General features: G+C 41.1%; 4 protein-coding genes across 6 annotated transcripts in view; 2 read left to right on the forward strand and 2 right to left on the reverse strand.

The window, feature by feature from the left end:
- The window catches only part of LOC120555911 (neural-cadherin-like), a 90,399-nt gene extending 68,111 nt beyond the window's left edge, over positions 1–22,288 (forward strand). Inside the window, exons 9-10 of the mRNA XM_039795101.1 lie at positions 16,584–16,738; positions 19,780–22,288. Coding sequence (XP_039651035.1) covers positions 16,584–16,738; positions 19,780–20,397 — 773 coding nt within the window. The 3' untranslated portion in view covers positions 20,398–22,288. The remainder of the gene's footprint in view (positions 1–16,583; positions 16,739–19,779) is intronic.
- An 11,169-nt stretch (positions 22,289–33,457) lies between these two features.
- On the reverse strand, positions 33,458–101,734 carry dpy19l3 (dpy-19 like C-mannosyltransferase 3). 3 transcript variants are annotated; one of them, XM_039794110.1, is made up of 19 exons: positions 101,540–101,734; positions 100,551–100,677; positions 98,840–98,967; positions 86,959–87,049; positions 80,599–80,720; positions 79,861–80,006; positions 75,447–75,570; positions 75,012–75,146; positions 74,244–74,375; positions 72,326–72,427; positions 71,538–71,611; positions 66,006–66,164; positions 62,114–62,245; positions 54,547–54,658; positions 52,065–52,121; positions 51,608–51,690; positions 45,432–45,564; positions 36,153–36,311; positions 33,459–35,162 (listed from the first exon to the last, which is right to left on the reverse strand). In XM_039794110.1, exons 2-19 carry the CDS (start codon positions 100,666–100,668, stop codon positions 34,983–34,985), a joined length of 2,187 nt encoding a protein of 728 aa, XP_039650044.1. In that variant the 5' UTR covers positions 100,669–100,677; positions 101,540–101,734; the 3' UTR covers positions 33,459–34,982. The 3 variants fall into 3 exon arrangements, with proteins under 3 accessions (XP_039650043.1, XP_039650041.1, XP_039650044.1); XM_039794109.1 differs by lacking the exons at positions 98,840–98,967; positions 100,551–100,677; positions 101,540–101,734 and adding an exon at positions 90,825–91,868 and having other exon boundaries at positions 33,458–35,162; positions 75,012–75,143; XM_039794107.1 differs by lacking the exons at positions 98,840–98,967; positions 100,551–100,677; positions 101,540–101,734 and adding an exon at positions 90,825–91,867 and having other exon boundaries at positions 33,458–35,162.
- On the forward strand, positions 101,279–109,502 carry LOC120555425 (serine/threonine-protein kinase pim-2-like). The gene is made up of 10 exons (XM_039794111.1): positions 101,279–101,370; positions 101,444–101,560; positions 102,702–102,744; positions 102,887–103,316; positions 104,398–104,492; positions 104,597–104,644; positions 104,760–104,981; positions 106,671–106,851; positions 106,951–107,124; positions 108,138–109,502. The coding sequence occupies exons 4-10, from the start codon at positions 103,202–103,204 to the stop codon at positions 108,227–108,229; spliced, it is 927 nt and encodes a 308-aa protein (XP_039650045.1). The 5' UTR covers positions 101,279–101,370; positions 101,444–101,560; positions 102,702–102,744; positions 102,887–103,201; the 3' UTR covers positions 108,230–109,502.
- Positions 109,503–119,711: 10,209 nt separating this feature from the next.
- On the reverse strand, positions 119,712–143,512 carry znf507 (zinc finger protein 507). The gene is given in 7 exon segments (XM_039794106.1): positions 119,712–120,646; positions 124,183–124,317; positions 126,744–126,848; positions 138,186–138,294; positions 138,443–138,560; positions 141,166–143,446; positions 143,448–143,512. Coding segments are annotated over 7 exon segments (3,288 nt in total). The 3' UTR covers positions 119,712–120,171.
- Positions 143,513–144,179: the final 667 nt, after the last annotated feature.

Genomic DNA, 144,179 nt, shown 5'->3' on the forward strand with positions numbered 1-144,179 from the left:
TTTGGCTAAGTCCTGGATCTTCACAATCCTACCTACAGCACCTTTAAAGTCTGGTACAGCAAACTCTGTAATTTATTTCTCAACACAATTTACATGTTAAAAAATACTTAAAAACATAAAAAGACGTGTAGTACTGAATTGTGGTGTTAGACTGCAGCTGTTTCAGTCTAATAAGTACATGATAAACAACTCTGTTAAATGCCACAATCTATACAAACACAAATGGTACAGCGGATAAGCTCTCATAATATAACAATTGTGCATTTTAGGAGAGAAGCATGACATTTCTAACACAGTTAGTGCATACCATAAAGGACCATTAGACGTCCAATCCAAGATGGCTGCCACTATATCTTTTTTCGACATTTATTCTATGACTTTTTATGAACGAAAGATTCAAGATGGAAAAGTAACAGCTAAATGTATCATTGTTGAATTATTATGAACCATCTGGACCACAGAAAATTAACCATCATCTGTAATTAAGCTGTAAATGATTACATAAGATAATGCTTTCTTCCCTGTTGTGATGACTTTATGACTTTTTCGACATACTTATATGACTTTTTATGACTTTTTTCAAATACTATTCTTACTTTTTTCAACATACTACACTTTTTTTGACGTACTATACTATGACTTTTTTATGACTTTTTTCGACATACTATGACTTTTTATGACTTTTTCGACATACTATACTAGGACTTTTTTTTAAACATTCTATACTGCCAGCTCTCTGCAAATGATAGACACTGTCTATCAAGGAGCACTAAGATTTATTACCATCATTGCACTCTGTGCTCTCCGCTCAATTGGTCATTATCCATACGTAGACTTTTGCACTGGTATAACTTCACCTACAAATCCATACTTGAATTGCGGCCAACATATTTATCCATTTACATGTCACGCAAGCCTGCAATCCCAGCCTACGCTCCCAATCCTTCATTACCTTCAACGCCCCATCGGTTCGTACAGAGCTCGGCAAAAAGGCTTTCTCTTTTTCTGCTCCCTCAACCTGGAAATCACTGCAGCAGGATCTAAAGCTGTCCAACTTGATCCCGCTAGGGGATTTTAAACTCATTTTAAGGGCACTGGAAAAATCATGTTTAGAATCTTGTTATTGTTTTTAGTACTTTAGTGTTTTAGGTCTACTTAGCACTTTTGTTTAAATATTGTATACATTTGGTAAATCTTGTAAATGCTATTGTAATCTGTTTTTCTGTCTGTAACTGATGTCTCTTGAGAATGAGATCCTGTGTCTCAATGACATTAAATAAAAATATTCTATGACTTTTTCATGGCATACTAAACAATCCCTTTTGTATAGTATGGATATGTATTATAGACTGTTAATGTGAATTCTTTTTTTATTTTGTTCTTTTTACTATACTGCTTTACTTTCTAAACTTTATTTAAATGTAAAGGACGTAATTTTTGGAAGAAAAGTTGAAGTCTGTTTTATTTGATGATTTAACAGAATGTCGAACTCATGGACACTTTTTTGGACATACTATATTATGACTTTTTATCTCTATTTTCGACATTCTATACTATTACTTTTTAATGACTTTTTTGACATACTATACTATGACTTTTTATCTCTATTTTTCGACATTCTATACTATTACTTTTTAATGACTTTTTTGACATACTATACTATGACTTTTTATCTCTATTTTCGACATTCTATACTATTACTTTTTAATGACTTTTTTGACATACTATACTATGACTTGTTTTGACATACTTTACTATGAGTTTTTGCCATGCTATACTATCAGAACAGACGTTTAGATAGGCTGATGTGGTTCAGAAAGCAACTTCAGAAAACACATGCAAATAGACAAAACACAAGCAAATTAAGAAAACATCTTCATTAATTTGACAATACATGTGCCTCATTCAGCAAACACGTTGCAAATACACACAACACAACCAAATACATAAAAGCACTGCAAATACACACAACACAACCAAATACACAAACGCGACGCAAATACACACAACACAACCAAATACACAAACGTGCTGCGAATGAAAAAACGATGCAAAAAGAAAAGCACACAAACCCCAAAAACAAATGCAACAAAAAAATGCTGCATACAGATTACACAACGGAAGTTCTCCAGGCCTCTAGAGGGAGCAGCTACGTGGAACAGCTGGATTTTTGACCCCACGGGGAGGGGGAGAGAGAGAGAGAGAGAGAGAGAGAGCGAGAGAGAGACGTTCAATCTCAGAACGGTGTGCAACGGTGAGATCCTAGACTGTAAATATTAAGTCTTTATTTGAGATGTTTTCTCTCGTTTGGTGGGTGTGTCTCGGCTCAGGTCACAGGTGGTACTCAGTCAGCAGAGACGTGTCTGTAAACTCGTGGTAGTAAAACATTTAAAACTGCATCAGTGTTTAACGTTGACGTTTGTTTAAGCCATATTACATGAGAGGGTTTAATTTCCAGGTCCGAAGGCGCATCACTGAAGTGTAGGCCTCCTCAAGTGTAATATTGTGATTATACAACAAAATAAGTGACCAATCTGTATTTATATTGTGGAGCTAGTTGCTCTTGAAATACAAAAAAACCCGACAGGATTTATAATCCTTCCCTGTTTAGTAAACCAGCCAATTTACCATGGGATTTATCAAACTGAATAAATCCCGCCTGCACATAAACACAAAACTGCTTTGCTTGCTCCATCGTGTTGTAATAGTTATTGTATTCATCAGCATGATTGCCGTACTGTTTAGTTCAAAAACATCCAAAACACCAAAGGAAGAAGAGCAGACCAGACGAAAGCTTTTATTTTGAAAAGTCGAAGCTCGGGCATGGCACCAGCCGGGAGAGCATGAGACGGGAGCGTAGACTGTATATTACTAATATGTTAATAATAATAATAATAATAATAATATGAATTTAATATACAGTCTATGGACGGGAGGGCATGAGAGGGAGCCATACCCGACTCTAATAAAAAGGCAGAGTGCTCTCTCCCCGTGGGGTCAAAAATGACACACACTGCAAATTAAATGTTTTCTTAATTTGCTTGTGTTATGTCTATTTGCGTGTGTTTTCTGAAGTTGCAGGGCGTTTGCCCCTGTCAGCCACCGTAGTTGACAGTTCAATCCCCATCTCCTCCTGTCTACCTGATAAAGTCTCCTTCAGCAAGACACGCAACACCTCTGAAAACTGTTAAAGCACCAATTATAAACATGTATTTCCCATTTTTTGTCATACTATGGCTTTTATATGCCTTTTTGGACATACTACATTATATGTAATGAATTCATACATTTTTCGACATACTATACAATGACTTTTTTCGACCTACTACGGTATATATGACTTTTTAATGACTTTTTTTGACAAATTATACCAGGACTTTTTTCGACATACTATACTATGACTTTTTAATGACTTTTTTCAACATACTATGCCTTTTTCAACAAATTATGCCATGACTTTTTTCGACATACTATGCTCGGCTTTTTTCGACATACTATACTGTGACCTTTTTCAACACACAATACTATGCCTATTTTATATATGTATGTAGTACAGTGGTTAAGTATTGGGCTCTTGTGGCTCAGGAAGCAGGGCATGTTTTCCTTTAACCACAAGGTTGACAGTTCAATCCCCACCTCCTCCTGTCTGCATGATTAACATACCTTACTATGGCTTATTTTTAACTTTTATCAACTATTACTATGACTTTCTTCGACATACTATACTATGACTTTTTTCGACATACTATACTATGGCTTTTTCATGGCTTTTTCAACAAATTATGCCATGACTTTTTTTTGACATACTATACTATTTTTAATGACTTTTTTTGACATACTATACCATGACTTTTTTCGACATACTATACTATGACTTTTTCATGACTTTTTCAACAAATTACGCCGTGACTTTTTTCAACATACTATACTATTACTTTTTCATGACTTTTTTTAACATACTATACTATGACTTTTTTCAACACACAATACTATAGCTTTTTTATATATGTACGTAGTACAGTGGTTAAGTATTGGACTCTTGTGTCTTAGAAAACAGAGCATGTTTTCCTTTAACCACAAGGTTGGTTAAAGGTTGACAGTTCAATCCCCACCTTCTCCTGTCTACATGATTAACATAACTTACTATGGCTTTTTTCTAACTTTTATCAACTATTACTATGACTTTTTAATGACTTTTTTCGACATACTATACTATGACTTTTTCGACATACTATACTATGACTTTTTCATGACTTTTTCAACAAATTATACCATGACTTTTTTTCGACATACTATACTATGACTTTTTAATGACTTTTCGACATACTATACTATGACTTTTTAATGACTTTTCGACATACTTTTCGACATACTATACTATGACTTTTTAATGACTTTTCGACATACTATACTACGACTTTTTTCGACATACTATACTACGACTTTTTTCGACATACTATACTATGACTTTTTAATGACTTTTTTTGACATACTATACTATTACTTTTTTCGACATACTATACTATGACTTTTTAATGACTTTTCGACATACTATACTATGACTTTTTTCGACATACTATTCTACGACTTTTTTCGACATACTATACTATGACCTTTTTTCGACATACTATACTATGACTTTTTTGACTTTTTTCGACATACTATACTATGACTTTTTAATGACTTTTCGACATACTATACTATGACTTTTTTGACTTTTTTCGACATACTATACTATGACTTTTTTGACTTTCGACATACTATACTATGACTTTTTTGACTTTTTTCGACATACTATACTATGACTTTTTAATGACTTTTCGACATACTATACTATGACTTTTTTCGACATACTATACTACGACTTTTTAATGACTTTTTTCGACATACTATACTATTACTTTTTTCGACATACTATACTATGACTTTTTAATGACTTTTTTAGACATACTATACTATGACTTTTTCATGACTTTTTCAACAAATTATACCATGACTTTTTTCGACATACTATACTATGACTTTTTAATGACTTTTCGACATACTATACTATGACTTTTTAATGACTTTTTCGACATACTATACTATTACTTTTTTTGACATACTATACTATTACTTTTTTCGACATACTATACTATGACTTTTTTCGATATACTATACTACGACTAATTTCGACATACTATCCTATGACCTTTTTTCGACATACTATACTATGACTTTTTAATGACTTTTTTCGACATACTATACTATTACTTTTTTCGACATACTATACTATGACTTTTTAATGACTTTTCGACATACTATACTACGACTTTTTTCGACATACTATACTATGACCTTTTTTCGACATACTATACTATGACTTTTTAATGACTTTTTTTGACATACTATACTATTACTTTTTTCGACATACTATACTATGACTTTTTTCGACATACTATACTACGACTTTTTTCGACATACTATACTATGACCTTTTTTCGACATACTATACTATGACTTTTTAATGACTTTTTTCGACATACTATACTATGACTTTTTAATGACTTTTTTCGACATACTATACTATGACCTTTTTTCGACATACTATACTATGACTTTTTTATGACTTTTTTCGACATACTATACTACGACTTTTATTGACATACTATACTATGACTTTTTAATGACTTTTCGACATACTATACTACGACTTTTTTCGACATACTATACTATGACCTTTTTTCAACATACTATACTATGACTTTTAATGACTTTTCGACATACTATACTATGACTTTTTAATGACTTTTTTCGACATACTATACTATTACTTTTTTCGACATACTACTACTATGACTTTTTAATGACTTTTCGACATACTATACTGCGCTTTTTCGACATACTATACTATGACCTTTTTTCGACTACTATACTATGACTTTTTAATGACTTTTTTTGACATACTATACTATTACTTTTTTCGACATACTATACTATGACTTTTTTCGACATACTATACTACGACTTTTTTCGACATACTATACTATGACCTTTTTTCGACCTACTACTGTATATATGACTTTTTAATGACTTTTTTTGACAAATTATACCATGACTTTTGTCGACATACTATACTATGACTTTTTAATGACTTTTTTCAACATACTACACTATGACCTTTTTTCTACATACTATACTATGACTTTTTTAAGACTTTTTTCTAACATACAACTATTTACGACTTTTATCGACATACTATACTATGACTTTTTAATGACTTTTCGACATACTATACTACGACTTTTTTCGACATACTATACTATGACCTTTTTTCAACATACTATACTACGACTTTTTTTGACATACTATACTATTACTTTTTTCGACACACAATACTATAGCTTTTTTATATATGTACGTAGTACAGTGGTTAAGTATTGGACTCTTGTGTCTTAGAAAACAGAGCATGTTTTCCTTTAACCACAAGGTTGGTTAAAGGTTGACAGTTCAATCCCCACCTTCTCCTGTCTACATGATTAACATAACTTACTATGGCTTTTTTCTAACTTTTATCAACTATTACTATGACTTTTTAATGACTTTTTTCGACATACTATACTATGACTTTTTTCGACATACTATACTATGACTTTTTCTGACTTTTTCAACAAATTATACCATGACTTTTTTTCGACATACTATACTATGACTTTTTAATGACTTTTCGACATACTTTTCGACATACTATACTATGACTTTTTAATGACTTTTCGACATACTATACTATGACTTTTTTCGACATACTATACTATGACTTTTTAATGACTTTTCGACATACTATACTATGACTTTTTTCGACATACTATACTACGACTTTTTCCGACATACTATACTATGACCTTTTTTCGACATACTATACTATGACCTTTTTTCGACATACTATACTATGACTTTTTAATGACTTTTTCGACAATACTATACTAAGACCTTTTTTCGACATACTATACTATGACTTTTTCATGACTTTTTTCGACATACTATACTTTGACTTTTTCATGACTTTTTCAACAAATTATACCATGACTTTTTTCGGCATACTATGACTTTTTTCGACATACTATACTATGACTTTTTAATGACTTTTTTCGACATACTATACTATGACTTTTTAATGACTTTTTTCGACATACTATACTATGACTTTTTTTGACATACTATACGATGACTTTTTCAACAAATTACATCGTGACTTTTTTCGACAAATTATACTATTACTTTGTAATAACTTTTTTCAACATTCTATACTATGACTTTTTTCAACACACAATATGATGACTTTCTTTTTTTATATGTAGGTGCATAGTACAGTGGTTAAGTATTGGGTTCATGTGTCTCAGAAAGGAGCCATGGTTTCCTTTAACCACAAGGTTGACAGTTCAATCCCTTCCTCCTGTCTGCATGATTAACATACCTTACTATGGCTTTTTCGACATACTATACTATGACTTTTTAATGACTTTTCGACATACTATACTATGACTTTTTTCGACATACTATACTATGACCTTTTTTCAACATACTATACTATGACTTTTTAATGACTTTTTTTGACATACTATACTATTACTTTTTTCAACATACTATACTATGACTTTTTAATGACTTTTCGACATACTATACTATGACTTTTTTCGACATACTATACTACGACTTTTTTCAACATACTATACTATGACCTTTTTTCGACCTACTACTGTATATATGACTTTTTAATTACTTTTTTTGACAAATTATACCATGACTTTTGTCGACATACTATACTATGACTTTTTAATGACTTTTTTCAACATACTATACTATGACCTTTTTTCGACATACTATGACTTTTTTATGACTTTTTTCGACATACTATACTACGACTTTTATCGACATACTATACTATGACTTTTTAATGACTTTTCGACATACTATACTACGACTTTTTTCGACATACTATACTATGACCTTTTTTCAACATACTATACTATGACTTTTTAATGACTTTTTTTGACATACTATACTATGACTTTTTTCGACATACTATACTACGACTTTTTTCGACATACTATACTATGACCTTTTTTCAACATACTATACTATGACTTTTTAATGACTTTTTTTGACATACTATACTATTACTTTTTTCGACACACAATACTATAGCTTTTTTATATATGTACGTAGTACAGTGGTTAAGTATTGGACTCTTGTGTCTTAGAAAACAGAGCATGTTTTCCTTTAACCACAAGGTTGGTTAAAGGTTGACAGTTCAATCCCCACCTTCTCCTGTCTACATGATTACCATAACTTACTATGGCTTTTTTAACTTTTTTATCAACTATTACGACTTTTTAATGACTTTTTCGACATACTATACTATGACTTTTTTCGACATACTATACTATGACTTTTTCATGACTTTTTCAACAAATTATACCATGACTTTTTTCGACATACTATACATGACTTTTTATATGACTTTTTAATGACTTTCGACATCACCGACGCTATACTATGCTCTTTTAATGACTTTTTGACATACTATACTATAACTTTTTTCGACATACTATACTATGACTTTTTAATGACTTTTCGACATACTATACTATGACTTTTTTCGACATACTATACTACGACTTTTTCCGACATACTATACTATGACCTTTTTGCATCACTATACTATGACCTACTTTTCGACATACTATACTAATGACTTTTTAATGACTTTTTTCGACAATACTATACTAAGACCTTTTTTCGACATACTATACTATGACTTTTTCATGACTTTTTTCGACATACTATACTTTGACTTTTTCATGACTTTTTCAACAAATTATACCATGACTTTTTTCGGCATACTATGACTTTTTTCGACATACTATACTATGACTTTTTAATGACTTTTTTCGACATACTATACTATGACTTTTTAATGACTTTTTTCGACATACTATACTATGACTTTTTTTGACATACTATACGATGACTTTTTCAACAAATTACATCGTGACTTTTTTCGACAAATTATACTATTACTTTGTAATAACTTTTTTCAACATACTATACTATGACTTTTTTCAACACACAATATGATGACTTTCTTTTTTTATATATAGGTGCATAGTACAGTGGTTAAGTATTGGGTTCATGTGTCTCAGAAAGGAGCCATGGTTTCCTTTAACCACAAGGTTGACAGTTCAATCCCCACCTCCTCCTGTCTGCATGATTAACATACCTTACTATGGCTTTTTCGACATACTATACTATGACTTTTTAATGACTTTTCGACATACTATACTATGACTTTTTTCGACATACTATACTATGACCTTTTTTCAACATACTATACTATGACTTTTTAATGACTTTTTTTGACATACTATACTATTACTTTTTTCAACATACTATACTATGACTTTTTAATGACTTTTCGACATACTATACTATGACTTTTTTCAACATACTATACTACGACTTTTTTCAACATACTATACTATGACCTTTTTTCGACCTACTACTGTATATATGACTTTTTAATTACTTTTTTTGACAAATTATACTATGACCTTTTTTCGACATACTATGACTTTTTTATGACTTTTTTCGACATACTATACTACGACTTTTATCGACATACTATACTATGACTTTTTAATGACTTTTCGACATACTATACTACGCTTTTTTCGACATACTATACTATGACCTTTTTTTCAACATACTATACTATGACTTTTTTAATGACTTTTTTTGACATACTATACTATGACGTTTTTTCGACATACTATACTGACTTTTTACTTTTTCGACATACTATACTATGACCTTTTCTTACGTTATACTATACCGTTTTTAATGACTTTTTTCGACATACTATACTATGACTTTTTAATGAATTTTTTCGACAATACTATACTAAGACCTTTTTTCGACATACTATACTATGACTTTTTCATGACTTTTTTCGACATACTATACTTTGACTTTTTCATGACTTTTTCAACAAATTATACCATGACTTTTTTCGGCATACTATGACTTTTTTCGACATACTATACTATGACTTTTTAATGACTTTTTTCGACATACTATACTATGACTTTTTTCGACATACTATACTATGACTTTTTAATGACTTTTTTCGACATACTATACTATGACTTTTTAATGACTTTTTTCGACATACTATACTATGACTTTTTTTGACATACTATACGATGACTTTTTCAACAAATTACATCGTGAACTTTTTTTCCAATAAATTATACTATTACTTTGTAATAACTTTTTTCAACATACTATACTATGACTTTTTTTCAACACACAATATGATGACTTTCTTTTTTATATATATGTGCATAGTACATAGTTAAGTATTGGTTCATGTGGCTCAGAAGAAGGCCATGGTTTCCTTTAACCACAAGGTTGACAGTTCAATCCCCACCTCCTCCTGTCTGCATGATTAACATACCTTACTATGGCTTTTTCGACATACTATACTATGACTTTTTAATGACTTTTCGACATACTATACTATGACTTTTTAATGACTTTTCGACATACTATACTATGACTTTTTAATGACTTTTTTCGACATACTATACTATGACTTTTTTTGACATACTATACGATGACTTTTTCAACAAATTACATCGTGACTTTTTTCGACAAATTATACTATTACTTTGTAATAACTTTTTTCAACATACTATACTATGACTTTTTTCAACACACAATATGATGACTTTCTTTTTTTATATATATGTGCATAGTACATAGTTAAGTATTGGGTTCATGTGGCTCAGAAAGGAGCCATGGTTTCCTTTAACCACAAGGTTGACAGTTCAATCCCCACCTCCTCCTGTCTGCATGATTAACATACCTTACTATGGCTTTTTCGACATACTATACTATGACTTTTTAATGACTTTTCGACATACTATACTATGACTTTTTAATGACTTTTCGACATACTATACTATGACTTTTTTCGACATACTATACTATGACTTTTATCGCATACTATACTATGACTTTTTCATGATTTTTTCGACATACTATACTATGACCTTTTTTCGACATACTATACTATGACTTTTTAATGACTTTTTTTGACATACTATACTATTACTTTTTTCAACATACTATACTATGACTTTTTACGACATACTATACTATGACTTTTTAATGACTTTTCGACATACTATACTATGACTTTTTAATGACTTTTTTCGACATACTATACAATTACTTTTTTCGACAGACTATACTATGACTTTTTAATGACTTTTCGACATACTATACTACGACTTTTTAATGACTTTTTTTGACATACTATACTATGACCTTTTTTCGACATACTATACTATGACTTTTTAATGACTTTTTTTGACATACTATACTATGACTTTTTTCGACATACTATACTATGACTTTTTTCGACATACTATACTACGACTTTTTTCGACATACTATACTATGACCTTTTTTCGACATACTATACTATGACTTTTTAATGACTTTTTTCGACATACTATACTACGACTTTTATCGACATACTATACTATGACTTTTTCATGACTTTTTCGACATACTATACTATGATTTTTTTCGATATACTATACTATGACTTTTTCATGATTTTTTTCGACATACTATACTATGATTTTTTTCGACATACTATACTATGACTTTTTAATGACTTTTTTCGACATACTATACTTTTACTTTTTTTGACATACTATACGATGACTTTTTCATGACTTTTTCAACAAATTACATCGTGACTTTTTTCGACAAACTATACTATTACTTTGTAATGACTTTTTTCAACATACTATACTATGACTTTTTTCAACATACAATACGATGACTTTCTTTTTTTATGTATGTGTGCATAGTACAGTGGTTAAGTATTGGGCTCATGTGGCTCAGAAAGGAGCCATGGTTTCCTTTAACCACAAGGTTGACAGTTCAATCCCCACCTCCTCCTGTCTGCATGATTAACATACCTTACTATGGCTTTTTCGACATACTATACTATGACTTTTTAATTACTTTTTCGACTTACTATACTTTGACATTTTTCCACGCAAAATACTATGACGTTTTATATATATGAATGTATATATTGTGTTATTAGTACTTTGGTTAAGCTTTGTGCTGAAGCATAGCGTGTTTTTCTTTCACCACAAGGTTGACAGTTCAATCCCCACCTCCTCCTGTCTACCTGATAAAGTCTCCTTCAGCAAGACACTCACCACCTCTGACTTAAAGCACCATATAAACATGTATTTCCCATTTTTTTGTCATACTATGGCTTTTATATGCCTTTTTGGACATACTATACTATATGTAATGAATTTATATATTTTTCGACATACTACACAATGACTGTTTCAACATTCTATACTATGACTTTTTAATGACTTCTTTCGACATACTGTACTATGACTTTTTTTTCGACATACTATATATGACTTTTTCAACAAATTATACCCTGACTTTTTTTTCAACATACCATACTAGACTTTTTAATGACTTTTTTTGACATACTATACTATGAATTTTTTCAAAACACAATACTATGATGGTTTTTTTTATACATTTACCTAGTACAGTGGTTAAACACTGTGCTCATGTTGCTAAGTTTTCCTTTAACCAAGGTTGACAGTCAATCCCCGCCTCTTCCTGTCTACATTATCAACATACTATACTATGACTTTTTCATGACTTTTTTCGACATACTATACTATGACTTTTTCGATGCTAAATACTAAGACTTTATATATATATACATTTACATGTTATGTTATTAGTACAGTGGTTAAGCAGGAAGCACATGAGCCCAATGCTGTACTATGACTTTTTTCTAACTTTTTTCCACATACCATACTATGACTTTATAAGCCTTTTTGGACAGACTATACTACAACTTTTCTTCGACTTTTTAATAGCATATATGGCTTAATTAATTAATTAATTAATTAACATTAATTAAATATGTCTGCATGACATATGAATTAATGTATTTAACTCAGTAAAGAGAAACTGAATCCTTGCCTTAATGCTACCTCATAAATTGGAAGTGTGCTACAAAAGTGAGTTCATAACTCGGTGTACATTGGCGTAAGACTTCACACACACAAAATTCATGTAATCAGGTTCTTTATTAATGAAGAATTTATTAACCTATAGAATACACACTAGTAAATCATAATAATAAGAAATTAATCAGTGAATTCAGTATGTAAATAAACACAGATATGGAAACAAACACAGAATGAACACATTCATGGCAGACAATGAATGAAGCAAACTTATTATGCAGAATCAGACAAAATTGACAGCAAAAGTCTAAGTGAGATTAACATCAAGAAAGCCCTAATCACCCTATCTTCCCTACACAACCCAGAGCATCAACCCAGCGTACTGGATTGATGACTAGATGGATAGATGAAAACTGGATGAAGACACACGGCCAATATGGAGTTGACGATGGAATGTTGCAGCAGGGGTGCTGCTGGGCTGGAGAAGCTTGGTCTCTGGGTCGTTCTGGTCTCCTTCTGCAGCCGCAGGCGTAACTTGTATGATCCCCTGACCGCTTGTGTTTCTAGAGCTGGGACTTTCCTCCAGTGATTAACTTTTTGCTGTTTATAGGAGGATGAAAGTGAAAAGTCAGATTTATATCTACATTTTTCAATGAATTTTTGTATCTCTTTCGTATTTAATGTGAGCAAGCCTTAAAGCCTCATATCATAGTATGTTGAAAAAAGTAAAAAAAGTCATAATATAGGATGTTGAAAAATGTCATAATATAGTATGTTGAAAAAAGTCATAATATAGTATGTTGAAAAAAGTTTAAAAAACGTCATAGTATAGTGTGTTGAAAAAAAGGCATATGCTGGACCAGCTGCTTCTCTACACAGTTTTTGTGTCTTTGGGAAGCTCGGGGCAGCCCACAGCAAATAAGGACCATCGCGGTCGAGGCAGGGGACTGAACCTGTGAGCTTGTATTCGCCAATTCACTGCCTCTCTAACATCACAGACACTCTCCGCGGCAGTCAGCCACGCGTGTCTCCCGCCAGAACAAAAGCTGGTAGAGCGGCCGCCCATATATAGAGGTTTACTCCTCGACGCAGCGGGCTCGGGTTCAATTCTGACCTGCAGCCCTTTGCTGCATGTCATTCCCCCCTCTCTCTCTCTTCCCCTATCATGTCTTCAGCTGTCCTGTCAAATAAATGCCTATACATGCCAAAAAAATTATCTTAAAAAAACTTCTTCTTCCAGTTTCTTGATCATTTTCCCCCTTCTTGTTCACTGCCAATTAAAAGCCAGTGTGCCACTCTAAAAAAATTAAAGAATGACTCTCTTGAAACAATTTCATCTCATAAAATCTGCCAGACACTGGAGATGTGGCGAGGGGGACAAGTTGACAGTAAACGATTATTGATTTTTTCCTCCCTTACTGTGCAGCTGGTTTCTGGCTGAGTGAATTCACTCTTAGAGTGTTGTCAGAGGGTGGGCGGTTTAATGGGGTGTTATCAATTCACAGGGAGGTTGAGTGCCGTCTGTTGCTGTGCTTACATGATTGATTGCTGGGTTTGGTGACGTCGGAGAAAGAGGCGTGGATCTGAACCAAAAAAAGCAGAGGTTGATGGAGAAGTATGGACAGCAGCAGCAGCAAGTGTTTAAAATATGTTTGAATTGTTTAAGATTACAGATTTTTTTAATACGTAGAAGTCTTACCATATATCAAGAGCTTTTGAACAGCCTGGCTGTTTATAGTGCTGCGGCATTCTAATGCTGCTGTTCTCAAACGTGATTAAGAGCAGCTGTACAGCCTTTGCAAAACTATATTTGAAAATAGGTAGGACTTATTACTGTTTTTTTCCAATTGCTAAAACACAATTTTGCAAACTAGGCTGGTTTTATCAAAATACTTAACACAGTTCACAAAACCACACACCCAAATTGCAAAATACCTCATACTGTATATCCTGAAAAATGCAACCAAAACTACATATAGCATTATCAAAATTAAACTTTTGCACCAAATGGCACACACTTCATTCATGTTACCAGATTTTTGTCTAACCACCTACACACTGTCGGCATAATGAAAAGCACTCTCATCTTTAGTATAGTATAGTATGTTGAAAAACGCACAGCAGATATATTAACATTGGACTGAACAAAAATATGCTCACAAAAAACAATAAACTGAAAAAGAGAATTGCAGAAAAAGTGTGCAGAAAAAAAAAAAATATATATATATATATAATAAAGGTGCTCACCTGTGGTCTTTTCATAGTGCTTACTTCTTGATTGAAGTGGTAACAATGAACCATTGAGTTGTTTGGCCAATTAGCTCATTTTGAATGCCAGAGTTTTGAAATGGCAAACCTGTGACTTTATGTCAGATTGTTGTGTCTCATGCAGAGAACCGTGTTCAGTGCATTTAAAAAGTGCCATTTTGAATTGCAAAATGTGTGTAAAGCAGAACATGTGTTTAGACTTTTGTAGACTTGAGAAGAAGTTTTGCTCTCTGTGTGTCAATTAATTATGTGTGGTTGTAAATCTCTTCTACAAGTTTCTCCTTTTGTAGTTCTGTGGGCGGGGGGGGGTGTTTGAATCAAAAGGCAGAGTGAAAAAAAACAACAATGGCAGAGCGAAACAGTGCGAATCAGCGTGGGTGTGAAGCAGGTTAATATTGCGGAAGGGCAAGTGAGTTGTGAAGTGTTAACTAAGGCAGGAGGTGATAGGGATCAGACAAGGCTCCGGGATTTGTTAAGACATCTGAAAAGTTCACAGCAGCGCTAGAGTGGGAAACACATGTAGATTGGTGTGTGTGCGTGTGTGTGTGTGTGTGTGTGTGTGTGTGTGTGTGTGTGTGTGTGTGTGTGCGTGTGTGTGTGAGTGAGTGGAGAGAGAGAGAGACATACAGAGAGAGGGCTTATTCGACGTGCAACCCCGTTCTTCTTTTCCCAATCCCAACCGGTTCTTTTCCTAAATCCAACGCCATTGCTCTTTTCCTTTTTACAATTCAAATATCATTATTTGTTATAATCTATATATCTTTATTTAATATATATCATATTATAAAGGTTGCATTGACGTTTGATAAATGTGCTGCCTGAGCTCAGCCACCAGATGGCGCGCCGGCGGTGTCAAACGTTTAGCTCCGCCCACATTTAGCCCAACCCCGATCTGTGTACTGCAGTCAGGTGCAATTGCAGATCTCTGCAGGGTAAATCCAGACAGCTAGCTAGACTGTCTGTCCAATCTGAGTTTTATGTTGCTCGACTAAAACAACCTTTGAACGTACACACGTTTTACCAAAACAAGTTCCTTCCCGAGGCTGTTTTGCAGAGGCACCGTCGCTCCGTCCGGCGCTTAGCGCCACCCAAGACGATTGTGATTGGTTTAAAAAAAAAAAGCCAATAAAAAGGAGCATGTTTTTCTCCCGTCCCGCTGCACTGCGGAGGAAGGTCTGGCAATGCGAGACCATTGACAGTTGTAATCCTAATGCGTTCCACAACTGTCTGTCTCAACTGCAGTGCTGCTGCTGGGCATTTTCCTCTACACTCGCTGGAGGAGCTACAAAGGGCTGAAAGAAGGCGTTTACCACGTCTCCGCCCACCACGACGGCTGGGAGGACATCCGAGAGAACGTCCTCAACTATGACGAGGAGGGGGGCGGGGAGGAGGACCAGGTACAGTATGTCCCTCAGAGACACACCCACGCACAAAGTTACGAGGAAGTCATGGGAATACACTCACACTCACACTTTAATACAGAAACACATTGCAAGCAAGTATACACTGTTCTACGTGATACACTATTAAACTGTTGTACTGTGCTCTATGTGCTGCAAGGTGAAATGCTTTCAACAGCATTATTTTTAAGATCCCTTTTGTTTGGAAGTATTTGGCCGTGAATGCAAGGTAGCAGTTGTAGGGCTGAAACTAACAATTATTTTCAATGTCAGTAACCTGCTGATTGTCTTCTCAATTAATAGACCGTTTGGTCTATAAAATGTCAGAAAATGGTGAAAAATGTTCAATCAGTGTTTCCAAAAGAGCCCGAGATGACGTCCTCAAATGTCTTGTTTTGTCCACAACTCAAAGAGATTGAGTTCACTGAAACAGAAGAGAGAAGAAACTAGAACAATATTCACATTTAACGAGCTGGAATTGGAGAATTTTAACCTTTCTTTCTTAAAAGTAGTGATTCATTTAATAGTTGACAACTAAGGGACCGTTCGGTATTTATGGAATGGACCACCGAAGGAAAATAGGCGAGGGTCATATTTTTTTATTCTTTGTTGACGGGAGGGTCATCCAAAAAAAGTTAGTCCGGGGTTACCCAACTTTTGTGTTCATAGAAACAGCAAAATTTCAAAGTGGCTTGTTTGGTGCATATTTATCCATGTAGCTCTCAGTCTCGGCCCCCGCTATCAGATGGGTCTGACCCATGAGTTGTGGGGCAGGGCAGCACCCCAGTGGCTGAAACGGGTAATTGCATTGTTTAAAAAATGAGTGGAATAATTACGCCTGGCATGACCAGATATTTTATAAATATCTTAAATAACACAAAACAACTAAATGGTGGTAGGTAATACATCTGATTTCATATACTGCTTTAGTAAAAAAATATTTCTGGCTGACGATGGGAGCAGCAGGGGGCAAAAAACGAAAATGACTGTTGCTAGTCTGGACATCTTACCGTGCTAAGGTTGCAATAAAGGTTTCCTAAATGCCAGATTTGCGGGTTTTGTGTAGATTTGGAATTACGTTTATTCCACTTTGTTTAAACGGCGAAGTGGAGGAAGCCTAGTGATGAGTCCATAGCAACCAGTTTGTGTGTTCAATGTTACCCAGGGTGCCTTGCTGAATGGTCTTTATGTTTTTTTGTTTTATTTCATGTGAAAACTAGAGGAGTAACTGGGATGCGTCAGATGAGAATGCAGAGGTTCAGGCACGTATGTCATGGCTGTAAAAAAACAATGGGAATCTGTATATATCTGCCAAGCGCAAACCAGTACAGAAGGCATCGATAAGTTGTTGGGGGAGGGTCATACCTTTTTTCCAAATCGCTTTGGGGGGTCATAGAAATATTATTACTGGTGAGAGGAGGGTCATATCTGTTTTGACTGAAGGTCCCAAAACTCCTCCGGTGGCCCCTGAAATAAATAATGAAAAGTCCCTAATCGTTTAATTGATTAATTTTTGCAGCGCTAAAGGATCCAGTCAATTCAATTTGGATGAGAATGTGTGTGTGTGTGTGTGTGTGTGTGTTTGTGTGTGTGTGCGCTAGCATTTTAATTAGGCCCACGCAAAATCCTTATCTCCTCTCTCCAACAGCCACTATAACCCACAAGCACTCAACAGTACTTAAGAGCTTGCATAATATCACGGCTTTAATCTAACCAAACACATGTGGTTGCACACACACACAAGTCTGTTTCACTATTTTTGTGGGGACCCTTCATTGACATAATGCATTCCCTAGCCCCTTACCCTAACCTTAACCATCACAACTAAATGCCTAACCTTAACCCTCACCCTAAACATAACCTAATTCTATCCCTAATCCTAAAACCAAGTCTTAACCGTCAAACAACCCTTTAAACTTGTGGGGACCAACATTTTGGTCCCCACAAGGCTGTGCAGACCCCACAAGTATACTGGACTCTCTGGTTTTTGGACCCCACGAATATAGTTAAACAGGTACACATACACACACACACACACATAAACACAGAAAAATGACTTGCATAAACATATTGTCACACCTCGTCAGTACCCAAAAATCCTCAAGCTCTTGTCCTGTACTGTAAATCATCTGCAGACAACACACACACACACACACACACACACACACACACACACACACACACACAGAGTCCTGATCGCCTATAGCAGAGCAGATGCTGCAGTCAATTCTCGAGAGTCTTGTTCCAAAGCTCTCTGGAGGAATAAAATCAGCACTCTCCACTCATCACATAATCAGTTTTACAAAGCGACCCACACCTCCTCCGTGTGTACCATTTCTTCCTCCTCCTCCTCCTCCTACATCCCTCAGCTTTGTATTCATCTCTGCTGCTGTGCTTACTGTTTTGGTGGAATCACATTAGCACTGAAGTGATTGGCTGTTACAGTAATATATGAAAGTAACGGCAGCTCCTAAAGCCCGATGCATTGGTGCATAGAAGAGATGGATAGAAAGAGAGACGCCCTTCCTTCGTCTCCTCTCTGAATCCCCTTCACTCATATTTTTATCTTCTCGGTCTCACACACACACACACACACACACACACACACACACACACACACACACACACACACACACACACACACACACACACATATATACAGATACTGAAAATGACGACGACTCGATTCTGAGACAGTAAATGGAGATAGATTGGAAACTTAAAAAGGTGGAACATTCACAGTAAACGTAATGGGGAGAGCTGATTGTTTTTTCTTCTCTCTTTTCATTTTTCTGCTCTCTCTCCGTCACAATTCATTTCGTTTCTGGCCCATCTCTCTCCCCAAAACATTCTGTCTTTCACTCTGGCTCGTTCTTCTGTTCTGTTCCCTCATTTCTCATTCTGTGCACTTTCTGCATTAACTGGACTTTTCCTCTGCTTTTGCATGTGTGTGTGTGTGTGTGTGTGTGTGTGTGTGTGTGTGTGTGTGTGTGTGTGTGTGTGTGTGTGTGTGTGTGTGTGTGTGTGTGTGTGTCCAGAATGCCTACGACATGGCGGAGCTGCAGAAGTCCCTCCAGCCGAGCCCGGCCCAGTCGGTCCAGTACTGCCGCTCCAGGGCCCTGCACCACCACCCCCCTCCTCCCCCCCTCCACCACCACCACCACCTCCTCCACCAGGCGCCCCCGGCCCCGCCCTCTGCCCAGCAGCTGGACCCCCTCAGCCGGACAGCCAGCTCCAGCACCCTGCCCCCGTCGGCAGCTTCCACCTCCTCCACGGCCACCACCACCGCCAGCCTCCGCCGGGACGTCCCCCCCACCAGGCTGCCGGCCCAGGGCCAGGCCCGCCCCTCCCAGCTGGCGCGCCGCTCCCTGTCCTTCTCCAGCCAGGACCTGGCCCGCTACCTGTGCGAGATCATCCGCGACGCCGACCAGCACCCGGACACGGGGCCCTTCGACTCGCTGCAGGTCTTCTCCACCGAGGGAGGGGGCTCGCCCGCCGGCTCCCTCAGCTCCTTCAGCTCGGCGGGGCTGGACGCGGGGAACGGCGGGGACGGGGGAGGAGGGGAGGGCAGGAGGGAGGAGACGCTCGGGGAGTGGGGCCCCCGCTTTGAGAAGCTGCGGGCGCTGTACGAGCAAGCCGAGGCCAGCGACCTCTGAGCTCGGAGCGCAAACTGACAGGACAGGACAGGACCCCGATAACGGGCCGTCCCAAACACAATCAATTAGCAGACGCTTAGCGACGGCTGAGGTGGGGGTGGGGGGGGAACCTGCGAGAGACTGACTGACAGAGAGATCGCTCCACACCCCCCACTCGCCGACAACTGTCGTGGGAGTCGTAGGCCCGTGTGTTGTATTTACTGGATGATGAGCCGCCCCCCGCCCCCCCCCCGCCCCCCCCGTCAGTCACCGTGGCGGCCTCACAGACAGATGAAAGTGTCCCCGTGAAAAGAGCCCGTCACTCTGCGCCCCCGCTACCTTGGAGGAAAATGTATTTTCGCGGGAGCAGACATTATCAGACGTGCCAGTCAGGTTCTGTAGCCGGGCTACTCATCATGATGGAGCTTAAGCTTCACTGTCAGGAAGATCTGTTCCAGTCGCAGCCACTAAACCCACCCCCCCACCCCACAACACACACACACACACACACACAATTTCCTCTATTTTATAACACTCATTGCGAGCTGCTATGGATGAGTGTCAGCTGAAGGCCTCAAATATGAAATGGAAATGTTTTGGCCGGGTTCTTTCTTTTTTTTCCATACCCGAGCAGAGCGTTGCCACGTTAAATGTATTTTAGCACCTTGCCGCTGAATGAAATCTTCGTGAATGAACAAAGGACTCTTACACATACTGTGCTCTGCGCCGTTTTACGGGGATGCGACGGTGAAGATGAATGGGATCATACTGAGTAGCCCATTCAATACGCAGTTTGGATTTTGACTCTAAAGTGGACACGTTGTGTTCTCGCTGCCTGGCTGTACACAGCTTCTATCAATGTTTGTAAAGGAGAAAGAAAAAAAAATACTAAGTGCTTGGACCAGCACTGGGTTGCAGGGTGAGATTCTAATTCTTTTCTTCTGGTAATGTGTCCTTCACTGGGTTGAGTAATTACGTATTGGTTGGGTGTTTTCAAGTTTCAGTGCTCCGTGGGTTGTAAGACGTCGAGCTTTCTAGTTCCTGCTGTGCCCTCATCTTCACGCGATTTTTCCTATTCTCATTTGCGCTCCTCCGCCGCCGCGCGTCTCTCCTCCTCACCCGAGGGACGGCGCGCAGAAATCCAAACAGCTTTGTTGCAAAGAAGTGGGAGCGGACGTGCGAACTGCGGGAGGGGGGAAATGCTTGCTCTGTTGCTCTGTTCCGCGTAACGCTGTTCCTCAGGCATACCAAATGTGGCGGGCTGCAGGAGACTATTTTAACTGACGATTGCACGGTAGAATACAAACAGCTTTCCAAGGTGACCGCTCAATAAATACAACTGGAAAGAGGAAAAGGAGGACATTCACACTGATAATTCATGTATATATAATTATTCGGAGCTGTTATAGGTATACGCAATTCTCACACAGATAACTATTGTCCCTCGCTAAATTACCACATACTGTTGATTGTAGGAAAGTGGACTCAGTCTGCAGGGAAATAATAAGTCTGCAGTCATTTTCCCAGCTGTGAATTGTCAGCACAGTGGCAAGTGTTCCTCTTGTTTGGCTTCCTTTTCACATCAGGTTGATGGATCTTTTCAACTTGACACAAAAAAACAGACTTCCTGCTGTTGTGGAACGGGCGAGAACAATTTGTGGTAACAGAAAAATAAAAAATAAAAAACGAAGGCAAGGAAAAGGCCAATATAAAACAGTGAAAAGTGGAGAGGAGCGCCGAGTCTGAAAAGGAACCTTCGATAAGAGAGATGATCACAGGGTAGAGGGCTGAATCAGAGAGCAAATGAGCAAGGGAGGCAGAGAGGAACCATCTTCAGATGCCTGGCTGAGGAGTGTGGTGAAATGTGCCAGCAGTGCACCATGGGGCCGCTGTAGAGGGGGACTATGTGGAATTTGCCTTGGTGACACAAACAAAGATATTAAACATGAATAAGAACTAAACAATAAATACAGAAACAAATATATACAAAATAGCTGGATAGCATAAGAAAAAGATGGCTGAATTGGCTGAGTGCACGATGCATAAATATATATAGTATGTGCAATGGGCTGATGTATTGTCCTGGGGTCTCATTCATAAAACTGTGCGTAGGATCCTTACTATAAGTGTACGTGCGCCCAAAAGCCAAAAATGGCGTACGACAAAACAAATTCTGATTTATAAAAGCATGCGGACGTTACATCTGTAAGCAATGTTCCCTTTATAAATCACAGATTAGCGTGTGTACGTGGATCAGCCTCTTATCCCGCCCTGTACACGCCCATTTTTAACCACAAAAAGTCAACGCAAAAGCGCCTCGTGAATGCTGATCAGTATGTTAATGACCCTGGCAGTTCTTTCGTTACGCCGAATCATGACGACTGGCGGAGAAAAAGCAAAAAACTTCTCAGATGTTCAGGAATTGCTGCAAATTGAATTATAATTTCGGCCTGTTCTCGCATAGTGGAGAGAAACCTGATCTATAGACTACATATATTAATAATACCGTCCAAAACGGCAGCCATTACTGCACTCGGGGACAGCTTCGATATACCAGACCTATATGATAAGATTTAACAGAACCATATATTATATCCAAACAAGCCTTAGTGATGAAGTTGAAGATTATATATAATATTTATTTAAAAAACACTTAGCTGTCTGACATTTCCCTCTGGAAACAGCCGGTTGCCCCCAGAGTGGCGAGGACCTGTATTTGGACCGGGATGGCACGGTTCCGGCGCTTTGCCCTCTCTACTGGACCCAATTCAGTAAATAGATCCAAGAGCGAAGCTATATTACTATTACAGCTATATTAGGGAATTTAAATCGGCATATTAGCAGTCATGGTCATGGTCCCTGAAGTCTCTTTTTCTCCTGATTCTTCCATCGGTGTAGTCCTCCTGCAGGGCCAGCAGTGCCATCATGCAGCATTACGCACGGGTTCACCGCAGTATTTATATGTTTACAACAATTTGTGATTGTTAACACCTTGCTAAAATCACAGCATCAACTAGTTATACCCGAGATACAATCTGAAGACGAAAGAAAGTCTAATAGGCAAACACACTTTTCTTCATGCAGGTTTTGTTATAAACAGTATTAAAGTTCGGACTGATAACGAGGACATAGAGCGTAACGATTGCGCGAGAGCTTAACGGCTGTATTTCCAGACTTTGACATTTGATGACATATGCACAGTTTTAAAGACAGATATTTAGTTATTTACACTGTGTTCTGCCGTTATCTAATGCTAGGGTATTTGAACCTATCCTGTATTCCATGCAGTCGGGCCATCTCCTCCTGCGCTCCATAGCGGACAATGTGACGGCGAGACAGCGCCGATTAAAAATTAAGAACTAATTGTTATTTAAGATTTGAGTTGGAGGTGTTTATGGAACAATTATCACTCAGTACAAGCGCAAATAACACTGCTGGATTTCATCTCCATGGTAACGTGGATGATATGGAGTGAAAGAATGTGCGTGAGGCATCAGTATTTGAAAATATTACAAGTAATCGTTTTTCCCACATGTACTTTCTGCAGTCTGACTCCAGTTGACCACCTCACCATCTGCGTCTCCAATTCCTATTTTGTCTCCAAAATGTGCGTACGCATGGGTCAGCGTTTGCGTGGAGGACCGCACATTCTCCCGTCAAGTTAGTTTTTCTATGAATCACAACCTTTGCGTGGGAAATGGCGTACGCACGTTGTCAGCCCCGTTTTGTGCGTACGCCCCGTTTATAAACGAGACCCCAGGATGAAGGTCTGCGCAAAGTGTAGTGACTAGGGATGGGGCGGGCGTTAAGAGTCAAACGGTGTGTAACGGAAACAGTTTGTCGCGCAGCAAACGGCGTAAATATAAAAGCCACGCGTCCTAACCTCATCCCACCGCCGGTATTCTGCTGGAAGTGGCAGCGGCGCTCTCATCGTGCTCTTTTCATTCTCCTCCACGCCGGCAGAGCCGAGCCTGTCACCAGAGAGCAGTTAAAGGGCAGGGGTGTGTGAAAACATGTCAGGGCCACTAATCCTGATAGGAGCTGATGGCTCGCTGTCATGCTGGAAAAAAAGAAGGAAAAAAAAAATAACCAAAAGGATTGCGGGTACTTTAAAAAAAAAAAAAAAAGTCGACCGAGGAGTCGATTCCCAGATTGCCCCTTTTCCAGGAACATGCTATTTTCTTAAAAGCTGAGGCAACGATGCAGCTTTTAAAAATACGAGACTTGGCGGTCAGGCGAGGGTGCAGCACGCTGTGGGATGACGCCTGAAAGTGAGAGCTTTTTTTTTTTTTTTTTTTTTAAAGACAGTGGGGATTTCCTGGAGGGGGGGGCTTGCTTTTTTTGTATTCCTCTGTAGAATGGGGCCGAGCCTGAGCCACGCAGAGTGGTGGAGCTACACTAAATTTTTTTTTTTTTTTTTTTTTTTTTCTCTCTCCCCGCGGGGAGGAAAAAAAAAAAAAACTTTTTAACCAAAAACAAAAAAATTAAAATGTTTTTTTTTTTGTGAAGACATGTTGTAAATAAAAATAATATTTTAAATTTTTTAAAAAAAAAAAAAAAAAATAAAAAAAAAAATTTCTTTTCGGTCGACAAAAGCACCACATAGATTTAAAATGTATGAAAAAAAAAAAAAAAAAATTTTTTGTCGCTACAGAGAAAAAAAAATAATTTAAAACCTTTTTTTGTTATAATCATTGATTTCTTTTTCTCTCAATAAATTCATTTGTTTGCACCAGTGACCAGCTGACTGTGACTGCATCTGGAAAAAAAAGGAAACGGTCTAATTAAAAAGGCCTTTACATAACGACGAACAAGAAATCCCAATTGTTGGAAAAAACATAAAAAAAAACCTAACTCACGTAGAGGACATATCCCTTCCTTCCACCAATAACGTGCTTGGCATGAGAACATGTTTAACTGCAGAGTACACTCTTATTAGGCAGACGTAATGAAATCACTTTGCTCTCAAATAAAGCAATCGCACATCTTCTAAATTAAACATCCAATATGAAGGCGGGAGGGGGTGGGGCAATTGGTGCTGTGCCACACTGATCCAATTGGTATGCATTGCGATGAGGCCGCACGGTTAACAAACATGTTTTCAAAAGCCCAACAATAACCGTGTGCAGGAGTGCTCATGCATCTGCAAGTGTGTGGATTATCAAAGACGGAGGTCCTTATTAACAAGTGAACAAATATAGGCAGAATGAGATGTGGGAGGGAGGGATAAGTGCACACCCGTCGCTATGGGCGGGCCATAGGGGGCCGGGCCCGCCCCCAAAAATGCTTGTGCCCCTCCACTTGAGGCACAGACCTCTTAAAAAAAATACTTATCATATCATAGTTATCATAGTTGCTAATTTTGTGTTGCATTAATGTTGCATTCTTTATCATTAAAACATTAAAAATATAAATTAACAATGGTGTGATTTTTGTTTGATTGATGGGAATCTACACTGCAACAGCCTATCACGGCCTTACTAAAAGAAAGTTAGCTACGACGCTAGCCTACCTACGTCAGTGCAGCCGCTCAACAGTTACCGCCATTTTTGAAAGCTGGATGAGTTTTCGCCGGTTTACTCGCTTCAGTTCGTCATGGATATCCGTAAGTGGTTGAAAAGCCCACCAACATTCTCCTCTGCCAAATTGATACTCACACCAACGCCTCCTGATGTTGTCGTTGGAGAAGGAGCCCCTGGACGACAGTCTGAGCCTGATGCTAGTAGCTCCGTGGAGCCCGACCCTGGGCCTTGGCAGGACCTGCAGGCTGGCGCAACTCGCGACTGGGGCAGCATTTGGGCCACAACTAACTGTTGAATCAGGGGTGACGGACAAACCCAAACAGGTTGTGTTGAGGAAATATCCAGTCAAAATGTTTGGTTAAAAAAAACCGATAATTTTCCTCTAGCTGGTATTTGAACAGGGACTGGCTTGCATAGGCTACTGGGAAAAGGACTCCGTATTTTGTTAGGCCTGCAGGAAATTCACATCTGTATCATCGGACGGACCTTATTCAGTAAGGGGTTTAAGATTTACAGACAAGGGCTTAAATAAGCATGCAGCTCTCACAAGACAGGAGGGGACTGAAGAGGACATACGCTGCCTCCACTAAAGTGCAACCGTAGGTTCAAAGTCTGTGTGTGTGTGTGTGTGTGTGTGTGTGTGTGTGTGTGTGTGTGTGTGTGTGTGTTGTGCGTGTGCGTGCGTACGCGTGGCGTTCTCATGGCACATGCATAGCAATGCATATCCTTCTGTTGACTGCTTTAAAATGCAATGTTTGAGAGATGCTTCTGGTGTTACATCTAATATATTGTATAGTCAAGTGTTTTATGGATATTCATAACATTGCTTCTATGTAATGTGTTGTAGGCTATATAGGCTACCTGGTCATTATTGTTGTTGGTTATGTTTAACGTGGATGATTATGTGCGAATAGTATAACAAGAGTATATGATTATTATAAATATACGTACTGTACGCTAATAATAATTGTGCCCTCCCATGTATTTCATATGCCCCCCTTAAGACTGAGGTCTGGCGACGGGTCTGGATAAGTGTGTGTGTGTGTGTGTGGCCTTTGGAATTAAAATAGCCCCACATCATCACATACCCTTCACCATACCTAGAGATTGGCATGGTTTTATGTCGGTTAGCCTAATAGCTGTTTTGATTTGCATTGAGAGATGATCTTATGGAAAGTACCCCATGCCAATCTGTAGGTATGGTGAAGGGTATGTGATGATGTGTGGTGGTATTTTAATTCCAAAGGCCAAGGGATCTTTATCAGGATGCATAGTATCCTGGATCCATGAAATAACTGGCCTTTTAAAAAAAAACCATCCGCCTGTCCTCATGGGAATTCTTAACATAGGGTTACTCACTTTAGTTGCCAGGGGTTTAGGACATTAATGGTCTGTGTGTTGAGTTATTTTGAGGAGACAGCACATTTACACTGTTATACAAGCTGTACACTTAATACTTTTACATTGTAGCAAAGTGTAATTTCTTCAGTGTGGTCCCATTAAAAAGATATAATGAAATACTGGTGTGCTAAAATGTGAGGGGTGTACTCACCTTGTGAGATCGCATATATATATATATATATAATATATATTGTATATATATATATATATATATACATATATATATATATATACATACATTAATATATTATCATACATATACATACACACACATCCCACATACATACACACATATTAGCCACACATACATACACATATAGCCACATATACATATAACATTACATAGCATACACATATATATATACACATATACATACATACATATACATACACATATACACACATTACATGTTATATATACAACACATATACATAACCACACTACATATACAAAGGGGAAGAAAGAAAAAAAAAAGAAAGAAAGAAATATGAAAGAGCAACAACAAAAAATACAAAATTATTATTATATATATACATGAAAGATATATATGAGTATATATACATATATATATATATATACATATATATATATATATATATAAAATATTAGTATATGAAAGAGCATATTACACACACACATACACATATACACACACACACACACACACAACACATATACATACAACACACCCCTACACACATACATACACACACAGCATATATATACATATATACATACAGCAGCACACACACCACAGGCAGACACACACAGAGAGAGAGAGGAGAGGCAGAGAGAGAGACACACAGCTAGGAGAGGAGGAGCAGAGAGAGAGAGAGAGAGACTGAGAGAGAGAGGAGGAGGAGAGAGAGAGACAGAGACATGACAGGAAGGCGGGATTACAGACGCAGCAAGAAACAAGATGGAAAAAAAAAACAACTTTTATTGACCGTGATGCCATTGAACATTGATGTGGCTAATAGCTAACGCTTTTGGTATTGGAGAAGATTTCGAACCAACTATGTAGAGACATAACAATAACGCTTGGATGAGAAATGTTAACTGAGAGAAACAACTAGTTTGTAAGGATTTTGATAAGGAAAATGTCTGACATGAACACAGTGGCACATAATGGAGAAGAGAAATGGAGAGAGATGGCAATGGCACAAAGAGACACATGGAACATAAAAATCTTCAAATAAACGATGGTTTGCACTATTGACAGATTCCCTTGTAGGTCAAATGAAACTGTACACGTAACGGCTGAAGATAATGTCGTTCAGGGTCACGAGCTGCTCTTCAGCATTTCTGCAGCCTTTAAGGTGCATCGGTTCTGTGCGTTTATCTCAGTGTGTACTTGAGCACGTGGCGTACATGCCTGACAATCAAAATGTACCAGGAACCTCCTCTATGGAAAGAGCCTGATAATCCCCCAGTACCAACGTGAAGTACCAATGTGTGTACGCTATATAGTGTCCCCTCATCACACGTGTTATTTAGACCCTTTTACTCCATGTAGAAATGGCACATTCATAAATACGTTCAATTTATTTACATGGCACTGGCTCAGCAGGGATGCGTCTGTTTAGATGCTTCCAGAGAATGTCAGATGGTTTTGGCACAGGAGACAAGGACAGCACACACATGACACACAACAGTTGACATCCCTAACACCACAACACACAAACACGGTAGACAGCACCACAGACAACACAGGAGACAATCACGGACACAACCAAACACATGGACGGAGATAATACACAGACACACACACATGCTAAACACACATACAGGACTGTGTACATGGCACAGAACACATGGTGTGGGCCTGCACAGCGTTTCCGGCTCCCCACCTCCCCATTCAACTCTTGTGGGATGAATTTGAATGGCGTCTGCGAGCCAGGCCTCATCACCTAACATCAGTGTCCGACCTTACTAACGCTCCTTTGGCTGATGGGGACACACACACACAGGACTGACGCGATGGAATGGACCAACAGGTGGACCCATCCAACCCACATGGAGAGTGCTGCACCTGATTGTAAGCTCTGATTGATAGAGTACTGGCACTTGGCTGCCTGTTCTGCCAGCGCCTCAGCCCCGGCAACACAGTGGACAGACATCCCACACTGGAGGACCCAAGTTGATACAGGCAAGGTGCAGACAGCCACAGGACGCCCTCTTTTAAGTGGCAGATTGAGCCAATAGTCTATTGTCAGAGATTTCTGTAGGACATTGAATGGATAGCAGTACAGGTGGTCTGACCACACAGTTGTTGTGGTAAATGAAATCTCTCTCTTTGTTCAAACGATTCACTTCCAATAGCAAAAATATGAATTCGGGTGGCCGCATTTGTTTCAGTAACACCGACAAGTTCTTTAAAAACGGTGCCTGCTGAGCTGACGACAGACGCAATGACAGCATGGAAAGCTCTCCCCCTTTTCTAAACACAGTTGGACAGTGCGCCCAGAATGAGCCAAGACGCCCAGAGGTAGAGAATGAAGAATGGAATAAAGGGGCAATACACACCAAGCACTGTGGAATATGCCACAAGGTGGGACACGGAATGAAGCACATCTGGACAGGGAGGTGAAACAGATGGAGGGAATATGGGTGAGGACAAGATGGAGGGCATAAAAGGAGTGGGAGAAGTGTGTGTGTGCCACACTCCACAGCATCATTACAATATCAAATCCAATAACATGTGTGTGTGTGTGTGTGTGTGTGTGTGTGTGTGTGTGTGTGTGTGTGTGTGTGTGTGTGTGTACACATAAAATATCTATTAAGCCACTGTGGCCACACCAGAAACAGGAATGGACACAGCAACATCACCTGTCTCTCTCTCTTCTGCTTTCCCCCCTTTGCAGACACGCTCTCCTCTGCTTTCTCTTATTTTGCACCGTAAAGAAGGGAAAAGAAAAAGGGAAGAAGGGGTTCAGATATGGTGAACTGTGTTGATAATCATCTTTTCTTGTAAGAGCATGAGCCTTTCCCCCTTTTTTTTCCATTTTTTTTTTTTTCAACCACAAAGCTTTAGTTTGATATGTAAGCAGTTTTGTTTCTTTTATTAAATTATTTTGATAGTGGTGGGAATTAGCGTTGTTGTCGGCTTTCTGGCCCTTTGACACACACTTCTCCCCACTTTCTTTTCCAACCACAAAGCCTCAGTTTGATATGTAAGTAGTTATTCCGTTTTTTTTTTTTTTATCAAACTATTTTGATAGTGTTGGGGTTTTAGCGTTTTTTTTGGTTTGTTGCAATTTCCTCGCCACTTACATTATTCATGTGTTATTCATGTGTGTGGGTGAAGGAGTTAGTGGAGGAAGTGAAAAGGTGAGGCGTGGCTGCAGAGGAGAGTGGAAGATGGAGGATAGCAAACACAACACAACACCACAACATCTCACACAACCTTTTTTTGTCACCTCTTTCTCCTTGCTTTACAGCGAAACATTTAAGCACCCCGTGGGATGTTTGCCAACCCGGGTGGGAATCAACACTAACAATGTTATTTCTGGTTTCTGGTTCAGGGATAATTGATAACATCTATCAATGCGATGAAAAATGTGCCAAGCCGCAAAGTGCAGGCTGAGACAAGCTTATGGTCAACAGATACCACAGCTGAGTGACTGTCTTCATAAACTCCAGTAGCTGAAAATATACCTTCAAGGACCCACAGGGCATTAGCACTAGGGTTGGGTACCGTTTGGATTTTTACGATTCCGATTCCTAAACCGATTCGTGAAAAACTGAAAAATGTCCGGTTAATATGCTTTTATGTCCGTTTCGGTGAGCCCAGAGGGGAAATATGGCATTTTAAAAGTAGCCTACATTTACGGTAGCAGGATATTTCTACGTCCGTTTCGGAGCGTGTACAAAAAGCCGTCTATCAGCTGTAATTGTAGAGTGCATGTCGCAGAATAGCGTGGACACGGGCTAACACCGCGAGCAGGCACGTGCGCCACTCGGCAGAAAAAGGGAGAAGGAAAAAAAAAATGAGTCTGCCGCTGGAAAAATATTTCAGTCGGAACCGAAATGAGGAACCGAAATTTGCGTTCTAATCCAGTACGAATACTACCGTTTGCGTATGAACCGATTCCATAGTGGTTTTAGTCACACAATGTCCTTTTAAAAAAAACAAAAATAGTAGTATGGTATAAGCATTACTAAAAATATGCTCACTTGTGACCATACAAACAGTTGTTAAACAACACAATTCCAACTCAAGTTCCACCATTTGTTATTTCTGGAGCTTTCAACCATAACACACAGACTTCACCTGTGGATAGAGTTTGCTCATTCAGAACATCTTTAGAAGACTGAGGTGAATTCACTAAAGGGTTACGCGGCTTCTGCAGTCGCTAAACCTGCACAAATAAGACCCAGAGAAACCGTGTAATTGTCAAAGCACCTGCAAAGGGTGAAATACACCCCTAACTGCGCTGCCAAGCAAATAGCATCTCGGTGCTCCTCTGCTGTTTGCACATATTTAAATGAGGTGCAAACACATCTGGTGCAAAATTCGCCCCTTTCTATGCAAATGAGCCTCATTGCAAAAACAGTCCAATTGACAAAGATCAGCGCTAATAGCCACACACAATTACAGAGGAATTATTAGCGTCTCCAGAGAGCCGATGTTAACGGAAGTGCGTTTATAAAGGGTGTACTATGCTTCAAATTAATCAATCAATTCAATTCCTTGACTGCAGTTTTGAGGAATGCCTCTGCACCTCATTGGTCAGGACCTGTAGCTCGCGGTCCAGATTTTCAATTTTTCTTTTTCTCTCTGCCATTGTTCTGCAGACTGCGTTCTTGGACCTCGTGACGAGGCAGATAGCAGTTGCGAGTGATGCATAGTTCACGGTGCTGTCACTACTCGATGTGAGTCGAGTGCAGATGTGAGTTGCGCATGCTCGGATTTAAACGGTTTACGGCATAACGCCAAGGGATCCGGATCCGGCAAACGTTTTAGCTACCTATGATTGTTTGATTGCCAACGTTTGCTCAAAACGCCATTCGAGTGACCGCCTTTGTTGTGTTTGATCGCTAACTCGTAGCCAGCAGTGAACCAACTTCGTTATGTAGGTTGATTTTTATTGTATTGACATTACAGAAGTCTCTCGTAAGCAGGTTCTTGTCGGCTACTTCAGCCTTTAACCCAGGACTGACATCAGGGATCATGCCGTGACAATGTGATGCCTTACGCTAAATAATAAATGACTGCTTTGTAAAGTACCTATCTCATTATTCTGTTGCTATCAGCAAAACAGATCTGCGTGAAGTCGCAAAGTGACGCGTGCGCAACTCACATCTGCACTCAACTCCCATCGGGAAGTGACAGTGCTATCAGCGGCCGCAATCCATTCTTTGTTCATTTGCCCCTGTGTGTTATGGTTAAAAGCTCTGCATGAAGCTAATAAGTGGACTATGAGTTGGGATCACAACTATTTCCAAGGTCAAGAGTGAAAATCCAAATGAAGCGTTGTGAAGAATTTTTATTTTCTGAGCCCGGTAGATGGCGCTCTCTGTTCAACAAAGGGTTGAAAGCACGCTGAAGTGCCATTCCTTGAGCCTTTCTCCTTAGACCAACAGCACCATCTAGTTGGGTCAACAAATACAACTAATGGTTCATGGAGCTGCATTTGGACATATCTAACATCCACTGATGCAGTTGAAAGCTACAGTCAAATCTAGTTAACTGCACCTTGAGTTAAAACTGTTTTGTCAAAGTAATAAAACGTTATGCCCATTCAGAATTATCAAGATATAGATCAATTAGATCTTGATCTTAATTTTCAATTAGATCTACATCATAAAAAAAAAGCCAGAACATTTCTTAATTCACTAAAATTCTTACTTTGGTTATTTATGACTTGTGTTACTTAAAGGCAGAGTTGGTAACTATTTCCAATATATACTTTTTTATATATTGTTTAAATAGTTGGTAACACTTTACTTGAAGGTATCTACATAAGAGTGACATGACACTGTCAAGACACAGTCATGACACATGAACCCTAACCCTAAAGCTTGTTTTATGGTTCTGAGGAGGCTCCACGCAGAGCTCTCACCGTAGCCTACATAAGTGGCCTGAAGTTCATACTTGTGCGCTGGTGTGTGCGTCGAGCCGGCATGTGTGTGTGTGTGTGTGTGTGTGTGTGTGCGTGTGTGTGTGTGTGTGTGTGTGTGTGTGTGTGTGTGTGTGTGTGTGTGTGTGCGTGGGGAGTGGGTGATAGAGCGAGGGAGAAGTGAGAGAGTGATGGCGATTATCTTCGGAGTGAGTACTGACTCTAGAGTCCTAGTGAGAGAAACAAAGTGTCTCCCCTGTTCTTTCTGACCATGGTGGGAAATCTGGAGCAGGAGAAGTTAACCCTCTCCTTGATTTCATGTTGTTTAGGGAGCAGGGGAACCCGGAAATGATTAGGGGGAAATTTGACGCTACCAAGCCACGGCCAAGCGGTGCGTAATTACATTTTTCGAGAGGTGCACGTCGGCGTAGACGCGGAGGGGTCTGCGGGGTACGCCGTCGATTCGACGCGGAAGCATAAAACAACCCTCTAACCCTAACTTTTCATGACAAAAACCGAATTACACTTAATGACAGACGTCAGAGTCATAAACGTTTATGACTTGTTTATAATGTTTATGACAAGTTCATGACAGTGTCATGTCACTCTTATGTAGATACCTTCAAGTAAAGTGTAACCAAATTGTCTGTACACCCCGACAGCAATAAATAACTTAAGGGCTCTGAAAAAGGAGCGAAAAAGAGCCGTCATCTGTAGCTGCCGTAATCCTGTGAAAACGCCCACCAATCACTGCCTCGCGGTCCGCTTGGAAACAACCAATGAAATGCCTCCTTGCCCCGCTGCGCGTACTCTACCCCTCCCGTGTAGTTAACAGTAGTCATGTTTGTTTGAAACAGTAGCTATGATTAAAATTAGGTGTTGGCTTACCGGTGAATGAGACCGGAAGTAAAACGGCGGTCCTTTGTCCGCTCTGCTCTGAAGCAGCGAGGCAGCTGTGCTCGACGCTTGTGCACGTCTGTGCGTGGGTCAGAGCCCCGAGGGCAGGGGGAGGGGTTAGACCGAGCCCCAAGGATACTTTACATACATTACCAGCCCTGCCTTTAAATGTGCAAAATAATAGATACGATAAAGGATGTTTGAAGGGTTCTGATTTGATGTTGGAACTAGATGTAATAAATGCGACTGAAGACCAAGTCTACCCTGCATGAGAGAAAACAATGATTCTGAAAAAGCTTTTATAAGTAGCAATGAATAGTATTTTGTTCATTTCACGATGCTGTGCAGAAATGACACAGACTTCGTAAAATGAAACCAAATAATTAGTAGTTGCCCGTTGTGTTCCAGACCCTGCTTACAGGCCTAATAGTTTTATTCTGTGTCTGTTCATCTGCACCAGTGAGAGCTGGGAGGGGGGAGGGAGGTGGACGGGACTCCTGTAGGTGCTTTCACCCTCCACTGACTGAAACAACGCAGCCCCCCCCACCCCCCCCTCGAGCTTGAACCGGCACACTGCTCTAACAGCACAGTTCAAAGAGCCACGTGTTCAAAAAATAATGGGCATGATCACAGCTGGGCACAGTGCAAGAAGGAGACAGAGAAACAGCGAGGATTCAGTGCATTCATCTCTTCTTCTCCTCCGTCTGGGGGCGGGAGGGGCTTCTACTGAGTCGCGCTTTTCTTGCGTTTCTTCTTGACCCGGTACACATGGAAGGTTTTGTTCTGGAATGTTCTGGTGAACAGAGCGCTGTACGCCGCCGTGTCCGTCTTGACGGCCTCGCAAAAGCGAGGGTGCGAGGCAGGGACGAGGTCTGGGTCATTCTCTCCCGGGCCGTCCATGATCTGGCGGTACACAGAACGAGCATGTCATCATCAACAGCAACGAGAATAACAAAGGTTAACACTACTGTACATTCTTAAAGGTCCCGCTCTTTGGATGCTTTTATATAGACCTTAGTGGTCTCCTAATACTGTATCTGAAGTCTCTTTTATATAGACCTTAGTGGTCCCCTAATACTGTATCTGAAGTCTCTTTTATATAGACCTTAGTGGTCCCCTAATACTGTATCTGAAGACATTCTTTTATTGAACACATTGCTCAATGAATTGAATATTAAAGGCACCACTAAAATAAAGAATGACAGTTACATTTCTACTGATAAAAATCTCAGGGTGTCCCTGAATACTTCACAGATACATGGTCCTAATATTGATTTGTTATTATTGAATCTTTTTAAACTTGCTATTCTCTACATTAATAAGATATAATTCGTAGTTTGTTAATAATAAATGGTCAATACTGTAGGTCTCTGAATGAAGGGCATAGAAAGAAAGAAAAAACACAAAAAGAAGGGAAATGAAGTGACCATGAAAAAAATAAAAGTAAGAAAACAAAGGAAGGTAAGAGAGAGAGAGAGAGAGAGAGAGAGAGAGGACAGAAAGATGGAAACCCATCAGCCCTTCAATAAAGCTGCCTGGATGTCAGATGTTGTGAGTGCTGTGTGACATTTACGCGTCACAAACACACCGGCTCTGTGTTACGTGTGTCTTACACCACACTGAGCCAGACAGCCAGACGGAAGCTCGTCTTGCCTCTGGTAATCCAAATAGCCAGCGCACCGCATCTGACATCAAAATAAGACGAGCCGGAGGGGGGGATGGGGAGGGGTTAAGGGGAATGAAAGAGAGAGCGACAGCACACAGATGCGAAGTGAGACTATTGATCTTTGTGGAGGCTGAGTGCTTTCACCCAGTTAAACCTCAGCTTGGCAGTGGGGATGCACACGCGCGCACACACACACTAGCTAGTCACGTTGAACAAATGCCACCCACATGTCCGTTGGCCAGGTCGAGCAGGTCCCGCAGTCTGCAGCCTCGCCTGTGCCTCCGCTCGTAACAGATGCTGTTTTCCAGCACCACGTAGTCGGCCCCCACGGCCCTCAGGATGTCATAGACTTCCTCTGGGGACTGGCGAGCATACACCTGATACACCTGCGCACACACACACACACACACACACACACACACACACACACACACACACACACACACACACACACACACACACACACAGTGTGTTTAGGTGTGTGTGGATTTTTGATTGCTTAATGTCCCTAAAGATCATCTGGCATTATAATTTAACACCAACATTGGAAAGAAAAAACGTCTCTCATGGAAATCTATTATCAGACACATTTAATTTTTTCCCGGATTACAGTTTTGATGAAAGTTGGTTTGGATTCAGTTATAACCTGTTTACTAAAAAAAAAAATTAAACAGAATCGTAAAACAAAGGTGTTAAAGTGTAACAGATGTCCGCTTTCTGCAATCTGTCATTGTTCATCTTTTCAACAGCAGATTTAAATAGACGACCTGCAAGTGCTGTAAGAACTGAATTGTTTATCAGGAACAAATCTCAGCCCGGGAGTAGTGTTTGAATGAGGGCTGGAACATTGAAGTGACAAACCCAACTTGCAAGTTTCCACACTGAATGAAGACCATGGCTGTGACTGAAATCGCTCCCTGTGTCCTATTTAGAGCACTATTTTCACCCTTGCCATGTCCGGATGTGACCGTCCGACGGATTACTGTTCAGATGTGAAAGACCCAAACAAACAACACAATTGATCAAGTTTTGTGTGTGTGTACCAAAGCCTGATATCATCTTCTTCCTTACTGTCATAGTGCACCAGTGTTGTCTTAAAAACTATTAAAAATGCATCAATAAAAAGGTACATCGTTGCACTGGGTGACCTGTTCCTTTATTACCATAAACACACACACACACACACACACACACACACACACACACACACACACACACACACACACACACACACACACACACACACACACACACACACACACACACACACACACACACACACACACACACACAGTGTTTCCTCTATGTAGATAGCATAGTGGCGGTGCGCCACGGTAAAATTTCCAGTGCCTATGTAGCTTTATGGAGGAAGGGTGTATTTGTGCTACAATTTACACACTCTAAAAATAAACCTTTTCAACAGTTGCTTCCCAATTTAGAATACATGCCTGCTGGCTAAGTGAATTAATTCAAGAAGGAGACTTCTTTTTTTTTTTGTGACACACAATTTAAGGGTAGAAAAGAACTGGAAACATGTTCTCCTCAATAACAATCACACGCACAACACACACACACACAGCCCATGTTGTGAATCATTAATGAGCTCCACACTAAGCCCTGGCCTGTCCAGCGCCTCAGCTCGGCGGCTGACTTTCCGCTGGGAGGCAAAACATAAGCTCAGCTACCCAGGACATGACCCCCACATAACTTCCTGCTCATTGGGAAGAATACACACACACACACACACACACACACACACACACAACACACAGAATGCAGGAGCAGAAAACAGACGAATAATGGTAAAGCTAATTTTCTACAGTAGTCGTATGTCGTTGCTTACGAATAATTTTGTAGTGGCACACATATTAAGCCCTGAAATGAACTGGAAATATTCCCAGCACGTTTCCAGCATGTTGTAGCCTGGGTCAGGGTTTTGTGATCAGTGTTTGGGTTATGTATTTCAAAATTCCTATAGTCCGTTCTATAGCAGAGTAACACACAGCTATTTAAGTCCATTGGCTTGACATGTAATAGTAATAACAACAGGCATATTAAGGTAAAGGGAAGAAAAATCAAATAAAGGCACGGTGCAAATCTAATTAAAAAAAATAAAATAAAAAATACAAAACCATTTATCTTTTAATTGAATTATTTTTATGCCAATTAACAACTTATTTAATTTGGCAAATAAACAGAATAAAATTGAATCATTTGATTTACTCAGTAATGAAAGCCCTTTGCATCCACATTAACAGAAAACAATGCTCTTGTACAGCATTTCTCACATACATTACTATGATGCACTCAAGTGCGAGCGCCACCACTCATCTCAGCTTTACTGGAGCGCAGCATTTTCTCCATTTTCCCCTACGTTACGACTCAGTCCCACCTAATGGATGCACACTGTACGCGGTGCATCTTCTGATCCAAGTATTCATTCACACCATCACCGCAGGTCACTGGCCCCCATCTACGGACAAGTCCCTTGTCCCTCACGCAAGACACTAACACGGAGCTGAGTGAGATGGATGAGTGAGGCAAAGTGCCGTCTGCTGCAGTCGCACAATACAGATTTCTCTGTGTAGGAAAGAGGCAGCCATTAGAGCAACAGCAAGTTCTGGGAAAAAGGTAGACAATTCAGACTTTGATTCCAGTACCAAAATAACATATAACAGTTGCATATTACTACAATAAAATGGGGCTTTAATTTGGTCTTCTTATATGTGGAACTAGTCAGGTCGTGATTTAACACAGTGGCTCCCAAAGTTGGGTCCGGGGACCCCCAGGGGTCCTTGAGGTGGTTCCAGGGGTCCCCAGCAAAAATGGGGAATAATTTATTTTCACTATAATTCCACGCATAAGTAACACAATGACCGAAAGTATGAATATTTTGGTTATGGGTTGCATACACTTTCTGTAAGGTTCAAGGTTCAAGGTATCTGTATTATCCCCGAAGGGCAATTTGGTTTACAGCCAGCAGTAGGCTACATAGACAGCAAGCACACCAAAAAACACAACACAAGTTGTTGTCCGTAATATTTGTTTTAGCGGCAGCTTTGGCAGTAAGATGTAATCGCGGGCAGGTGTCCACTGTATGTTGTCGGTAGATTGGCGGCTCTAACAGGTAGTGATGTGACAACCGGCTCTTTTACGCGAGTCGGTTCAACCGGACGGTTGTTGATTGGCGAACCGAGTCTATAAATTCGGTCAACGGTTCACGTGCCTGCGGCTGCGGCATCCGGCTACTCCCGGTCTCGGCAGTAGCCGGGTGCCCGCCCGGTCTGCTCGTGACAGCCTGTAACATTCACTTCTCTAACATTCAACTTAACATAACTAAGATAACGTGAATTTGTATGTGATGCACTTCCCAATCAATAATGTGTGAATTTCCGAACACAATCACCTAAGATGCATCAGAAACAAGGCTTGGTTAATAACTCAAACTTGCCGAGAACCGTTAGACAAACCGTTTGCTTATATACTCGAGCGGTTGTTAACGGTTACATTCGGTCTCGACTCTCGGCAGTGCAGACTCTCGGCAGTAGCCGGGTGCACGGTCTCTACTCTCTTAACAACTCTTTCGGTCCAATGAATCGTGCTGCTCGAGGTAGCCCATTTCCTGATTGATTCTACCACCACTCCAGTGGAGGCGCTAATGAGGTAAAAAACAGGAGTGAGTCGGTTCATTGACGTATGGCACTCGATTCTCCCGGCTCAGTGAAACGAATCGGGTTAATAACCGGCTGTTCGGTCAGTTCATCATCACTACTAACAGGAGCAGGAGTGCGGTTGTAAAGTTTAATGATGGTAGTCCCCAGAGAAAGAGAAGAAGCTGGTCATTTCCTGGCACTGATTAGAACCCAAATTGAAACGTAAGTAACTAAAATGTCTGAATTTCAGAACATGGTGTGAAATTGGTCGTTATTACTGTGACTTATAGTAAGTTGACTTACATAAGTGTCAGGTTTAGTTCCATCATAGTGTTAATAGTGTCAAAAAACATTTGCTGACGTTGATGTTCAGTAGCTAGCTCAAAGATTATCGGCTAATAAAATTACTGATTTAGCAGGGGGGGAGACTGTGTCCGTGTCACATTCGCATTAAGGGCCGAGCACCCCTAAAGGTCTGATCCTAGAATTGCCACTGGTTAAGCCTAAGATGAGCTAATACATCCATGAAGATACGGACCGTGTGGGGACACGCGCAGCCGTGGAGATGATAGAGCAGAGGCAGCTAATGCGGCTAACCGTGCTAACACGGTCAACAGTGCTAACGCAGCTAGTGGTAATTACTTACCGAGGCTATCCGGGAGGTGCGATGTTTCTCACAGTGAAGTCCTCTTGTATGCATTATTACTGTTGCCCATATTAGCACGATTAGCCACATAGCTATATAGCCTTCAATCTCAGCAATGTGACACAAACACCCTAGTAGCCGCTGAGGCAGAATGTGATATAAACCTTAGCTGGTGAAGTGGAGGCTGAGGAAGAGCGGCCAGCCCTACTTTCCCCTTATTCACCTTACCTGGGGAAGAAAGGGCTAAACGGCCCCTACGACCCGAGTGCGGTGCCTCACTGCTAACAGTATTAGCGGACACAACATGTCTAACAGTGCTAACATCTGAACCAACCTGACCATCAGAATGTGCAGGGAAGAAAAACTCTTGAGGCCATACAACATGTACGCCCTTTATTGATTAAATAAGGGGGTTGTTGGTGGTGCTGGTGCTGCCTTCTCCAGAAGGTACTGTCGTGTTGGGTTCTTAAAATAAGGAAATAAAGAAGTAGCAGCTTAGATTCACACGGCCTACTTTATTGTTCTCTCTTCAACTCTCCTGCTATATCCCCTGTGATAGCCTATACTGCCCCCTAGTGCCCTGGCAGTCTAACAATATTATAAATCACACCACATCTCCCTTTCTGAAAAGCAATAAACTGTGACCTACATATTTATCACCAGGTTGCATCTAAACTCGTAATCTCACTTTTGCATGTGAAACATTTGGTCTACTATAACATTTCTTTACAGTGCTTATTTAACACTACTTTCCTGTGAACTCTATTGAGACCAGATTACACTAACAAATGTGAACTCTTTGAGGCCCTTTAAGCTACGAATGAACACACAGTAGTCACCCTAGACCTTTAACACAAAACAGGATTCAACCTCCTATTAAACTCTTATAATTCTTACATTACTAACCCTCCCTGTTCTGCCCTCAATACATTTAGCATCTTTTCTTCATCATTCCTTTTTTTTTTTTTTTTTGATGAGATCTCACAGATTTAGTCTATCGGGCTTTGAGATAGACCTGCCAGATCTGGTTCTCACTGTTTGGGGAGAGTGCTGAGGCCCCTCCGGAGACACCTGTCCAGTGTCCGTCGAAGTGTCCTGCAGATCAACCCCTGCAGCATGCCCTTGTGCGTTACTGCTGTCGTCTGCTGACATGGGCACAAGGTGGCGGCGATTCCTCCTTAAAGTGCCTTGTGGTCCATTGACCAGGTAAGATCTAGGTGTTTCATGTGCGGATGTCACAGTACCTGTAGATCTTGTGTTTGTGATCCACACTTGATCTCCTGGTGACAGGTCTGAGAGATTTCTCACTCTGTGTCTGTGGTCGTAGTTGCTTGCGTCCATCCATCTCTTCTCCCTTTCTTTGCGCTGCACCGACCGAAGGTCTGGGATGGCTGGCTCCAACACCGCCGGGAAAGCTGGCACTGTTGTGCGCAGGCGGCGCCCCATAAGCAGCTGGGCCGGACTGAAGCCATTGCTCAAAGGAGTGCTCCTGTAAGCCAGCAGCGCACGATAGGGGTCAGATGCTTTCTTCAGTAGGTTTTTGATGGTTTGGACAGCGCGCTCGGCCTCGCCGTTGCTTTGAGGGTATCTGGGGCTGCTCGTGGCATGCTCGAACTCATACTCTGTGGCGAAAGCTGTCATGTGAGCCCCCGCGAACTGAGGCCCGTTGTCTGTGACTAGAATCTCTGGTATGCCGTGCCTGACGAACATTGACTTGAGGTGTTTTACCACATCCACACATCTTGTCGGGCTCAGCTGGGCCACCTCCACGTACCTGGAAAAGTATTTCCAACAAAGGCAAGAACAAGGTTTTTATTTTTTTTTTTCAAAACAACACCCCCGGCCGCCCGTGGTGGGTGGGGTGGTTGGGGGTGCTGGGGGGGGTGGGGGGGCCGGGTGGGTTGGGTGGGCGCGGCGAGGCATATCACCACCCCCCCCTTGGTTGCTGGGTGGGGCGGGGGGGCGCCAGGGATGGTTTGGGGGGTGTGGGTGTGGTGTTTGTGTGTGGTTTTTTTTTTGGTTTTTTTGCGGGGGGGGGGGGGGGGAGGAAAGGTGGGTGGGTGTGGGTTGTTTTTTTTTTTTTTTTTTTGTTTTGTGGGTTTTTTTTTTTTTTTTTTTTGTTTTTTTTTTTTTTTTTGGGGGGGCCTGGCCTCCACTGTTTTTTTGTTATGCGTGAGTGGTTTCCTCTCAGATCCGTTTGTTGCCGTTTAATGTCCTCTGCTTGTCTGACCATATTAATGGCTTTTGTCAGATCCAGCCTGCTTTCCATCTGCATCTTCTGCGAAAGCACATTGTCTCGGATGCCTACTACGATCCTGTCTCTCAACAGCTTGTCGCGCAGTGCCCCGTACTCACAATCTTCAGCCCGTGCATATAAAGCCGTTATGAACGAGTCTGCAGATTCGGACGGCCCCTGAGCTCGCTGGTTAAATTTAGCTCGTTGGTAAATCACATTTTCCTTCGGCACGAAAAAGTTTGTGAAGCCGTCTCTGACGGAGCTGTACACCAGTTTCTGTTCAGCGGTTAAAGTCATCCCTTTTAACACGTCATCTGCCTCGTCTCCCATGCAATATATTAGCGTGTTCACCTGGTTAGCATCAGATGACTTATCCAGGTCGCTAGCCACTCTGAAACGCTCGAACCGTCTTATCCATTTTTCCCAGTCTTGTGGCTTTGAAAAGTCGAAGGATTCCGGCGGGTCTATTGAGAACGTTGCACATGTTTTAGCAGGAGGCTGTGGAGGGTCGTCCTGTTCACGCCCGGCAGCTTGCTGTCCTCGTTGCGAGTGTGACATGCTCGCTAACTGCTTAGCTTTAGCCTCTCCACTTCGGTGTTTTTTTTTTCGTTTGTTGTGTCCTCCCTCTTCTCATATACTGCCCGCTATCCTTCCACTCACTTCTGACACCATGTCGTGTTGGGTTCTTAAAATAAGGAAATAAAGACGTAGCAGCTTAGATTCACACGGCCTACTTTATTGTTCTCTCTTCAACTCTCCTGCTATATCCCCTGTGATAGCCTATACTGCCCCCTAGTGCCCTGGCAGTCTAACAATATTATAGATCACACCACAGGTACGGCACGGGCTGGCCCAAAGCCCGGGGTAGGGAGTGAGCAGGTCCGAGATGGCAAGTGGCGGTCCTATCCCCGAAGCTCTCTGTGGGCTTTCCTCATCGGAAGTGTACGATTTCCGAGTACAATGGAACGCAGCATTAACCGCATTGCCAAGCTCGGGGGGAGAGACCAACCGCTGCTGAATTTGAATTTAGGGCGGAAAAGTCGCCACAGACGCTTTCTCAGACTGTATTACTTGAAAAAGCAGCAAATACAAGCATTCATCAGTGGGTCATATGCTCAATCACCATTGTTTTAACTCACTTTTGATAGATAGGAACTTTCTAGACAATTAACTAGATGAAAATCTTACAGACAATAACTTTAAGGACCTGTCCTGATACAGGTCATGCAGGTTGTTAATAATAATAAAACATCTAGAAGCAAATTACTATCAGTTGGGGATCATGGGACAACATTTTATTAAATGGGTGCCGTGGTCTAATTTGTGTCAGTTTAGGGCTCCTTCACGTAAAAAAGTTTGGGGCCCACTGAATTAACATACAGTAAGTCAGACTTTTCGGTTTTCAGTTTCACTGTTCCTTTTTTTGTGTGTTTTTGTTTGGACAAGACTTTGTTGCAAAATGTGAATTATATATGCTCAGATGAATGAATAAATTAGCTTGTTTTCCTAAACTGAAGAATTTAAATGTTCTTGTGAATATAGAGAACAGATGTTGGATGAATCTCTTAAGACCTAAGCTGGGCTCAAACCACAACTTAAAAAAAAAAGAAGAAAAAGAAAGTGGCGAGTGCTGCTGTTCAATTGCATTTTGCAGAACAAAGTGATATTCAGACGCAGCATATTTGCAACAAAGTCAATAGAAATACAAGAACGGAGTCAAACAATAATATTCGCTCTGGGCATCTAACATTTAGGTGGAGACAGAGGAGTACAACTGCTGGAGCTGAAAATGTTTCAACTTGAGTGCAAATGTGTGGTTCTTCTGAGTTCCACTGCGGCCATGAATATAGAGACCGGAGAAACTTTGGCAGTCAGAGCTGTCACACATCAGTCGCCAGTTAGGAGACTTGTCCATTGGATTGCAGGCAAGAGATAGAAACACCTTACTCACTTACAACACAGGGTGGCCATTTAACAAATATTATGGCGGAGAGGTGAACCTTCACCCTCCCAAAATGTATGTGTACTAATTGACAGACTCCTTCAGTTAGACTCTTCGTAGTCTATACACACAACGTTCCACTTCCGGGATTGTTCAGGTGGCGCCGGAAATTCCGCCAGATGTCCCTCTTTTCGGTCGATGTACGTCACCTTCTGCTTTCTTTGTGTTGCGTTCTAAACTGCTCCTCAGATCTCTGCAGGGTAAACCAGACAGCTAGCTAGACTATCTGTCCAATCTGAGTTTTCTGTTGCACAACTAAAACAACTTTTGAACGTACACACGCTCCACCAAAACAAGTTCCTTCCCGAGGCTATTTTGCAGAGGCACCGTGGCTCTGTCCGGTGCTTAGCGCCGCCCAAGACGATTGTGATTGGTTTAAAGAAATTCCAATAAACCAGAGCACGTTTTTTCTCCCATCCCGGGAATGCTGTGTGGACTTGCCAGACCATCCTCCGCAGTGCTGTGGAGGAAGGTCTGGCAATGCGAGACTAGACTCTAAGCTACACAACTCCGGCATCGCATATTAACACGTACCAACAACAATGCACACTCTACAACCATAAACACAAACCACACCCCAACCCTCCCCACGCACACACAACATATTGAAGTTATGACTATTAACTCTCTCAAAGCTAATACATTCACAAACAAGCATTTAAATCAGCATGACTCACTTGTATGACTGACACTGTAATTACGATAAGTTAAGCCTTCATTGTCTCCTATTGGAGAAATTCGTCTCTGGCAGTCAAGAGAACAAAAAATGGCAACACATTGCACGTCAATACAATAAACATACAACAAACATACATTGTCTCATCCAAATGCGTTCAATAAACAACCAATTCCCAACTATTTACTTTAAAGTTGACATTTTTCCATGTATTGTGTTGTGCTATCTTGCAGCCCCTCGGGCAGCTTCCACAGCCGTGTGTATGTTTGACAGTATAGAGCAGCCTACAGTACCTGTTTGGTCCTCTCCCGCAGGTCTTTATCTTCATAATGGGGGTGGTTGGTGAGAACTCTGCCTGTGCACAGCTTGATGCCAGCCAGCAGCTGCATGCTGCCTGCAAACACAGCCCGCTTAGGGGTCTTTGTGCTGTGGGCAAACAAAGAGAGAAGGGAGAGCGAAGGACACGTCAGTCACCGCTTAGAAATATTTGGATTGGGGCGACCTCTAGCTCACCCAGTAAGAGCGTGCGCCCCATGTAGGCTGAGTCCTTTGCAGCGGCCTGGGTTTGAGTCTGACCCGCGGCCCTTTGCTGCGTGTCGTCTCCCATCTCTTTCCCACCTTTCCTGTCTATCCACTGTCACTATCGAATAAAGGGAAAATCCCCCAAAAATAGTCTTTAGAACAAACAAACATTTGGATTACACATACATTACAAATCTTCTGACGAACCAGTAGGTTTTAGAGCTTTGTTAGTGAGGTTAAAACAAGTCGCAGAGGAAAATATATCTTTGCCGAAAGATATTTCTGTGGTTTGAAGGAGATGAAAAAGGGTATTCAAAGGTGCATTCAGTCATCCAAAAATTTTGATTGAATTTTTTGATTTGCTTTGTTATTAAGTCCAAATTCTTTTTTCCCACACTTTTTTTCTGCATTTGCAGCAATAATTGGGTCGTATTGACGGAATTTAAAAGGTTCTTTCACAGATGTTGCTTCAAGGACAGCGGCTATCTACATCAGGACCGCACAACATTATTATTTGTGTTAAATTACCAACAGATGACAAAAGCTGTGCAGCTACTGTGGCACAGAACTGACTGAAGGCACAAGGACCAACCATGTGAGGGGTTGGCGTGTTAAGAAGTTGCCTGACATCGTGGCGTGCAGGTTAATCGGTGTGTGTTAACCAAACTTGACCTTTACTGGCCTCTATTATGACAACACAGACACAGACAAACACACAAAAACATGTTGTAGTAAAACATATTCACAGACACAGACACACACACACAGGATAGTGCTAGGATTGAATTAGGATGAGAATACTGCACACTTTGATGCTCAGGTGTAACTATTATGTTACAGGATGACTGGCAGACCATTTCTGTTTATCCAACAGCTGATTGGAGAAATGAGTGGGAAAAAATATCGATAAGGCAATACTGTATATCGTTGTCCTTCTTCGTGTGATACGAGAATGAATACACTGGCGCCAAATACGGATTCTTTTTTGAGGCATTTTAGGCCTTTATTTGATAGGACAGCTTAGACAGGGAAGGGAAGAGAGGGGTGGACATGCAGCAAAGATTGGTAGACCTACAACCAATCAAAGCCACGAAACGACAAAGCTCTGAGCAACATATGCAAGTTGGGTGCTTGGTCCATTTTTTAAGCAAGAAAAAGTTCCAGTTCCGACTTGATTGTGTCTGTCTGTGGATTCAGAACCCCAAACTGTAAGTATACCGCTAAAACATTTTGTCTTCTTCTTTGTGGCTTATGAGCATCCGCCTACACATCAGCTACTGCATCTGCAGAGATGATGCTTGCTAACACTAACTCGTGAGTTTGTGCAGTGTTTACAAGCTTTTTCAAATGTGTATCAGCTTTTATGAGCTTCTGTCAGTCTTTTCACAGTATAAAAGGCCAGCCTCCCCCTTTTCTTCCTCTCACCGCCAGCAGCAGTCCCAGCTGCTCCTTTCGCCCGCAGCTCCTTTAGCACGTAGAGTACCGTTCGCTCTGATCCAGGATTCTCATTGTCATTCAACGGTACAGTGTGTGAACCGTTTGTGTGTTAATCCAGGCTCAGTGGCAAGGCCTCTTCTCTAGCACCGTTTTCAGTGATGTGGAGAAGCTGAGCCATCACCACAGTAGTAAAACATGTAGTAAAATATATTCACAGGTAACCGGAATATCCGAGTCCAAATGATTTACACCTTTAGTAGTGGTCTGATACATGGTGTTTGGTAACCCCACAATCATTCCCAGCACAGCTTTACCCAACTTGAACCATTCTAACTATTAATGATAACTGAAACCCCCTGTGTGTGTCAGTGATGTGACATGTCTGAGTAGCTTTTCTGATTATTATTTTAGTCACTCCCACCTTCAAAGAGCACTCCAACCGCACACGCACACACACACACACACACAGTTACATGGTACTGGGAGGAACTGGTGATGACGACTAATAGTGAGATTGAGAAAGTGATTGGGAGAGGTCTTCTAAATGAGCCAAGCCATGGAGTCTCGCTACTGATTGAGAGGTGTGTAGTTCGACCAAGGACATCTCACTCTCCGTCTGGCTGGCTCTCTGAACTGCCTTGGAGTTAGAATTTCATGGAAGACACACGCACAGACACACACACACACATGCACACACACACACACACACCACAGAGCTGCACTTTCACCGTTTACGGATGAGGCCAAATGCTGCTAATTTAGACAACTTAAAACACGACAAGGAGCAGGATGACAGGAAGACATTTAAGGGAGCAAGAGAGAGTGAGTCAAAGAGCGAGACAAAGCGAGAGCAGAGGATGCAAAAAATGGTGAGGATAGAGTTTCACAGAGGGAGCCGAAAAATGGATTCTTACAGAAGGATGGATATACAAATGAATGGTGGCACATATTTCCCAAGAATGGATACATTCATTTGTTTTAATTAGACAGACAAATGTATACAATGAGACAAATCTACTAAACAAGTCGGAGTGGGGTGGGAGGTGGGGGGGGGAGTGATGAGCACCATTTGCTGGGTGTTCAGTGTGTTCAGCTGCCAGTGTTTTTAGTAAAAGGTGCAGTAGGTAAGACTTATCAAACTAACTTTCTGTCATATTTGCTGAAACTGACCCTATGTCAGTTTCAGTAGAACTACAGTCCAGTAGAACTACACGAAGCAGGCTCCTCTGGCACCACCTACAGCCTGTAGTGCGATGTGCAAAAATCCACCACTCCCTGTTCAGATGCACCAATTAGGGCCGGGGGGGGGTGTCTAACTGCGTGACAATCACTGCTCATGCACACACATTCATTCTCCCTTGTGGGGGACCGTTTTGGGCTTTAGCAGAAAGGGGACAAGGGACTGAGAAGTTGTCCATGTTCAAATTTTTTGGCAAAGTCCTGGATCTTCACAATCCTACCCACAGCACCTTTAAGCTAGCTAGCTAGCTACACAGTTGTCGCACACACTCACACACTTTTGAAAGATGAATAGAAGAGATTATTTTATCCCTTGATGGGTGGTAAAAGAAATGTACAGTATATTTCTGTCAAATCGCAATTTTAATTGTTTAACTTACTACGTTTGTTGTGAATGTTGGGAGTCCATTACTATCCAAAAATGTATGCCAAGTCAGTTTTTGGAACAGTCATATTGCTCTTTTAGAAGGCACCGACTCGTGTTTAAGAGTGAGAACTTAAAAAAAGTCAGCGATAAACAAAGTCAGTGTTTTGACTAAAATATGCAGACTTTTTCATTTGAGCCCGTTTCTTCTCTGAATGGGTCTCCATGGTGAGTAGCTCGCCACTGAGCCTCCTGAATTTGCAGCAAAACTGCTGTCAAAGCTCTCATTAATAATTTCCACTGCAGCCTTCATAATTCTCGACCACAGGCTGTATATCTCCAGCCAGAGGAGGAAAGGGGCGGTCCTTGACTACTGAGATTACAGATTCACACAGACTGGTATTGTCGGATGACCTGTGTATTTGGTGAAATCTGTATGACGAGTGCTAGTTTAGTGGGAGAAACCAAGAGACGAAAGCGAGGGAGAAATTGATTGACTGCTATATTTCTGGCTCTTTAACGTGCCAATGAATGCCAAACAAATATTACAAATAGGCTCCAATTTTTACTTCCCAACTGTAATATTCAAAGTGCAATAAAACCCACTCCTGACTCTTATCTGTACTGTGAAATGTGACACGTGAGCTTTGTTCCCTATTCCAGCCACAGCCTGCAGTGCTCCGTAGTGTGCCGTGAAATGACAGCGCTGGGTTTGGACTGTGGTTTATCTGTGAGCCATGATAGTCTGAGAAGCAGCTGTTTGTATTACACAGGCGCCTGAGATGAAGCCGGGCTCCTCTCTATGCTGCACATGTAACACTTGCACTGCCTTGAACTCCTCACAGCCCGGCAACGAGTTCAGATGTCAGAGAGCGGAGTGGTGAAGCTGCTGCTAATCAGTGCTCCTTTTCATTTTATAAGCCTTCCTTGATTGACATCGCAAAACAACACAAAGTCTGGATAAAAAAAAAAGTGAAGATATAGAATGGGGTATGGGTAGAGAGGCAGAGCACATGGCTCAGACAGAAGCAATATTGGTGACTTTAAAAAACTGCACACTCACAACTATAACTCAGAGTTGGAGGCAGTGGAAGGACCAGGCATTGCTATGGATTTATCGACTGTCCATTTAGAAAAGGAGTATCAGCCTACAGCTGAACTGTGGAGCCACTGCTGTTATCAACAGGGGCAACTTGTGAATTATGGTGGCGCAAAGCACAGATGGACCATTATCAAGTTAACCTACGACCTTAGTTCTTCAAACCGGGGAAGTCCAGGGTCATGACTCATGAGCGATTCCCCTGGGCGTTAGGATAATCTCCTCATCAACCTGTCTAACAAACATATTTATATACTCATGAGGGCCGAAGACACGTATCATTAGCTATTGTGAAAGCCTTCTTACCTCTAATCTAATCCTAATCTCATCTCTAAATCCATTTTTTAAACTAATGTCTTTATCCCTTCCTAAACCTAATCTTGATCCTGTTTTCAGATACTCTTTGTGGAAATAAGAATTGGGAAAATTAGAGGGATTTTTCTGAACTTTGTATTCTTGTAAAGGACATGTATACACAGCAAAACAGATAAAGATCCCTCTGCATCAGTATTTCTCTTCTGGTTTCAACAACAGGCCACATTAAATCGTTTTCGGCAACCTTTATTTGTCGTACATGATTCATACATGCAGCACATCCCCTGCAGCTAGAATTACCAAAAATAAGTCCCTGACAGCTTTACATAAATACACTAGCTGGCCCAGAAATATACTCTCTTCTATATGCATGTACGGCCCCTCATTATGCCACAGTTTGAGAATCTCCCATGATATGTCCATGTAAAAACGAAATAGCCTTCGGCCTCAGTCCGCTGGAGAATACAGCCTAACACGAGGCCCCTTCTCCATCTTAATACTTACATCTGGAATGTAATTAGCGCAGCAGCAAGAAGATTAGCGCTCCGCCCTGCTCTCATCCCCAACCAAGGTATCACCAGGCAGCCCCTAATCCTTAGAACCTAATGGGATTAGCTCCGGAGGGAAAGGGAACCCATGTCACACACACAAATACATTCAAAATCCCAACGTCTCCTCCTCTGTTAAACTATCCATCTCTCTCTCTCTCTCTCTCTCTGTCATCCCACTATCTGTCTAATAGGATTAGACTCAAATTGGCCATTAAAAAAAAATGTCATCTGGTCCACTCAGTGTCATCCCAATCCAATCACAGCATCAACCAATTCAAGTTTAACACACTTCACTGTGCTGGTCTGAATAGAGTATACGTAAAGTGACAAGAAGAAACTGTGTGTGATGTGTCCTTGGCCAGACATTATGTTTGCGTAGTTACATGGTGCTAAACCCCACGCCCCACATCCAGACACACACACACACACACACACACACACACACACACACACACACACACACACACACACACACACACACACACACACACACACACACACACACACACACACACAGTACAGTACAGTACAGTACAGAGCCATTCCAAATCACAGCTCCATCTCTGATCCCATCATGGGGACGCTCTTGATCGAAATCCCGGCCTCGGAGAGCCCGAGGTGGGTGCAGCTCTGACAACAGCTGGGTCCTTTCCAGCACCCCCCAAGTCTTATTCATGAGACCCATCGGCTCTCGTCACTCATCGACCAGACTCCCCCCGCAAACAAGTGCTGATGCACATGCTCACACACACACACACACACACACACACACACACACACACACACACACACACACACACACACACACACACACACACACACACACATCAAGGACATCAGGCAAAGTGAAGCTGGATCTGCGGAAACAAGCTAATCAGATTTGCTTCAATTTAATGTGTGCTCTAGATTTGCGTGTGTGTGTGTGTGTGTTTATGTGTGTACCTAATCCAGGTCATGAGCTCCACAGTGTCTGGATCGTAAAACTCCCTCAGTTCTGATAGCTCCTCCATCAGTTTAGGCCAGAACTAGAGGGAAACAGACAGAGACAAGTGATGGAAAACCCTGTTAGCTTTTATTAAGACCGTAAAGCAAAGTATGAAACCTAGTGATATATTTCAAATAACATCTCATTACTGCACTGAATATAACCGTGTGTATGCGACAGCCATTTAGACTCCTCCAACTGCTAAATAAATAATAGGGAAGCAATCATTTTTGGTGTCCTGTTATGATCCAATTGCCGTTATCATTTTTTTCCGCAACTTCCATTTTCAGGTATTCTCCTTTTCTCATATCGCTGCGCGCAGTTGTATTTTTTATTTTTTTTTATTTTACAAACAGTCACGTATTGAGACCAACAACACAGTGATGAACATAAACCAGTGAGAAAATGGCATACCTTATAATACAGGCAACCGATCATCAACAGTGGGACTGCATGTCTGACAAGCCTTAACTGCAAAACGAGAGAAAGAAACAGCTATAATGAACTGAAATGAAAGAATATAACCGAGAAAGTGAGAGTCAGACAGAGATACATCTCAAAATGAAGACAAGCGCAGAATGAGATAACCGACAAGTATCACTTCACTATCTGATCCAATGCTGTTGTCATGTTATGACCACACTGACACCTAGTGGCCTCACTGGCAATGTTATCACCAGGCCAGAGTGCAGGCTGGGGACTCAAATGTAACTGGTCATTAGGCAGCAAAATGGTTCACATTCACGTCCAACCAGCAAATCATAGAAAAGGGGGACATAATACATCTTTCGATAGTGTCTCACAACGGTGTTGTAAAAGTTAGAGATCAATGTCTATGGAGACTGGTGAAGGACATCATGTTGGTTGTCACTAGACCTGGGTATCAAACCTCAATGCTTTCTGCGCACGGACCAAAATGTCAGTATTGACTATAAAAAGGTGTCCGGTATCAGAAGTTGGCATTTAATGCATGCTCCGATTCTAACTTATTCTTTGATCAGATATTTCCTGATCTGAACAATCACTTGTTTCAGACTGCATTTTATTTAGGCAAAGTTCATATAAGACTGCTTCTGTTAACACACGGATACTCTAAAAGGTTCTATAGGAATAACACTTACTTACTTACTTCTTAACTCTAAGGTGTTTTGGTGTATTTTGTTAAATAAAAGCAGGGTTTTATAGCTAAAGGTGTATTCCTGAAACTAAGCTACTGTAAAAATTATTGACACTAAAACACAGACGTCGTGTTTGTAATGAAATAAATGATACCCAGCCCCAGTTATTATTTGATCATTTTCAATAGGGAATGCTTCCACTGGATCAGGGAAAGTGAAAACATAGTTGGCCAAGCTATACACTTGACATGATTTAGGTGCTTAAAGAGACAGGCGCTAGTTTCAAGTGCAGTTTCAGACAGTTGTAACAATGTACTAGCCTGATGTCGTCATACTCGGATTCTAGTCAGAATAGGAGTCCGATACTGTTCCACTGGGGCGTGTTTCAACTGAACCAGGAAAGAAAATGCCTCTGCACTCAACTGGATAGACCTACAACCAATCAGAGCAATAGAGTTGTAAACAAATTCAACCCAAGCGCTCTTTGGTGACGTGGTTGATTCCGTTACGGTTGATCATCTGTCCATCATCGTATAAAGCCCGCCCTGACAATTTGATTGGTCTGAACAGCTCTGGTTCGAGCATAGTTGCCCCACAACGGATCAAGCCCAGACCGAACTTCCCGACCTTAAATGTTGTGGGCAGGGCTAAGTTCGGCTGGCACCCAGGCTAACAATATACAGGTACGTTACCGGTCAAAAGTTTGGGGTCACTTAGAAATTTCCATTCCACTCCATTTTGGACAGAACACCAGCTGAGATCAGTTCGTTGTTTTTTTAATCAGGGCAGCAGTTTTCATATTACATTATGTGCTTACAGAATTGCAAAAGGGTTCTCGACTGTAGTAGAAAGAAGTGGCTGATCTCTAATGAAATATCTATTGCCCATTATCAGCAACCATTCATCCACTGTTCCAAAGGTACATTCTGTTTACTAATCTGATATCATTTTAAAAGGCTAACTGAGAAAACATTGGAGAACCCTTTTGCAATTAATGTAATATGAAAACTGCTACCCTGGTTAAAAAAAAACAACGCAACTGATCTCAGCTGGTATTCTGTCCATAATGGAGTGGAATGGAAATTTCTAAGTGACCCCAAACTTTTGACCGGTAGAGTATATTCCGACAGACAGTATGAAAAAAAGTGTTTTTGAACAGCAACGCCAGAAATACACCGCACACTGAAGCGCCGTGAAGGTTTAAACAGGTTTATGTGTGATTTTGACTGTCTTGACATCTCAGCTGTGTCTACAGTGACACGGGATTAGGCACACGGGGAGAGACCGTCAGACGGACAGAGTGACACACACACTTGGAGAGAGAGAGAGACAGAAAGAGAGGGAGAGAGCTGTGTGGAGAGGAGAAGGATCGCTTTGTGACCGTCGCGGAGAACTGCGTGTCTGGTATGAACAGCCAGGCGCACGATCAGGCACGAATCTAGGTTTTAACGGCTATTCGCGGCGCTTCAGTGTGCGGTGTGTTCCTGGCGCAAGACACAAATTAGCATATGTCCCCTTTAAAGCTGCGATAACCAGGCAGCCAGTTGATGTTCTACACGATCAGCAAGAGCTTCCCCATTACACACAACCATTTCATCCATTGATAATACAAAAAATATTGATTAGTGCAGCTTTAAAATGTGTGTAATAAAACAACTAACATCCTGTATAGTGAACATAGTTTTAAAAGTCAACTATCACTCATTTTATATCAAAGAAAAAGAGAACAGTGTAAACAGATGTTGAGAGCTGGAAGGGCAGTTGTTGGTAGCTCGTACCAGAACTTTACTACTGCAGCTGAGAGTGTTGAGAAGCATAGTCCACAACTCCTTCCCACACACACCGTAGGCCGCGACTGCACACATATGGCCGGTCCATATATACTTCATCCTGGGTAGAGAGAGGGAGACAGGGGCAAGATCAAGCAGTCTTGGTTAAATCTTCACATAATATACATTTTCTGTGTTGGTAAAGTTGCAAATTAATGTTATGCTGGTGTGTGTGTGTGTGTGTGTGTGTGTGTGTGCAAGGACAGACAGATTATACAGTAAGTAGAAATGCTGCTCTTATTTTGATGCTTGTACCTGAGGATGTTCCCTCAAGCCAGTAAAGAACATTAAATTCAAACAAGACAGCCCTATTGTCTTTAGTTTAGTGGACGACTTGTGCCTCACATTTCTGCTGCACGGTTCGCCTCAAATCACTTTTTGGTACCAGGTGTTTTTCTCAATTCCTTTTCACACTGCGGATAGCACCCGCTCAGTGTAGGTGGGATTCTGCTGATCGGATGCTGATCGATTATCTTCAACGCGACACTCACCGGATCAATTCACGCAATGATGTCTACACTTCATCGATTGCACAGTTTGCGGACTAGTCTTGCTGGCTGCCATATTTTTTAAATCTGGGGCAAGTGAATGCAAAGTTTGCGGAGGCTATTGGTGGCAGCATGGCTATTTAAAAATGGCAGGTTTGTGCAGGATGTTTCAGGACGATTCCCTCTGGCCAATCACTGGCCTGCAGTGTTTAACTCCACCTTCTAGTAACGGCTCACCACGCTGGAAACCTCGACCCAGGTGGTACCCAAAAAAGTATCCACAACTTTTACTAATCAAAAACCAAAAAAGAGCGGGTCGAGTTGAGTGGAGCCTTACCATGCTGGGGAAAATTGTGGTTAAACTTTATTTAGTGTCTAAAAGACGGCAGTATTATTTAAGTTCTGATTCAAAGCAAATTAATTACAGTTCTGAACAAATGAGAAAAACAGAGAGGAGTGAACAGCAGAGAGAAGATTGATAGAATGAAATGAGCTGAAAAATTGTTGACAGGCACAGAGATGGAGTCAAGAGGGAAAGAGAGAGAGTTGAGGCATAAAGAAGTACAGCCTCACAGAAATAAATCTCAGTAGTTTTTTAATGCAAAGGGATGTCTGACAGAAGCGAAAGGCTCTCTGCATATCTGGCCTTTCGCTCTTCGTCAGCATTTTAGAGGAAGTGCTGAAATCAAATGTGTCCGTTTCTGCACTACCTGGCTGCTGCTGTATAAAAAGCTTTCAGGTTGTTCCTTTTGTGTGAATTCAAATCAGAACATTAACCCTCGACTGTAACAGGAATGCATTGCATAAACTATTTATATGAAAATGTGCAGTACATCACACGCCACTGCAAATCCTGCCAACCACATACACTCAGAGTATCACAAGAACGCAATGTGCAACATTTACATGCCCAGAGTCACCCAGCCAGTGGCTACACTCAAAATTGAATTCAAATCAAGCTGCATCTCCATGTTGCTATGAATAAACCGGATACGAGAATATTTCCCTTTTCTTTTGGACTGAGTAATTGCAGGTTTCTTTTAATACGGGGAAAAGAAATGATGATTCCAATTGTAATCTCTGTGATTTTCTTGACAGTCCTTCCAAAGAGCCTAAAGTTAAAGGCAATTGCACTTTCACAATAATGAATGGTGGATGTCGCGGATGGCAGCCTATATTTGCAGCTTGAAATGCGCCTCAACCCACGAAATGTACCGACGATGCGAACTACGAGTACCACTTGACAATCACACATTAAAGTTGGCCTTCAGATCTGGGAGGGCTGTTGTTAAGATTATAGATGTGAAATGGGAAGAAAAAAAGCTGTATGCCAGAAGGCATATTGTGTGACACTAGAGAGCTAATAATAAGGCAATGTGTAAATGCAACACTGTACCACTTCAGACGGCTTTTCTTTTGCTACTGTTCTGAGCCAATTGTTAGCAGTGAGGTAATATGTATTACATGTTGTTAACATACGTATATCCAAAAGTCTAATACGTGTGAGGCTTGTATTCATCCTGTTACTTTCCACAATTAACCACAGCTTTGCTGAAATACAAATGTATCCAATATCCATGACAGTAACAGGCTACATCTTTTGGTAATCGGCTGATTTTGATTGACTGATTGAGCAACATCATCCCCAGAAATTCTGGCGAGGCCCCTGAACCATACATGACCAATGAGATTCCCATTGGGACTACGGATATTAATCAGTTCCCACATTTTAGGGGTAACTTTACACTAGGTTGAAAGGCAGTGTTTTGCTGCCCTCTCTGGTGGAAAGCTCCTATTTTCCACCGGGCGCGATCCTTTTCATCAGGACAACGCCAGAAAAGAGAAGGCATGGAGTTCAATTACAGGAGTGCTTGGAATATAATAGAATGCCTTTTATTGTCACTATACACATGTGCAATGAGCAACTCCTTTTCCATTGCCAACATATACATAAAATAAATCTAACAAGGATAAAATAGTGTGCAAAAAAAGGGGTAAGGTGCACAGTTCTGAGACGCTATATACATATAATAATAATAAATATATATATTTAATATATATAAAAAAAAAATATATATATATATATATATATATATATATATATACACACACACACACATACACACATTTTATATTTTATATAGAGTGAGATATGCAGTGTGGGTTATTGCACATTATTTGAATATTGCCCAATAGTGGTGATCATATTCAATGAGTAATAGATATTGGACAGTGAGAGTAATGATATTGCACTGTATACAGACATTGCACAGTAATGGAATTGCACAGTATTATCAATAGTATTAAATATTAGTGGAGGAGAGTTGGGGGCCGAGTCTCTCCATCTGGGGACCGGTTGGAAGGTACTAGGTTAATAAACACGGGATTGTTCTTTCAAGTACTTGTAGAGACAATAAAATCTGCGAGTTGGGCAGGCAAGACGCCACGCTTCTGAGACGGCACGCTTCGACGCGACCAGTAGCTACAAGACTGCAGCTGTCACGGAACGTTATCTCCGAGACTGTCTCCACCGCATCGAAAAAGTTTAGTTGCGAGGTTGTCAGCTGTGTGTCAGCCTGGCATACTCTGTGTGTAGGACGGTCGATTAGCCAGCCAGTGATCATCGATATAGCGGCATGTGCCACATAGCTGGCTGTTATGGGCGCCGTTCAGCAGCCAGTGAGCTTACAAGTTAGCGCTAGCAAGTTAACTAGCAGTTAAGAAATAGATTGTATTTATTGATTTTTTTTTTTTCCTTTTTAATTGCTTTGTTTTGTTTTTAAATGTAATGAAAAATGTAACTGTTAAACTGATACTGATTGTTCAAAAGTCAAATTGTAGGTTAACATCTAAACCTTACGAAACACGTGAGAAAATAGCTTCGCAGGAGATAATAGAGAACACAGTGCAGTCTCTGTGGAAAATTGAGGCTGCTGTTGCAGAAGTTCAGAGGCCAGTCAGACAATATTGTTTGGTTGTCATAGTTCTGGTGTGACCAATAAGAGCAAATTTGTCAAGAGCCAGCATGTCACAGCAGCTCAGAGAGCTGAACCATTCTGGGAATTAAAAAGAAGTGGCTGGATATAAAATTCGGCCGCAAGAACGATGTTTTCTGTTCAACAGTAAAGCCCAGGTGCCAGCGTTGGTGTCAGGGCTCTGGCCCCACAGCCAGAGTCTGGCATCTGTAACTGGAGCCTCAGCGGTGGTTGTTGTTCCACAGAGGGGAACCTGCCAATGGATGATGCAGTTAGGTGAGCCAGAGAAATAGCCCATAGTGTTGTGTGGCCCCCCCCCCGAGAGATAGTAAAGAGATAATGAGATAGAGAGGAGAGAGAAAAAAAAAAAAAAAAAAAAAAAAAAATGTATTTCAGAGAGGGGGAGAGAGATCCGTGCACTACAACACAGGAACTATGCTTTTTCTTTATTTCCATGTATTCTACTGGTGAGGATTAGAGTGCGGATCGGGACGCATTGTTCTGTCCGAGCCCGGCCCACGTCCAATAGAGCAGTAACCGAACCTGGCCCGAGCCCGACAGGCTTTAAGATATTTCTGTCCGAGCGCGACCCGAGCCAGACCCAGTTCAAATCTCGTTTTTTTCTCATACGAATGACACATACGTTTGTGTGGAAAGCCCGCTTTTATCAAGCAGCTGTAGGAAGGCATTCGGAAATGTCAACAGATGAGCGCATCAGCGCACACGGGGCAACTAGCGCACGTTAACACAGGCATGCACCTACATAATAAGCTTTTTAAAATTTTAAATGTTCAATGCCTTATCGCGCTGATGTGACTGAGCATGACCCAAACCCGAACATCATTTCTAAATATCTGTCCAAACCAGGCCCGGCCCGTCGGGTGCCAACGAGCTTGGTTCAGGTATCGATCCTCTAGTGAGGATGCTGACTTTTTGTCTGGGAAGCTAGGTTTTAGCCTCAGTCTTTTAGCATGGTAATGTAGCCATTACGTGCATATTTAAAGGTCCCATGACATGGTGCACTTTGGATGCTTTTATATAGACCTTAGTGGTCCCCTAATATTGTATCTGAAGTCTCTTTTATATAGACCTTAGTGGTCCCCTAATACTGTATCTGAAGTCTCTTTTATATAGGCCTTAGTGGTCCCCTAATACTGTATCTGAAGTCTCTTTTATATAGACCTTAGTGGTCCCCTAATACTGTATCTTAAGTCTCTTTTATATAGACTTTAGTGGTCCCCTAATACTGTATCTGAAGTCTCTTTTATATAGACCTTAGTGGTCCCCTAATACTGTATCTGAAGTCTCTTTAATATAGACTTTAGTGGTCCCCTAATACTGTATCTGAAGTCTCTTTTATATAGACCTTAGTGGTCCCCTAATACTGTATCTTAAGTCTCTTTTATATAGACTTTAGTGGTCCCCTAATAGTCTATTTCCAGAAATTCAGCCTTGGTGCAGAATTACAGCCACTAGAGCCAGTCCCACAATGAGCTTTCCTTAGGATGTGCCATTTCTGTGTGTGTAGCTATTGAGGAGGAGAGGGGGGTGGGGGGGGGAGGTGGAGGGTGGGGGTGAGGCCTTGACCAACTGCCACTTTGCTCGTTTGAAAGCCATGATGTCTCTCTCTCATGGGCGGGCCATATTCTCTGGGCGGGCAAAGCAAATTTTATTTTAACCATTATTGATTAATGATTATAACCATTTGCTTAAAGATTGTTTTAAACCTCCACAAAAATGCTGTTCCTTCCTCTTAGACTCTTAAAGGCCAGAGAGGGACAGCAGCAGCCATGAACTCTTAGCCTAGTGGGTTTTGTTTAAGAAACTCTAGCTTCTCATTTTGTTTAACTTTTTAGCAGACAAAGTTGAGAAGGCCACAAACCATGTCTCCTACTGCCTCCTGAGATAAACTATTGTTTAGGCTAATGTTGGGAACAGAGAGCAGGGAGGAAGGTGAGGATGGTTTGACTTTTGGTGATGTCCTCTTTTCAACTATGGCCAGGCTAAAAGATAAATTTAGAGGGGTGGCTTGAGAGAGGTTTTGACTATATGATGATGTGATGTTTAGATTTTAGTTTAGTAATGCTCATTCAGTTGTACTGCATGTACCTTTGAATCTGTATTCTCATATTTTGCAAAATATAATAAATGCTCAAAGACCAGACTTTGGTTTAAAATCTCAAACAGTCTTTATTCGTTTTCATTTTTATCATTGATATTTGTTTACTCTGCTGCTTCATAGAAAACTTCCACCACAAGGTAACCTTGCTCCTTATGACCTCATAAGGAGAAGATTCCAGATCGGCCCATCTGAGCTTTCATTTTCTCAAAGGCAGAGCAGGATACCCAGGGCTCGGTTTACACCTATCACCATTTCTAGCCACTGGGGGACCATAGGCAGGCTGGGGGAACGCATATTAATGTTAAAAAACTCATAAAGTGAAATGTTCATGCCATGGGACCTTTAAGACCACTTTCCCAAGATCGTCATTTTAAAGAGAGTCACACGTTTTTTTCCCCAACAGATTAAGGGAGCTTAACAGCTGATAAAACCTGCTATTGGCAATCAACGGCCCCTTTGCAAAAATTAGATGCCATCTTATTTTACCCCGGCCTGGAATCAAGAAACCATTCTTTCAAAAGTCACTACGACTTTTAATCGGAAATCTGCCACCGTTATTGTGACCCGCATATGTGCAATCTTGACAGGTGTAGCAACAGTAACGAAGAAGGGGGACGAGGCTTAGCAAGCAGTCAATGGTGTTCTTGTGTTGTTAACTACGAGCACGGAACCCACGGGGTTTGACGGTTGTCCGACTGCGTTTCGTTCTTCCTGTCCCTGCTGTGTGAGCGGTGTGACTGTCTGCCACTGTGGGACGGTGCGTGGTGTGGGGGCCTGATCAAGGCTGAAGTGGACCACTCAGACACTTGGCGAAAAGCATTTGAGAGGCACTTTACCAGGCTTCCATCTGCTCACGAGCATGCACAATCAAGAATCAAGCCGAGGAAAAGGACATTTGCGGAGCCCCTACCTGGGAACTAAACCAATGGGACTACTTTGGGAATGTGTGTGAGTCAAGATATCGGAGAGTACATGATCAATGATACAATTGCATGTGCATTAGGGGTGTAGCGATACATTGATTCACTGATCCCCGATCCAATATTATCAATGCTAAGTGAAAATATCAATACATATCATCTGTAAGATGCCCCTTTATTTTAAGATATTGTTTTGTGCGGAATTTTTAGGCCTTTATTTTCACAGGACAGATGAAGATATGAAAGAGGAGACAGAGGGGGAATGACACGCAGCAAAGGGCCGCAGGTCGTAGTCGAACCCGCGGCCGCTGCGTCGAGGAGTTAACCTCTATATATGTGCGCTTGCTCTACCAACTGACATACCCTCCCACTTTATATTAATTCTTTTTATTGTATATATATATATATTGTATTTTTTTCTTTTTCTTTTTTTAAATGCCTGGAAGAGCTCAGTAATAAAATCGTCCAATCATATTTTGGTTGCTTTTTTGAGTTGATAAAAATGTAACTGTGTTAAACAGGCATATGAAAGTGTCTCATATAGGCATGGGCAGGTTACCGGTTTCAAGGTATACCACCGTTTGAAAAAGTCACTTACAAAACCACTAACATTTACTGCCATACCGTTCCTAAGGTATGAGCTGTTTTTCATGAGTGGTCAAGGGCAGAAAGTGCAGTTCAGAAATCCCTCTCTCTGCCGGTGTGCAGTGTGTTTAAAAAATAAAATGTTTGTGTTCAATGGAAAAAAAGTAGTTTTAAAAAAATTGATACATTTATAGCTGTCATTGCAATACTGTGAAACCGTGATATTTTTGCTAAAGGTTATCATACCGTCAGAATCTCATACCGGCCCATGCCTAGTCTTATATTGATCGCAGGATCCTGAATTGAATCGAAATCGAATCGTGACAGACTTTAAAATAGCGGCAAATACCCATAACGTTGTCCAAAGAATCAATATAATATCGTTATCAAACTTGCGATTTACACCACTGATGGGCATGAGCTCACCTCATGGTGCTGAAAGCCAGGAGGCCGTAGAACAGTGTATGCAACAGATTGTAGGCCACATCTGGACGAAGAGCCACCACTCGCCCGTCTGCGGCTCCTTTCCTCTCCTCGGCCGATCCTCCTTTAGGTCGACTGAGAAACAACAAAAAAGGCAGCAGGAAAAATGACAACACTGATACATAAAACATTCCAGCCAGACGCTCGATGAAGAGAGACAGAAGGGTAGGTGGGTGGAATGGATATTATTCAGATTTCAGATTTCATTAGCTGTTTTGCGCACAGGCGGACACGCAGTGATGCAGAGCCACAAGCGTTTGTGTCTGCAGGAGCCAGTACGCAGACAAACAGAGACAGGCCCGAGGGCAATGATGTCACTCCCCCGGTTTGGCCTCCCGCACAGAATCAGACGGACACTGGCTCCCATTTGAATACAAATCCAGTCTGGCTCTCCCTTCTGCATACGTGAGGTGGGGTAAACTGGATTAAATTAATTCCTGAATTGGCAAATAGCCCTTTGTTCTGTGAGGTTAGTATTCCAGCCGTCCAACAGCAGTGGGCGAGTTGATATGCTAATGTGATTAGTTCAATGCGGCCCCTCACCTCGCACCACAGGCAAAAGAAGCTTTGAGAGGCGGCTGGTAGAATATTCTGTTTTCCCCGAGCATGAAGCAATAATGGCATTACTAAACCTGCAGTGATGTGCAGTGACTACCACTGGGTCCACTTCTAAACCGAAACTCTTTTTATTTTCTGCAAGGGCTGAGACTCTCCGTTCATTTACATTTCACTATCTCCTTTGACCAACTTGCCCAAATAAGGAAGCCCACAAACTTGTAAATCCAGCGCCAAGTTTGAGGATTAAAGTGCTCATATTTTGCTTTTTGGCTTTTCCCCTTACCTTTATTGTGTTATATATCTTTTTGTGCACGTTATAGGTTTACAAATTGAAAAAGTACAAAGTCCCCCCCAAAGGGACTTACCATCTCCAACAGAAAACACTGTTCACAAAATGCTCCAAACAGCTCTATTGTAGTCCAGCCTTTACTTCTGTGATGAACGTGCGTCACTTTGTAACACATGTTATAATGCTCACCTAGCTGCTAGCATGGCACGCCCTCATACTCTGCTTCTGACTGGCTAGTAGTCCTTACCTTTTTGAAAAGTGTAGCTACCCGCGGCACAAACCACCCAAAAGAGAAAAAAGAAACAAAGGGCCCCCCTCTCTCTGCCAAAAAAAAAAGCCCCATACCCCGGGGGAAAAGAGGAGCTGCAGCAATGTGCAGTACAACAAAAATATGGTGTTTTTTGAAAATTAAACCACGTAAATCTATTCTGATATAACCTCTAAATACAATTATGAACCTGAAATGAGCATAATATGAGCACTTTAAACTAAAACTAAATAGTGGCTGACGCAAGGTGCTAACCTGAGCTATCACTTTGTTGTGCAATCAAGAGTCATTTCTGAGCTTGAAACTGTTAGAAATACAGTTTGTTTCAGTTACAGTTTCTTGATATTTATCAAGAAAATGATTTTTAATTGAGTTAAGCAACCTTTTCATTTCTTGTGCTTCCTTCTACACTGCTGCTAATGCATACTGTGTGGGAACTAACAGAATGGTTAAGTAAGTATTAACATAATTATTTTAACCGTAGAACATGTCAACCTACTGTGAACACAACGTTGACTTATTACCACCGTTTAAGTTGGTATGAGGAACGTGTTAGCAAACAGTTGCTTATTTACACATCCAGTAGACATGGAGCAACATCAGCATTCATTTGGAGTTGTATTGTGTCCACCTGATGAATTCTGTTCACTCTCCTTTTAACTCGGTTTAGCTTCACCAGCTCCTGAGGGAAATCTCTGTCTCTTTAGCTGCTAAATGCTCCACTGTGTTCGCCAGCTAGTCTCTAACTGTGTCTGGATCTGCTGTTTGGTGCTGGGCAGGCAGTGAACGTGTGTTGAATTTCACTAAATACTAGGGATGCACCGAATCCAGATTTTTGGGGTTTGGCTGAATACCGAATCCACTGGTTAAGATTCTGCCGAATCCGAAACCGAATAACGAATCCTACTCCCATCCTCGGTCCATTAACACAGTAAACACATTAATGAAATAACGTCCACAGCCTCTAAAATAGTTAAATGTAACAACTGTTGAATTCACATGCTCTTTTCACATCGTAGGAAAGCACATCGATATCGCCATATGAGTGACAATTTTGCTTGGCAAATTTTCGCTAACCAGTGTATGATGAAGGCATGTTGGGTGGGTGAAATTAGAAAGCTAATGTTAACGAGCAGCAGCCGGCTGTTCGGTCGCTCCGCTCCCACTGTAAGGAGACGCTGAGAGAACGGCTGACAGCCCGGGAGAGGCGCTGTCTGGTTAACACCAGTTTTTAGCTTTTCCTTCCTTTGCCGTATCTGAAGTTGCTGCATTTTGGCTGCTGTCTGTAGATTCCTTCATGCACAACTCAATGTTTCATACCAAATGTTGTTATGGCGGCCATGTTGTGTATTGTTTACGGTCCTTGCCACCACGAGACAAATCAGCATTGCAAATTGAACATGTAGCTGGACTTGAATGGCCTTCTTTTGACTGAAAGTACCGCCAAACAACAACTTTTTCTGCTCACAAGTTCCATTTCCACTTTCTCACAGCCTACTGCATTGAACAGTCCACCTATGTAAACACCTTCCCGTAATCAACGGCGCCGTCATCACGTCGACTAGCGTAGCGCGCGTAGTGCAAGCGTAGGGTTCGGTAGAAAAAAATTGAAAGGCTCGGCAGAAACCGAACCCCGTCAAAAAGCCCAATATTCTGCCGATTCCGAAGCCGAATCCTGGATTTGGTGCATCCCTACTAAATACTGGACACATGACAGATCACCTATATCAGATAGTCAAGGGTCATAAGACAGTTACACACCAACCAGACGACCAACCATCGGCATGAAAAGCCAGTCGGACTGATCAGTTTCCCCGAGTTGGATCAAAAAGTGCCTCGGAACACACCGAAGAGACGAGACGTAATACGTGTCCATAACAGCAGGCGGCGCTAATCTGAATTGTTGCCCAAAAAATTAAAACCGGAAGCTGATTGGACGAACGCGTCATATGGGTTTGTTTTCTCAAAATTCAAAGCCAGACTGTCATGGCGGCTCGTTCAGAACACAATCTCATATTGTACTAAAATAGTTCACTGAAACATGATTCTGAAAACATTTTAAGCGAGAAATAGGCCGTGCAGTTGCTGAATCTGTCTTCATTTCAGATCAACAAAGGTCAGTTTAGAAGATTTTCGTCCGATTTTGAGATACTGTAGTCACGCTCATTCCACTCGTCATTTCCGGGTGAGTCCTGACTGCCCTGTCTCCGACTGAACATGTCAGGTCGACCAAAATGAAGACCGACGGCCCCTCAGACGGACGACGGCACGGAACACACGGAACAGACTCGAGTCACCGACCTCGCCAGACTGTCCAACGACCGATTATCGGGTTAGTGTGTCAGCGCCTATAGGGTCACCAAACAGTTCAATAGATTTCTTTCTGTTGGGAGTGCCAATGCGCACACCCACAAACTTCAGACTAAACTGGTCATTAGCTTTCAGTTTATGCCGTTCACAGAGAAACAGAAGGACAGATTGAGGAGATCACACTACTGCCACTTGATAATTAACATCAACAGAGTGGAAGGAAGAGGGAGACAAAACGTGGAAATTGTATTTTCACCTGTGTTGATTTAAACATTACAGGCATATCACCACGTACCTCCTGCAACACAGAGCTGCCAAACACCATTTTCATGTGACAGCAGGGAGTTTCAAAACGACTCCTTCTCCCCCTTCCCCACCTCCCATGCCCCCCCCCCCCAGCCATCACCTACCTCAGGTTGTGCAGTGCAGCCAGTGCAAACACGCCGCTGAGCAGCAGCAGTGTGAGGATGTAGGGGTACAGCAGCAGGGTCCCAGCCAGGCGCTCCAGGGTGTCCAGGGGCAGCAGACCAAAGGCCTCCTCACACAGATACAGATTGGCATCGAAATCTCTAAAAGGAGGGGAGGAGAAATAAATGAAGAGAGAGAGGGGGGGTGGGGGGGAGGTGATGAAAGGGAGGAAGAGAGCAAGAGAAAGGGAAAGATGGACACAGAAGAAATGGAGATGACACAGGGAGGAGAGAGCTAACTTAATTGTTAATTAAAACTATCAATGTAATATGTTTTTTTTGTTTAGTCTCTCAGTCTTTGGGCCCTATTTTAACGATCTGAAACGCAAGTATGAAATGCCAAACGCAAGTAGCTTTGTGGGCGGATCTCGGGCGCTGTTGCTATGATACCGGCGGGATAAATGACTCTTGCGCCCGACGCAAATCTTAAATGGGTTGGTCTGAAGTAGCTAGGTGTGGTTTGGGCGTAACGTGAAAATAACCAATCAGAGCGTCATCTAACATTCCCTTTAAGAGCAGGCGCTTGTTTCCTGTGCGGACTGCTATTATGGCGCGGGATTTGCCTGGCGCGCCCCGCCGGAGCTGTCCGGGATGCGACAAGTAATAGCCCGTCTTGACCGGTTGGCGATGTTGCTGCGGCCTCTCGGGCGCATCTCCTCAAGTCTGGAGAGGATTGCTGCAGCCATGGAGCGTGGGCCTCCAAACGCACCACCTGCACCTGTTGTGCCCCTTCCTCCTCCCCCCCACTCCATCTCCGTCCACCCGCTCCACCAGGAGCGCATCGCGCATTACTCCAGATTCACCAGATTCCGCCGGAGTGTCCAATCCCACCGTAGTTCAACATCACGTCTCTAATATTTCCTCATTTATGTCATCAAGTCCTCTAATATTTCCTCATTTATGTCATCAACACATCCATGATTCATGGAAATGTTGTGTAAACCACAACAAGCCACAAAGAATGCTGGGACTTTTTGAGGATTGTACTGTAAAATGCCTCCTGACCTATCCAAACACCTGAAGTGCATTTTCAGTAATATTTTTCTTTGTAATTATGTATGGTTTTCAAAAATGTGAACTGCTGTAGATGAGAGAAGTGTATGCGCGTTCTGCACACGCTACATTATGGCCAAGCATGCGCCCCTAAAATAGCATCTGAATAAGGCGCTACTGACTTTAGACTAGCGCCACTGACTTTAGACCAGGTTTTTCCTGGTCAGTGGCGGAATTGTTTTCTGAAACTGCAAAATAGCACCACGTAGCGTTGGTGCCGGAACACGCCTCCTCTTTTCGCTGAACCGCCCCCGGGGAGCGCAAATACATTCCCTAATTTACCGACGTGCGTCTGTGGAGGGAAAAGTCGCTGTGATGTTGGGTGCAAAATAGGAATGATACATGCGTCGGTGTACAAAGGCAATTGTGCTGAGTGCAAGATAGGGCCCTTTGGTCGTTAACGTTCATTGCTGAGGTGATCACTTGTCTATCAATCAGTATATTCTGCTGATGAAGCTTATGTTTCTGAAAGTTGTACTCATGCTAACTACCCAGGATGTTGTTCTCTAAATGTGGCCTAACTAGGGACTACGATCCCTGGCCATTGCACATATTATATAAACTGTGAACTGACGCTGATCTATGTTTTAACCCAATCTGCACAAACCGTACAGCCTTCTTTTCCTTTCTAAAACAGCTATGCTGCACATATTTGTTATAGTGTCTTTTTACATCATTTTTATTGTAATATATATCTACTCCGTATGGATGTTTTGACTGTAGCAGTACTTTGCTCTATTATTAATCCTCTTTTTAATGTGTATTGTTTAAATAATTGTTTATTGACATTTTTTAGGCTAAAGTGATCATTTTAAAAGGTCCTATGACATGCTTCTTTTTGGATGTGTGTATATAGGCCTCAGTGGTCCCCTAATACTGTATCTGAAGTCTCTTTTATATAGACCTTAGTGGTCCCCTAATACTGTATCTGAAGTCTCTTTTATAGGCCTTAGTGGTCGCCTAATACTGTATCTGAAGTCTCTTTTATATAGGTCTTAGTGGTCCCCTAATACTGTATCTGAAGTCTCTTTTATATAGGTCTTAGTGGTCCCCTAATACTATATCTGAAGCATCTTTTATATAGGCCTTAGTGGTCGCCTAATACTGTATCTGAAGTCTCTTTTATATAGGTCTTAGTGGTCCCCTAATACTGTATCTGAAGTCTCTTTTATATAGGCCTTAGTGGTCCCCTAATACTGTATCTGAAGTCTCTTTTATATAGGTCTTAGTGGTCCCCTAATACTGTATCTGAAGTCTCTTTATATAGGTCTTAGTGGTCCCCTAATACTGTATCTGAAGTCTCTTTTATATAGACCTTAGTGGTCCCCTAATACTGTATCTGAAGTATCTTTTATATAGGCCTTAGCGGTCCCCTAATACTGTATCTGAAGTATCTTTTATATAGGCCTTAGTGGTCCCCTAATACTGTATCTGAAGTATCTTTTATATAGGCCTTAGTGGTCCCCTAATACTGTATCTGAAGTATCTTTTATATAGGCCTTAGTGGTCCCCTAATACTGTATCTGAAGTATCTTTTATATAGGCCTTAGTGGTCCCCTAATACTGTATCTGAAGTATCTTTTATATAGGCCTTAGTGGTCCCCTAATACTGTATCTGAAGTATCTTTTATAAGGCCTTAGTGGTCCCCTAACACTGTATCTGAAGTCTCTTTTTATAGACCTTAGTGGTCCTCTAATACTGTATCTGAAGTCTCTTTTATATAGACCTTAGTGGTCCCCTAATACTGTATCTGAAGTCTCTTTTATATAGACCTTAGTGGTCCTCTAATACTGTATCTGAAGTCTCTTTTATATAGACCTTAGTGGTCCCCTAATACTGTATCTGAAGTCTCTTTTATATAGACCTTAGTGGTCCCCTAATACTGTATCTGAAGTATCTTTTATATAGGCCTTAGTGGTCCTGTAATACTGTATCTGAAGTCTCTTTTATATAGGTCTTAGTGGTCCCCTAATACTGTATTTGAAGTCTCTTTTATATAGGCCTTATTGGTCCCCTAATACTGTATCTTAAGTCTCTTTTATATAGACCTTAGTGGTCCCCTAATACTGTATCTGAGGTCTCTTTTATATAGAGCCTTAGTGGTCCCCTAATACTTGTATCTGAAGTCTCTTTTATATAGACCTTAGTGGTCCCCTAATACTGTATCTGGAGTCTCTTTTATATAGACCTTAGTGGTCCCCTAATACTGTATCTGAAGTCTCTTTTATATAGACCTTAGTGGTCCCCTAATACTGTATCTGAAGTCTCTTTTATATAGACCTTAGTGGTCCCCTAATACTGTATCTGAAGTCTCTTTTATATAGACCTTAGTGGTCCCCTAATACTGTATCTGAAGTCTCTTTTATATAGACCTTAGTGGTCCCCTAATACTGTATCTGAGGTCTCTTTTATATAGACCTTAGTGGTCCCCTAATATTGTATCTGAGGTCTCTTTTATATAGACCTTAGTGGTCCCCTAATACTGTATCTGATGTCTCTTTTATATAGACCTTAGTGGTCCCCTAATACTGTATCTGAGGTCTCTTTTATATAGACCTTAGTGGTCCCCTAATACTGTATCTGAGGTCTCTTTTATATAGACCTTAGTGGTCCCCTAATACTGTATCTGAAGTCTCTTTTATATAGACCTTAGTGGTCCCCTAATACTGTATCTGAGGTCTCTTTTATATAGACCTTAGTGGTCCCCTAATATTGTATCTGAAGTCTCCTTTATATAGACCTTAGTGGTCCCCTAATACTGTATCTGAAGTCCCTTTCCCGAAATTCAGCCTTGGTGAAGAATTACAGCCACTAGAGCCAGTCCCGCAATGAGCTTTCCTTAGTATGTGCCATTTCTGTGTCTTTAGCTTTAAATGCTATTGAGGAGGAGAGAGGGGGGGCAAGGTGGAGGGTGGGGGTGTGGCCTTGACCAACTGCCGTGCTTCACATGTTTGAAAGCCATGATGTCTCTCTCTTTCTCATGGGTGGGCCAAATTCTCTGGGCGGGCAAATCAGAGAAAGGGCAGGTAACCTTGCTCCTTATGACCTCATAAGGAGAAGATTCCTGATTGGTCCATCTGAGCTTTCATTTTCTCAAAGGCAGAGCAGGATACCCAGGGCTCGGTTTACACCTATCACCATTTCTAGCCACTGGGGGGGCCATAGGCAGGCTGGGGGAACGCATATTAATGTTAAAAAACCTCATAAAGTGAAATTTTCATGCCATGGGACCTTTAATAATGCAACTAATTTGGTTCTATGAACACAGTGCACTTTCATTTTGAAATAAAGGCAACATGAGCAGAGAGTCAGAACCAAGATAAGCACTGATATGTTGTGCAATATGGCACTTGCACTTATATGAAGTAGGTATTTAGGAAAGGCTCTCAACATGCACCAGATATAGTAACTTACTACAGTGTGTGCAGGGACCTCAAAATTGTACTTAAGTTAAGTACTTGAGTAAATGCACTGAATTACTTTTGACTACTGGTTCATATATGAGGTTACCCTAAAAGGTCTTGGTCAGGATCCAGCTAACTGCAGGTTTGGCCTGAGGATCTGTTGCTCAACTTCAGATCATTTCTAGGCCAGCTTTGACGTGCTGAAAAATCCAAGCTTTGTGCAATTGTTGAAACATTAAATCAAGATACAATAGGGGCTGGTTCTTCCAACTACTACATTAAAACAGCAATTAAAAACCTCCAAGAGCTAAAGAGAGAGCTGCAAAAATGGACATTATACGTGTATATTACATGTTTCTATCACTAATTACAAAACGTCTCCTTACGTAAAGGTCTTTTTTATAAACTTGTGTTGTTGTTTTTTTACAGCGTGCAGTACATTTTCCGCATTACATTGGCAATACTGCTTCTGGTAAAGTAACTGAACTGAGAATTGAGATATCACAAAAAGTCGAGGCATAAAAAAAAGAAACGGTTAAAAAAAAGAAATCTCAGCCATTGATAGAAACAAGAACAGATGGAGAGGAAGATAGAGTGGAGCGTAAGCAATGTGTTTGCCAGCCTCATGAATAATCGAAGGGCCAGTTGTGTGGCGTTGGGTTGCGAGCTGTGTTATCTGCCAACCTGGAGCAGCTATCTTACACACACACACACACACACACACACACACACACACACACACACACACACACACACACACACACACACACACACACACACAGTATCTGATCGATGGGAGGCCTGATGGCGTTACCCCGACATCTATTATTCACACACACTGCACGTGTGTGTGCGTACACCCCAGGTGCTAAAATACTGGTGCTCAGTGGATAATACAGTCTGTGAGCATGTACCTGTGGCAAAATGTGGATTTATGAGAGAAAAGTGTGACGCGCGTGAATCTATGCTTGTGTGTGTGTGTTCTGTGTGTACGCTGCCACGAGTGTGTGTCCATACCTTGTCGGGCCCAAGGCAAACTTTGACTTGATGAATTTAAAGATGTGTTCGTCTGATCTGAGCTGTAGTGCTTTCTGCAAACACACACACACACACACACACACACACACACACACACACACACACACACACACACACACACACACACACACACACACACACACACAGAGAGAGATAAGGTCATCTTGTCAAGGCTTAGATCAGCATGCCAAGATGTATAAATATGTAAATAAACCACAGTGAGATCATACGGTGAGCTCACATCATACCTCCAGTATGGGTTTTAGACACATGCGGAGTAGAGTAGGGTAGTAGTAGAGAAAGGTCAGAGTGTAACAGGGGGGGAACATGTCTCCTGTCCTCGGATTTCTGAGCTTGGGAACTTGGACAACCATTGAGTACCCCGAGCTAAAAATCCGACATGGCTGCCCCGTGCATCAACAGCAGTGAAAGATGTAGTAATATACAATTATAAGCACTTCTGTCTTACTTTTGTCTCACTAAACCAGTCATACACCAATCTGTGGGCATGTTGTTATGCTGTTTGTATGCACCAAAAAAACATGCGTAATGCATTGTTATAAACTGATATCGCTAACAACGGCAAGCCTGGCTAGAGCTAATGAAAACCATGAACATCCGACTTGTAAATGGAATGCATTCAACTCGGGTGTGACGTCATTCCCAGCTCTGGCTCCCGAGTTCCGAGGTAAAGGAAAGGGAGGAGCGGAGGAAGGACAGGAGGGGAGGGAGGGAGAGATGAGAGAAGAAAAAAAGAGGAGGAGCACCTTGGCCAGGTAGTTGATGGTGACGGTGAGAAGGAGAACCAGGGCGCTGTGGAGAAGCAGTTTGCCCAGACGAACCAGCAGGCTTCCTGTCTTCAGACCAGACTGCATCAGCAGGCAGCAACACCAGATTAGTCAATACATATTTTATATCCTCAATGCAGTTTTACATTTAGACATATACACACACATATATATATGCATCTTCCTATTACCTATTACCTTGTATTAGATAAATGCAGAGATGCTCACAATTCTCTGAGCTAGAGTCCAAGTCAAGTCTCAAGTCGAGTCCAACTCCTAAACTTGCTTGACTTTTGAGTCATTACGCACTTTTCACAAAATTTTATTTAACAGCAAAATGATCAGGTACCTTGATATGTTATTTTAGTGAATATGGTTGGGCTTTGATATCATTCTATCAAATCTGAATCTAATTTTCAATTGATTATTGAATCCATATGTTCAGCTTTCAGTAACATAAATTTCAAATTAATAAACTCAATGCTTTTAATTAGGTCCGTACTTTTAGTACTTTTGTTGTAGGGTCCAGATTCATAATTATTGAGTTGATAATATGAATGGGCTTGAGTTTGCCATTTTTGAGCAGACAGTACCTTTGAGGTTATTTGGGAGAATATTCTAAACAGAATTTGTCATTGTTTTGGATTGTTGCAATAATAATACACATTTGCATAAAGCAAGCATATTTCTCCGCTCCCATGTTAATAAGAAAAAATATCCCTTTTAAAGTACATTTAGAACTGATTAAAAATATTAAATTGCGATTAATGGCGAGTTAACTAAATACAATAATTGATTGCATTCTTACATGGGCTTCTGTTTTTGCATCTGGAAAGCACTTTGTGTCTAAGCCGGAAAAGTACTATATAAATCAAATTATTATTGTTGCTATTAATATTATTGTTGGTCTTGTTGAACTACAAAAACAACACTGTCCACTGTCATGTGACAGAGGGATGCCACAGTTATCGGACAAATGATGTTTGGCCGAGTCCAAACGCCAGCTTGCACATCAAACTGACAGCAGCCAGCAACTTTCATTTTGGACATTAATGTTAATTAGCAACAGCTGATAGAATTTGCTGTCAAAGGAATTTTTAATGTAAAGCAGTGAGAGATAATTTCTTTTTTTTTTTATTCAATCTGTTGTCTGGAATAGAAGCGTCGATACGCTGCATTCTTACGTACATACATTTCAATGTATGGCCTTGGCAGGACGTCAAGTCATTCCAAGTCAAGTGTTAAAGTCCGAGGGGAAGTCCCGAGTTGCTTGTGTCCAAGTGGAGTTGCGTGTCGAGTTTAAAGTCATCAGATTCATAATTCGAGACTAGCTGGAATCCAAGTCAATCACCTCTGGTCCGCACCTCTAATTCATATAAGAATGGGTCAAACATTGCTGCGTAATGAAACATTTCACAATGAGAGCATGTGTTACTGTATACAAATATTTAAAGCCAGATGTGAAATCTTTCTCTCCCATTTGTGATTCTCAACCTTCCTCCATCTGACTCTCCATTCCACGTCAAATGTTTCTTTAATTGTTACTGTGATAGGATCTGATTTAACCAAATTAAATTTAGACCTGACAGGAGAATGTGTCTACAGCATACATATTAGAATTATCTTCGGCAAAAAAAATGTATAATGCAGACTGCAGCACAGGCTTCTTCACACCATGCAGGTTAATCTTCCATCTGTTTTTTATTTTTTTATTTTTATTTTTTTTAAACAAGCTACCACAACTGTCTGGATATTGCTCTGTGAGACTGTGATACACTAACAGTGTTATATTGATTCTCTATGTTCCCAAATCCTGCCTCTTCTGATTTCAAACTCTCAAATGTTTTACTCTGTATCCATCTCCCACACACACACACACACACACACACACACTAACCTGGCAGTGTTTGATGAAGAGTGCGGCTACGATGAAGCTCAGAACCAGCGATCCCAGTATCATGGAGTTACAGAACTGGAGGAGCCACACACTCAGCAGACTGCTCACTTGAACAAGGTACAACGTGGTCACCTAAAGAAACACACACATCGTGCTGTGAAACAATTAGAGCAGGGGTCGGCAACCTTTTTGATATGAAGTGCCCTTTTATATATATATATATATATATATATATATATGACGTTATCTTCTGCTGTCCCTAGAAGTAGTGAATTTACAGCTCAAAGCCACTTAATACAATATATTGTCTGGCCTTTTGTTTGATATCTTGTGACGGTAAAAATGCCTTTTTATTGCGTTTCCTCTTAGCGAAATGCTCGGAGTGAATTTAAGATGGACTTTTAATGCGAAGGGTAGACATGAAAGAGCCACTATTATGGCAGCGTTTTTTTTTTTTTTTTCTTTCTCAAAAAAATAGCCATTATCCAATGCTGTCCAAACTGCTCCAAATCCCAAACATCCAGGTTCATTGGGTACCCAGGAAAACCAAGTGTGAAGTATATTGGATGAATGGTTCAGGAGATGTTTCAAAGACACGCACACGCACACACACACACACACACACACACACACATACATACAGAGATTCCCCGATTTATAGTTAGATTACTTGTTTTGGGTGCCATTTTGGAGTCTTATCCCGTTCTGATAATATACTGTATACGTGGAACTGACCCTTAAAATGTCTGTTCCGTATCGGAGACATACCTGTGTAGTTGTTAAGAAGTCGACACAGTCCAGGGCGTATATGATGAGAGCCTGAACGAGCAGGATGAACTGGTTGAACTGCCACGTCAGACAGAAACACAAAGTCGTCACATACATCAACCACACCATCACCTTCTGAGGATGGAACCACACACACACACACACACACACACACACACACACACACACACACACACACACACACACACACACACACACACACACACACACACACACACACACACAGGTTTTATTAATGGCATATATACCAATTCCTGCTGTGCTACTAGACAGAAGATTATTGAGCAGATAATGTGTCAAAGGCTGTCGAGGCTAATCGATTTGATCAATAGCTGTGATTTAGAGTGCGCGCGCGCGTGCGTGTGTGTGTGTGTGTGTGTGTGTGTGTGTGTGTGTGTGTGTGTGTGTGTGTACCTGCTGTAAGGCGGTGAGCTGAGGCCGGAGGTAACAGGTGACAGCGGTGACCTGCAGCGCTAAGAAGGGCAGAGACCAGTTCTCTCTGAGGGAGATGGTGAACTCCACACGAGTGGTATCCACCCTGGAAGGAGGTAGAGAGGGAGCAAAAGAGGAGTGGAGAGATGGTGGACATCAATAAAAAATAAACGATGTAATATAAAACGTCACAAGTCGCAACTAAGGAGCTTGCTGCGCGGAGGGCCTCGATGGTTTCCATGATTGGTGGGGATCCTCCTGGCTACAGCCAGGAGGTTTTTATTTTTAAGCGGCGTTTTGAGACACAAATGATCTCTTTCCACACAAGCGTTTTAGCTCCGTAGCAGAGCTAGACATCGTCCATATTAACATGTCTGACAACCATTATGTCCTGTTTAAACCTTGAAAAGATTCACTATTTGGTTACTGGCTGCAACAACAAATTCAAAAAAAGAGTCAATTTAGAGAAGCACTCTCCTTCTGTCCCTGTTTTACAATAGTTCGCTGTAACATCATTTTCAGTCACATAATTTAGGCCCAGAGACACTGACCAGACGGCCGACAAAAAAAGGCAGAAAAGGCAGTTGGACTGATAAGTCTAACCGAGTTGGTCAAAAAAGTGCCTCGGAACACACCAAAGAGACGAGACGTAATACGTCTCCATAACAGCAGGCACCGCTAATCTGTATTGTCGGCTCGATGTGTCTCAGGCTTTACTCGTCCGTTTTTGATTTCACTTTGAGATTATTATCAGCTCTTTACTTATTTATGTTTTTACATTGTGTTCTCACATTATTTTAATTCTTGCTATTTAACATGAATTCCAGCACTTATCTCTTTTTAAAACCAGACTCTGTGTGTGTGTGTGTGTGTGTGTGTGTGTGTGTGTGTGTGTGTGTGTGTGTGTGTGTGTGTGTGTGTGTGTGTGTGTGTGTGTGTGTGTGTGTGTGTGCCTGCTATTAGATGAGGTTTGGGGGAGGAATTAGGGAATGGGCTGTATTTTTTTTACAAAATAAAATAATAAAAATATGTGAAGGACAACATGTCTGACAACGCATAACATGACCGCATACACTGGGGTAAACAGGAAGCAGATTGTTTGACGTTTCTCGGCGGTTTAAAATCATGGATGTATCAGCTGTAAAATACCGAAAATAGCAATACAAAAGTTGACTAAAAAGAGGAATAAAAAAATCATCTTTTGGAAATTGATCTTAATGCCTTAATAAAAAAAAATGAAGAAAAATCCGACCTTTAAGGACACCAATTTTCTTTGTGAATGAATAATGTATCATGTATAAATAAATGTTCTTCCTTAAAATACAAGGGGTATAAGGAGAGACACCCCTATGTTAAATTCCCATAGAAGCAGGCAGATTTTTATTTTTAAAGGCCAGTTATTTCATGGATCCAGGATACTATGCATCCTGATAAAGTTCCCTTGGCCTTCGGAATTAAAATAGCCCCCCCACATCATCACATACCCTTCACCATACCTAGAGATTGGCATGGTTTTATTTCAGTTAGCCTAATAGCTGGTTTGATTTGCATTGAGAGATGATTTTATGGAAAGTACCCCATGCACACACTATGCTTGTTATGCACACACTATGCTTGTTACACACACACACACACACACACACACACACACACACAAAGATTACAAATAAAATTATATTATATTATATTATGGTGCAAATCCACCATCATAATAGCAATGCGCCAAGGTCCAAACGCGCCTAGCTTTTAAAGGGAATGGGAGATGACACTCTGCTTGGTTTATTGCATGTTACGCCCAAAACACACCTATGAATTAATGTAGTCACTCAGTACAACCCTTTAGAACCAGGCGCCCAGCGCACAGACCCTTTTTTCCGCCGTCAAACTAGCAAAAGTGGATTTGGACACGCCCTAAACGCACCTGCACCAGGCGCTTCACGCAGTGCTATAAATGTTGCACCCTCAGAATGAACTGCCAGGAACACGTCCATCATCATTTTGCAACGTTTAATTGAAAAGATAGCCACGGTTCAATACAAGCATGGTTCTGTCTTTTTGTAAACCCCATGCTCTTCAGCTTCTCTTAAAGAGAGAGCGCTTCCCTCCTAAAGGGCAAGTACAACATGTTTCCCCCTACACAGTCTGTAGGCATTAAACGATATGTTTTTAACCTTGTCAAAGAGATTATGAATTAACAAAAGTACATAAAGCAACTTATTTTAAAGGCCCAGTGTGTAACGTGTTTAGTTGTTCATTATCAAAATCTGTGTTGCCCGTTCACAAACTTGTCCTTTTTCATGAATATTTACCACCACCATCAACTCCAAGTATTCCTTTTGGCTTGACATTTTACATTTGCATTCGCAAGAACTGGGATAGACGCTCCATATTCATGCTCCCTCTTGAAATACGTTAGCCGGTAAGGGACATATATAGGATATACTGCTCCGCCTTTCGTGTTTTCGCTGTCACATGATAAACTCACAGGTGCTGCTAACGCTGCTAATGGGTATCGTAGCTTCCCGGCCCCAGCAAGTTTGAAGAAGGAAACATGGAGGACCACACGTATTCAAAATCCAAATTTCAGGAACAGGAGTCTACTTTTTCTTCGCCCAGAAAAAGCATATTGAAAAGAGCAAGAGACCGGCTTTTTGAAGCGTGAAGGCTACCGTAGCTGTAATATGTACTTTGAACTGCGTGGTGCGTGAGAGTTGATTGCGACATATGATCTCAACGCCAGATGGGAGAAATTCCCACACACTGGACCTTTAAGTGAGCGATACTGATATGATGAAATTGACTAGAAAAACAATAGTTTCCAGTGCGCTACATAAACATGTTTAATTGGATTTCACATACGGGAATGTTACTGTTATAAAGTTACAAAATAAAGAAACTTGTTGCAGATAGTCTCGTTTCTGTCACTGGCCATCACACTACACGAGTGACACAATGCTACAGACAGGCCACACATTTCACACATGTACAATAGATCAAGTCCTTGGCCTGTTCAAAACAGGCTGAAACATTTACCGCACTCTTACGTCACAAATAAAAGCTTGAATAGGAGTGGTTACAATTTATTTTATTTTCCTCTCAACCATGAACATTCACACCTGGCATAAATTAACTAGGACCTTTAAAAACTCATTCTCATTCGCAACATTTCGCTGCTGAAGTGGATCATTAAACTGAAGATTCTCCTTCACAACTGGTGATTCTACAGTATTTGACCTTAACTGCACTGCTGTCTTAATGAGGGCCATGTGCATGCTTTATGTGACTGCTCTTCCATACATAAACTTGAAAAGTGATATAAAAAGACATCATTGTGTTAAAAGCTTATGACAGTAACTTTAGAACTGCTTAACATTACCAGAGATGTATACCATGGGCAGAAAAAGGAATCCCAGCTTAGTGTGCCGGGAAAAAAGGAGAGCCGTAATCGGACCTTAAAAGTTAGGCAAAGCTGCCTGGAAGACAATATTGGGGGCAAAGATATTCAGCTCTAAACCGGAGATTTTTTTTTTTTTCTCCCAGAATCTGAGACCAAAATATGATTTGGGGACACGTGCATTTCACACGTGCTGCATGCAAAGGGATTACTATGGGTAAGAAATCAAAACAGATTTCCCGATGGAAGTAAATAAGATAATCCAATTAATAATTAAAACATACATGGAAATAAATAATCCACGCATAATATCAAGGGTTGATTACTTTTGATAGACACTCAAGTAGTTATAAAAAAAAAAAAGAGCTTAACACTGAGATTTCAGATAGCGATTGAAAAAACGTACGAAATCTACAGCACAGAGGAAATCCTTCTGAAAGAGATTATGGTTTTCTTTAATCCCACCCACGGCAACGTGATATCAAGATAACGATATTGAGTCGATATATCATGCACCCCTAAAGTGATCCACCGTCGTGATACAGAAAACCCTGGGTTCACCTCGTAGTACAGGCCCCAGGCAGGCTAGCTCCGTTTCTTTTTCAGATCTTACTTATAAACGCAATTTTTCAGAATTGCCTTCCCTTGAACGGTAATTCTTCTGTTTGACTTGTTTTATTGTGTTTTAGTAATTCATACCTCGTTTGTCATTATCACTGTATCTATCTTTTACTCTTAATCTCTTGTTCTCTGTCTCTGTAAAGCACTTTGTAACATTATTTAAGTGCTATATGAATAAAGTTGTTATTATTATTATTATGTTTAACCCTGTTCACATACAACTCCTCAGAGATCGCTACCAATTCATAATGAAGTGATACTGAATCAAATTGAGGCACATACATGTAAAATGTTGGGTTATTTTTGCCATTTTTTTTTATTTGAATGGTAAACCCCCATCTTATGCTGACATGTAAACGTGAACGCACTGCTTTTACCCACCTGTTGAGGATGTACCAGACCGCGGCGAGCGTACCGGCCAACCAGGAACCCGACAGGAGCCACGCTGTGAGGTACAGAGCGATCACATACACCGCTTGGAGCGAGAACACCGTGTAAATGTAGAAATACATTGGCTCCAGATACAACTGGAACACACACACACACACACACACACAGAGAAACCAATAGTTCATTAGGCGCTGTAAATGAACACACTCAGAAAAGTTGACTGCAGTGACAGCGACTGACTCGGGCATTCAGGAACTGTGACTGTGGCATTTTCAAAGTTTGGTCTGATATTTCACTTCCACGCCTTTCTTGTCAAAGTGAGGACTCTGAAGAAGCTAAGCAACTCTTTCTCGGTTAATTGATGTGCCAATACAGAAACCTTTTCCTTCCAGTGTGACAAGTGCAAGTGTGCCAAGCCATGTCTGCTATAAAGACCAAAATCGAAAATGCCACCGCACCTCACATGCCTGACAGTCTGCTAATATGACTATCATTCACAACAGTACCAGGGAGGTGGTTAATAATAATGCCAATGAAAAGAAAACACTGAAGTGTGGTATTCTTTTTTTACATTTTTCACACATCGAGAATGCTTTATTTTCACGGGCCACAAATGACAAGAAAAGTCACAGAGACAGTCGATCATTTTGTAATAGTGGCGGCCATTACTCTAATCTTTTGTGTTTTACAAGCCAATTGTAAATAGCTGACAGCTGAGTGATGTGGTACCTGTATGGGCAGCAATCTGTAGAGAACGCTGAGAAAGACCTCTTGGTAGATATTCATTCGCTGTAGGAGATTAATGGTCCTCTTGGATTCTGTCAAGTTGTCATGGATCAAATCGGAGAGCCCTAGGAACACGCACACACACACACACACACACACACACACACACACACACACACACACACACACACACACACACACACACACACACACACACACACACACACACACACACACACACACACACACACACACACACACACACTTTAAATGCCACCATTTATTCACAGTTAGAGACTTATAAAGCTCGCTTTGCTCATTAACAGAGTATGGTGGTGTTAAAGAACAATAGCAGTGCTTCAACCACTATAATCACAGAGTGTTCTGCCTGAATTTAATTCCGTGATTGCTGAGAGCACAATGGATGTCTGACCCCATTAGTGCATTCAACTTTGGAAGCCCTCAAGCATCACTTCCTTCCTTTGCTCAATTAAAATAACTGAGTACTGTTGTACTGCTTTTTCTCTCAAAAATCTAAATATGTCAGGGTTTCCGGCATTGTTTTAGTGGCATATCTCCAATTGAGCGTGGATATTGTTTAGGCCATCATTTACTAACTAAAATGATCATGGAGAAGATGCTCCAAGATCTGGGTGGCATACTACAACCTCTGCTAAACAATTCCCTGCATGAAATCCTGTATAAGGATGAGGAAGTTCTTCCAAAGAAGCTTTAAAGCCGCTATAGGAAATAGTTTTTACTGTACATTAACAATGGATTGCTACTGACTACTTACATGTGACAGGTGTCGCATATAGTGATCACTCCACTCTGCAGTTCCCCTAAGTTCTATATAGTAATTTAGCATCTTTGATTTAATGGTCTGCAAATTATCTAATCTGCTCCACTCTCACCCACTATCATTTGCATTGTTTTAAGCTGTAGCGGACAGCAAACACTCTAAAAACCCACTGTACACCACCTGCCCAGTACCAGGAGCAGACATACAAAGTTAGTGACTAGGTGGTAATAATAGTGGAAAACCTAGCAGCTAAAGAGACAATATTCCCATCAGGAGTTGGTAGGGAGCACAGCAAAGCTGAAAGGAAACTAACTATTAGACATTCACCAGGTTGCCACAATTGGAATGAATTTCAGTCCATATCTGCTGAATGTGTCAATAAGCAACTAGCTAAGGTACTAACAAGTTGCTGACAAGTTTGCCATATCAACTAAGGCATGGATACCCGACCCGAGGCCGACGGCTCCCGACGGGCCGGGCCAGGTTCGGACAGATATTTAGAAATTATGGTCGGGTCGGGCTCGGTCACATCAGCGCGATAAGGCAACAGCTTATTAACGTGCGCTTGATGCCCCGTGTGCGCTGATGCGCTCATCTGTTGACATTTCCGAATGCCTTCTTACAGTTGCTTAAGAAAAGCGGGCTTTGCACACAAACAAACGTAGCCTACATGTGTCATTAGTATGAGAAAAAAAAAACACAGATTTTAACTGTGTCGGGCTCGGGTCGGGCTCGGACAAAAATGTTGTTAATACCTGTCGGGCTCGGGCCGGGTTCGGTCACGGCTCTGTCGGACGCGGGCCGGCCTCTGACAGAAAAATTCGGCCCGATCCGGACTCTAATATCAACATAGGCGGTGATAATATATCAGTGTTGTGTTCACAGCATGTTTCTGCTGCCCCCAAGTGGCCAAGAAAAGTATGTATTTCAGATGTAAAGGCTAATTCAGATTTATTGCATCTTTTGGTCTTGTTTTTTGTAGTTTTGGACATGATTTCTATCAGTGGTACTGACCAAAGTAACTGCTGGAATCTGGGAAAATGGCAACACTGGTACAACAAAGTCCAACAGAGAAAGCAATATGAGCGGCCAGAAAACAGACATGTACACAATTCAACAAAACTGTGAACATACCTAAAGGGTTGGTTATAATCCATTGCACAGGACAGTCTGTAAACGGTGATGGTTAGAATTTTAGCATTCACCTTTGTTTTCTCTTCCAAACTGGTTAATTTGGGGGGTTTGTTTACAACCTGTCTGATGGCTGATGTTTCTTGCCTTGTCACTGTATTCCCCCATCTCAGCAAGTACTTTGGTGAGTTTTATTGGCAAAAACTACTAAAATAATACCCACGTTGTACAAAACCAGAACTATCCTTCTATTCTTTCTATATTTACAGTGCCTTGTGAAAGTATTCGGCCCCCTTGAACTTTTCGACCTTTTGCCACATTTCAGGCTTCAAACATAAAGATATAAAACTGTAATTGTTTGTGAAGAATCAACAACAAGTGGGACACAATCATGAAGTGGAACGAAATTTATTGGATATTTCAAACCTTTTTAACAAATAAAAAACTGAAAAATTGGGCGTGCAAAATTATTCAGCCCCTTTACTTTCAGTGCAGCAAACTCTCTCCAGAAGTTCAGTGAGGATCTCTGAATGATCCAATGTTGACCTAAATGACTAATGATGATAAATAGAATCCACCTGTGTGTAATCAAGTCTCCGTATAAATGCACCTGCTCTGTGATAGTCTCAGAGGTCCGTTTAAAGCGCAGAGAGCATCATGAAGAACAAGGAACACATCAGGCAGGTCCGAGATACTGTTGTGGAAAAGTTTAAAGCCGGATTTGGATACAAAAAGATTTCCCAAGCTTCTTTCCCAAACATCCCAAGGAGCACTGTGCAAGCGATAATATTGAAATGGAAGGAGTATCAGACCACTGCAAATCTACGAAGACCCGCCGTCCCTCTAAACTTTCAGCTCATACAAGGAGAAGACTGGTCAGAGATGCAGCCAAGAGGCCCATGATCACTCTGGATGAACTGCAGAGATCTACAGCTGAGGTGGGAGACTCTGTCCATAGGACAACAATCAGTCGTATACTGCACAAATCTGGCATTTATGGAAGAGTGGCAAGAAGAAAGCCATTTCTTAAAGATATCCATAAAAAGTGTTGTTTAAAGTTTGCCACAAGCCACCTGGGAGACACACCAAACATGTGGAAGAAGGTGCTCTGGTCAGATGAAACCAAAATCGAACTTTTTGGCAACAATGCAAAACGTTATGTTTGGCGTAAAAGCAACACAGCTCATCACCCTGAACACACCATCCCCACTGTCAAACATTGTGGTGGCAGCATCATGGTTTGGGCCTGCTTTTCTTCAGCAGGGACAGGGAAGATGGTTAAAATTGATGGGAAGATGGATGGAGCCAAATACAGGACCATTCTGGAAGAAAATCTGATGGAGTCTGCAAAAGACCTGAGACTGGGATGGGGATTTGTCTTCCAACAAGACAATGATCCAAAACATAAAGCAAAATCTACAATGGAATGGTTCACAAATAAACATATCCAGGTGTTAGAATGGCCAAGTCAAAGTCCTGAATCCAATCGAGAATCTGTGGAAAGAACTGAAAACTCCCCAAGCGACTTACAGCTGTAATCGCAAAAGGTGGCGTTACAAAGTATTAAGGGGGCTGAATAATTTTGCACGCCCAATTTTTCCGTTTTTTTATTTGTTAAATAAAATATCCAATAAATTTTCGTTCCACTTCATGATTGTGTCCCACTTGTTGTTGATTCTTCACAAAAAATTACAGTTTTATATCTTTATGTTTGAAGCCTGAAATGTGGCAAAAGTTCGAAAGTTCAAGGGGGCCGAATACTTACTAGCAAGGCACTGTATATCTTACGATGTCAATGCAGTGTGGATTTTCTCAGTCGGTAACTAATTTTTCCGATTATTCCCGAAGTGAATTCGGCACAAACGCCCTATTTTGTAATGTGAAATGTAAATTTGTATAGCCGCCCCATGATTCGGATCCACTCCAAAATGTAATGGTTTCTTCCTTGGCTGATGCTACACCCTTCCACCAGGTTCAAAAAGCAAAAAATAAATCGGCCCAGTAGTTTTCCGTAATCCTGCTGACAGACAAACAAACAAACAGACAAACCGAGGCAAAAACACAACCTCCTTGGTGGAAGTAACAATGGCATTTTTTTTATGCCATGCAAAAAGAATGCTACTGACGTTATATGAGTGCACAAACACGCAGGTGTCATTATTCCACATTGGGCACTGGGTGCAGTATCATTACTATGCATTTGGTCTGACTGGAACAAAGCGTGACACCAAACGTGCAGCAGAGAGCCGAGTTCCTGCTGCAGGCTGACTCGTGTCAGCCTGATTACCGCTGTGTTCTCGATCCATGTAAGACCATAAAAACCAGAACTTGTTTTCCATTAACAGAGTACACATTACTACACACACACAACCTACTCTACTTCATTCCTTTTTATCTTTCTCCCAAACTGTCATATTTACTTTATCCCTTTTCTTCCCTTAGTCCTTTCCTCGCTCACTTTGACTCTTCCTATCTATGTTAGCTCTGTTATCCTTCCTTTCTGTCCTTATACCTCGCCTCTCATTCCTGCTTCTGTATCTTTCCTATTCTCTATTCACACCTCCTTCCATCATTTTTCTTCCACCCTTGCTTACTTTCTCCCACCTCACTTGTTTTTCTTTTCTTTTGTTTTCTCATTTCTTCCATTATGCATACCGCTCAAAACCAAGATGAAAAAATTTTGTAATGTTCCCTCAGCATTTGGTTTTGTTGCTAAACTGTATGTAAAATGAGCGGTGACATTAAATCACCAGTTTTACGTAACGTTATTGTTCATATTTTGGCACAATGTTTAGTAATGACAGTAGTAGTGGTCATAGTAAGTGAAAATGTGATCCAAGATTGGAAAATGTGTTATGTATCTGGAATTGTTCATTAGCTATATGTATAATGTATATCTATATAACTTACATTATTATATCTATATCTATAAAGCTGAACAGACTCACAGTAGTAAAACCGATTTTATTCTAACCCAAAGACTCTTTCTGTGAGAGAAAGGACACTATACCTTGGAATGGAATTGTAAGATATATAATGCTTTTTAGAAACAATTGCAAATAATCCCATAATCATGCAGCCCTAACTCTAACTACTGTAGTTTCTGCACATCAAGCCATTCTGCTGACAAGAAATGAGCACAGAGTGAGACAGAAAGCGAGGTCAGTCAGTTCCTCAACTGATTAGCCTACAGCTCAATTATTTGCCTTAGTGGAAAATTAGGCCTGTTTCCAACTAGGAATTTTACACGATAATGGGAACAAATAATTAGACTAATTTCCCTCAGAGCAGACTATGCATCACGAGAAACTGCTGTGAGTTGTTTGGTCTGATTGGTAAATGGAGAGAAACAATTTTATATTTCCTTGTAAGAGTGGGAAAATGTCTGAGGTCTCTATATGTAGAGACATCACATATAAACTTTTTTTAATATTTTATATTATACATTTTTATATATTTTATTTTATTAAAAAACCATGTTGCAATAACTATAGTAATTTCACATCCATGAAATGCTGGGTTATCAGATTTTAACAGCTGTAGCTAGCTACCTAAATGAGCTAATGTTAGCTCCATTAGTTATAAATGTCATGTCTGGCTGACTTTTGAGTGATTCCAGCTGACTCGTTTTAAAACAAGTAAAGTCCTGTGAAATGGTTTTAAATATACGTTTGATAGATAGATAAATGATACCATGCTAAAAGTCATCTTCCTCACCAGTTGATGATCCACGTAGAAGACAAAATAAAGAAATTAAGAAACAGCATTGTCCTTGAGTCACACTGTAGAGCTAGTTAGTCACAGAATTATGTATGATGTATGTATGATGAAGAAAAATGTAAGATCAGACTATTACTTCGATCTAACTTAGCGCTGCTTAGCTTGCACATTGTATTTTAAAACCCTATGTTTTGACTTTTAATGTTAGTAAAGGCTGTTCGGGTGAGAAAGATACAAGTACAGTACATGTATTTGGCAAACCTAACACTTTCTCAGGTTATGCTGACTGGAGCTGCAGGGAAGTAAAGGTCCCCAAATCCAATAATGAGCAGGACAGAGCCGCTAACGTTAGCCTAAACTCTGACAATTTCCACACAGTAAGGACATACTACATAAACAGCGTATGGTTCAGTCATGAAGGGGGCTTTTTTTTTTTTTAAACCTGTAACATGAAAAAATAATGTCGTTTGTTGACGATATGCTTCTTGGACATTGGACATGCTTGGTTATGGTTACCACTGTAGGTAGTAAGCTAGTTAGCCCAAATCGCTAACATTTGCAGCTAATGTTAAATCAGATAAACAAACCTTACACTTTTGCTCTTGTGTTTTTGGTTTTGTAAAAGACACCACCCTTCAATTCAATAAAAGGCCATTATTGATATATATACACACACTGAAAAATGACATCACCGTAAACATAGTGCTTACCTTCCTGTATGGACGGGGCCTGCAACATTTGCTTGTAGTAGGAATAGTACAGTCCACACTCTGTCCGAAAGGAGATCTCCCGCTCCACTTCCTGAAAGCAACAAGGGAATTTTAGTTGTATGAAACCAAAGACTTCTGTTCTCTAAAATATGGAAAACAGATATGCTGGCAAAGCATGACAGAAACATGGAGGATTGACGCAGTCGTAATCCTCAAAAGTAACAATAAGACAGGTAACACAGTGTGTGCCTGTACATGTGTGTGTGTGTGTGTGCGTATGTGTATGTGTATGTGTGTGTGTGTGTGTGTGTGTGTGTGTGTGTGTGTGTGTGTGTGTGTGTGTGTATTTGTGTGCTTAGATGATGTCTTCCCAAGAGATTTCCTGCTTGCCATGAATGATTACCGTTCCACTGTGGGGTGGGAAACAGAGAGCAAACAGTGAACAACCAGCTGCAGAATATTAACTCAATCATCAATCTATCATGTTCAGCTTGTAAATAGTTTTCACAGCTGTGCTCGACTCAAAGCAAATGATTTGATATATTTCATTGACATATCAGCTATCTGAATTCACTGAAAGTATCCAATATCCTGTCCCTGCACAGTTGAATGTGGTCATTCCAAGGGACCAAAGAATTTTTCGGAGTATTATTACAGTACGATTTATGTCATCTTTTCCCAGTAATAACTTATGATTAAAAGCTCATCCCTCATAAAATACCATTAAAAAAACAACTAAGAACTACTTAAGAACAGATTTTCCACTAAATGACTGGGAGGGAACAGCCCTGCTGATTTCCATTTGCATTACAGCTTAAGCTATTATGCTGAAAAAGACACAAATCCACCATGAAGTCACATATAAATTCACTTTGTATACAACATGTTCCATATTCTAACGATTCCCCCTAAAATGTCCATTTGTAGCCTGTAGCCCCACCCTTACAGCTACATCTCATCATATTAAGTTAAGTAGATTGCTATTTGCACCTATTAGAGTGGGATAATGCACGTCTTTAAATTATGTAACCTCAGCAAACTCCCAGCACAGCACCACCTATAATCTAGGGCTGTGCAATTCATCAAAATTGTAATGAGTAATCAAGAGAAACTAATATTTTGCACTTTACGTTGTGCACGTAACTCTTATTTTGTCTAAAAACGGGAAAAGTATTAAGTGACATTTTACAGTTCTAGGTGTTTTCGCTGATGATTTGTTTAACCGTTTCATTTTGTTTTTTAAGCTTAATAATTGCAACACCTTTACAAAAGAAAATAAGCAGCTGTGATTGTAATTGTTAATAATGTAACCATCAGCTAGGGATTGAACCAAGGGGGTAAGCTTCGCTTCAGAACTCGAACCTCCTATGGCGCTAATTTGATGCTACAAAGCGATCACCTCCCGTTAGCATTCCATTGACTCCCGTTCATTATGACGTTACTTTGACAGCGAATAACTTTACATCTGAAGCGTTTAAAGACTCTATTTGTCCATTGCTTATTTCTAAAGAAACACAACAATGTATAAAATGCTCCATTACCTTGTATTTCACGTTATGGCTCCGTAGCAGACGTTTCTGTAAAAATAGGCTAACGATTGTGTCATAACCAAGCCACTTACTGACGTATAGTAGAGGAATTACCGTATAGCACAGGAGAAGCTTGCAGGCAGTTTCGACTTACATGAACTGTTTAGGTTTAATTACTAATGTTAACTAGCATTTTAGTTAGCAATAATTAGCCTGTGCCTATGTTATTTCCTTACATATACCTACGCTCTCCGTCTCTGCAAGATTGGCAATGATTGAGATTTCTCTTGGCAAAGCTACCAGAAGACTTACAAGTTTCGGACAGGTTGCTCACGTCACATTAACGTCGTCTCTCTCAGTTGGAGGCTGCGCAGTAACGCTCAGCGCTCACCGGAAAAGTGCTTCTAATATCCTTCACTGGTCTCCGTCCAGAGCAACGGGATCTGTTGGTCCAGTTTATATACTGTCTATGGATTGAACCACCGACCATGTTGTCCAATCACTGGACAACCCAGATCACAAGGCATTGACAAAAACGGACACGTCAATGATGACACGTGTTGTATGTTAAAAACAGGAACTGCGTATGGACTTTTTTTACACATTGTTAAAATGTAAATCACACAAAAAAATGAGTATATGTGGTCTACGATTCATTCCTGTTTTACAAAAACAGTGAATTTCAGCCTGCGTGCACATGTTTTTCAGCCTAACATTGTTGAAACAGAGCAAGAGCAACAAGTTAGCGGACTGTCGAGTCGTCACTGCACCTTTATCTCTGCATCTCTGGGCTATGTCCAAATACCTTCCCTCAGTGAAACACAGAGATCAAAGTAGAGGAGAGAAAGACAGCAAAACACAGTAAAGACTCTCACACTGAGAAGAAATTAAAACACTGCGCTGCAACACGTGTCTTTCGGTTTATTAAAAAGCATCCATTTTTAAGGACTCTGTTATTCTACAGAACTAAGGGGGGAGAAAAAAAACGCATATCCGAATCCCAAAATTAAAAACCAAATACCAACCCAACAAACGAAGATCCGAGCAGTCGAATATTCGGGTCCAGCCTTGCTGTTAGTGTGGCCGTTGTATCGTGATATAGCCTGACAAGCCAGACCCACATCCAGATGTTGGGTCACCATTGACGGATATAAACGGTTGACGGCGGGATAAACGGTTGTCTTTCAAATTCCCTCTGCACGCAATAGGATAGCGCTACAACCAGGCAGAGCGAGGAAGAAGGTAGCGAAGCAAGTTGATAGATTAAACTTTTGCTGTATCTGGTCGGCAAAACTCCGAATACATCTTACTTTTTAAAAAATTATTTCTGTGCCGTTCTTTATTCTTTCCTCAAAGAAAAGCTTAACTCCAAGTCTTCCAGAAGACCACTGTTCCCAGCAGCAGCAGCCATAAGCCCCACCCACCGACTCTATACACGATGTGTTTGTCGCAAGTCAATGGAGAGTGCCTAGACCCCCCTGGCTGCAAAATAAATTTGCTGCCACTAGGGTGTGTCTAGATTTCTAGGCTAATCGTGATATATTGAGTTACCCTGTAATTCCCTTCTGTAGTACTGTTGTAATAGAATACCTCTTCAGGTCTTTTCAAAACTGCGATACTTTTTCAAAACATAAAAACCAAGGATGCTTTTTTTAGTTGAATTCAGTAAATTCACAATTCATTTTGGATTCCATATGATATTTCATCAATTGAACTGGAAGGAGGAACAGGAATTCATGTAGCATGGCTGCTAACAATAACAAGGAGGACAATAGATAATAGCAGTTGAGAAAAACACATATTTAAAAAATATATTTAAAAGGAATACGCCACCGTTTGTTGAAATAGGGCTTATCACGGTCTCCCCTGGCTGTAGATAGGTGCGCCAACGCATTTTTTGTCTCAGTGCAAGTAATTAGGTTGTTTTGTTGTCTTTTGTTGCCTCGCTTTAAAAAAAAATGCGTTGGCCCACCTAAAAAAAAAAAATTTTTTTTTTTTTTTTTTTTTTTTTTTTTTTTTTTTTTTTTCTTTTTTTTTTTTTTTTTTTTTTTTTTTTTTTTTTTATAAAAATTTTTTAATCTACAGCTAGGGGAGATCGTGATAAGCCCTATTTCAACAAACGGTGGCGTATCCCTTTAAAGAAGAGGAAGAATATAAATATTGTGATCAGACAAACTCCTACTGTGTGCTCAGGGGTGTGACAGTCTTTATTTGCACCATGTTATGTTAAATTAACTCATACCAAGGGCTGTTACTGTAAGCGAGAGCTTGTCTGCGATGTGCGTGGTTCATCCTAATCAAAGCTTCAAACAAACACAGTAGTATCATAACTCCTACCGTTAGCTGAGAGAACCACAGCAGATTCTCATGTATGGAGTTGACGCACCAGGCCTGAGTCAGTGCCAGCAGCCCAGCTATTAACAGCCCGGCTGCCATGGAAACACGCTGTCGCCAAGGCCACCAGGGAAGAATGCCTGAACCGGAACAAGCGCCGGATCCTCTTAGCAGAGAAAGCTCCCCTGTATCCTGATACGTGGCGTTAGACCTTTTGGTGCCCGACATCATGTTACTGCTACATCTCCCTTCAGCCGGTGCATCTGGAGACTGGCCCAGATTGTCTTGCAGCTTGCTCAGCCTAACTCTTTTACGAACCTCCATTGCCTGAGAAGATGCCGATTATCAATAAGTTCTTGGATCCTTTGATGAGCTGAATTTAGGTAGATAAGCAGCATGCTCCCAGGTTGAGCTATAGAACTGATCCAAATCCATTACGGCAATGAATGTTAAAATGCGGTGTGTTTTTCTTTTCCTGAAGTTGGTCCAAATAAATTAGCTTTTTTTAAATCGCTTCAAGTTCCTTGCCAAAGGAAATAGGCAAAAGCCTTCTACGAGGGAATGAGCAGCTAGTTTCCTTTCCAACTCGTCTTTTGAGTTTGCCCGAGGCAAAACAAGCCTTGGCTTTTCCCCAAGACCGCTGATGAGATGGCTAATCCTCAATTTAAATTAAGGTCAAAGAGAATAGGGCCTAGTTAGCAAGTTCACACATTGCTCATTAAAAGCCAGTTCACTTCTTAAGAAGGCACCGATCCTCTCTTCTCCGTTTCTCTCTATTACCATTTCCTCCGTATGGCTCTTTGAATAACTCCCACCGCTCTGATATGGTGCTTGAAGAATTCAAGTGGGGGTCCGTCCAGCGTTGGCCTTGCATTGTATTCCCTCTGCTTTATGTCGTCCGGAGATTAAACAAGGACCGACATCTGCCTCCCTTGGACTCTAAAAGACACTTCTAAACAAAAGCATTTGTTCTACGAAGTACGAAGAGGAAAGAAAAGCATACAGACTGAGCCCCAGTGAGTGTGTGAACAGCAGGCTGGGCTGTAGATAACTGGGGCAGCCAGAGGGAGGGAAAGAAAAGAGAGTCACTGCTGGTGACCTCTTGTCTATAAAAACACACATGCACACAGGAAAAGATTAATATGGGGTGGGGGTGGAGGTGGGGACGAGCGAGGGGAACATGTTGGATGATCATTCGGAAAATGCGGGGAACTTTTGTCAGAGGGTTTCGTGTCTCTGGAACTGACGTCAAGCTTTGAGCACGTGTCTGAAATGAACTGCATTCCACGCTCGGACAGACGCGGCCATGGCATCTCACCTGATGAATCCAAGAGGCCAGATTAAGCCAGCTGTCTCATTTATGTTGTATGATGACTGGCGTTAATGCGCATTGTAAGAGTGTGTGTGAAAGAGACGGAGAGAAAGAGTGTGATGAACTTGATACCAAACCCACCAGAGCCTTTTAACCTGAGGCTAACACTGCTACCGCATTCCCTCTACAACACGATGGATGAGGAAGCCACATGTGAGATTATTAAAACCAGTCTCCTCCTCTGTTCAACAGCTTCTTGACAGACTGCCAACACTCCGATACCATCAGTCATGTAGGGTCAGGTCAAACAGCAACGACCCGGAAAAGTACATACACCAACAGGCAGGACTCCCACACTCCCAAATTACTTTCCAGCGTGTTTCACGGCTCTTTCCATCCTACTTGACCTGGACACACTTAAGACAGCATATGTGTGTGTGTGTGTGTGTGTGTGTGTGTGTGTGTGTGTGTGTGTGTGTGTGTGTGTGTGTGTGTGTGTGTGTGTGTGTGTGTGTGTGTGTGTATGTGTATGGTGTGTGTTTAAGTGGAAGAGTGAAAGTGAGAGCCCAGGAAACAAAATACGTAATCTCAACAAACTGAGGAAGCAAGAGCAAGCAGTTCAAGGTAAGGTCAGCCAGCAGCATTGGCTTGGCAGAGCCACAAGTGTCTGAACACTGTGCTAGCTGTACATTACACCATTCATTTTGGCTTGGAAAAGGACACGTGCTTTTCACCGGGCAATGTAGCATGTGCTGCAGGTGGACTTGTATAATGTCCACACTAACGATTCAAATCATTCCCTATGAGAACAGCGGTATGAGCGAAGTCCGCTGGCAATGGCGAAAGTGCCCGGATGTTCAATCATCGCTCTCCCAAAGTTGACTCCGAGTCAACTTTTACAGAGCAGTAGCCAATGAGAGGGCAGACATGCAAACATGCCTCGAATATATCCTCCAGTGTATACACATACAGTAAAGGCCAAAAGTTTGGACACACCTTCTTATTCAAATGCATTTCCTTTTATTTTCATGACTATTTACATTGTAGATTCTCACTGAAGGCAACAAAACTATGAATGAACACATATGGAATTATGTACTTAACAAAAAAGTGTGAAATAACTGAAAACATGTCTTATATTTTAGATTCCTCAAAGTAGCCACCCTTTGCTTTTTTATTAATAAGGGAAAAAATTCCACTAATTAACCCTGACAAAGCACACATGTGAAGTGAAAACCATTTCAGGTGACTACCTCATGAAGCTCATTGAGAGAACACCAAGGGTTTGCAGAGTTATCAAAAAAAGCAAAGGGTGGCTACTTTGAAGAATCTAAAATATAAGACGTTTTCAGTTATTTCACACTTTTTTGTTAAGTACATAATTCCATATGTGTTCATTCATAGTTTTGATGCCTTCAGTGAGAATCTACAATGTAAATAGTCATGAAAATAAAGAAACACATTGAATGAGAAGGTGTGTCCAAACTTTTGGCCTGTACTGTAAGCTATATTTAAAATTCCATGCAAATAAAAAGATCGATCGTGATTTATCCCATAGCTTACTTTATGATACGTTGAAGGTTGCCCAGGCAGTTGGTACGCCTGGTGACTTTTTATATACATTTGTTTCAGTAGTAGTAGCATTGTTAGTTGAAGTAAACTAAACAACTTTTTAAGCTGCAAAGTGTGTGACTGGAGTAGAAAACGTAACAAATAGTTTGTGATAGGCCAGATAGAAACTAACAGAAACGTACATACCCGCCAACAACAAATTGTCTGCAAAACGTGTACACCGTCGGCATCATGTTGTGGTGACACAATTTCTCTTGGAATCCGCTGCGTGTCACAGATACAGGGGAGTTGCAGTTGAAAAAAGCTGCCCATGGAGACCAAGCGTAAGCCGGTTAAATATGAACATGAATCTTTCTCCTTCTATTTTGGCCCTCGGCCCCGACTGAGCTGGCGGTCTTTGCACCTCAAAGCTGAGCTTTAAAACTATCTCCAGATTAGCGGTGCATGATAAATCGACTCAATATTGTTATCGCGATATCACATTGCGCAATATTATATTGAAAGTGTCGCTATTAAGTATGCAATATTTTGTTTATATTGTGGAGCGCTGCGTCCCGTCCGTTGGCTGTGCGGCTTAGTTGTGTTTGATTCAGAGCTCACTTTAAACGCCGTAATGATCATCATTTCATTGGCTGGTTACCGTGCCACTTGCACATGTTAGTGCACGTCAGCGCACGGGTCCACTACGTGACAAACCCTATGGAAAGTACCACATGTGTGCATATTTAAAGAAACCATACACACACACACACACACACACACACACACACACACACACACACACACACACACACACACACACACACACACACACACACACACACACACACACACACACACACACACACACACACACACACACACACACACACACACACACACACACACATGCGTGCAATGTGTGATGATGTCAGCCAGGAGCCCACTTATTTGGGAACATTTCAGGGAAATGTTCGCCAGGCCTGTGAAGTGCCTTGCATTTATTATGAATGAAAGCATCTGTCTGCGCCTTCCTTTCACACACACAAAAACAGCATAGGACCACAAACTGTGTCTGACTGAGTCCGCTCAATTAATTGGATGCCTCTCTGTGACAGAAACTCACAAATGATCCTGTGCAGATGGCCTTTATGTTGGTCAAGACGCAATGCACATTTGCATGCCAAACAGATGAAGCACCTGGCTGGCACTCCCGAGTTAGTGCCGACAGATGAGATCACTTCGAAGTCCTAGAGCGCAGTCGTTTTGTCTCATTCTCTCTTCCGTCCTACGGTCTATGGACACTAGTTTTGACCCATTCAAACTGTGAAACTCAGTGGACCAGTGCCAGTGCACCAGTGCCACATCTTTAGCCTCTCATTCTCTTTAATATATTACCACGGGTGTTACCTGTGGCTTGTTATTGATGTAGCCCTATCTTCAATTGTATCAGTTTTCTGATAGATGGCAGGTAAACTTCACACCCCTAGCTATGGTTCAGAGCTTCAGAACCATTTGTATACACAAATTCATCCTCACATCATTGTAAACCACACAACATGAGACGAAACCAGGCCACACCAAGTGGCCTGAATTCCTCAACTGACTCATTTAGCTACCAAAACAAATGACTATTTCTGCACCGCTAAATGAGGCAAAAAACAAAAGATGTAAATGTAAATGAACAGTGTTCATTTACATCTTGCCTCAGTTATGACTCTGACAGAGCGATCTGTTCTGCCATGTCAACCAGATCAAAGTCTGCTGTGTATGTCTCAGTCTGAGCCACGGTGTTGGTGAAGCTTTGGAAAAGGGGGATTTGAAAAATGACATCATATCTGGCAGGGCACAATGTTCTGTTGCTGTACAACACTAAACAGGCTCTAAAGAGGTCTGGCTAACCATGAGTCGCTCTGCCGTTTCAGGACTTCATGTGGTTCATTCAACGGGCTTGAAAATCAATCCGCTGCAGCGCATGGAAAAACAATCATCCCATTTCAGGATGAAGTGTTTATGACGCATTTTTAACAGAGAACACAGGTTGAGGGGGATATGCCATATTGACACTAATGTTGAAGCTACATTTCCTCTTGAGATAAGTAAAAACATAAAAATGTCAGCTTTTAAAGCTATAGCGTGTAGTTTCTGTCGCTCCCATGAGGAATTCAAAGTAATGACAACAAAACTGTTGTTGCATCCACATGACCCAAGCCTTCCGTGATTGCGCATGCACCCTCCTCCCTCCTCCACGCAGTTGCCTGTAGCCAAGGAGGACACGGAGGATTAAAAAAACATGATGGACTCTTAAGAAGAGGTCATTATCTTCACTCGAGCTTCACGCGGGAAAGTCACCGGACAACACAATCTTCTGAACTTCTTCTTATGTGGAGCCGATAGTCTTGAATAGCTTTTGTAGCAACTCATTTGGCAATGGCTTGAATCTAACGGATGTTCATTAATATCAAAAAGTTACACACTAAAGCTTTATAGGTTAAAACTGGGAGACATTTACCATCAGTAAATATCCGCATCTGTGAGGTGGTTGATGAATCTTACACATGGATGTAAAATCCTTAGACAACCTCCATATACAAGTGTCAGATACATCAATCATCTGCATCTCGGATGCTTCTTAACAAGTGCCTCATGAAAGACGTAAAAGGCTCCATGTGTTTTCAACATTACCTGATCTTCTTCCTCAGTGGCAATGGTCAGTGAGACATACAGCCAGTCAGTTTACAGTTCTTACTAAACCACTGAGACAACTACGTACATACAGTATGCATTATGGTTAGGGATTAGAGCTTCGAACGGGCCCAATTTAAACCCGACAATTTTTACGTCGGCCGTTATAACTGACATTCTCAACTACAACAAAAGAGCTGTTTGAACTGCAGAAATCTGTTCAGAATTATCTTAATAAATACCGGTAACTCAACAAGGACAAAGCATGTAAACTGCGCTGTTTGTTTATTCAGAATGGAATGGATCGCAAATGGATCCGAATGAAGAAACGTTAAAAAAAAAACTCGACCCTACAGCTCCCTCAGCCGAATAGTGTGGGTAACAGATCAAGGCAGCAACGTAATCAAAGCCCTGGAATCATATAGGAGACTTTCTTGTCTCGATCACCTAAATTAATACTGTCCTTCGCCACGGTCTGCATGCTGACGCGCTGGCCGACAACAGTGCAGCAGAGGGGGGGGAGACACGATTTAGCACAGTTTACCTCACACTCAAGTCAGCGCAGGACCTATACCCAGAGCTACGGGAGAAGCTGGAGAGGCATAGCTTGCTCCCCACCGAATAAGGCTAATAAAGTAATGATTAAAAAAACACAAATGCTTAATCAAGGGCCCGGCCCGGCCCAATCATAGCAGCGTAAAAAAATCGGCCGGCTTGAGCTCGGGCAGAGAATCTAAACTCTATTAGGGATGCTAATTAGGATATTTTTTTCTGACCGATAGCCGACCCTGGTTAACGGACTTTCCGTGTTTAGTGTCTATGAACAACTGCAGACTTGAACCGGCCACGCAGCCTCAACGTTGCGTGCTGTCCTGGACACATATAGCCACTTTCCCAGTCCGTGCAAACGGTACAAGCCCGCAGCTGTTCTGCGGACGCGGAGCGTATATCCGAACCTGTTTAGCAATTAGTTTAGCTGTGAGTTTGTCAGCTGTGTGTCTGCCTGGTATACTCTGTGTGTAGGACGGTCGGTTAACCAGCCAGTGCTCATTGATACAGTGGCACGTTTCACGTAGCTAGTCGTTGTGAGCGCCGTTCAGCAGCCGGTCGGGAGAGACACAAACTTAGCAGGAAAAAATGAGCAACAAGTTAGACTGCTGAGCCATCACTGCAGCGTTATTATGGATCCCACGCAAATTGTAGGAAAGTCCCGCCCTACGAAGCAGCCCGATTGGTTGGGGTTAGGCATTGACCTTGAGTAGTTAAGGTTAGGATAGCCAACTGGTCAGGGGATAGGACCTGAACAAATTGGGTTACGTTACCTTGCGTAAGCATGGATGCCTGGCCAGTAGTAGCGTGTGAATGCTACTGAATGGTGGCGCTTGCCTAGAAGTTGCGTGGGTTCCGTAATAATGCGTCACTGCACCTTTCTCTCAGCTCCACACTGTGTGTGTGTGTGTGTGTGTGTGTGTGTCTGTGTGTGTGTGCATAGTCCTGCCCTCAGTGACACTTGATACCATGTAGCCTATTTTTTTAAGGAAGAATCGTAGAATCGTGACACCCCTTATAATCATTGCATTAGGAAAAAAAAGGCACACATCGTGATAAAACTAAGTCTATTATTTGTGTGATAGCAACCACATGACAGTTCCATTGGCTGACCTCTAATAGCTGACTGCTGCCTGTAGTGCCACTGTTGTTGCTGTAATGGACCTTTTTGACAGCTCACATTTGACTTGTAGTAGGAAGAAGCTCAGATCTTGCTAACAATAACGCTGACAAAAATAGCGTTTTTCCATTTAGCACATCTGGCTGCGCCAAGTCGAGCCATGTCCTGCTGAGAGTTGTGCTCATTTTTAAAAGTCTGTTTTCAGATCTCAGTACCTTTTGTAGCTTCTAACTAGGGCTAACTAACTAACAACTTTATCGAAATCGCAATATGGACTAGTGCAATATCCAAATAGCAGGGGGAGGCGCAATATTTGTTAAATATGTGTCTAACCATTCTTTATGAAGTATTGTGGAGCTGTAGAGACGTCCTGGGCCTACAAATCCTATCCTACAGACTAAAGGAAAACATCTTTGTTTGGTACAGATTCTTGCAAAAGAAATCACACTACATGACTATAGTACATTTTGATTTGTGTTTCAATGAAAATGAGAATGATGATCAAAAAAATTGATCATTCCCTCCAATATCGTGAATCATATCGCAATCGCAACCGCAACATCAGTCAAAATAATCTCAATTCTCAACGTCATCGTTCTCAGCCACTCCCTCTGTTCGCTGATTGGACCGCCAAAAATTTGGCTGGAGAAAACCCGAGAATATACCACAAACCCAGACGGAGTACGGAAGGGAAATGAAAATTTAGCGTAAGTACGTAGGAGGGCGGAGCCAGGCTATGAGTGCACCTCTGAAAGAAAAAATAACTTGAGCAAACGGGTGTTAACAGCGAAGGGCCTTTACCTTTATGTTGGAGAACCACAGGTCGTTCTCGTGTAGAGTGGCCACATAGATACAGCACAGCAGGCCAAGACCAACAGACACAGACCAACCAACTGATGTCCAGATTATTGCCCCCCATGACCAATCACCTGCAGGAACATTAACAAGTCATTAAGTTGTTCCTGTCAAGTGAAATTTTAATAACTTTTGAAAACAGCCGACATGACATGATTTATGTTTTCCATGCAGGGTTTTTACACAGAAGAGTAAAAGCACAGGTGTAAATAATGAAATGAGTGATGTCTCCATTCTATTTAGCTGCTGCAGTTTTAGGGTCTTGGTAAGGGCTGCACAATTAATCGCAATTTTATCAAAATCACAATATGGACGAGTGCAATATTCAAATCGCAAGGGGTGGCCGCAATATTTGTTAAAGGCAAAATATGTATCAAATCATTCTGGATGAAGTATTGTGGAGCTGCAGAGACGTCCCGGCCTACAAGATCCTCGTCAAAATCACACTACAATCATTTACATTTTTTTTATTTAAAATGGTTTCAATTAAAATGACAATAATGGTACGAAATGATCCTTTCCTCCCATATCGGGAATCATAACGCAATCGCAATCAGTTCAAAATAATCCCAATCAGATAATTTACTCATATTGTGCAGCCCTAGACTTGGTATTGCCAGGTTATGCTCCAACTAGTCTGTATCCACGATGTTCCACTTCCGGGATTGCTCCATTGCCGCCGGAAATTCCGCCAGATGACACTCTTTTCGTCCGGATGTCTGTTACCTTCCGCTTTCTTTGTGTTAGCGTTTTAAACTCCGGTGGATTTATTAGTACTATGGTTAACTGCTCCTCAGATCACTGCAGGGTAAATCCAGACAGCTAGCTAGACTGTCTGTCCAATCTGAGTTTTCTGTTGCACGACTAAAACAACTTTTGAACGTACACACGTTCCACCAAAACAAGTTCCCTTCCGACCACAAGCTGCACAGTGGCTCCGTCCGGCACTTAGCGCCGCCCATGGTGATTGGGATTGGTTTAAAGCAATGCCAATAAGCCAGAGCACGTTTTTTTCTCCAATCCAGGAATGCTAGGTTATACCCTCCACCACAGCGCTGGGGAGGACGGACACACACGTTTAAATGTGGGGATAAAGGCACACATTTTCAAACAGTCTTTCCTGGAAGGCATTCATACTGTTGCACTTGTTTGTTTTAAATAAAAAGTGACAGAAAGAGTAAAGTGCACAACGATGGCCGCATTTTGATGAAGTGCTCCACTAAGCCATGCCACTGAGTCAACATGACAACAGCAGGTGTTTTTTTGTTCAGTGGATACTAGAGAAATGCATGTTACTCATACAATATAAGTGGCATTCATTTCAATCTATTTCAATTGAAATCTGTGAAATGCAGAAAAAATTTTCAGTTCAGTATGCCTGATGTCTTCTGAGGATGTAACCCAAGCAAAACGTTGACTGCATATGCATGGGCACAAAAGGTGTAGGAGTGCAGGCTTTATCCAGAAGAGTGAGTAAAAAAGCCAACTGAGAACCATTCTGCACCCACAACTGGTCAGAAGTCAGGGTCAGGAGCTGGACGTGGCTTAAGGTTGCTTCAGCAGGGTGGATGGCTGCCAACAACGCATTATCATATGGTCAAAGGGTGCTTTCTGCTGACACTAGGCCATCAGCTGGGTGTGAGGATGGCTCACTCACCATGCAAGATCTTTTCTGGATGGTGATCAGTGCAACAGTTGGACTGCTGGGACTGAAACTCTGCACCGAGAGGGGGCTCCTTCCCCTTGCTGCCCTTCCTCTGACGCAGGGCTGTCATGTTAAAACACTGCAACCACAACACAGATATGATTAAGGCATGAGCAGATACCAAGTGGAGACCAAACACACACACACACACACACACACACACACACACACACACACACACACACACACACACACACACACACACACACACAGTGCGTTTCACTATCTTTGTGGGGACCCGTCATTGACATAATGCATTCCCTAGCCCCTTACCCTCACCGTAACCATAACCTTATTATATCCCTAATCCTACAACAAAGTCTTAACCCTCAATTTTGGCCCCACAAAGCTGTCCGGACCCCACAAGTATACTGGACTCCCGGTTTTTGGACCCCCGAATATAATTAAACAAGAACACACACACTCTAACAGCGTGTACACTAGTGTAATCTGGGCCAAAGCAAACCACGACCTGCACCACTGTTTGTTTTCCTGGACTGCCTTTCATTCGGTCTGACAGATGGGGTGGACAGGCCTGCTTACAGCGGCATTTCCTGCTCACGTATAGCGGGCTAGAATAACGTGAAACATCAGATCCCACCTATCGACACCGACAGCACCCAGGTCACCGGCAAAACTACATCCTACCGGGGGTAAAGCAGGTGGTAGGCTACGCCAAAACATAACAGCAAATGTACAAGTCCCTAAAAAAAACAACAACAGCTCAGTGGATATTAGCAGTGAGGCACATAATACCATAAAGTACGATAAGGTAGGTTTAACCTCCTATTGTGTAGCATACTTTCTACGGCATTTCTTTTAATGAATGTTCATTTTGCATAAAGGCGCGCGCTCTCGTTATGGACGCCAGCTTTTCTTTCTGCCTTGACAGCAACAAAGACGAACACGATTTGCGTCAACGGTACATTTAGAAACCTCACCCTCCTCTACAGCAGCGGCAGGTAGGAAGGTCCGACAGCTCTCCTATACCTCCCCCTCGTCCTCTCTCTCTCTCTCTCTTCCTATTTCTCTCTATCTCCCTCGCTCTCTAATTTTCCTCTCCTCTTTTTCCCTCTCGTTAAAATTCATCGTTCAGTTTCATACCGCACTGGGTTTGGTTGAAACACGGGACAATACCGGAACACAAAGGAGCCTGCTTTCAAAATAAAAGCACGAGACTTTCACTTATGTAAAAGGCAGAAGCATATCTCTTAATTAACAACTATACAGTCTGGATACCAGCGCTGGAGGATATGGATATAATAATAATTTCTCTGAGTAGACTGTATAGCTAGAAAGTGTTAACGTCTATGGAACAGGAACAGTTCATACAAAATACAGAAACAGTTCTGCTTGTGGCCTATTACATTTACATGATAGACCGAAGGATATTGTGTATTATTATGCCAGAGAAAGAAATAAAGGACACAGACAACTTAAAAATAAAGAATTGTGTGAAACCAATATTTTCATAAATATAAGGTGATAAAGTCACAAGAAGATGGTGCTGTTTTTGGACTTGAGCCTATAAGACTGCTATTCAAGAATTCAGTATCTGTATCCATGATTGAATGCTACATTTGTATTTCATTGAATGTACACGTACAAAAAATAACGACCCCTTTAAATACAATTTAACAAAACATGGTCTCACACCAAAGTTAAAATGATGTGTCAACAAAATCTAAATATTATGAGCTTCATAAAGAGACAGTCATACCTAGTCTATACCTAAAGATTGGGAGGATCGGCAGGTTCATTTAAAAGGCAACCGCGTCTAAATTTTTTGTACAGCCCTATTTATGAAACCGTGGTGGCAGAAATTTTGCCATGGTGGGCCGCCACTACAAAATCAACATAAAGGAAACACTGGTTCTGCATTGTGTGACACTCGGTGGAACACTGGCTCACAACAGCATTCTGTGCCACTGTTGTGATGTCACTTAATGGAACACTGGGTTCCAACATCATTCTGTGACTAACAGCCCACTAGTTCACCTCAGTGAAAGTCAGAGAAGCCCTGAGAAATACATAAGATGCACAAATGTTACTTAGTAATGCATGTTCTGTCATTTGTTCATCATGGCCCATACATCTATGCAGAAGTTTAAGACTCTTCACTCTCCGGCCTCCAGAAAAGATCAAGGTGAGTGTCCTCGGCAAAAAGGTGGGATGGGCACTTGATCTGACTTGAGAGCACCACCAATGTAGTGCCAGTGAGTTTTTAATACAATTATGGATTAAACTCCGCTGAATACTGAAGCAAATAGTTTTCCCTCTAAATGTAGATAATGACTCCAACGCCGGCAAAACCAGCTACGGCACGGTGGAGGATGTCAAAGATTGGAGGAGCAAAAGGAAGGCCAGCACTGATAAGGGGTCTTCCAAGAAAAATCTAAGGGCCGATGGTGTTGCCTACGCCAGTTCCTCTCACAGTGTTATATCAGGGGGCGCCAGTGTGAGGGGGAGCAAGTGGAAAACAGACACTAATGAAGACTGCCCCAAGAAAAAGATAAGGGGTAGCAATGATGCCAACACCAATGAGCCCAGCATTGTGTTTATTAAGGGTAGCCATGTGAGGCAGAGTGAAAGGAAGGCCCACAATGACAAGTTCCTCAAAGATGCAGCGCTCTGACCTCAGCCTGAGCAGCAGCATATGTTCATCCTCAGATGAGGATAATATATATGGCATCCCCTTCTCAGTAAAAACCAGCAGAGGTAAGCCAATAGAGTGAAAGAAAGTTAGCTTATTCGCTTTGTTGCCAAGAGTTAGACCATTGTCATGTGTTTTTCTAGGGCTGCACAATATGAGGAAAATATGCGATAAAGTTGTTGAATATCGCGGTAAAATTATATTACTTGCGCTACATTAACGGATATCAAAGTGAACCCAGATCTGCTGCTTTCAGTGTTCTGCTAAAATATAACAAATTGAATGTTGAATTTAAAACAAATGAAAGGAAATCATTTTCAACATTCTTTTATTGAACAAAACCATTTTGCTCTGTTCAAAAATGCGCCAATTACGAACCAACACATTCTTTGTAACTAGCGACCAAAATACGAACATTTGAATAACTCTACCAGTAAATGCTGTCACTGCAAAACTTCAGATTCTTCTTTGCCATGCCATTCTGAGGCTCTGGACCAAATTTGACCATAAGGGGATACATATATGAATATATGATTAATATCTCATGAAGGGCTCATGCGATTTTTACAAAATTTGGAGGGTACGATCCAGGGCCACTCCTGAGGTCACACCTATAATGTTGTTCTGATTGATCAGAATGGGCATAGTCTATTACACCCCCCAAAAAATGCATTGAAGCTTTAGATTGGATGTATAAAATAAATGTAAATGGGAAATGTGCATATATAATTAACTACTTACCTCGCAGTTCACATGTTGCAATATTTCCTGACATTTGCCTCGCCGCCATCTCGTTTTGGGTTCGACTTTCGCAGTCTCGGCGGGTCATGCGCAGAAGGCTTGGACCCTGTCATAACTGCTTGCAGTTACACCTTGGTTTTTGTATGTGATAATTAGTAAGCTTTAGAGTGATGGTAGGTGGATTTGTTTTAACCTTTGGCCCCCGTTTCCAGTTGTACTAAGTAAAGCTAATGGCTGCTGCCCGTAGCTTCATATTTAGCATACAGGCAAGCGGTATATATCTTCTCACCTTAATCGGAACAAGAAAGAAGATGAGCGCATTTCCAACAATAGGCGTTCCTTAAAATTATAGTAGTACAAAAACACATCTCATACAGTATTTTGTCTCTCTGTGATTATGCGCAGCTGAATTTGAAGCCAACTATATTGAGATTTACAAGATTGCTAAAGGTGGTTTTGGAGCCGTATATGCAGGCTACCGAAAAGAAGACGTTGCATCAGTAAGTCTTACATTTTCTCTCTCTCTCTCTCTCTCACACACCATTCATATTACACTGCATTTTTAGAAACTGCCATGTGAAACACTTGTGTTTCCATCTTTCAGGTTGCTATCAAACATATTCCAAAAGAAAAGGTCGAGTACAGTAAAGTGGTAAGTGAATAAAGCTGGTCTCCTTACACCAACACTGTTGAAATAAACACGGCCATGTCTTCCTCATTTACCGTGGTATATTTTTGTTCTTATGTATTTTCTGTATTTCCTTCAGGTCAAGAATGGAAAGGTGTATAAGGTCATTGATGAAGTCGCCCTTATGGTGAAAGCAGCAGGTGGAGCTGAATCACCTGGGAGATCTGCAGCCATCTCCCTACTTGACTGTTACGATCTGGAGGAGGACCTTCTCCTGATTATGGAAAGGCCAGTCCCCTCCATGGATCTCCACCAGTATCGCAATGCCAAAAGAGGCTTCCTGCTGGAAGACGAGGCTAAGGTAATGAAGCTAGGTGAAGGATGAAGAGTTATGGTGCGTGTCTGCTGTCGAGCGTAATTTCCCCGCTCCCCATCCATTGTCTATGTGAGCAGCCATTCAATGCATTCTGGTAGCTTTGTGGGGACTTTGGAGAAAGGGATCGTCAAGGTGCCTGCTCCTCATTTGTATAAGTTGAATCCAGGCTACTTAATGCAAACGAGGAGCGTCCCGCTCAACTGGCCGGCTCTTCAAAAGCTCACGAAAATCTTTTAAACTGACTGAAACGAAGACAGATTCAGCAACTGCATAGCCTGTTTCTCGCATAAAATAGTTTCAGAAACACATTTCGTTGAACTATTTTCATAAAATAAGTAGTGCTGTCAAACGATTAAAATATATAATCGCGATTAATCGCATTAATGTCATAGTTAACTTGCAATTAATCGCAATTAATCGCACATTTTCATCTATTCTAAATGTCCCATGATTTCCTTTTGTCCCATTATTTTTTCTCATTTTAATGCTCTTATCAACATGGAAAAGTGGATCGGCTTGCTTTGTGCTTTTGTCGCCTGGCTTTGACGAGGGGGGCGGAGAATTCGCATCAGCTGTGTGTTTGGCCATCAGGTGGTATTTCAGACTGGACGTGCTGCAATGATAGCTCAGTTCCCAACGACAAAACACACAGATCACTTTGGTCTTGTCAATAGAACCATTTGGCAACTTTTTAAAAGTAAACTTTCCATTCAGAATCTTATTGGCATCCATTTGGCGTCTCGCGCTCGCCATCCACTCAAAACGTAACGTTAGCCTGCTACTCTTTGGCTGGCTCGCAAGCCCAAACAAGTGTGCGGCGTGCCTGTTGTTGTGTTTCCGGTCTAGCTAGATCCGGTGTGGTGTTGTAGTTTTTCTAACGTTACTAGTTGTTGTAACATCATATCAAAAAAACTAGAAAGTTTGCTAGGCCAAAAAGAACGTTAACCTCGCGATAAAAAAACAGACGCTGTTAAAATGGGTTTGCTTTAACACCGTTAATAACGCGTTTAACTGACAGCACAAAAAATAAGAGAAAGTTTTCCAAACAAGCCGCCATTATGGTCTGTTTTAAAATCCGGGAGCAGACAGCCCCACGTGAAGTGTTTGTCCAATCAGGTGCACCCATCGGTTTCTTTTGCTTGTCAGTGGTCAGTAAAGAGAAACTGATAACTGCTAGTGGCAAGCCCACTAGCAATGCTGGGAAGGTGGGGCTATCCCATCTGTAAAAAAAAAATGCCTATATGGACACGTTTATGGTACACGATGGCTGCACCTGATTGGACGAACATTTCACGTGGGGTTGTCTTATGTTAGCTGGAAATAGGTCTCCAATTAATGTATCATAAACATTGTTTGTTTAGTGCATATAAGAAAAGAGGTGTAAAAAGTAATGGTTTTAAGGGTGGATATGTACAGGACTATTTCTTAGCCGGGTGCAAGCCAAGCTAACTGGCTGTTGGCGGTAGTTTCATATTTAGGATACAGACATGGTGGTAGTATAAATGGTCTCATCTAGTAACAGCAAGAAATATGTCTATGGAGATTCATTTATGCATCCAGGTAATTGTAGTTTCAACAAGCTCAACAAAGCTCTCTGCATATTGTCATCTGACTGAACAAGTCCAACACCACTCACCATTCACTCACCTGTTTCACTCTGTCCCTCTATCACAGACCATCCTAAGGCAGATGGTGGATGCAGCCATCGAGATGCACACAAATGGAGTCTTTCACAGGGACATCAAGTTAGAAAACACCCTCATTGAAACTGGATCACATGTCCAGTTGCGCGCTCGTGTGATTGATTTTGGCTGTGGTAGCCTCGTGATAAAGGGATATTACTATCACTACTCTGGTATGATATCCGTCTCTTCTCTCTACATCTTTCTTGCTCCATTTCTGAATATCTCTGACAGTCTGTCTCCTTCTTTGTGTCCAACGTTGTGTATTTTAGGTACCTTATCAAAAGCCCCTCCAGAATGGTTCATGTTCAAAAGATACAAAGCCAGTCCCACAACAGTGTGGCAGCTGGGAGCACTGTTGTACGACCTGCTGGATCATGAATATTCCTTTAAAACACGTATTTACCTTGAAAGAGGGCTGAAAATCAACTGTAATCTGTCCATAGGTAAGACACTAACTCACACATAGTACAGTTTGAAAAGGTCAATTAATTGAAATGACAAAAGTTGATATTTTATGCTACGATACAATATTTTTGTACTTTTAGTGCTATCCAGCCATGCAGATAGTTTGGTTTCAGCTGTAGAGGTTTCTAATTTAGATGTTTGTGACAAAGATTTCTGTAGCCACCCCCCCAAAAAATGAATCCATATTTTAATTTTAAATAAAGAAAACACTGTCCTGGTCAGGGTTTCCATATTGTGTTCTAGGTCTTGAATAATTTTAAACACGTCTTACTTTTCTTAAGTCCATGCAATGCTACCTCTAATGTGGTTTGTTTTTTGTTCCGTGTTGTTGAAGATCTTTCTTTCGCTAGTCCAAATATAATTCCGCTGTATTACGACTTCAAATGAACATACAACTTATGTTGCAGCCAATCAGCTTTTGTGTTATTGGTGCAAGTCTCTTACATGGATACTATTCTATAGCTATGGGGAAGTGCAAGTTTTGTGATACTTGGCTTGAAAAAAACTGAATTCAGGGCTTAGTTGATGTTGTGTTTCATTCATAATGGGTCTTAAAAAGGTCTTAAATTCGACTTGGTGAAACCTGCAGAAACTCTGCCTAATTCTCATCCAAACTCCTATCTTCTGATTGTCCCACTGTAAACTGCTCTAAGCTAAATCTTTGAATTATGTATTGTACTAGGGACACCGTTTCTGAAAAGAGATATTGATATGTTTTAAATGTCATTTTAAAATGCAATGACCACTGTGAAATTGTTGTTGTTGGAGGCAGAAATCTCACAAAAAAAAGGCAGGACACTTTAATGACTTCAAGTTTGCCAAGTTGGTGTTTAATTGATTTAATTTATTTTGTGTTACTTTTACCGCACATTTCAAAAATAAGTCAACAGTTACAAATCCCTGAAAATGACATTTTTCCAATGGATCACTGAGTTGCCACTTCAACCTCTGATCTCCATCTCTCTCTCTCTCTGTCTCTCTCGCTTTCCAGACTGCCAAGAATTCTTGCACATGTGTCTGGTCAGCAACCCTTACAGGCGTCCCAGCTTAGAGCAGCTACAGCTCCATCCCTGGCTCAGATAGTCCATGCCACACCACCTGCTCATTTTCCAAATGTGTCCTAGGTATTATCCAGGAAGAGGAACTGGAGGGAACTCAAACAAGTCCAAATCAATAAAATGGTTTGATGAATCAATGGCAGTCTACCCATTGATTATGATATCATATTTTAACTTTTACTGTTGTTGTAATTGCCACTGTTCATCATGTCATAACATTATACCCACTGCTTTAAATATTGCGGAATTTCCGGTGGCAACGGAGCAATCCCGGAAGTGGAACATTGTGGATATAGACTAGATATGTCTGTCTCTCTCCCTCCCAACTGGTCGGTCGAGGCAGATGGCCGCCCATTTGGAGCCACGTTCGGTCTAGACATAATCTGTTTGTAAAGTGTCCTGAGATAACTTCTCTTATGATTTGACACTATGAATGAAATTGGATTAAATATGCACAAAGAAGCAGTCGTTGGCAATACAAATCTAAACTCTCAGGCTCCCTTGAGCAATGCTAATACAACTAAATATGTATAAAAATGAAAAAGATCACTCAAGTAAAAACAAAATGAGAATCTTAAGATAAAACAGGCGAACTGGTTTTGTCATAGCGAGTTCCCATGGAAACTGCAGACATTGTGCTTTGTTAATTATGTTGTCAATTTGCCTATTCCCTTTTCACATCCGTATAAACACAACCCTTACCACTACACAAAAAAACAGACAGAAAACAGGTCAAGTGGGAGAATGCTCAGGGCATTCAACTGGAAAAGGCTAACATGAAAGACCTGGAGATTATCAAAGAGATTTAAGAAAATAAATTGGCTCGACTCTCGTCGGAAAGAAGGATTGTTGGAAAAGAAAACAGATTGTTTAATGGCCATACTCTCTGACTCTGACCCCTTTAGTTTGTGGATCATTTCCTTGTGGGAACACTTGCACACAGTCCAAATGTGTCCTTTTATCCTCCCTTCCCCCTTCTTTTCATTTCACTAAGTCTTGTCATCCCAAGCACGGGAGTGAGACTGCAGGAAAATGGCCCATTAAATAGAACCCTCGTCTCTCCCAGTGTGCCCAATCGGCCTCTCTTTAACCAGCATGGGATCAAAAATCCTCTTCCTTTTTCACTCACTGTAACACAAAACAAGGTTCATAGAGCAAGGCAATCTTGGAATTAACCATTAAACAAGTCAAAAAGCACAACCTTGTCCCTTGAACTGATTCTAGAATATCTCAAGCTACTTACCCTCGGTTCTTTCTTTTTCGCCTTGATCGTCACTTTCATGCTGGTCCCTTAAATGGTTTAGGTAGAAAACTTGATCCTATAAAGAAATGAATAAAATGGGAGGATTTTTTTTCCTGCAAGTGCAGTCAGGCTTTCGTGTAAAAGCCAAAGGGATTACAGAAACAGACATTTTTTTCTTCCAAAATGAGAGAATGTGTACGTGGGTGTGTGTGTTTGTGCATGTGTATGACTAATTGGAGGTACTAGTCTACTTGTCACTGCACTGCCGGACCTTCAATTATTGTATTTCATAGTAAATGATACAAAACTGCATGAATATAAAGATTTGTCTTTGAATACAGTCAGGGTTGTATACCTCAATTGATTTCTAACTAGTTATCAAGAGGCTTATTATTAAGCTATAGGCTGATATTCCTTGCCTGGGTTTACTTCATATTATTTTCTTTTTTGTGTTTTTTCTTATTAAGTTCTGTTGTGCCCTTTCTGGTCAGCTTCTGCTTGATCTTATGTTATACTACATACCACATTGGGGCCAACAGACTGGACTCAATAGCAAGATTTAAAACACAGACAGATGGAATAGAAAGCTTTTATCTGTAAACAGGCTTTGGTACCCAAGACTCCAGTCCAAAACAGGCAAAGGTAACCAAAAACTCTAGGTAAAAGGTAAGAACACAACTTGATGGGATGAGTTGTTGCCGCTGTTTTCTTGGACTTGCGTAATGATACAGTGAATTATGATTTCCTTATCTCCAAGTTTTCTTATTTAAAGGTCCCATGACATGGTGCTCTTTGGATGCTTTTATATAGGCCTTAGTGGTCCCCTAATACTGTATCTGAAGTCTCTTTAATATAGACCTTAGTGGTCCCCTAATACTGTATCTGAAGTCTCTTTAATATAGACCTTAGTGGTCCCCTAATACTGTATCTGAAGTCTCTTTTATATAGACCTTAGTGGTCCCCTAATACTGTATCTGAAGTCTCTTTTATATAGACCTTAGTGGTCCCCTAATATGTATCTGAAGTCTCTTTCCCGAAATTCAGCCTTGGTGCAGAATCACAGCCACTAGAGCCAGTCCCACAATGAGCTTTCCTTAGGATGTGCCATTTCTGTGTCTGTAGCTATTGAGGAAGAGGGGGGTGGAGGTGGGGGTGTGGCCTTGACCAACTGCCACTTTGTTCGTTTGAAAGCCATGATGTCTCTCGCTCATGGGTGGGCCAAATTCTCTGGGTGGGCAAAGCAGAGAAAGGGGAGGTAACCTTGCTCCTCATGACCTCATAAGTAGAAGATTCCAGATCGGCCCATCTGAGCTTTCATTTTCTCAAAGGCAGAGCAGGATACCCAGGGCTCGGTTTACACCTATCACCATTTCTAGCCACTGGGGGACCATAGGCAGGCTGGGGGAACTCATATTAATGTTAAAAAACCTCATGAAGTGAAATGTTCATGCCATGGGACCTTTACATTTTTCAACACAAACACTAGCATGGCTCTCATAAAAAAAAAATTATTCAGGAGACTGAAATGTAACATAAGAGTGTACTTAGTCCTTTTTGAGCACGGCTACTTACATTTGCGCAGCGCCGTTGCGATTGGCATTTCTTTAAACCAATCACAAGTCTAGCTAGCTGTCTGGATTTACCCTGCAGAGATCTGAGGAGCAGTTAACCATAGTCCTCAGAAATCCACCGGAGGTTAGAACGCCAACACAGAGAAAGAGGAAGGTGACGGACATCCGGCCGAAATGAGTGAAATCCAGCGGAATTTCGGCGGCAACCAAGCAATCCCGGAAGTGGAACGTCGTGGATACAGACTACTATCCTTAGGATACTGTACCCCAACCATGCACATAACAATCTGACTGTCCAGCCCTTGCCGGTTTATGACTACACTGTAAAAAAGTACAGACCCATTTAGTTATGTCCACTTATTTCTTATTTTTAACTGAACACGCTTATACAAGTTTTGGATTTTGAACTCAACTTTATGAGTTTTTGAAAGTTAAACTTGCATTTATTCATTGGGTCCACTATTTAAATTTGTATGTGTTGATTGAACTTGGGTATGTAAGTTATCAGTTGAAAAAAAAAGTGTGTGTGTTGCAACAAAAAATGGTTGCCTTTCGATTTTAAAATAACCTGTCTTCACAGCATAGTTAAAGCATGGACAGAATAAATTGATTATACACCGCAGATAAGTGATGTAGCCTATGCAAATTTCTACTAAAATATAACAAGTGTTGTGGCAAACAACAAAGCACTAGCGGGAGGAGGGAGTACCTGTCAAAGGCTTGTGAATTGTGAATTTGGCATTTCACTCTTCTCATATTGAAATGTACTTGAAAGGACTTTTCAAAAGTCAAACAGCTCCGCCCACATTTAGCCCAACCCCAATCTACATACTGCAGTCAGGTGCAATTGGTTCATTGGCTGGTCAATTCCCATGATGCAAGGTGGTAAATAGAGTTGTGTTAAAATTTGCTGAAAAGTTTGCAATTTGTTCGGAATTGTTTGTTTGAATTCCGTTTATTAAACGTGTGCTTGAATGTAGTGTTTTGTTGCCTGGTAATTGTCATTGTTGTGCTGGTTTACATTTGTAACCATGAGTTAAGTGACTGTTATGTTTGATAAGAAGAGCTGGAGTATTGCAGCATTAGACTTTGAGCAGTAATAGGCTTCCTTCAGCTATTAATCTGTGGGGTGTCACTTCACTAGCCCAAGTGACGCAAGATCAGAGGCTTTAGAGGGACCCTTATTTTGCATGGGGCCCTGGGGCGGCTGCACCCAAGCACCCACACTATCTCCACTATAAATGTGGTTATGTTATTATAACTTTAAACCGTGAGTTGTAATAAAGCAGAAAAGTATGTCTGTTATACTAGGCAAGGAAGGTTTCTTGCATTATTAAAGAAAGTATTTTATTTGTTTTAACTTAAAGTATGAAGTTAAACTAAGTAATTAAAAGTTAAATCAACTAAAATAACAACTTTAACAAAACTAGAACACTGTAGTTACATCACCCTCATTAACTTTAATTTCTAAGTTGAAACAAAAGCAGTCTTCAAGTTGAGTGAACTTCGATTTTCAAGGCTGAAGGTGAACTTTCATTTCCACGTTAAACTACCATGAATTTTATTACAGTGTGTGATATTTTAGTAAAAACATTAGTCTGCTTAAGTTGAAAGTATAAGTTCAATTGCTGCCTTAAAAACATGAGTACACCTAACTTGAAAAGACAATTGGTATGAATACAGTTAGTTGAAATTAAATGTAAAATTGTATGTTTGTTTAACAAAAGGAAGCAAGTTTCCTTGAATATACAATGTAAGATAGATGGTTGTTTTAACTCACAGTATCAAGTTCTAACAATAAATTATTATTAATTAAACATCTTCTCTAACTTACCTTCGTGAGTTGAAATAGCATACAATTGTATTTTTGCTTGACAAGAGGAAGCAAGTTTCCTTGAGTGGACAATGTAGTATTGATAGTTGTTTTAAATCACAGTATCAAGTTCAAACAATAAATGATCATTAATTAAACATATTCTATAATCTAACTTTGTGGGTTGAAACAACACTATTCTTAATGTTGGCTTTACTCACATTTTTAAGGCAGCAATTGAACTTAAATTTTTAAGTAGAACCACCCTGATAATTTTTACAGTGTATACGTCTGTGTTTGCATATTTGATCTGTGTCTCGTCTATGTCTGTATCCTCACGTGTTTTCTGCACTAAGAGAACTGGAGTCAAATTTCTTCCTTTTCTTCCTCGTTTTGTCTTCCCACCAACCATGGAATTACTGTCCTCCTGCTCTCTTTCGCCCGTTTATAAAGCATAAAGTATAAATGATCATCCAGTTTGGTGTTACACTTTCGTAGCCAACTTCATTCCAACTTGTTACCACTAGTTTTACACTTTGTTTTGAAATTCATGGTCAATAAACCTCATTTATATAAAGTATACCTCATTTTTGAATTTAAACACAAATGCAGAGACTATTATTTTTGACTAATAGTTGAGATCATTGGAACGTATGTTGATGGATAATCACAGACTGGACATATATGTCAAAGATTAGTCCGGATACTCTTTTGAAACCATTTAAAAATATGTATCGGCAGTTGACTAAAACACCCAAAATTGGTATTCAAAAAAGTAGCGATTGTTCAATTAACTTGCAAAGAGCGTTGTATGGTACGATCCACATTATTTTTGGGCAATTTGGTTGAAAGAAACTCATATTTCTAATATAGAAACTTTAAATGTGTCAAAATACCAATAATATTTCTGATTTGTATTATAAAGAAGAGTGGGAAATAATGGGTCTGTTGAATTAAATATAAATATATATTACATGGAGATTTTCCTTCAATGTATAGTGAAATATTGTGACTGCAGCTTCTAAACTTTCAGAGGCATCCTATCATCTCACAAACGTGACCAGAGACAAAAAGCACTCACTTTATTTCTCAGTCTTTATTACCAAAAATACAATAGCAAAGTAGTGACATAATACTGCCTATGATGTTCTAAAAAATAAATAAACATGAAGCAAGAGTCACACTGCTCTCTCAAACAATTCCACGTTGAACCTTATTACAAAATTGGATATGAGCAAAAGAAATCTGCTGGTCAGGACAGACGTGTTCTATATCTTCTCCAACTCCTTTGGTTTAAATGCGTGCAGCTCGTTTGTGCCGTTTTTAGCTTAAAAACAGACGTTCCCTCAAGTAGACTGGGAGTCAATAAGAAACTGAGCCAAAAGTCAATCTAAAACTTGATTTTTTTTCTCGATATAATTCAAAAATAAATGTTATCTTTTAGAAAAGTCACTTTTAAGGTTCTGCAGTATTCACCTACGACATATACACACTTGCAGTAGGAAAGCGTTTGAGCTAATTACTAGGTCAAATAGCTTGTAATTTCAAAACTGCGTTTCACATGCATGGTTTATTGTCGTTTCTGTGTCCCCAAAACCGCTGAATATAATGAAAATGTGGATTTGCCTTTATGGAAAACATACAGAGGTGTGATAATACCCAGCATTGTCTCAATAGTCAACTTGAATACCACTGGCTGACTATTTTGTGCCCAAATCAAAATATGGATCAATTGCTCGAACATTTTGAACATGTGCGACTGAAGTTTTGGCAGAGAGGTCAACATTCTAGTTTCGACACAAATGATACCTTGAAACAAAAGGCCCGATAAACTAAGACAAAATACAATTCTTCGCTCTCAAACAAGCGTATATGGCACCAAATGATAGTTCTGTAGTTGTGGTGTAAATGAAAAACGACTGAGGGGAAATGTAACTGTAGGGAACGCTCTGAAATTGATAAAAAGCCCTTGCTTTTCATACTCGCAGTGTGTGCTGCCTTGACATTCGTTTGCAATTTGTGACACCAAATGGAAAAATAGCCCTGCATGCAAAATCCCACTTGACCTACATATATGGATGTAGCCAAAAGGGGAATGACCCAAGATGCCAGCTGTTAGCTCAACTTTACATTGATTCCAACACAATTTGATTGAAAGCATTTTCTTTTTCACTAGAAAAAAATATCTGGAATGATTTTTTTTTTCTTCCTTTGAAATATTATCATTAGCTACTTTGTAATCACAACGCAGTATAACAGGCCATGGGCCATGGCTTCTTGTTACATTTGTTGCTACGGATGCCGGTTCTGCAAATTCGATACCAGTTCTTTTTTCAAAACCAATTCCAATAAAATTAAATCCATTTTAACAAGAAGTTACAACATTACGGAACAATGTTTTAGCTCCTTTACACCTACGTATGAGATGCCACTGCAGTCCAGCCTCTCAAAACAAAACACACAAGGCCCGTAACGTGGAGTTTTTCCTGCGTGCCTCTACGACGTGTAACGTTAGACAGCCAATCAGCAGCATGATTAGATCTTGGTAGAAGCATGCTGCATGCTCATTGGCTCACTGACACTGATGAGATTTACTAAGGCATTGAAATTTGGTGTTGAATGACAAGACATTTTTCGAAACTTGACAATAAGGAGCCTGAAAATCAAAGTTGGGTACCAAGCCCTAGCAGTCACTTTGAACAGTTTGTGAACAGTGTTTTCTGTTGGAGATGGTAAGTCCCTTTGGGGTGGACTTTGGGCTTTTTCACTTTGTAAACCTATAACGTGCACAAAAAAGATATATAACACAATAAAGGTAAGGGGGAAAAAGCCAAAAAGCATAATATGAGCACTTTAATTCTCACTGCTCATTTACATGCATGCCAGGTTAATGAGATGGGAGGAGCACTGAAGTCCCACTTTTAGTTTTAATTTAGACATGTCACCATCTTCCTTATTCCTGCCACGTAGAACTGTAAATCAAAAGCCAGACAATAATTACCTGCTATGATAATGAGAATCCCAGGCCACGTAACAGATCATTGAGATAGAGATTTCATTTTATTTTATCTGCTATGCCACACAGATGTGCAGACACAATTTGAAGCGGTTACGTCAGGCTGAGAAGGTGGGCATGAATTGATGGATATTCCATTTGATCTTAATTTCCTCAGCTGCTGTCTATGTAAACGACATACTGATGACCGCATGACGGGACGGCATGATACATTAGATCATTAGAGAGGAGTGTTAAGAATAATACTTATCTTGAATATATTTTCAATGTTTTGATGCCATGTTGATTTTCAGGCCAGATTGTAACAGGAACGTCCTCCTGTCACAGCAATTATGTCCCGACAAGTCTGGCATTGCCAGACCTTCCTCCACGGCGCTGCCGAGGAGGGTCTGGCTAGTCCACACAGCATTCTGGGATGGGAGAACAACGTGCTCTGGTTTATTGGCATTTCTTTAAACCAATCACAATAGTCTTGGGCGGCGCTAACACTGGATGGAGCCACGGTGTCGCTGCAAAACAGCCTCGTCTTAACGGCATAGTTGGACGTGAATCATCATGAAAGTGTGAGACGTATTTCGGTTGTTTCTAACATGCATCTGGGTCACAAGATGGTTAGCCAGTACTCCTTTTCTCTTACATTCAACCAAGTGTTTTCTGAACAGTCTGCATCATTTGAGATACTAAAGGACAAATCCGGCACAAAATCAACCTAGGGGTTAATAACACATGGGTACCGAGTCGACCGTTCTCTGGGAAATGTTTTCATGCTAATCGAATGTGACCAGTTTCAGCGCAAACCGCTAATTAGCTTATAACGCTAGTCATCAGGGCACCGGTAAAGTAAAAAGAAATCGCTATTTCTATACCACTAACAACGCTCAAAACATCACCACACTTCCACGGTAGCATAATGAGGGACCCTGCATGGAAACCGAAGCATTGAGAACTTTGTAAGCGTACAGACAGTTTATTAAAGAGATAGTTTATAAAGACCGTACTGTTCATGTATACAGGCAGGCGCCATCTTGGGAAAACAGTCACGACCAGTTGAACGATGAACGCCGTGCTTGAGCTAGGTTACTTATTACACGGCGTTCGACTGGTCATGACTGTTTTCCCAAGATGGCGCCCGCCTGTATACGTGAACGGTACTGTCTTTCTAAACTATCTTTTTAATAAACTGGTCACATTCCATTAGCATGAAAACATCTCCCAGAGAACGGTCGACTCGGTACACGTGTGTTATTAACCCCTAGGTTTATTTTGCGCCGGATTTGTCCTTTAAAGTTCAAATGTTCAGCCGTTTGCTGCCGTTGGTTCTGTATGAAAAACAACGTCTGCACAGCGAGACAATCCATCACAGCGAACACCAAGCCGCCATTGATCCCAGTTTCCGTTTCATCGTCAGTACTGTACACTGCGCTGAGTCGAGTGTTTCCACATGAGAGCTGCAATCCTTAGGTTACACTCCTGCTTCCAGTCAATCACATGAGAGCACATGGGAGGGCCGCGCCAATAAACTTCAAAAAATAAAATATCGCCTTCCAAACTTTATTTCACATCCACGTCTTCTTATTTCAGGCATGTTTGTAAGCTGGGGCAGCAGTCATTTCAAGGGGCGTTTGACACTAGAAAGTTTGCATTTTAAAAACACTGACAAAAAAAGAGCAACGGTTATTATAAAAATGTTATATTATATACAACAAAAATTTCATGGGCTAAAAAAAACCAAAAAATACCTATACCTTCAGTGACAACGGTTAAAGTGAGCCTAGCACCACAATCACAAGTGAAAACAGGCGGGACTGATACAAAATATCTCCCTACTTTTAAACATCTAGGCACCATTTCATTAAAATAACAGCCCTAGCTATAACTTCCCTTTTGATCATTCCTTTAGTCAAGATAAACCTCCTCCGAAATCCCTCCGTCAACAGATCACCACAGACCCATTTCTACTTCCACTCTTCCTTACATTTCCTTATCCAACGGGTAAAAATTACAGTCATAGAAAAATAAAAAAAATTGAAAATAGTAATTAACATTTGCCTCTTTAAATTGACATAACAGAAACATGCATACAAATAAAACTGATAAATATGAAATCATATTCAAGCTGTGATACATGCACATGTACCTCCTTAACTAGGCTAGAGCCTCCACTGTATCCGATCACATACATTAAATATTACAGTAGCATTAAAAGAGCTGCCTTCTAGTCATATATGAAGTAGACTGGAAAATATGTGAATTTTTTTTCCCATTTCTGGTGAGGGATTGTATGGTTTTGCGAGGTATGAACTTTGTCCCTGTATACTGAAAAACAAACTTGGCTTAGAGCTCGGGCTTGTCCCTTGAAATCAACAGACATTTTTTTGTGTTGCTTTAATGTCAAGATATTTGACACAAACTGCTTATAACATTTTCATTTTTTTTTTTTTTTAACATTCCTTTAAAATAAAAAAACAAAAAGGATATGCCACTCAGAAAATTATTTCATCATATTTCAACACCTGTTCAAGGTGTCTGCGTTGGACAGCACAACCGACCTAACCAGAGGACGTTCCAAGAAATGACAATTAACTACTATAGTACACTATAGAGCTGGGGAATATATTGATATTATATAGATATCGTGATATGAGACTAGATATTGTCTTAGATTTTGGATATCGTAATATGGCATAAGTGTTGTCTTTTCGTGGTTTTAAAGGCTGCATTACAGTAAAGTGATGTCATTTTCTGAACTTACCAGACTGTTGTAGCTGTTCTATTATTTGCCTTTACCCACTTAGTCATTATAGCCACATTACTGATGATTATTTAACAAAAATCTCATTGTATAAATATTTTGTGAAAGCACCAATTGCCAACACTACAATATCGTTGCGGTATCGATAGAGGTATTTGGTCAAAAATATCGTGATATTTAATTTTCTCCATATCACCCAGCCCTAGTACACTAGAATAGGATTGGGCATCGAGAACCGGTTCCAACTTGGAATCCTTTCAAACATTATGATTCCAATGGAATCGTTTCTTTATTGGAATAGTTTGGAAAATTCGGCTTTGAATCTGATCAGCGGTTCCAAGTTTTGGTTTGCGTAGTGGCCAGGGGCTTGTTGCGTTGCAGCCATGGAGCACAGAAAGCGGCGCTCTAAAGTGTGGTCAAACTGTAAATCTAATAAAACTGTGAAAATAAATGTTCCTCTTGTCTGTGAAATTAAGCATGTGACCCATTTCAACTCCACCCCTCTAAGAACTGGAATCGATAAGAACCGGAATCAAAAGGAAGAATCAGAATTGGAATCAGAATCGTAAAAATCAAAAGGATGCCCAACCCTACGCTAGACGTGACAGGTTTTACACCTGGATATCCTGCGCAACCACCATGAGGTATTGAAACATAATGAAATGCTTTTAGGGGCGGCAGACCTTTGTAAGAGTGCAGGGTCAGTGTTGTAAGTCCCTCCCCTTCCGGTGGACCATCAATGGACCTTCATTCGGAAATAAATATGTACAGTAGTGAACGGGGAGAGACTAATTATTCTTTTGATCCTGTTTGAATTGAGCCATGAATTACACTTATGATGTCAGTTTAAAAGATAATTTTCCAAGTCAAGAAAGTTTGGTAACACTTTAAGACGCTTTAAGGACAGTCTGGCGAGGTCGGTGACTCAAGTCTGTTTGGTGTGTTCCGTGCCGTCATCAGTCCGAGGAGCCGTCGGCCTTCATTTGGGCCGATTTGACATGTTGAATCGGAAGGCGGACAGTCGGACTCACCGGCCAATCTGATTGGTGGAGCGCTAACCCGGAAATGACGAGCGGGATGAGCCTGACTAACGCCTCTCAAAATCTGACGAAAATCTTTTAAACTGACCTTTTTTCGATCTGAAATGAAGACAGATTCAGCAACTGCACGGCCCATTTCTCGCTTAGAATGTTTAATATTTTATTTCATTTTGTCTTGTACTCACACGAGCGACAGACTTTGCTTGTTCTTTCGCTTCCCAGCTGATAAAAAGATCGAACGAAAGCCGAGCATCCAGCAAGGAGACGTATTTTGCACGACATGAGATCGGTAGTTTACTACGCAAAACTGAGTGGTACTACGACAAACTGAGACTTTCTTCACTTGCAAAATTATCTTCTATAAGTGTAATCCATGGCTCTATCCAAAACAGGATCAGAAAATAACGAGTCCCTCCACATTCACTACCGTACACGTTTTTTCTGAATTAAGTCCCATGGTGGTCCACAGGAACGGGAGGGACTTTGCCTCTCTATAGAAAGAGAGGGAGGGGGGAGGGGGGTAGGGCAGGTCTCACTCTGCTGTTTGGAGGCCTGGCTGTGCTTCTGCCTGCTGCTCCTTGTTGAGGATGATGCTGATGATGTCTCCCTCATGCTCCTTCATGTGCTCCATTAGCCGCTCTTTACTGGTAGACTCAAAGCCACAGATACAGCAGCAGAACAAGAGCACGCAGTATTCCATTCCAGCGCCCGGGACGGGGGCCTGGCCGCTGCGTGGCTGGCTCTGGGACTGAGGCTGGAGCCGTGCAGGGTTCTTCTCCTGCGGGCTTGCCGATTCCCAAGGCCACTGTGAAGGGTCTGTGGTGGGTGTGTTTAGGCCTGCTGAGCTGTCCATAGCCAGACCAGCTACCGCTGCTGCGGTCGTCGTCATTGATGTGGGTGTTGGCAGTGGATCCACTGGGCCCTTTGCTTTGTCCTTTGAGGGCTGGCCCGCCACAAGGGGGCGCTCCGCCACCGACTCCAGCACCGCCGACAACTTCTGAGGAGCTCTGAGAGGATGGAATCGCCAACAAGAATACAACAGAGGGAGCAAGATTAAACGAAAATCTCACTCTCAGGGCATTGTTGGCCCAGTATTCTAATTGTGTACTATTAGTTATTATTTTTTTTTTTTACATTTGTTGGATGTATAAAGTTACTTGCTGCCCATAGTCTATTATCCCAGTGATGCAGTGTGCATTTGTAAGACAGCTGGCAGGTATTGGTAATTATACCATGGTCTGGGTGAATACTCGATTCTGATTGGCTGCAGGGTGTCCATTAAAAAGTGATGTAGGACACCTACTAAAGGAGTTCGGGGAAACTGACTGTTTACTGTTCTATATGAATGCGCTACATTAAATCAAAAAGGAAATGTGGATTTATTATTTCCAAATCGTCCTCTGAACACCACAGGATGGCACTAAAACACACAGGCTGCAAGAAGTAAGTTCTACCGCCCCTCTGGACTGACTTTGATTCACAGCGAATAACGTTATCTCACATCCCGTTCACTGTTCAGCTCGCTGCTTCAGGCTGCGCCGCTGCAGCCGACAGTAACGTTACACATCGCGGATCAAATTCTTTGTAAAAGTCGTTATATTGTTTTGGGGACAATGACATGGCTGGATAGCTAGCTTGTCTTGTTGTTCAACATACTGTCAAATTAGTTTTACTGATTGCCAACTGTACACAATGTTATTGACTTTGGATCTTGCTAGCATAACGTTAGCTTTCTGGCTCGTAGCTAAACTGAAGGGTTCTATCAGCTGAGCGGACTATATAAATATCTCCAGTTGCTATGGGAGGCATGTCGTATCTAAGGTTCTTCCTAATTCCTGGTGGAGAGAACAACGTTTGCATTGCATAAGAACCTGATGGATGGGAATGATTGTTCCAGGTATTAGTCAAACCGTCAGGCGTAACCAGGGAAACAGAGTTATTGTTTGGATAAACTTTAGATTTCGATTGTAAAACTAATTAAAATATGAACTAATGTTATAAAAATATGTTATTTGGCAAGTGACCATGGTATAAGTGGGTTAATGTCCGACGAGGTGTCCATTGTCAGGTATTAATGGACGACGGCGAGACGTGAACCGTCCAACGCACAGTACAGTGAGGAAGGAACATGTTAATGTTTACAACTTTGTAATTAGCTGAATGGGATATTTTCTTCAGAAACCCACAAACTGGAGTACCATAGCTTTATCATTGGTATCACATTAGCTTAAAAAGGCAGCTGGCAGTTATTGGCAATTGGTAGGGATTCCAAATGAAGCTTTGTCAAGCATATGTTTTAGTTTTCGGAGCCCAAAAGATGGCGCTCTCTGTCCAACAAAGGGTTGAAAGCACACCGACTTGCCATTCCTTGAGCCTTTTTCTTTAAACCAAGAGCGCCATCTAGTTGGGGCAACAAAAACAACTGATGGTTCATGAAGCTGCATTTGGGCACCACTAGTAATTGGAGTACAGTGAGGAATGAACACGTTAAGTTCAACCTTTGTAATTAGCTTAATGCCATATGTTCTTCAGAAAACCACAAACTAGAGTATGACAGCCAGCTTTAGCATCAAATAAGTTTAGGGCCCTATTTTCACGATCTAAGCGCACGGCGTGAAGCGCCTGGCGCAGGTGCGTTTAGGGCGTGTACAAATTCACTTTTGCTAGTTTGACGGCAGGAAAAAGGGTCTGTGCGCCAGTCGCATGGTTCAAAAGGGTTGTACTTAGTGACTACAGACTACTTAGTGTGTTTTGGGCGTAACATGCAATAAACCAATCAGAGATCATCTCCCATTCCTTTTGAAAGCCAGGCGCGTTTGGACCTTGGTGGATTTGCACCGTAATATTTTTATTTGTAATCTTTTGCATGTTTGTGTGCTACGCAGCAGCACACAGTCCCTGTGTGTGTGTAACAAGCATAGTGTGTGCGTGCTGTGCACGAGCCTAGGCGCATTTTACTAATTTGCTGTAATTTACTTTAGACCAGGTTTTTGTTGGTCAATGGCGCAATCACTTTCCGCTGCCTCAAGATAGCAATACGCCAAGATTGCACCTAAACACACCTCCCTGTAAGACCAGCACGCCCATGGGTGCAAAGATGGGTGCAGGTGCGTTTTTTTGCGCTATTTAAACGACGCGGGCGCTAGACAGGACAACTGCGTCAGTCTTAAACTAGCAAAGACACACGACATTTGCAATCTCAATGCATCGAGGTCCTTAGCGCCAGTATCAAAGGAATCCAGTACTTTGCGTTAATTGAAAGGGGACACAGATAAAATGCAATATTTATAGACGTGTACAACTGTACACAATAAGATTGAATATTGCTGCTTTAGCTGTATTCAAGCTCTGATGAAAGAACATATTGTGGAAAGTAGCACCCACAGCTCCTAATCTGGGATAGTGTATCGGGTGCATGGTAGTGGAACCATATGTATAAAGTACTTATTCCAAGGGGTTTTAAAAGGACCTACAGTGTACTGCCAGTGGATATACTGTAGATATTTGCAAATACAGAAATAGTACAAGCATTTTCAGAGAAAAAAAAGGGGTGAATCTAGCACAAATTGCAACAGGAAATCTGACAAATATTTATTACTCATAAACGTCTCCTCTATAACATATAAAAAGTCCTAAGAGTTGTGGAAAGTATTGAAAAAGACTGAAATCAGCGATGCCACCATTTCCCATTGCAGCCTATGTTAAGGAGAGACACTACAGGTGAATAGAGAAAATATTTTAACCAACAGTTATCACCACGAATCTCCCCAAGTTGATGATTTACATTAAGACAATTTTTTTTGTATTACAAGTTTCTGAACAGTTACGTTTTATTATGTCAAATGAGGCATTATCTTATTAAATATGTGCTAATTTGCATACATAATGGTGTTTCAGTATTTTTCCACTTGGAACCTATTTTCCAATGCATTGGTGTTTAGGTAGTCTCACATTGCCAGACCTTCCTCCAACGTGCTCTGGTTTATTGGCATTTCTTTAAACCAATCACAATCGTCTTGGGTGGTGCTAAGTGCCGGACGGAGCATTGGCGCCTCTGCAAAATAGCCTCGGGAAGGAACTTGTTTTGGTGGAACGTGTGTACATTCAAAAGTTGTTTTAGTCGTGCAACAGAAAACTCCGATTGGACAGAGAGTCTAGCTAGCTAGATTGGATCTCTGGATTTACCCTGCAGAGATCTGAGGAGCAGTTAACCACAGTCCTCACAAATCCACCGGAGTTTAGAACGCCGACACAAAGAAAGAGGAAGGTGACGGACATTCGGCCGAAATGAGGGACATCCGGCAGAATTTCCGGCGGCACCGGAGCAATCTCGGAAGTGGAACGTCATGGATATAGACTAGTGTTTAAGTGACAATGTGTGAACAAAATGTGAACGAAAATATTTTGAAATCTGTGGTGGACTAGATTAAATGACAGAGTTTCTGTTGCAATTCGTGTGGGGGTCATGTTGCATAATTCCCGTACTAAAATGAAACCTGAAAGAAACTATAGACACCACTGTACGCGAGGTTGATGGGTTTACCGGCTGCTCTGGGAGATGGCCTCGTTAATGGCTTTGTTAACTTGCTCGTAGTTGTAGTTTTGGTCTCCGGCGTGCTTCCACATGTGGGATTTGAGTGACGGGGGATGACTGCACACATAGCCACACAGAGAGCACCTGAAAGAGAGAAGGGGGGGGGGGGATGGTAAAAATAAAGGGACAAAATGAGAGAAGATGAGCAACAGAGCGAGAGCGGATCAAGTCGAAGTTGATTTAATATGCGCACTGACTTTCGACTAATCCTTCGCTCTACTTTCTATCAAGAGGAATCATCCTGACTCAAGGCTCCACAGGGGATACGGAGCTTGAGAGACGGAGACAAAGCGTGGGGTGAGGAAATGGGATTTACAGTACACTCGCAAAGTCATTTCACAAAATGAAAGGAATTATGGATTGGGTCTTTATGAACTATTCAAAAACGCTTGAAGTTGCAAATATCATTTAGGATAAAGAGCTCAAGCCCACCGACTGAGAAGATTCTGCGGTAACAGATTCATCGTAAAACAACCCATGTTATGAAAAGGTGAAAGAAAAAAATCCAATAAAATGCTTAAAATATTGCGCTAGGCCGGTATGTGACGCTGCTACAGTGTTTTGCAAATGTACAGTTAAGGTCCCAGAAACACTACAGACGCCTGCAAGCTATTTTAGCGCTAACTACCAAAAACAGCAAAAACCCAAACTCAGTTGGAGCACGCAGTTTCCTCACATCCCGTCATTACACTTTTTTTTTTTGCACCCCAATGTTTAACCCAAGTCGGCGTCATGGTAACAACGCTAGGGCTGAAACGATTCCTCGAGTAACTCCAATAATTTGATTACTAAAAAACCTTGATGCAAAATGATTTGCGTCGAAGCTTCGTTTAATCAAAGTTACCAACGTTGTATCACTCACGGTGTTACTGCACGGACGATTATTACTGTCGCACACCGGGCCGACGCTGCTGGCGACACACGCCATGAAGACGGACGGCGCAGATTACAAAATGAAGAAAGAGAGCATAAATAGGGAGGGACTAAGAGAAGAGACAGGCTGGAGAAAATGACAGAAAGTGTCCAAAGTTTGGAATCAGTTAAAACGTAATTAAAACTAAAACTCTGTACAGTATGTCTACTGCAAAATCAAACTAGCTTACCACGATAATAGCACGACGTCAGTACTTTAGCATCTCAACAGAAGTGGCAACAGAAGTAGACATGGAGTCTAACTTAATCATCCATTCCACAAAGCGGACCTGACAAAAATAAATCAGTCGTACAGACGATGAAACTACACCAAATACAACAACTACCAAAAACAAGATAATATGAAGTGGTGACCACGATCTGATCTAAAAAGCTGACGCATTGACTATACCTTCGGAAAAACAGCTGATTGTTGTGCACAATTCTCTCTCTCTCTCTCTCTCTAACAGTAAACAAACCGGGAACTATATTCACAGGCGGAAGAATATAGTACTTGGGCGGAGTGATATGCTCGCAGCAAGCCTGTCTGAGAATATAGTTCCCGGTTTGTTTACAGATAGAAGATGGCTATGTCTCATGTTACGTTGTTATTTGTACATGCTGTGACTCTACAAATCACAACATGTAAATAGGAACATGTTGGCGTTATTTTGTCACTTTTGTCACAATTGGGAGCAGTAGGCTAGTTGGAACCAGTTACCTGCAGGATCTGTGCTGGGCTAAGCTAATGCTGGAGCCGTCAGATAGCGTTACAGCACGCACGGAGATGAGAAGGGTATGTATCGACTTGTCTTACTCTGGGGGTTACGGTGAATAAGCTAAATTCCCAATAAGTTGGCGTGTTCCTTTAACAATGTTCTATGTCCCTCCCCCCTTTCCGCTAAAGCCCAAAACGATCTCCTAAGCCCCTCCCCCCACAAGGGAGAATGAATGCGTGTGCATGAGCAGTGACTGACACGCAGTTAGACACCCCCCCCAGCCATGAGTGCTGCATCTGAACAGGGAGCTGTGGATTTTTGCAAATGGTACTACAGGCTGTAGGTGGTGCCAGAGGAGCCAGATTTATTATATTATTACCTGCTTCATGTAGTTCTACTCTAACATAGGGTCAGTTTCAGCAAATATGACAGAAAGTTAGTTTTATAAGGCTTACCTACTGCACCTTTAATGTCCTTTTTATTTCACATGATCACACAATAAAGTGCAGTTCTACAGACTCTCCAGTCGGTGAGTATCGAGTGACATTCAATTCAGATATCTGGAGGTGACAGAAGGACCCGTTTTAAAATCGCCACGCCACTTTTTCCCTCGCCAAAATGTAGCCTAACTTTGGTGCGACATTTAACCCCCTTCCAGACAAGCCAGCATGACATTGATACCGATGGATTCTTTTTTTTTTTTTATACTGTTTATTGATCCCCAGTGGGGAAATTACAATTCCCCAGGTCTTCTGGTTTCATATGATACAGACATTGGATTAGACTGGATTTTATGAATCGATATTGGATCATTCAAATGAAAATCTATTTAAATCGGATGAATCCGTTTTGTTTTGAAAACCCAGCCATATTTCTCACCTGTACTGCTCCAGTAGCTGCACGGCCTGGTGCTCCTGAGGGTGCCTCCTCATGTGGCTCTTTAAACTATTCATGTTGGTGGTGGCAAAATCACAGCTACAGCACCTGGCAGAAAGGAGAAAGGAGAGATGAGAACATGGAGATAGAGTTTAGTTTACCGCGGCCCTTTGAGGTCATCGTTTTGCTTCTTTACACATTTAGCCTGAAAGGATTTTACAGCAAAAGAGAGATGAAACTGGCACTTTAAATCACAATATTGTCTACTCTGTTGCACTTTGGATGTTGCGGTTGAAAGATTAAACTGGCTTTTTAGCTTAGAGTCCAACACTGTACAAGGTCTGCAGACTCACATGCATTAAAATACAGTCAGCCAAAACAAAGAGTTGCACTTGGATCATGTGAGGATAACTTACAATATTAGAAAGATTTGGATTTGACCAACCAAAGAATTCATGAAAAAAACATCCACACCATGTTTTCAATATAGTGCCACTGTTTAGATTCATTTTCTATAGACCGAATGAGGTAATGCATTGCTTTGCAAATATAAAACAAAAAAAATGTTAAAACGTTTTATTATTATTACCATTATTTTAATATTACCAATTTTATGTTGTGAACTAGCCTGGCTCCACCCTCCTACGTACTTCCACTCAATTTTCATTTCCCTTCAGTACTCCGTCTGGGTTTGTGGTATATTCTTGGGTTTTCTCCGGTCAAATTTTTGGCGGTCCAATCAGCGAACAGAGGGAGTGGCTGAGAACGATGACGTTGAGGACGTACGCTAGTTGGAGTTGTAGTTCCGCAACGGCGGCGGAGAAAGATGCGAGCGAAGCCATGCGGTCCGTTGTGGCAACGCTGCCGAATATCCAGAAGTTAAAGCCCGAGCAAGAACAATCTTTGCTGAGTAGTGTTGGTGGCCATGATGTTGTGGCTCTCCTCCAATAGTTTTAAACTTCAACAGAGTACCCGCCTTCAAGGAAGTTAACACTTGTCAATGGAGAGTGGCCAGACTCTCTGTACTAATGAAATGGACCAGAGTCTGGTAGGACCAGGCTAGTTGTGAACATCTTCCCCTGAATGTTTTGGTTCATGTTACATACAGTGCCCTCCACAATTATTGGCACCCCTGTTTAAGATGGGGTCATGGACTTCTAAAAATTCTCCTTTTTTTTTTAAACAACATAGAACTCAAATGCAAAAAAAGAGAAAAATCCAACCTTTTATTTAAGTACATTACTTTGGTGGTAAAAAAAAAAAAAATCACACATTTAGAAAAAAAAAAACTTGAAATCATGTGTCCCACAATTATTGGCACCCCTGATGTTAATACTTTGTACAACCCCCTTTTGCCAACAAGACAGCACTTAATCTCCTTCTATAACATTTCACAAGATTGGAGAACACAGAGAGAGGGATCTATGACCATTCTTCTTTGCACAATCTTTCTAGATCATCCAGAGTCCTGGGTCCTCTCTCATGCACTCTCCTCTTTAGCTCACCCCACAGGTTTTCGATTGGGTTGAGGTCTGGGGACTGAGATGGCCATGGGAGGACCTTGAGTTTGTGACTGCTGAACCATTTTTGTGTAGATTTTGCCACATGTTTAGGATCATTATCCTGCTGAAAGACCCAGTGACGACCCATCTTCAGCTTTCTGGCAGAGGCCATCAGGTTTTTATTTAAAATGTCTTGGTAGTTCAAAGCATTCATAATGCCATGCACCCTAACAAGGTTCCCAGGGCCTTTGGAAGAGAAACAGCCCCAAAGCATCACAGATCCTCCACCATACTTCACGGTGGTGAAGGTGCTTTTCGGCATACTCATCTTTTGTTTTACGCCAGACCCACTTAGAGTGTTTGTTGCCAAAAAGCTCAATCTTAGTCTCATCTGACCAAAGCACACGATCCCAGTTGAAGTCCCAGTGCCGCTTAGCAAACTCCAGACGTTTACGTTTGTGAGTGTTAGTGAGAAAAGGCTTTTTCCTTGCATGCCTCCCAAACAGCTTGTTGGCATGTAGAGAGCGTCTGATGGTTTTTTTTGAGACTTCGTGACCCCAAGATGCCACTCTTTGATGCAGTTCTGTGACAGTGAGCTTAGGACTTTTTTTTACTTCTCTTACCATCCTCCTCACTGTGCGTTGTGGTAAGATAAACTTGGGACCTCTTCCAGCCTTGTTTGTCACTGTTCCAGTTGTTTTAAACTTCTTAATGATTCCTCTGACTGTAGATACGGGCAAGTTAAGGCGAGTGGCTATTTTCTTGTAGCCATTGCCTGACTTACGAAGGTCGACACACATCTGCCTTACTTGAATTGTGTGTTCTCTTGTCTTTGCCATGTTGACAAATGGGTAAGAGAATTAGGACTCTGTGTCACGTCATATTTATACCCCAGGGAAACAGGAAGTCATGAATTACTATTTAAAAGTTCCTAGATACCCTGACCAACTTTAGCAACTACAGAAAAATATATTTAAAAAAAAATCTATTAAATTTTTCAGCGGAATTGTTAGGGGTGCCAATAATTGTGGGACACATGATTTCAAGTTCTCTTTTTCTAAATGCGGTTTTTTTTTTTTAAACACCAAAGTAATGTACTTAAATAAAAGGTTGGATTTTTCTCTTTTTTTGCATTTGAGTTCTATGTTGTTTATAAAAAAAAGGAGAATTTTTAGAAGTCCATGACCCCATCTTAAACAGGGGTGCCAATAATTGTGGAGGGCACTGTATTCCTGCTTCTATCATAACTTTTACTACAAGAGGTCTTTAATAGGTAGGGTTGGGCCATAGATATAAAACAATTATTATTATTATTATTATTATTATTATTATTATTATTATTATAACAACTATTGTTTATCTATATGTTAGGCATCGTTTTGATTTGAACAATTCTGATTCCAATACCGATCCTTCTTTTCGATTCCGGTTCCTACCGATTCTTGATTCCAATTCTTTGAGGGTCGGAGTTGAAATGGGCCACAGAGGAACATTTTATTTTGATTCAATTGTGGTTTACAGTTTTACCGAGCTTTTTCAACGTAAAATAAAGCCACATTTTAGAGCGTCGCTTAGTTAGTGTGCTCCGTGGCTGCAACACAACGAGCGCCTGGTATTAAGTTGGTCGCTACGGAAAACAAAACTTGCGCATGTTAAATTTCAGAGACATATTGTACTTTTTACTCCACTATACATTCATCGGACATCTTTAGTTACTAGTTATTTTACAAATTAAGATTTTTGCACACAAAGACATAGATGTAGTTTATAAAACACAATGTTTTCTTATAAATTAAACTAGCCAACAATATAACGGCCTACAAGTCCAGCTGAGATGATTAGAGATGATCAAACACTTAGTTGATTGACAGAACCATAGATCTAAAAACAACAGAACAGTTTGGATCGTCTCCAGTTTCTAAAATGTGAGGATTTTTCTGCATTGAGTATCCTGATGATACTTACATACTTTTACTAAAGTAACATTTTCCATGCAGGACTTTTACTTGTAATATAGTATTTCTATTTTTTGTGGAATTAGTACTTTTACTTAAAGGTCCCATGGAATGAAAAGGTCACTTTATGAGGTTTTTTAACATTAATATGCGTTCCCCCAGCCTGCCTATGGTCCCCCAGCGGCTAGAAATGGCGATAGGTGTAAACTGAGCCCTGGGTATCCTGCTCTGCCTTTGAGAAAATGAAAGCTCAGATGAGCCAATCTGGAATCTTCCCTTTATGACATCATAAGGGGAAAGGTTACCTCCCCTTTCTCGGCTTTACCCGCACAAAGAATTTGGCCCGCCCATGAGAGAGACATATCATGGCTTGCAAACAAGCAAAGAATGACAGTTGGTCAAGGCCACACCCCCACCCTCCACCTTCCCCCCCCCCCCTCTCTCCTCCTCAATAGCATTTAAAGCTACAGACACAGAAATGGCACGTCCTAAGGAAAGCTCATTGTGGGACTGGCTCTAGTGGCTCTAATTCTGCACCGAGGCTGAATTTCAGCAAAGATACTTCAGATACAGTATTAGGGGACCACTAAGGCCTATATAAAAGAGACTCCAGATACAGTATTAGGGGACCACTAAGGTCTATATAAAAGAGACTTCAGATACAGTATTAGGGGACCACTAAGGCCTATATAAAAGAGACTTCAGATACAGTATTAGGGGACCACTAAGACCTATATAAAAGAGACTCCATACAGTATTAGGGGACCACTAAGACCTATATAAAAGCATCCAAAAGGCAGCATGTCATAGGACCTTTAAGTAAAGGATCTGAATACTTTTTCCACCACTGGATGGGATCGTACCTGAAGACACCGTGCATACACCTGAAATGTGAAACATTGCAGCACTTTTTTTTGTGAAAGAGAGGCTGTACATGTGACACAATGTTTTCATTACTTGTAAATACAGTGCAGTCTGAAAGTGACATAGTTTTTGTCGTGTTGGCTCTGTACTGTATCTGAAATAAAAACAATGACTATTGGGGTGAAGGGCTAACGTTCAGCTTTAATTTTAGTTTACATCCACATTGGGCGTAGTAAAACAGTAGCCTGTCATTACCCTACTGCACTGCAATTAAAGCTGAAAGGCTTTGTTTCATTTCAAATACAATACGCTGAGAACAGAGCCAGAACAACAGAAAATGTAGCCTGGTCCTACCAGACTCTCGTACATTTCATTAGTACAGAGAGTCTGGCCACTCTCCATTGACAAGTGTTAACTTCCTTGAAGGCGGGTACTCTGTTGAAGTTTAAAACTATTGGATCTGCCCAGAGCCACTCTGGATCTGCCATAACCAATCGCTAACGTTTTGGTCGGGACGTTGGGCTTAGCATCGCTAGCGTTAGCCTTAGCCAACTCCTTCACCACTAACAGAGCGAGCTGGAAAATCTAACTTTTCCCGAACCCCGTGGAGAGGAGGGCCACAACATCATGGCCACTAACACAACTCAGCAAAGATTGGTCTTGCTCGGGCTTTAACTTCTGGATATTCGGCAGCATTGCTACAACGGACCGAATGGCTTCGCTTGCATCTTTCTCCGCCGCCATTACGGAACTACAACTCAAATTAGCGCACGGCCTCAACGTCATCGTTCTCAGCCACTCCCTCTGTTCGCTGATTGGACCGCCAAATATTTGGCCGGAGAAAACCCCAGAATATACCGCAAACCCAGACGGAGTACTGAAGGGAAATGAAAATTGAGTGGAAGTACGTAGGAGGGCGGTGCCAGGCTACAGAAAATGTGCAGTGGTCCTGACACCTACGTAGCACACCATCTTGAGTGTGAGTCTGATAGATTTGACATCCCATTCACATGTAAATGGTTATTCTAACGTCATTATGTTGTAGGTCTACATTACAGGATTAATAGCCTCCAATGTATAGTTTGATAGAGCCACACACTTCATGTGCAAAGGCAAAAAGAGGATCTTTGCATGTCAGCATTTAATGTATAATATAATCTGTCCTGAAAGCACAAGGACACAACAAGTATGTCGACACAACAGCAACAGAGCTTTCGGCCATGAGACTATTTTTCTTTGTTGTCTAAGTTTGAAGTTGGGCTGGGCAACATATCGATATATCAATATGGTGATATGAGTCGGGATATCCTCTTAGACTTTCCCTGGTCTTAAAAGCTACATTACAGTAACGTGATGACATTTTCTGAACTTACCAGACTGTTCTAGCTCTTCTATCATTTGCCTTTACCTACTTAATCATTATAGCCACATTATTGATGATTAATTATCAAAACACTCATTGTGTAAATATTTTGCGAAAGCTCTAATAGTCAACCCTTTAATCAATCAAACTTTATTTCTATAGCACATTTCATACAAGTCAATGTAACACTATGTGCTTTGTACAAAAGCGACATAAAAGAAAACTTTGTTCAATTAAACTACACAGTAAAATTACACACCCACACCCACTCTACAGCTTAAAGCTACATTGTGTAAGAATTTCTCCCATCTAGCGATGAAATTGTATATGACAACCAACTGAATATTACTTTCTACCCCTTTTCCTACGGTGGCCGAACCCAAAATTAGCGGTCTCCATCGTTTACACGCAGCTGTTCTAGCCACTCCAGTATTTACTTTGGTCTTGTTGCTTTGCCTGTTGCGTTGTCGTTTTAATGAAAGGCGGAGGTATGTCCCTCTTTGGCTAATTATTTTAAAGATGGAGGCGCTACATGGCGGCAGTCATTGGAGCGAGTCGCTCGTATTTTTTCTGAATGATTCCGAATGGCAGATTCTACGCTTATGAGAATACTTTGATTAGTTGGTGGAAGTAATTACATATGAATGAGCACATATCTTTTTTGCTAAGAAAGAAACTCAAAACATTACACAATGTAGGTTTAACATTGAGCAACAGAAAACTAAAAATAAATATTGTGATATTTGAGTTTTACCATATCGGCCAGCCCTAGTTTGAATGCTCTCTTGTTTCCACCAATGTAAGTGTACCTGTCGGAAAATTTATATCTGGATCATCCAATATTTCCCAACTCTACTTTTGCTCTCGTAGCTTTTGTCAACAGAATGGTCGACGATTCTGGTTAGAAACAGCAATTAGATGCCAGCTGACCTTTTTCAGAGCAGAAAGAAATCCTGTGTGTGTGTGTGTGTGTGTGTGTGTGAATTTTTGTATGTACATCTGACCTTAGAGCACAGGTGACAGCACACTGTTAAGAAAGCTGACGCAAACACCCGTAGGCGTCCACACCTCATGGCAGCTTTGTGTTAATATAAAGGCCGAGTGCTAATACAGAGTAAGAGTGGGTAAGAGTGGGGGGAGAAAGTGTGACTGTGCCTACACCCTGAGCTCACTGTGCTGGTCTGAGCATTATCAGGCATGCACTGCCATCTAGTGGCCCTTTCTGAGATGACACGTACAGCTCAGCCACTCGTATGGGAACCAGCACCTAGGAGGCCAGGCTCATTGACTGGCAACTATTTGGTTAGCTCGCTCTGCCTGAAACAGGAAGTGAAATCGGAAAATGCAATATTCACTGAACATTGACATTACTACACACAACATAGAAGAAGCACAGAAGTAGGGCTGGGTGATATTGAGAAAATCAGATATCACGATATTCTTGACCAAATACCGCAATATCGATATTGCGGCGATATTCTAGGGTTGACAATTGGTGCTCTAACAAAATATCTTCACATTTCCATTTTAAATAAATAATCATCAGTAATGTGGACATAATGTCTAAGTGGGGAAAAGGCAAATAATAGAACAGCTAGAACAGTCTGGTGAGTTCAGAAAAGTACATCACTTTACTGTACCACAGCCTTTAAAACCAGGAAAAAACCCTTATGTCATATCACGATATTACAATATCCAAAATCTAAGACAATATCTAGTCTCCTATCACGATATAATATCGATATATTGCCCATCTCTACACAGAAGTTATATTGGAACTGTTGAAATTGTTCTATTCACCTAAAGCTAGTGCCAATGTTTTTGCCACACATTTAAGTTTTACCTCCAATACGTAGGAAAGAAAACGAAGGATAAAAAAATATCTGAAAGTGATGTAAAGCTTACAGTCCAAAGGCAGGATCACGTGTGCAAAATAATTAATCAGTCTCCAAAACTACAGATTAGCATCTACTTCATTAACGCACTGTCGGAATAGCCAACTGTCATACGTCATTTTTGCATCTATCATTAACACGTCAAACAATAAAACGGTAGGAGTGCAAACACATGGTATGATAAGACAATTAACAAAATCCAAAGCTTTTAAAAGTAGGAAGAACAGAACACAAACCATGTCCAGGATAAAGCTAGAATATGTATTGTCCCAGTGATCATAAAAACTGTAAAAACAACAATACTACCCAAAAACCTTTAGTGAAATATACTGTATTATATCAACAGTACATGAAGCCCAAGTTTAGGTATATTGTTAAATAAAAGAACAAGGAATTAATGTGTTCCTGTGACAGTTGGGACTTTGTTAATAATTTTTACTTTGATTACGGTGAGGATCATTTTGATCACTGAAATACATCCTCATGAAAGCACCTGCTCATGTTACATACCTGAAGCGATGACAAAGCAGAAAAAAACAAAAACCTAAAAATTGGTTCTCGAAATCACTGAAACTGAATTCAGGCTTGCTCATCGGTCAAGAGCTGAAACGGCACGTTTGAACACGGGCAGTTTTCACAAGTATTAAACGGACTGCGATTACGAAGCATGTGCACGTGATAAATGATGTATTACGGTCGTGCACTTTTTACATAATAACTCAATAATTTACATGGCTTAATTCTCCTGCACCCAAATTATAAACCGCTGTGAAGGGATGACTCACACATTCTTCATTGCACCGTCTCTCTCTTATTGATTAGTAAAACGGCGATGTGCAAAAACATCCAGGGGGTCATTATCTAGCTGGTAGAATTCAAGAATGTGTATCTTGGTATGTTCTAATTATGTACGCTGTACGGCCATCAACTCTTATTGTGACAAATGTTTCTTTAACTAAATGTTATCTTCTTTATTACCTGGTTCAGACGCAGGGTTTTAACCCCCCTTTGGCCCTGTTGGTCACTGGTGAATACAGGTCCAAATGAACTGCCTTCCATTTGTACTCGGAAGTCGGATTTTTCGAGGTCAAAGTCGGAAACACGCCTCCTGACCTCGGATTTCTGAGCTCGGGAACTCGGACAAACTTCGAGTAGCCCGAGCTCAAAATCCAACATGGATGCCCCATGTGCATCAAAAGTAATGAAAGCTGTAGTAACATAGTTATAAGTAATTCGGTCTAGTTGTGTCTCATGAAATCGGTCGTACACACAGTCCTGTCCAGCTACTATCTGTGGACATGTTGCTATGGTGTATTAATGCTAGTGCTGTCAAACGATTAAAATATTTAATTGCGATTAATTGCATTAATGTCATGTCCCTTGATTTCTTTTTGTCCCATTATTTTTTCTCATTTTAATGCTCTTATCAACATGGAAAAGTGGATCGGCTTGCTTTGTGCTTTTGTCGACTGGCTGTGACGGGGGGGCAGAGAATTTGCATCAGCTGTGTGTTTGGCCATCAGGTGGTATTTCAGACTGGACGTGCTGCAATGATAGCTTAGTTCCCAACGACAAAACACACAGATCACTTTGGTCTTGTCAATGGAACCATTTGGCAACTTTTTAAAAGTAAACTTTCCATTCAGAATTTTATTGGCATCCATTTTGCCATCTGGCGCTCGCCATCGACTCAAAGCTTAACGTTAGCCTGCTACTCTTTGGCCGGCTCGCGAGCCCAAACAAGTGTGTGCGGCGTGCCTGTTTTGTTTCTGGTCTAGCTCGATCCGGTGTGGTGTTGTAGTTTTTCTAACGTTACTAGTTGTTGCAACAGCATGTGAAAACAAAGTTTGCTAGGCCAAAAAGAATGTTAATTTCGCAATAAAAAAAATTACGCTGTTAAAATGGGTTTGCGTTAACGATGTTAATAACACGTTTAACTGACAGCACTAGTTAATGCACACAAAAAAAACAGCATAATGCGTTGTTATAAACTGGCATTGCTAACAATGGCTAACCTGGCTAGAGCTAATGAAAACAATGAACATCCGACTTGTAAATGGAACGCATTCAACTCGGGTGTGACGTCATTCCCACCTCTGGCTTCCGAGTAGCGGGGTAAATGGAACGCACCATTACTAGTGTTGACGGAAGGCGGTCAGTGTTGACAGTGCAGCACTATTACAGGAATAACATGTTGAGGGCTCCTCCCAGTCTGTTATACAGTTTATGGCTCTGAGATTCCTCGGTTACCTTTACACTACCGGTCAAAAGTTTGGCGTCACTTAGAAATGTCCATTCCAGACAGAATTTAATCAGTTAATCAGTTTTCGGATTACATTATGTGCTTACATAATTGCAAAAGGGTTCTCGACTGTTGTAGAAATAAGTGGCTGAAGAAACGCTTGAAATCCATGCTTTTTGGTCTAGACGTCATACCCAAATTAAAAGTGGTACCTCTCCCATATACTTTGACACTCTGGGGTGTGCCTGATATCATTTTTTTTTTTTTTTTTTTTTTTTTTTTTTTTTTTTTTTTTTTTTTTTTTTTTTTTTTTTTTTTTTTTTTTTTTTTTTTTTTTTTTTTTTTTTTTTTTTTTTTTTTTTTTTTTTTTTTTTTTTTTTTTTTTTTTTTTTTTTTTTTTTTTTTTTTTTTTTTTTTTTTTTTTTTTTTTTTTTTTTTTTTTTTTTTTTTTTTTTTTTTTTTTTTTTTTTTTTTTTTTTTTTTTTTTTTTTTTTTTTTTTTTTTTTTTTTTTTTTTTTTTTTTTTTTTTTTTTTTTTTTTTTTTTTTTTTTTTTTTTTTTTTTTTTTTTTTTTTTTTTTTTTTTTTTTTTTTTTTTTTTTTTTTTTTTTTTTTTTTTTTTTTTTTTTTTTTTTTTTTTTTTTTTTTTTTTTTTTTTTTTTTTTTTTTTTTTTTTTTTTTTTTTTTTTTTTTTTTTTTTTTTTTTTTTTTTTTTTTTTTTTTTTTTTTTTTTTTTTTTTTTTTTTTTTTTTTTTTTTTTTTTTTTTTTTTTTTTTTTTTTTTTTTTTTTTTTTTTTTTTTTTTTTTTTTTTTTTTTTTTTTTTTTTTTTTTTTTTTTTTTTTTTTTTTTTTTTTTTTTTTTTTTTTTTTTTTTTTTTTTTTTTTTTTTTTTTTTTTTTTTTTTTTTTTTTTTTTTTTTTTTTTTTTTTTTTTTTTTTTTTTTTTTTTTTTTTTTTTTTTTTTTTTTTTTTTTTTTTTTTTTTTTTTTTTTTTTTTTTTTTTTTTTTTTTTTTTTTTTTTTTTTTTTTTTTTTTTTTTTTTTTTTTTTTTTTTTTTTTTTTTTTTTTTTTTTTTTTTTTTTTTTTTTTTTTTTTTTTTTTTTTTTTTTTTTTTTTTTTTTTTTTTTTTTTTTTTTTTTTTTTTTTTTTTTTTTTTTTTTTTTTTTTTTTTTTTTTTTTTTTTTTTTTGCGCACTCGTCTCGCCTCAGCTCGCTTGGAACCTCGACTGAGGTGGTACTAAAAAAAAGTATCTGTTAGCAGGTACCAGGTACTTTTTTTCGTAATGGAAAACCAAAAAAGGCGAGTAGAGTCGAGGCGAGTCGAGCAGGTACCATGTAATGGAAAAGCGCCACTAGTCTAGGTACCTGGCTCAATTTCCCCTGCAGAGATCTGAGGAGCAGTTAACCATAGTCCTCAGAAATCCACCGGAGTTTAGAACGCCGACACAAAGAAAGCAGAACATAACGGATGTCCCGCCAAAAAGAAGGACATCTGGCAGAATTTCCGGCTGCACCTGAACAATCCCCGAGGTGGAACGTCGTGGCTATAGACTACACTGAATTGGTCTTACGACGGCTTGCATTTATGTGATAGTGGTGCATTTCAAAGTTTTTCTTTAACAACTCACCGATAAGGCTTGTCAGAGTTATGAATCCGACGGTGGTTCCTCACTCCGACATATGTAGAGCTGATGTAGTCGCACACATCGCACTTATACATCTTCTGCATACCGCATTCTGTAATCAAGTAAACAAATGAACAACTTCCTGCAAACACAGACAAAAAGCATGTGGCAATATGTGGCAACAGAAGAACAGTGGCATGGACGAAAGCTCTGATTAAGGAGTATGATGAGTGTTGGCTAGTAAACATAACACGTCTTACCTTCATCGGTTACCCGCTCAGCTTCCTCCACTATGGCCACTGTTTCAGTGACTGGTGTGAGGGCGGCCATGTCCCCACTGAAGCTGCGGTGCTCCCTTTCGTGATTTCTTAACTGACTCTAAGCAAAGAAAACACACACACACACACACACAATAGGATTTCTACACAAAGAAATGACTAAACATGCACGTGACATTCAAAACAGCTTTTCATAAATACTTTCTGCCAACTTAGGATCTGTCAGGAAACAAAAATTCAAACCAAACCAGGTTTGAATTTCCCCCAAAAAATTAATAAATAAAGAGGATTGAGCACTGGTCAGACAATGACATAGACCACATCACACCAATACTTGCTGCACTTCACTGGTTCCCAGTGAGTTTTAGAATTGAGTTTAAGATTTTACTACTTGTTTTTAAAGCCCTGAACGGTCAGGCTCCGGCCTATATCTGTGATTTGCTAACTCCCTACGAGCCGGTCCAATGCCCGAGATCCTCCGGCAGGGCTCTGCTAATGGTTCCAAAGTCTCATCACTAAAGGGCCTGCTGTGAATGAATTATGTATCATAAATACATGTACACCCCTATGTTAAATTCCCATAGAAGCAGGCAGATTTTTATTTTTAAAGGCCAGTTATTTCATGGATCCAGGATACTATGCATCCTGATGAAGTTCCCTTGGCCTTTGGAATTAAAATAGCCCAACATCATCACATACCCTTCACCATACCTAGAGATTGGCATGGTTTTATTTCAGTTAGCCTAACAGCTGGTTTGATTTGCATTGAGAGATGATTTTATGGAAAGTACCCCATGCCAATCTCAAGCTCTAATTTAACATAGGGGTGTACTTACTTAAGCCCCCTGTATTTTAAGGAAGAACATTTACAGTGGGGAGAACAAGTCTTTGATACACTGCCGATTTTGCAGGTTTTCCCACTTACAAAGCATGTAGAAGTCTGTAATTTTTAATCATAGGTACTCTTCAACTGTGAGTGACGGAATCTAAAACAAAAATCCAGAAAAATCACATTGTATGATTTTTAATTAATTAAGTTGCATTTTATTGCATGACATAAGTATTTGATACATCAGAAAAGCAGAACTTAATATTTGGTACAGAAACCTTTGTTTGCAATTACAGAGATCATACGTTTCCTGTAGTTCTTGACCAGGTTTGCACACACTGCAGCAGGGATTTTGGGCCCCAATGCTCCAGATCCTTCAGGTTTCGGGGCTGTCGCTGGGCAATATGGACTTTCAGCTCGTGTAGTTCTGGGCTGATCACTCACCTTCCTCATGATCATTGATGCCCCACGAGGGCAGATCTTGCATGGAGCCCCAGACCGAGGGAGATTGACCGTCATCTTGAACTTCTTCCATTTTCTAATAATTGTGCCAACAGTTGTTGCCTTCTCACCAAGCTGCTTGCCTATTTTCCTGTAGCCCATACCAGCCTTGTGCAGGTCTACAATTTTATCCCTGATGTCCTTACACAGCTCTCTGGTCTTGGCCATTGTGGAGAGATTGGAGTCTGTTTGATTGAGTGTGTGGACAGGTGTCTTTTATACAGGTAATGAGTTCAAACAGGTGCAGTTAATACAAGTAATGAGTGGAGAACAGGAGGGCTTCTTAAAGAAAAACTAACAGGTCTGTGAGAGCCGGAATTCTTACTGGTTGGTAGGTGATCAAATACTTATGTCATGCAATAAAATGCAAATTAATTATTTAAAAATCATACAATGTGATTTTCTGGATTTTTGTTTTAGATTCCATCTCTCACAGTTGAAGAGTACCTACGATAAAAATTACAGACCTCTACATTAGGAAACACTACAAGTAGGAAAACCTGCAAAAATCGGCAGTGTATCAAATACTTGTTCTCCCCATTGTATTTATTTACGATACATTATTCATTCACCAAGAAAAAATTGAATTAAGGCATTAAGATCAATTTCCAAAAGACGATTTTTTTTATTCCTCTTTTTAGTCAACTTTAGCATGGGTTCATAAACTTATGAGCACAACTGTGAATGAATATAACTGAAATACAATATAACTATGGATCTTGTTTTTATTAATTGTTTCTGACTGCAAATCCATAAACAATGTCCCTATGCAGTATGTGGCTCAGCATGGCCTGCATAACTATTCTACCAAGATGAAGAACCGTGAGAGTAGTTCAGACTTGGGCTGCACAATATATCCGTTTTTTTTCGGTCATCGATATCAACTGGCGCGACGAACACATCGCGAAAGGCTGCGACATATCACGAAAGACACTCAGAGATTTGATCTGTTATATGAAAGAAAATACCAGGAGAAAACTGTACTTTAAAGTGTAACCTTTTTTTTTTTTTTTTAGTGGTGCCTTTTATATTAAATTCATTATTCAATGTTCATTTTGTTCAATAAAAGAATTTTGGAAATGTTGTCCTTTCAGTTGTTTTAAAATCAACAAAACATTTGTTGTATTTGGGCAGAATACTGAAAGCAGGTGAAATGCACAACTGCGCACACTTCAATATCTGTTTACATCGTTATCGCGATATTCAACAACGTTATCGCACATTTTCCTCATATGGCGCACGCTAGTTCAGACTACAGCAACCTCAATGGATTCCAAAACTTAACATTATAATATACAATTGAAGTAATCTGATTACTGGATTACATATAAAATGACAGGATTAAAAGCAGCATGTGAGAGTTGAGTCGCCTCACCTTGTAGTGAAAGGCATCTGGACACTGTTTGCACTGGTACATCCTGGTCTTACAGTGGTGGATCATGTGACTCTCCAGGTCCTTGCTGTCCGAGGCGATGTGCTCACAGATGGGACACTGGTACGGCTGCCTCTGCCTGTGCACCCGCAGGTGCTGCTTGATGTAGCCCTTGTTGCCACTGCTGTAGCGACACAGGCGGCACCGGTATGGCCTGTCGCTGCCGGGGATGTAGTCCACCAGACCGCCGTCGGGAGAGGCGGCCAACGCGTCCATTCCGGGGATGCTACACATGTAGCTCCCGGCCCCGCTTCCCGCGACCACGGCTCCGTTCTGGAACTGCGCGTTGTCCTGGAGCTCTTTTAAGATGTCCTCGTCCGAGGCGTTCTGGTCCGAGCGCTCTCGGAGCCGTTCGATGACGGTGAGCAGTGACAGGCTGATGCCGGCTTTGGCGGCGGGGCCCTCCTCGTCTCCCTCCCCCAGGCACAGGGAGCCCAAACCTCCCCCTGTGTCCTCGCCGTGTAGCTCCAAGTCCAGTAGAGCCGCGGTCGTCTCGGCGTCGGAGGCCGTGGTCACCTCTACCAGTTTCTGGCCTGTGTTGGGGCTCGGCGCCTGGGCTGCGACGGTCTTCAGACTTACCTTGGAGCTGGAGGCGGCGAGCTCCGGGGTCCTCATCGGCATAGCTACCAGGACCTCGGCCGCCAGAGAGTGCAGGCGGAGAGACTCAGAATGGGTCCTCTTGCGACCGGCTGGGGGAATGTTCTCATCCCGTGGAGAGTCGCTAGCCATAGCGGACGCAGAGGATTTGATATCAGCTCCTGATGGCCGGCTGTCAGCGGCGCTACCCGCGCTGCAGCCAGGGACGCCCTCATCCTCTGCAGCTCCCGCACAGAACCGCTCTCCCCCCTCTGCATCCAGTAAGTTCTTGCCCCTGTCCATGTCTGGGCTGAGGAGAAGCGGTTTGGTCGCCATGACCGAGTCCTCCGCCGAAGGAAGGCGCTCCACAATCACGTTGATGTGGCCGGCGCTGTTGGGGCTGCTGTTGATAATCTTCTGAGCGGATGACAGCAAGCTGTCCGCGACGGAGGCGCCATCGTGGTGACTACCCATCTCCACCTCGGACTCGGACGTCACCTGCACCTCCACCATGGGCTCCTCGGGGCTCAGGTCTTTCACGGGGTACACGCTTTCCTCCTCTTCCTCTGCCGCTTCTGGACTTTCGTTGAGCTCGGAAGCCGTATGACTCGACGCGTCCCGTTTGTTCTCGACCGCCATCGGTACGCAGAGCTGGAGCTTGAAGGCGGCGGGCAGCTTCTGCAGGCTTTTGTCTTGAAGCACCGGGGAAAGAACAACTATTTCCTCTCGGGTCGCGGCGGTGTTAGCCGCAGCCTGGGCCTCTCTCCTCGCGGTGGCCCCGTCTTCATCCTCGAAGATGGGGTACGAGCAGTCGACCAGGCCGGCGTGCTTCCACGCGTGGGTCTTAAGCATTCGTTGCTGGCTGCAGACGTAGCTGCAGATCAGGCAGCGGTACAGGCCGTACTCCTCGTAGCTGTACCATTTCTTCTTCTGCGTCAGCTCCTCGGAAGCGTCCGCTGAGTTTTTCATCACCTCGGCTCCCACGCTGCCAACGCTCCGGGTCCAGTCCCCATCCCGCTTTCTGAAAACGTCTTCCTTGCCCTCGCTGTAGGCATCCGACGCCTTGCTGTCGTAGTGCAGCCTGACGTGGGCCTCCAGCTCCGCCTGGTCTCTGGAGGAGAAGCGACACTCGGAGCACATGAGGATGAGGTCGCTGTGCTGCTCGTTGTGTTGCTTCAGGTGCTCTTTGAGCAACGGCAGCGTTTGGGAGAGGTAGGGGCACATGCTGCACTGGTAGCACGTCACGGTCCGTTTGTAGTCGCCCGCTACCTCCGTTATTGTGGAGGGAGTGTTGTTGTTGTTACCGTCACCCGACACGGGCGAAGACAGAGCGCTGCCGTCTAATCGCACCTCCTCGGCGCTCTCCTGGCCCTTACAGTTCCTCTTAATTTTCTTGCAGGGAGAGACTCCTCCGCTCCCCCTCGCCCCCTCGTCGGCTGCTCCCCCCCCTGCAGCGGAGGCTCTTTTCTGTCCCGCCAAGGTGCAGCGGCGCTGGGGCCGCTTCTCTACGATTTTGCTGAGCTTCTCGATGACCTGGATGAGAGAATCCGCAGCTTGTTTCTGTTGGAGACTCTGGGAGGCGATGCCCTCTACCTCTCGCTGGGCTTGGGCTTCAGAGAGGGATCCCAGGGCCGACGGGGTGGGGGTGAGAGGAGGCAGCAGCAGCGGTGGAGGAGTGTGTGTGGAGTACAGCTACGTTGCTGATCTCCTCCATGACCTGGCAGACAGCAGGGGAGAAAGAAATAGCCATGTGAACTGGTTGGTGCTATATCATGGTACACTAGATTTAAACAGATGTAGCCTTATCCCTTACTATACAGAGATTTTAAGTTCAATATCAAAATGTTCATCCAGAATGGGGTCAGGGGGACACACAACAAACAATTCTTTTTTTTAAATGAAGGATAGCATGCTCTTTAGAAAAAATAAATTCTCTCTACAGTTGCCCTATATTTCTTTCCCCCCCACTTATTCATTCCATCTGTGTAATACTAGAAAACAGTGAAAAGTGAGACCACAGTGACTTCTTCAAATTGCTAGTTTTGTCCAGTCCAAAATTCAAAGTTATTCAATTAACACATTTCTGGATGCTGTCAATAGTCTACATGTTTTTGTTCACTTGAATTAATCAAATAATAATAATAATAATAATATTTGCATACTTTATTAATCCCGCAAGGGGAAATTACATGTTTTCACTCAGTTGTTATTACACACAGGCCTGAACATACACACATGCTCAGTACCTCTACATGCACTAATGGAGAGATGTCAGAGTGAGGGAGCTGCCCATGGAAAGGCGCCCCGAGCAGTAGGGGGTTCGAGGAGTTCCAGGAGGTGAACTGGGACTTGAACAAACAACCCTCCGGTTCCCAACGCAA

Source organism: Perca fluviatilis, chromosome 3 (assembly GCF_010015445.1).
Source record: "Perca fluviatilis chromosome 3, GENO_Pfluv_1.0, whole genome shotgun sequence".
NCBI lineage: Eukaryota > Metazoa > Chordata > Actinopteri > Perciformes > Percidae > Perca > Perca fluviatilis.

Bases quoted from the DNA above. Each gene is read 5' to 3' on its own strand.
- dpy19l3 (XM_039794107.1), bottom strand. From the start codon at position 91,145: ATGGAGGTTCGTAAAAGAGTTAGGCTGAGCAAGCTGCAAGACAATCTG. The intron at 80,721-86,958 runs GTAAGCACTATG...GCGTGTTCCTAG, and splicing joins GGCCCCGTCCATACAGGAAG to GGCTCTCCGATTTGATCCAT. The intron at 45,565-51,607 runs GTACACACATAA...GTTTGCCCACAG, and splicing joins GAGCTCATGACCTGGATTAG to CACAAAGACCCCTAAGCGGG.
- LOC120555425 (XM_039794111.1), top strand. From the start codon at position 103,202: ATGACAAGTTCCTCAAAGATGCAGCGCTCTGACCTCAGCCTGAGCAGC. The intron at 104,493-104,596 runs GTAAGTCTTACA...TCCATCTTTCAG, and splicing joins GAAAAGAAGACGTTGCATCA to GTTGCTATCAAACATATTCC. The intron at 104,645-104,759 runs GTAAGTGAATAA...TATTTCCTTCAG, and splicing joins AGGTCGAGTACAGTAAAGTG to GTCAAGAATGGAAAGGTGTA.